The following is a 141,070-nucleotide window of genomic DNA, read 5'->3' on the forward strand; positions in this document are numbered from 1 at the left end:
CCCCCTTTTGTTGATCTGCTTATCATTCTACTCATGTTAGATTCTTTCCTCCTAATTCTCTTCCCCAGCTTGGCCCTTTATTTCCAAAAAGAAAGGGAGATCAGGATTTAATATTGATGTAATAACACATGTGGGCTGCAGGGCGGGAAGGGGTGAAAAGTGTCTAGGCAAAAAAAAAAAAAAAAAAAAAGAAGAGAAATATATATTTTTGTACTCTTCCCCTTTTTTTTTATAAAGTTTGAGTTTCTTTTCTGGTTTTGATCCGAATTCCTATCTATTTGTGGTCCTGATCGAATTTTCAGATCGATTTTCAGAAATTTTATTTTCCTCCTCTATTTTACCTTCCTCTTCTCCCCAATAATTTTCCTCTCCTTTTCAGGTGTTTTGACCGTGATTTTAAGATAACACCCAATATACTTCAAAAAGTATATTTATCTAGGTCTACCAGGAGCATAGTCTTTGAGACCTGGGAGTAGAGATGAGGCTTTTAAGGGGGTGGGTGGGGGGTCCAGACTGTGGGACTCCCAAGGACACTCCCCAGTAAGAGAAGGGAGGAGGTACGGATAGGAAAACGGAGGGGTGAACCCTGCTGAAAACCGGTTATTAAGATCGTGTATTTGTATAAAATTATATTCTACCCCTCCGATCGAGGTCACTCTTGACTTGCAGCTGTTTGTCCTTAGGTTCCCACTCCCCCAATAATTGGGTCCTCCTGATTAGGTATTGTAGGGAGTCCTATGTACCGTCAGATCTTACAGGGCTTTTTTCTCAGAGCAACCAATGACCAAATTTCACTCTCATAAAGGACGTGACCTATCCAACTGAAAGAGGACAAGCAAGATGTAAGATACCAAACAGAAGTAAGGGACGCTCTACCGAGCTTTACTAATCAGCCAAGTGTATCTCTCTTTAGCACTACGCCTTATGTCCATCGAGGTTGCTGCTTACCAAAAATCTTCTGTTACATAGTTTTTTAAACATTTTTTCTCCTCGCTTTTTAAAGAAAAAAAAGGAAAGTACCTTGCGTCTGTATCCACTGGGGGAGGGTGCAGGCTCTTCCTCCGGAGCTCAGCGTGCTGCCGGCTCCATATACTTACATGTGTGGGTGTGCATTTGAGCAGAAATGTTGTGGGCAGTAGGCGCTATCCTCCCGATGCATAACCTGCTCCGCTTACGGTGTCTCCTGACTTACCGCCCGAGATCCGACTGCACGCCGCGGTACTACAGGGCATATGATACAGCGCTGACAGCCCGCTCAGAGCGGCACGGCGGGGGGGGAATCCCGGCGGCTCCGTGGGATGTCGATGGCGAGCAATGTGCGGCGAGTGCATGGAGAGCGTCACTCCCTCACATGCTGCGATCCGTCCTGTCTCCTGCTTCCTCCATGCTCCTTCCTCCTCACCCAAGAGCGCGACTCACGTCCTCACGTGCGTGCGTACGGCATCACCCAAGCTCTTGTCGCTGGGTTTTGAGTTGGAAAAAAGGACACCTCATTTTTGCTTTTCCTTCACAACTCCCCACCGTCTGTTGTTAGGAGTTTTTTTCTCCAAAGGACGGTCTTTACCTCCAAATCCACCCTGGGGGCCTTGAAAAACTCTTTTCCTGTTCTGTCTAGGCTTAGTAGGAAAACGCATCCCCTTCTCCGAGGACCTAGTCAGGGCCTGATCCAGGCCTGCACCGAAAAGAAGGGAGCCCTTGCAGGGAAGACCACAAAGGCGTTTTTTAGACGCAAGGTTCCCATTCCACATCTTGACCCACACCGCTCTCCTAGCAGAGTTGATGAGGGCTCCCGTCTTTGCGGTAGAACGCATGGTCTCTACTGCGGCGTCAGCCAAATAAGCCACTGCGCTCCCTATGAGCTGTAGGGAATCTAGAATCTCCTTAGATTCTGAAATCTGGGACATAAGCTCCATCAACTTGGAAATCCAAGAATTTGCGTTCCTAGAAATACAGGCCGAAGCTAAAGCGGGGCTCAAGGCAGCCGCATTAGCTTCCCAAGCCCTACGCAAGGAGGTCTCTGCCCGCCGATCCATATAATCTTTCAAGTTGCCTGCATCCTCAAAGGAGAGGTCAGACTGCTTGGAGACCTGCGTGAGGGGGGCGTCCAACCTAGGTATCTTAAAGAACCTAGATTCCTCTTATACGTTAAAAGGGACAACCACGTTTCCAAGTTTTGTATCTCAAAAGCTTCTTCTCTGGTTCGGCCCATTCCCTAAGGATGATATCCTTGAGGGCTTGGTGTACCGGAATAGCTTTAGACTGAGACTTAACTAGGCCTTGGTACAACCTATCCTGTGTGGAAATCTGTTCCGCAGGCTGTGGAATCTCCTCGAAAAGGAAAAAAACTGCCTCAAGGAGGCTTCCCATCTCGTCGGCAGAAAAGATATATCTGCCAGTTCTAGCATCCTCATTCTCTTCCTCTGCCTGATCTGCCAAACCCTTCCCCTGAGGAGGGATTTCTGAGTCCTCAGAGTCAGATACCAAAGACCCAAGAGACTCCTGGCGGACCCTAAAATGGTAAGAAGTGGAACTTTCCTGAGAAGAGGGCCCTGCGATGGGGGGCTCAGGCTCTTTGCCCTTAAGAGACACATGAAACTCTTTGAGCGTAGAGAGCATCTCAGACTGGACCTCAAGGAACCCCTTCAAAATCGCAGAGGTCTCCTTCCCCGCTAGCTTTACAATGCATTTGGTACAAAAAGGTTTGGGATAATCAGAGGGTAGCTTGCTATTACAATAGCCACATTTTTTGGAGCGGCTAGAGTCCTTGGAGGAACGACTAGCACCCCCCTGGGCAACGACATCCTCCACTAGGAAGGAAAGGATACACAGGCATGTATGTAAAAAAACGGGGAACAAACACTGGGTCCCAGCCCACCATACCTGTATACAGGAAGACTCACCCCCCGTGGCCTCCTCCGCAGCCAGGGCCGTGGACGACCGGGCCTCTCGCTCCATAACAGCGGGAGGATCAGGGGGCTTCTCTCTCTCGGCTGCAGCTCGTGTTTCCCCGGTGAAGTGAGAACCCAGACTGGCGTGCTGGAGCTGATGCGAGCCATCGTTAGCCGAGTCGACCCGGAAGTGACACGCACGCGTGACGTCATCGACCTGCGCTGGTCAGCACCACTGTAGAGACGCCGGAATTTGGCGCCAAATTCGAAATGGCAATGGATCCACTTCCAAAGTCGACCTGGCCGCAGCTCCAGACCGCACAGAGGACCCCAACCACCGGAGAGAGCCTGACCCACAGACCTCCAAGGTAGGGGGAAGGCTAGGAGAGAGAGGGGATCAGCCCCTGGAGCTCCAGGATAGCCACCTATCCCCAGGAGACTCCAGCACTCAGGGGGGTTCTTCCAGCTCACTCAGTGAGGCCCCCCTGAGTAAGAAGGGACCCCCTAGGAAGGGATAAATCCGACCAAACCCAAAGGCTACCCAGTGCCTGCGGTTCAGCTCCCAGGGGGGACCACCAGCCCCAGGCCTTCGGTCAGAAAAATAAAAAATGTTTCGCTGTGGGGAAACACAATCAAGAACTGAGGAGCACGGGAAGGGCGGGGCTTTTAATCTCTTTTTCGATTGTGTTTCCTGTCAGGTGGAGCCAGTCGTCTCTCAAGGTGCCGTCCTGGAAGACGACTTGAGAAATATGGATGATATGTTGTATTTGCCTAGGTTTACTTCTCCAACATGAAAGTCGCACGACTTCTGATCCGACTTTGCCCTGCAACTTCAGTCCAACTTTGATCCTACTTAAAGCGGTTGTATACCCCACTTTGTGATTTTTACCTAAAGGTAAAATGAATATCTCCTAAACGTACACAGTTTAGGAGATATTTACCCTGCATGCAGCCGCTGACAGTCAGCGGCACATGCGCTCTGAAGGTCTGGCATATCGTGCCAGAGCTTCAGAGCTTCTGGCAGGGACATCATTGCGGCTCCGGCCTCTCAAAGCGCCAGAGCACGCGAACCCGGAAGAAACACTGGGGGAACGTGTCAGCCCCCTCAGCAGTAAACGGGGACCACTGCTATGCATACTAGCACATTATGCCATTGTCTTGCAGGGTTTTTCATTTTTCTTTCCATCAGTTTACTACCGCTTTAATGTGACTTTTTACACTCCATGACCAGAGGCGGCTGGTGCTCCAAATTTTTGGGGGGCGCAAACAAACGAAAAAAACAAAAAAACAATTGCAGCCTCACTGTGCCCATCAAACGCAGCTACTGTGTCATCAATTGCCGCCACTGTGTCCATCAATTGCAGCCACTGTGCCCATCAATTGCAGCCACTGTGCCCATCAAACGCAGCCACTGTGCCCATGAAACGCAGCCACTGTGCCCATCAATTGTCACCACTGTGCCATCAAATTCAGCCACTGTGCCCATCAATTGGCGCCACTGTGCCATGCCATCAATTGTCGCCACTGTGCCATCAATTGTCGCCACTGTACCATGCCATCAAATGCAGCCACTGTGCCATTAATTGTCACCACTGTGCCATGCCATCAAACGTAGCCACTGTGCCCATCAATTGTCGCAACTGTGCCTATCAATTGCCACCAGTTTGCCTCCTCAAAATCCATCAGTTTGCCCTGTAAAATGCTGCCAGATTGTCCCCCCTCCCGCCCGGCACTTACCTTTCTCGGGTCAGATATCCTCCCTCCACTGTCCCTCGATGTCTTCTCCCGCCCTCGATGACGCTTCAGCCAATCAGGTTACCAGACCCGGTGAACCTGATTGGCTGAGACGCGTGTCAGTGTTAACCAGGTAAGGCACACCCCGTGCGTCCCCTGGTTAACTATTTGGAAGCCGATTACAGACCTCAGGCTGTAATCGGGAAGCAGTCATTAAAACATGTAGCCAAGTATGATACTGGTATAAAATGTGTACAGCGATACCACTGCTGAATCCAGATGAGGAGGGGGTTAACATCAGTCCGTCGGCATGTAGATGTCCCGTGAAGGGAACTATCACAACTCCCAGTGGATGGCTGTAGAATCCCAGGTTGATAGAGGGAAGTGATAGAGGGAAGTGTAACAGCCCTTGCTTGTGGCAGATAGTAAGGTACCGCCGGCATGCACTGCACAGCACTGAGGCGATGCGCTGGCAGGACAGAAAAAAATCTCCTGCAAGCAGCATCTTAGGAGCGGTGAGAGGAGCAGTGTGTATACCGCTCCAGATGGACACAGCAAGCCCCGCCGGTGTCAGTGACAACACCGGATCTCCGACGGAACTCCCTGAAGACCCAGAGGCCGGCAGAGAGGCGAGTACCAATCAAAATAATTTTCATGGATCAAAAGAATTTTGATCGATCCAAAAAATTTACGATTAATCAAGGAATTAATAGTTCATTTCCACAGCCCTAGGCAAAATACTATTCAATGGGGGAAAACGTCAACCTATGACGAAACGCGTTTGGGACGGCGTACAGTGACGTCACCACGTTTGATGTGAAGGAGGAAGGGCTCCTCTAGTGCCGGACGGCATTTTTTACATGCTTTTACGAATTACTTGTTTGTAAGTACAATCTTGTATACTAAATAAAACCTCTTAAAACGGTATTATGCTATGGTCCGTTCTTTCATCTATGATCCACGGACCATCCTGGTGAAGGGGGTAGCGGTCTCTCGGAAGATTCGATCTGGTGGCTCCCGGTCCCTCTGTTTAACCCACTGATGGATACTATATCTACTTGAGGCTGGTTTTACTTATCAATTTGGTAAGAGGCTTTCCATGTGGTGGCGGTTCTCACGGATGGTTTAAACGCTCACTGCGGGTGCTGTTCGTCTCAGATGTTAACACCCACAAGTCAATTTACCTTTGGGAAATTTTTCACATGATTGATTTATATGTTTAATTTATGTCATGTACATCTGGCATGAGTGCTAGGTGATTTATGCTGGCGCAGTTTTTTTTTCTTCTTTCTTCTTTTTTTCATTTATATATATATATATATATATATATATATATATATATATATATATATATATACACACACACACACACACACACAGTATCTCACAAAAGTGAGTACACCCCTCACATTTTTGTGAATATTTTATTCTACCTTTTCATGTGACAACACGGAAGAAATGACACTTTGCTACAATGTTGTGTAGTGAGTGTACAGCTTGTATAACAGTGTAAATTTGCCGTCCCCTTAAAATAACTCAACACACAGTCATTAATGTCTAAACCACTGGCAACAAAAGTGAGTACACCCCTAAGTGAAAATGTCAAAATTTTGCCCAAAGTGTCAATATTTTGAGTGGCCACCATTATTTTCCAGCACTGCCTTAACCCTCTTGGGCATGGAGGTCACCAGAGCTTCACAGGTTGCCACTGGAGTCCTCTTCCCCTCCTCCATGATGACATCACAGAGCTGGTGGATGTTGGAGACCTTGCGCTCCTCCACCTTCCATTTGAGGATGTCCCACAGATGCTCAATAGGGTTTAGGTCTGGAGACATGCTTGGCCAGTCCATCACCTTCACCCTCAGCTGATTTAGCAAGGCAGTGGTCATCTTGGAGGTGTGTTTGGGGTCGTTATGTTGGAAAACTGCCCTGCGGCCCAGTCTCTGAAGGGAGGGGATCATGCTCTGCTTCAGTATGTCACAGTACATGTTGGCATTCATGGTTCCCTCAATGATCTGTAGCTCCCCAGTGCTGGCAGCACTCATGCAGCCCCAGACCATGACACTCCCACCACCATGCTTGACTGTAGGCAAGACACACTTGTCTTTGTTCTCCTCACTTGGTTGTCGCCACACACGCTTCACACCATCTGACACCAAATAAGTTTATCTTGGTCTCATCAGACCACAGGACATGGTTCCCGTAATCAATGTCCTTAGTCTGCTCGTCTTCAGCAAACTGCTTGTGGTCTTTCTTGTGCATCATCTTTAGAAGAGGCTTCCTTCTGGGATGACAGCCATGCAGACTAATTTGATGCAGTGTGCGGCGTATGGTCTGAGCACTGACAAGGCTGACCCCCCACTCCTTCAACCTCTGCAGCAATGCTGGCAGCACTCATACGTCTATTTCCCAAAGACAACCTCTGGATATGAAGCTGAGCACGTGCACTCAACTTCTTTGGCAGACCATGGAGTGGCCTGTTCTGAGTAGAACCTTGTCTTGTTAAACTGCTGTATGGTCTTGGCCACCGTGCTACACCTCAGTTTCTTGGTCTTGGCAATCGTCTTATAGCCTAGTGATGGCAAACCTTGGCACCCCAGATGTTTAGGAACTACATTTTCCATGATGCTCATGCACTCTGCAGTTAAGTTGAGCATCATGGGAAATGTAGTTCCAAAACATCTTTGTTTTTTTCCCCACACAGCTACTTTTTAGTTAGATTTTTATGGCTAGTTTTTTTTTTTTAAAGTGATTTTTTTTATTATTACTTTTGTACTTCTTGCTTTCTGTTTGACAAACATGGCAGAGTTAATATTTTTTACATACAGCAAATATGTAATGGTTGATTTAAACGTTAACAAACACAAACTGTGATGCAATACTTCTATATGACTTTTCTTGAAAAAAGTTATTCCTGCTAGTTAATGTAACGTGGAATAAACACAATTCTCAGTTTAATTAAACGATCTTGTGTTTGTATCTGTATTGTCCCATGAGAGGCGGTCTCTGCAGACAGTCTCATGTTTGTCACACATTTTGTACTAATGATCCAACCAATTCTCTACAGATATATGAATATTAATGTCTCTTTATTTATTTTTTGTAGTAGCCAATTATTTTAATGAGAGTATCGGATTTAACTAAAAGCAAGTAACGAACTGAGAGCAATCATCTACGCCAACAATAATTATACTGCTACGCAATTACTTTAATGAGCGGTAAACAAAATTCATACACAATGTTTGCTGAGAAAACTTTTTACAGCTGTATGTGAAAGTGAAAATAATAATAACATTGTACTGGATAAATATATGTGGCACATTTGTTACACCGATTGAAAAGCTTGTAGTCTCTATAGAGATAAGCTAGATAAAGACTAGGGGGCAGATCCACAAAGATCTGCCCCGGCACATCGTATCCGAGATACGCTACGCCGCCGTACCTTACCTGGCTTTGGTTCGAATCCATAAAGATTTTGCGCCGTAAGTTACGGCGGCGTAGTGTATCTCAAGCGGCGTAACGGCGTGGAATTCAAGTTGGGCGGGTAGGTGGCGTGTTTCATTTAAATGAAGCGCGTCCCCGTGCCGAACGAACTGCGCATGCGTCGTCCCTAAATTTCCCGCCGTGCATTGCGCGAAATGACATCGCAAGGACGTCATTGTTTTGACTTGGACGTAAATTATGTCCATCCTGCGATTCACGGACGACTTATGCAAACAGAAAAAAAAATTTGAATTAAACGCTGGGAAACGATGGCCATACTTAACATAGCAAGTCTAACTATACGCCACGAAAAAGCAGATTTAACTATACGCCGGAAAAAGCCGACTAGAGACGACGTAAAAGAATGCGACAGCCGCTCGTACGTTCGTGGATCGTCGGAAATATCTAATTTGCATACTCGACGCGAAAAACGACAGGAACGCCACCCAGCGGACGCCGAAGAATTGCATCTTATATCCGAAGGCGTACGCCTGTCGGATCTAACCCAGATGCCGTCGTATCTTGTTTTGAGGATTCAAAACAAAGATACGACGCGGGAAATTTGAAAGTACGCCGGCGTATCAGTAGATACTCCGGCGTACTCGCTTTGTGGATCTGCCCCTAGATATGGTGTGCCATCATCAAATTAGAGACAAAAACAAGGAAACTGGGAGACCGGTTCCCATATACAGTATTAATTAGGCAGCCTTATGCTCAACGCGTTTCTCTGAAATCCAAATTCTGCTTCATCAGGAGTATGTAGGTTCGAGACAGGAGTTTTTAGTTACAACTTTCTATCTCTCCAGCCCTCACAGGGGGGTATCCAGAAGCAGATAGACCACAGGGCCCAGCAAGAGCAGGGTAAAGACTGTTTAATTAACCACTTAAGGACCGCCTAATGCCGATATACGTCGGCAGAATGGCACGGCTGGGCACAGGTACGTACCTGTACATTATAGGTCGCTCCTGACATAGCAGCCAGCCTTTCACTTATATCACTATAGATCACCCACTTGCATACGTTTGTGTCTGGCAAGAAGGGTGGTTGAGGTAGCGCGATTTATATTTTTCTTATGTTTATGTCTTGTAGTTATTGTTTACACGGTAATCGCAGAACCTGGAGGGATTAGACTGTGACCACGTTGCAGGTCTCTTTTCCCTCTTTTTTTTGGTATTTTTTTAATTTTTGGTATTTTTTAGCACAGTTTCTTTGCATTTTTTCCACTTACGTACATGTACGCCACCTTTAAGACCCCAAGCCTTAAATCGCACGTGCTTGCCGCCGGCGCGAACACGCGACCCGGGCCGAAGCTCCGTGGCCGCGGGACCCGATCGCCGCTGGTGTCCCACAATCGGTGACAGGAGCAGAAGAACGGGGAGAGGTGAGTGTAAACACACCTTCCCTGTTCTTCACAGTGGCAGTGTCACTGATCGTCTGTTCCCTGATATAGGGAAAGACGATCAATGATGTCACATGTCCAGCCTCGCCCCCCTACAGTTGGAAACACATATGAGGTCACACTTCATGCTCTGCTGGGGTTTTTTGCCTTCCTCTGGATCAACTGTGGGTATGGAGTTGGGTGTATAGGATTGTACTGTGTTTTTTATTTTATTTTTTGTGGTTGAACTGGATGGACTTGTGTCTTTTTTCAACCTGACTAACTATGTGACTTAACCCCTACAGCGCCCCCTAGTGGTTAACTCCTAAACGGCAATTGTCATTTTCACAGTAATCAATGCATTTTTATAGCACTTTTTGCTGTGAAAATGACAATGGTCCCAAAAATGTGTCAAAAGTGTCGGCCATAATGTCGCAGTCACGAAAAAAAAAAATCGCTGATCGCCGCCATTAGTAGTAAAACAAAAAAATCATTAATAAAAATGCCATAAAACTATCCCCTATTTTGTAAACGCTATAAATATTGCGCAAAGCAATCGTTAAACACTTATTGCGATTTTTTTTTTTACCAAAAATAGGTAGAAGAATACGTATCTGCCTAAACTGAGGAAAAAAAGTATTTTTATATCTTTTTTTGGGAAATTTATTATAGCAAAAAGTAAAAAATATTGCATTTTTTAAAAAATTGTCGCTCTATTTTTGTTTATAGCGCAAAAAATAAAAACCGCAGTGATCAAATACCACCAAAAGAAAGCTCTATTTGTGGGAAAAAAAGGACGCCAATTTTGTTTGGGAGCCACGTCGCATGACCGTGCAATTGTCAGTTAAAGCGACGCAGTGCCGGATCGCAAAAAGGGGCAAGGTCCTTTACCTGTATATTGGTCCGGGTCTTAAGTGGTTAAGATGATCAGTGAGAAATTGTTTTTTTTTTTACTTAAAAGATGGTAGCTAATTTGGGGGAATTGAGGTCATCAAATTAGGCTACCGGAGAGTCTTGGAATAGCTGGTATTAATATGTCTACCATGCAGGTTTCTGCAAACTAAGTCGTCCAAGTCTCCTGGCTGCCCAGCTCTGTCAACCAGGACATTTAATCCACCCCTGGTGGGCCTTGTAGTCTATTCATCGCCGAATGTCTGCTCTTTTATCCCGCCTGTGTGGGCTGGAGAGATGGGATTTTTAATTACAACATCCTGTCTTGACCCCACATACCCCTGATGAATAGGAAATTGGATTTCCGAGAAACACATTGAGTCGAAGTCTACCCAATTAATACTGTACGAGACAATTGTGCCCTTTTGCTTCATTTGTAAAATTATTGATTATGCATGACTTACATTTTACACAGATTTTTTTTTTATATTTTTATATATACTGTATGTACAAATAAAGAACGAGAACGTTTCAATAAAGTTTTTGTTGTAAATGCGGTGCCTAAAAAGTCTCACCAGTTCCTCTTCTATCTCTATTAATCATACAATATAAAGGGATGCAGTGCATAGGATTGAGCCATTTAGTTTAAATGTTGAGAGCAACAGATAGCAATAAAACCCCGTACTAATCTTCACAACTATTACATTTTTTATAAAAAAATTCGGCTGCAGTTACAATTTAAAAGTGATTGTGATTTATTTTATAAAAGAGACTTTACAAACATGTTATATACTTACGTGCACTGTGCAGTGGATTTGCAGAGGGCAGCATGGATCCTCCTCTTCTTGGGTCCCTCTTCACTACTCCTGGCCCCTCCCTCCTGTCGAATGCCCCCACAGCAAGCAGCTTGCTATGGGGGCACCCGAGCCTAATCACAGCTCTGTGTCCATTCAGGCATGGAGCTGCCGTTTACCCCCACCTCCTCTCTTTCCTGATTGGCTAACTGACTTTGATTGACAGCAGCGGGAGCCAATGACGCTGCAGCTGTGTCTCTGCTTATCAGGAAGGCGAGTCCCAGGCAGCCAAAGGACTCGTGGACATCGCAGGACAGAGATGGGGCTCAAGTAAGTATTAGGGGGTGCTGAGGCGGTTGCTACACACAGGTTTTTCATCTTAATGCATAGAATGCATTAAGATAAAAAACCTTCTGCCTTTACAACTCCTTTAATGTACCGTATTTGCCGGCGTATAAGACGACTGGGCGTATAAGACGACCCCCAAATTTTCCAGCTAAAATTCTGGTTTTGGGATATACTCACTGTATAAGACGACTCCTCACTGTGCCATTATACATGCCTCACTGTGCCAGTATGCCTGCCTCACTGTGCCAGTATGCCTGCCTCACTGTGTCAGTATGCCTGCCTCACTGTGCCAGTATGGTTGCCTCGACAATCTTCCTACCTTCTCCTGTTTGCAGTGTTTCTCAGGCTGCGGGCGTCCATTATTCAAAAGCCGCGCCTCCTCCTCAGGCTGTTCCGTGATAGGCGGGACACTAATTTTCCCAGCAGAGCCTCTGTTCAGTGTTCCGCCTATCACAGATGTCCTCTCGTCCGAGGATGAGAAGGCATCCGTGATAGGCGGAACACTGAACAGAGGGTCTGCTGGGAAAATTAGTGTTCTGCCTATCACGTAACAGCCTGAGGAGGAGGCGCGGCTTTTGAATAATGGATGGCCACCGTCTGACAGACAGGTACCCGGCGTATAAGACGACCCCCGACTTTTGGGGCATGATTTTAGATGCAAAAAGTCATCTTATACGCCGGAAAATACGGTAAATAATAGTGATGAGAACTATAATCCCTCAATCAGCCACTGGCTGGGGCCATTGATGAAGTAAAACAAAACACCTTCTAGGAAAAAAGAAAACAGGAAACATTAAATGCATTTTTTTTAATTAGAAATCTTTTTAATTAAATATTTTACATAGATTTACAGAAGAGGTTTTACAGTAGTAAAAAGGTTGAGTTCAAAAAAATATTAAAAATAGATCTGAATTGCATATGAACATTCTGAAATCTCACAGCTTAAGTGCTAGTTCACACCAGATGCAGTTCCATGCGCTTTTTTTTTCTGCACTAAAAATGCATGCACATTGTTTCCCATGTATTCCAATGGCTCTGGTTTACACCAGTGCAGTCAGTTTCCGGTGCTGCATTTTTTCTGCACAAAACTGTACCGGAACCTAGCAAATTGTATCAAAAACACACTGGATCTGCGTGTGGTGTGAACTGGAAGCAAAAACTGATTCGGGACGTATGAGTGCATTTTTGGGGTGTGATCTGGCCCTAAAAATGCATGCACAGTGTTTTCCATGTATTCCAATGGCTCTAGTTCACACTAGTGCAGTCAGTTCCAGTCAGTTTCCGGTGCAGAAACTGACCGGAAATTACTGCACTGGTGTGAACTAGAGCCATTGGAATACATGGAAAACACTGTGCATGCATTTTTAGTGCAAAAAAAATAAAAAGCGCACAGAATTGTAGGGAGTTTAGGGCCAGTTCCCACCAGATGGCCTTTTAGGGCCAGTCCCCACCAGATGCAGTTTTCTGCGCTTTTTTTTTCTGCACTAAAAATGCATGCCCAGTGTTTTTCATGTATTCCAATGGCTAGCTGGAATTTGGAATGGGATGTCCAAGAAGCCCAGAGAGGTGTGATGGTCAGATGCCCACATACTTTTGGCCATACAGTGTACTTACCCTGCCTACACGTAATATGAAAAGCATCTTTGGAGGCTGTGGCTAGTTTGAGTGAGATTAGAAGGAATTTTCAAGTTAAAATGTAGGAGGGGTTGCGCCTGGGGAATTTTTTTTAGGCATTCCCCCATTAACACTGACTGTGTTGATTAGGGAGTTGAGCGAAAGAAAATTGCTCCATCTATAGCTGGCTTAAGATAGTGATCACTGGGAGGGAAGAGACTGAGGAGATCTCTTGGCTGGAGGTATACACTGTATCAGGTTAGGAATTCACCCAGGCTTGTTAAGTTACTTACATGTCCACATTAAGGACATACAGTGGAACCTCGGATTGAGAGAAACGCGTTTAATGAGCGTTTCACAATACGAGCACTGTATTTAAAAGAAAACCTTGTTTTGCGAGTGTCGTCTCGCAAAACGAGCAGGATTCAGGCCAAAGCGGTATGCAGTACCATGTTTGGCCTGAGGTGCGGGGCGACGTAGCTGTTCAGCGCCATTCGGAAATGTTCCATTCCTGAGGTTTGTCAAGGTCAGCCGTGCTGTCCTCTGGCCTTTCCGGCCGTTTCCTTGGCTCTCCGGTGCCCCCCCACCTCTGGCCGCATGCGGTATTGCATGCCATTGAAGTCAAATTATTTTCGTTTCCATTGACTTCAATGGGGAAACTTGCTTTGATAGGCGAGTACTTTGGATTATGAGCATTCTCCTGGAACGGATTATTCTCATAATCCGAGGTTCCACTGTATCTGTGCAAAAGAGATTTTAGAAACTATGAACTTTCCCTGTACAATCCCAACCACTCAGCTCCAAGCCTCCCACCTCCAGTCCACCAGCTGAAGGGGTTGGCTCCAAACGGTCCGTGACCCACTCACAATTATGGCGCTAAAAGAGCGAGTGAAGCTACCCTCCTCCTAAAGTTCAAAGTAAGTTTACTGATGTTATCTGGCACAGGGGTAGTCCACCTCATCCTCTTACTTTTAGAATCTGACTAAGCTCCCAACGATGTGAAATGTGTACCAGATAACCTCAATGAAAGTGAACACTTTAGAAAGTGTGGTTTCGATCTTGCTTTTAGCGCTATAATCACAAACTTTCCCTTCTGGACATTGAATGGCTACCCTAATTCCCTGTACACACGATCGGAATTTTCGGTGGGATAAAATCCGATGTAATTTTCCGTCAGAATTCCGTTCAAGCCGTCTTGCATACACACAGTCAGACCAAATTCCAACCGTCCAAAATGCAGTGACGTAAAACACTACGACAAGCCAAGAAAAATTAAGTTCAATGCTTCCGAGCATGCGTCGACTTGATTCTGAGCATGCGTGTTTTTTTCTCTGTCGGAGTTCCACACAGACGATCGGAATTTCCATCGGAAAAAAAGATTCTATTGTTCTATTTCTGAACTCCGACGTAAAAAAGTCAGATGGGGCCCACACACGGTCGGAATATTCGATGAAAAAATTCCGTCTGACTTTTTTCATCGGACATTCCGATCATGTGTTCAAGGCATTTTGGTAATGCAGATCCAATTTGCTTAAATCTATGTTAGTCATCATATAGTTACAAATACAAATTCAGTCCATTTTAGGCTTCTTCTATAAAACTTAAATAATATTAAATTATACTTTTCGTTAATAGGAATAATTATATATATATTCTTAATTATAATAATTCAGAACAGTTAAGAGAATTCACTTAATATAAATTAAAAAATATTATATCAATGACATTCAAAAACATTTGGTATTTCACTTGTAAGTCACGTTTCCCTGAGAAAGGAATCTCTCACTACCTAGATTTGTTTGCTCTTTAATTCTTTTACACTAAACATGAATGAAAAAAACGGAAAGGAGAAAAGCAATTAACTGTCGACGGAATCTTTTTTTTTTACAAGGTTCATTCCGAATGCATTCTGCAATCAATGAGGTTTTAATCCTGTATTTCTAGATAGAGTGCAGATCAAAAAGCACAATATAAAAAAAATATTAAAACTAGAATGAAAAAAATATTGGCCCAGATTCACATACCTTGGCGCATCTTTATGCGGGTGTAGCGTATCGAATATACGCTACGCCGACGCTGCACAGAGTGGCGAGCACAGTATTCACAAAGGAAATGCTCCCAACGTTGCGCCGGCGTAACGTAAATTCCTAGGCGTAAGCCGGCCTAATTTAAAGTAGGTGGAAGTGGGCGTGATCCATTTAAATGAACCGTGACCCCATGCAAATGATGGGCCGAACGAACGGCGCATGCGCCGTCCCGTGGACGCTTCCCAATGCGCATGCTCAGAATCACGTCGGAACGAACGCCTAAGATACGTCGAATCACTGCCTACGACGTGAACATAACCTACGCCCAGCCCTATTCACGTACTACGTAAACTACGTAAAATACGACGGCTGTGTTCCCTGGTGCATTGATGCTGCCGAGTTACACCTGTTTTATGAGGCATAACTTTACGCCGGACGTACGACTTACGTAAACCGCGTATATTACTGCGACGGACGCAAGTACGTTCGTGAATCGGCGTATCTCAATCGTTTGCATATTCGAAGCGTAAATCAATGGGAGCGCCTCTTGCGGCCAGCGTAAATATGCGCCCACGATACGACGGCGTAGGAAACTTACGTTGGTCGGATGAAGCCTAATTTCAAGCGTATCTTGCTTTCAAAGTTAGGTGCATAGATACGATGGCGCATCTGTGCACTTACGCTGTGTATATCTCGAGATACGTCGGCGTAAGTGCTACGTGAATCCGGGCCATTGGCTTTTAGAATAAGCAATATCAAAACTGCACAGTCCTGTAGCTTTAACAGTTACCTGTCGGACTGTCACAATGGCCTGGACACTATTACCGACACTCAACATGTCTGCAGGTAAGACATTTGGACATCACTCTTTTATGATCTTGGTACTTGTTCAATGTCAGTGATTTAGGAAGTACTTAAAGTGGAGTTCCACCCAAAAATGGAACTCCTGCTTTTTGGAATCCCCCCCTCCGGTGTCACATTTGGCACCTTTCAGGGGGGAGGAGGGAGCAGATACCTGTTTAATCCAGGTATTTGCTCCCACTTCCGGTCATAGATCACCACGGTGACCTACACCACGTGCGGCGCCTACTCTGTCATCCCCTCCTGCTGTCTTCTGGGAGACACACCGGTCCCAGAAGACAGCAAAGACCAGTGGGATCGCACAGCGTGACTCGCGGATGCGCAGTAGGGAACCAGGAAGTGAAGCCGCAAGGCTTCACTTCCTGATTCCCTTACCAAATATGGCGGTGCCTCCACCTGAGAGCAGAGGGACAAATTGGCTTTGGGTGCTGACATCGCGGGCGCCCAGGACAGGTAAGTGTCCATGTATTAAAAGTCAGCAGCTGCAGTATTTGTAGCTGCTGACTTTTAATATATTTTTTTTGCAGCGGAACTTTAAGCCAGAGGGTCACCATACCAGCCAGGCAACTTAAACCAAGACAAAGGAAGTGAACATCTTTGTATGATGCATGGTTCAACACTCTCCTCTGAACTCCACTGCTGGTCACATATTAGGCATTTTGAGAATTAAATTAAATTTAAATTAAAAAGGGAGTTACCAGATCAAAACTGCTGCAAATTTTTTTTTAATCAAAAATGTTGGTGGCAGGTTGCCTCCATCCACCCAAGTATTTCTTCAAGTGCTGCCAAAACTAGCGTATGGTTAGCATTAGGAACAAAAGATAAAAAAGCCCATGTGTATGTAGCTGTTGGATGCATTATGATGGGTATTGGTTACAGCTATAAGATTGCAGAATATGCAGTAGAAAGGTAAAAGGCAAAGTGTGTGCACCACGATTAGTTTTGATTTTTTTTTTTTTTAAGTCACCAGAAAAGAGCCCTCAGAGAGGCTTAAGGTGGACTTCCCCTACAAAACAGGAGGGGAGTGAAAGATGGATCTAGGCTTCTGTTTCTTTTAAGGTTCAAAATGTTTGAAGTGAACAGTTATGCAATGCTTTCAAAAAGTCACTTGGTTATTTGACTAGTTAAGTTGGGAGATGGGTGGACAAGAAGAAATGTGTCCTGACCAGTCTTTGAAGGTTCTCAGTAGTCCAGGTCATGGTGTAGCTAGTAGTAGTTAGCCACATTCAACTGGGCTTGTCCTGTAATGTTGAAGAAATTTTGCTACTTATCCATACACCTACACTATATGCAAATGTTTGTGGTCAGCCGACGATCACACCACCTATTATATTCCCTAAAAGTATGTGGACACCTCTCCAAATTGAGATTTCAGTCTACTGTTAAATTGTGGGCTTTCAACCGCGTGACAACAGTTTGGGAAAGACCCGTTTCTTTTTTAGCATGACCGTTCCCGTGTACAAAACCAGGTCCAGAAAGACATAGATTGACGAGTTTGGTGTGAAGGAACCCAAATAGGCTGCACAAAGCCCTGACCTCAACCCTACTGAATACATCTTTGGGATTAACTGGGGCGTGATTGAGAGCCAGGTCTTCTCATTCAACAGCAGTACCTAACCTCACCAATGTTTTTTAAGCTTCATGGGCACAAATTCCCACAGACACACTCAAAAATCTTGTGGAAGCCTTCCCACAAGAGTGGAAGTCACAAAGGGGAGCAAATTCCATATTTAATCGCCATGGTTTGAGAAAGGGATGTCCAGCAAACTCTTATAGGGGTTACGGCTAGGTGTCCACAAACATTTGGTCATTTAGTTTAAAGCAGAAGTAAACCCATCCATAAAAGTTTAATTTCCGGCATGTGCCGGAAATGTAATGCCCCGTACACACGGTCGGAATTTTTCCGACAGAAAAAGTCGGATGGGAGCTTTTGGTTGGAAATTCCGACCATGTGTATGCTCCATCTGACATTTTCTGTAGGGAATTCCGACAGTAATAGATTGAGAGCAGGTTCCCAATCTTTCCGTTGGAATTTCCAAAGGACGTTTTCCCGTTGGAAATTTTCCGACCCCGTGTGCGGGGCATTACACTCCTATTGGTTTTGCTTTCAACCAAACTGTCAAACCATCCAATGGCCGGTGTCATAACTGATCACATGTGCAGCATCATGGCCAGTTGTAGATTAAACAGAGGCAAAGATGGCAGCTTCCTTGGCTGAAAACGATAGGGCGGTTTACTTACATTTTAACACCTATGTTCCTGACACTCACCAGAATTGGGGAAACTACTTGGATTAGTAGTAGGGTTGTCCCGATACCACTTTTTTAGGACCGAGTACAAGTACCGATACTTTTTTTCATGTACTTGCCGATACCAAATACCGATACTTTTTTTCATGTCATGTTATAAAGTATAGTAAAATTGTACAGGATAAACCAACATTGATAAATCCACCACAATCTGCTTGCAAGTAGAGAGAAGCAGCTACTGTCAATCATTGCAGTGGTATTAAAAAAGTTCTTTCTTCTAATAGGCTGGACATGTCGGCATGCTATACTTTGGCATGTTGTGAATATCTGTAAAATGGTGCTGCTTCATACAGACCTTGAAAAAAAGGTGGTTGTTGTCACCCTATTACAGGAAGTTGTGCTGGAAGTTGTAGAGGTCACTGTAGTAGCTGTGCCCGCAGATATGGTACATACGTATTTACACTGTATTGCCTAAAACCGCCAATTGTAACACTATTACGCTCTCCGTCCCCGCCCCTCTAGGTCCGCCGCTCTCCATCCCCACCCCTCTCCGCTCACCACAGCTCTCTCAGCCCGCTCTCCATCCCTGCCCCTCTGTCCACCCGCTCTCCGTCCCCGCCCCTCTCCGCCCACCACAGCTCTCTCAGCCATCTCTCCGTCCCCGCCCGCTCTCCGTCCCTGCCCCTCTCTCCACCCACCACAGCTCTCTCAGCCGGCTCTCCGTCCCCGCCCCTCTGTCTGCCCGCTCTCCGTCCCCGACCCACTCTCCGTCCTCTCTACGCCCACCAAAGCTCTCTCAGCCCGCTCTCCGTTCCCCCCCCACTCTCCGCCCCCCTCCCCTCTTTCCGCTCGGTCACCGCCCAGCTCTCTGCCTGCTCTCCGATAAAAAGTATCGGACTGGGCATCGGGAGCATTTGTGCGAGTACAAGTACTCGCACAAATGCTAGGTATCGTTCCTAGTATCGGTATCGGGACAACCCTAATTAGTAGCCAAACATCTTCAGTGGATTACAGAATGAGTCCAGATGAGTGTTACTATAACTAGCTATGTTCTGGCATCTAATGACTTACAGATTTATGTTGCCAATTCTTTTTAGGATAAAGACTTGTCAATATTCTTGTTTCTTCCGTTTTTTCCTGTGTGGTCAGTGCCACACCTCCTGACACACGGCCAAATTGTGTTTAACAACTTCCTCAGAGCTTGAGACATAATACTGTCCAAGTTCTCTTCCATTGGTATAAAGGAATTGGTAAAATGTTTAAATGAAGATAAATTAGAGGTTGCACAAAACAGACTGATTTTTTAGCATAGGCCTAAAGTGCTTTTGGGACAGTAAAGTCTTCTTTTAAGACACAAATTACTGTTTTATCAGCAGTGGTAGTCCTTTAGATCAAGAGAGATAGGACTGCCGTACGCAGCTCGAATATGCCCATGTCGGCAAAACCGGGCTCAACAAAAGTCAACCGTTACCTTTCTTCAAAGCAGCTGCATGGAAAATTGTCTGCTGCAAACAAAAAGTTTTCACAACTGAAAACTTCAAGCATAAGGTCTATCCTTCTTTCCTCCCCTTATTTTGCAGCTTGTAGTTTAATTAAATGTTTACCATGTCACATTACAATTATACAGTACATACTAGCAGAGGCTCTCTGATTTTCCAGAACAGCAATGAGCGACATAAAAGTAACCATTAAAAGTTGAAAAATCAATTTATAAAAAATCTAGTGTCTTTCTAATCATTCCTAAGACTCTTCTAAATCTGAGACTGCCGACCTTAAAAAAAGATGAAATGAGAACACTCAGAAATTAGGGAATTTGAGCTATTAAAAATATATTTTTTCATTTCACAATCCTCAACATAAACAAAAAAAAAAAAAAAAGCCTCTACACGGAGATGGACCCATCTCGAAAATTGGTTTTGCCTATTAGTACATTGAGGAGTGTGGCTTTCCCTTTCCTAGTGGCCTCTTGTGCTTCCTTGATGATGTCCTCTATTCGGTCTTCATCTTGCCGCGTGACCAAGAAACCCTTTCCACCAAACCCTTCTGCCACCACATGGTAATCTGAAGAAAACACACACAATAATGGGCATTTTTTTTATATTGTTTTACAACAAAGAGGCAACAACGCAAACAACAGCAGTGCCAATACTATAGGGCTTGAGACGGATAACCTTGCATACAAACAATATAAAGAAGTGGAGTGGACTCCTTAATGAAAATAATTTAAATAAAACCAGCTACATGGGTGGCCATGGCTATAGTCATGTGACTAGATGTAATTCTAGCCAAGCAAAAAGGACTGAAGGTGGCTCCAAAATGCAAAACAAATATAAAAAGGTTGCCAATAAATTATAAGAAATATCATTCTAGGGTACTGATCAGGAAGTACCCAACAGCCTTTGGGGAATTGCATTTTCACATATTAGAAGGGCTGGGCTGCCATTCAGATATGCAGAAGTCATTCACAGGAGTCAAGGTGGCCCAATGGCCAACTGAAGGAAAGCACACAACAGGCTGAAGGGCAGGATTTATATATCGTCAATAGTTTACAAAATAGAAACATAATCATAAAATACAGTACAGAATTATAAATCCTTTGAAAAAACACACACACACACACACACACACACACACACACACACACACACATATATGAAAAAAATGTTTGACGTTTTATTAAATTTTTTTATTAGAAGATAAGGTTTTACAAGATGTTTTTTTTTTATCATACTTACCGTATATACTCGAGTATAAGCCGACCCAAGTATAAGCCGAGGACCTAATTTTACCACAAAAAAAAACTGGGAAAACGTATTGACACGAGTATAAGCCTAGGGTGAGAATGCAGCAGCTACTATATGCGGAAAAGAGGGTCAACAATGCCCATTTGCACGCCTCACTATGCCATACCCCACTGTGCCCATTGCAACCTCACTGTGACATACCTCACTGCGCCCATTGCAGTCTCACTGTGCCATACAGTACTCACTGTGCCCATTGCAGTCTCAGGTACTCACTGTGCCCGAGTACCTGAATTCTTGACAGGCGTCCATTTTTTAAAAATCGTGGCTTCCTCCTGGTGTTCTGTTCCGTGATAGGCATTTGTGTTCCGCCTATCACGAAGGTCCTCTCATCCTCTGACTCAGTTTCCCAGCAGACACTGTGTTCAGTGTTCCGCCAATCACGGTCAATCTTTCATCCTCGGACAAGAGGACGTCCGTGATTGGCGGAACACTGAACACAGTGTCTGCTGGGAATATGTCCGAGGATGAGAGGACCTCCGTGATAGATGGAACACAAATGCCCATCACGGAAAGGAACGCCAGGAGGAAGTCGTTACTACAGGTACTGCAGGTACACTGACTGGAGTACAAGACGAGGGGGGTATTTTCAGCCCTAAAAAAAAGGGCTGAAAAACTCGGCTTATACTCAAGTATATACGGTACCTAGGTGGGTGCAGCATCAGTCCAATGCCCCGCTGGCTCCAACACCACAGATCGCTCAGTTCTCAGCGCTCCCTGAGCAGAGAGCTGGTGACTGTCAGTCACTGGCTCTCTGCTTTGCCCCCCCTCTTCGTTCACTAGATCGCTGAGCTGTAGGGGGGGGGGGCCGAAGTGGCTCTCAGTGGCTCGGTGAGAAGCTGAGCGGGGGGGGCCGGTCCAGGCATGTGGGCAGATTCTGACCATATGGTCACGATCTGTCCTGAGCCTGGACCTGCTCTGTGACATCAGCCGACAACGGGATTCAGCTCGCTGAAAAGAGGTCACAGGAGTGCAGAACTATCTGCACTCATGTGATCCACAGTATGAGTACAACCAAACAAGCTTTGGCTGTACTTACCTTTTGAGGTGTTAAATAGTACATGTTTCACCAGTTTAAAGAACTGCATACAAAAAAATAGGGGCATCATAATTACAGTAATAAAAGGAACAGCTTTGGAATTCATCTACTTGCCATCAATTGTGTATTTTGCAGTTTGCCTGGAGATTTACTTAAAGGGTTAGTAAACTCTTATTTTAAGCTTATACCTACAGGTAATGTGTGCATATCTTTAAAACGTGCGCCATTTAGAAGATATGCACATTGGCTGTAGCTGATGACGTCACTAGCGCATGCACAGTGACTGTATTCAAGGCACACAGTGAACAAAGATTCATCCATAGCAACATACTTACAATATATCCCGGTATATATCTACAGGCGGAAAAGTTTATTACTAAAGCAGACACGGGAGAAGACTCACCATTGTACGCCAGACCGCAGGCAACGTTGCTTCCCAGTAGAGGAACTTGTTCTCTAGAAATCTGACTCCAACAAGCATCATTTCCAACAAGGGCAAGGACAGGGGTCTGAAAGAGGTCAATAAAAGATTATATATACTTTCCTCAGCTACTTTTCTCTGCTGCTCTGCCACTACTTCACGACTGAAGACAAATAGGTAGATTCAGAAAGAGTTAGGCCGGCTTATCAGTAGATAAGCCGGCCTAACTCTGAATCTACGCCGGCGTTTAAGCGTATGCTCAAAACAGAGATACGCTTAAACAAAGCTAAGATAGGACGGCTTGCGCCTTTCTATCTTAGCTTGCAATTTTTCAGCTGGCCTCTAGATGGCGCTTCCATAGCGGCCGGCGTAGATTACGTAAATGAGCGTGTACGCCGATTCCCGAACGTACGCGAGACCGCCGCAGTCGAAGTACGTCGTTTCCGTAAGGCCTTAGGCGGCCTAAAGTTATTCCACCTATGAGGTGGAATAACAATGTTAAAGTATGGCCGCCGTTCCCGCCGCGATGTTCGAATTTTTAACGTCATCGCGCAAGTCGTCCGCGAATTGGGAGTTACGTCGTTTACGTACACGTCAAAATCAATAGGCCCGTACGGCGTACTTAGCCGCAAAGCTCACTGGGAAATGTAGGCGCCCGGCGCATGCGCAGTAGGGGAAACGTCAAAAAACGTGAGGTCAAGCTTCATTTCCATACAACACGCCCCCCTCCAACCAATTTGAATTAGGCGCCCTTACGCCCGCTCATTTGAGGCTACGCCGCCGTAGATTAGCAGGTAAGTAGATTGAAAATCACTACTAGCCTAGTTAATTTACGGCGGTGTAGCCTAAACAGGCTAGCTAGGCCGCCCTAAAGTTAATCCAATGTCTTTGAATCTACCGAAAAGAATATGCAAACTCAATCACGGAAAACCTCAAATAAGCTTTAAGACGTTAAAGTCACTTTTGACCTCATGAAATCCGCTGCTATTCATTAAAAATTATGCCTGGTGACCCTGTCATGAAAGTCCTTGTTCCTGTTGTAGGGCGTCAACGCACTCCCTCTCTTCAACTTCAATCGTATGAACTTCAGAGGATAGTAGATTGAATAGCGCTGGGAATGTAGGTGTATTCTCCTGGGTACCTACAATTGGTAATGTACCAACACTCTACTACTGTTGTCCTGATGGGACATCTTAATCACTAGCCGACCAGCCGCCGGCGGCAGGTCGGCTCGGCTGCGCGAAATCACGTAGCTATACTTCACGTTGCATTGCAGCCATTAGGGGCGCGCCCCCTGCTCGCCCCTGGTGCCGACGCGCGTGCCCGGTGTGCGCAATCACCGCCGGGCACCCGCGATCGCTCATTACAGAGCGAGAACTGGGAGCTGTGTGTGAGCACCGGTCCTGTCAGGGGGAGAAATGACCGTTCGTCTGTTCATACAATGTATGAACAGCGATCTGTTATTTCCCCTAGTCAGTCCCACCCCCCCCCCCCTTCAGTTAAAACACACCTAGGGAACATAATTAACCCCTTCCTCGCCCCCCTAGTGTTAACCCCTTCCCTGCCAGTGGGATTTTTACTGTAATCAATGCATTTTTATAGCACTGATCGCTATAAAAATGCCAATGGTCCCAAGAATGTGTCAAAAGTGTCCCAAGTGTCCGCCATAAGGTCGCAGTACCGATAAAAATCGCAGATCGCCGCCATTACTAGGAAAAAAAAATATTAATAAAAATGCCATAAAACTATCCCCTATTTTGTAGACGCTATCATTTTTGCGCAAACCAATCAATAAACGCTTATTGCGTTGTTTTTTTAACGAAAAATAGGTAGAAGAATACGTATCGGCCTAAACTGAGGAAAACATTTTTTTTTTATATATATTTTTGGGGGATATTTATTACAGCAAAAGGTAAGAAATATTCATTTTTTTTTCAAAATTGTCGCTCTATTTTTGTTTATAGCGCAAAATATAAAAACCGCAGAGGTGATCAAATACCACCAAAAGAAAGCTCTAGTTGTGGGAAAAAAAGGACGCCAATTTTGTTTGGGAGCCACGTCGCACGACCGCGCAATTGTCAATTAAAGCGACGCAGTGCCGAATCGCAAAAACTGGCCCGGTCGTTGACCAGCAAAATGGTCCGGGGCTGAAGTGGTTAATGATGTGTAGGCGGTTTCCATACACCGACGGACCTCCGGCGGAAAACCTCAAGCAACCGGTATAAAGGTTGGATGAAAAATGTGGAGCTCCACACCAAAAATTTAAAATCCAAATGGAAGGTTTTATTCCCAAACATATAGTGAGCTCATGTAGCTTCTGATGGAGACTACAAGTGATGGTTTCAACACGTGTTAAAGCGGGAGTTCACCCAATTTTTTTTTTTTTTTTTAACAGTAGATTGGGCCTAATTACGGGAAGCAGAATCGGGTCTTTTGTTTAAAATCAATGGCGTACTTACCGTTTTAGAGATAGATGTTCTCCGCCGCTTCCGGGTATGGTCTTCGGGACTGGGCGTTCCTATTTGATTGACAGCCTTCCGACGGTCGTATACAGCGCGTCACGAGTTGCCGAACGTCGGTGCAGCTCTATACGGTGCCTGCGCACCAACGTTCGGCTACTTTCGGAAACTGGTGACGCGATGGATGCGACGGTCGGAAGGCTGTCAATCAAATAGGAACGCCCAGTCCCGAAGCCCATACCCAGAAGCAGCGGACAACATCTATCTCTAAAACGGTAAGTACGGCATTGATTTTAATCAAAACACCCGATTCTGCTTCACGTAATTAGGCCCAATCTAATGTTAAAAATTGTTTTTTTTTGGGTGAACCTCCACTTTAAAGCCAAACTCCAGGTGAATAAAATTTGATAAAAAAAGGACAATGGGATTTTTAAGGTGCCATAGAAAATTTACAAACAGATATATAAAAAATATATCAAATGTATTAATACAGAGATAAAATCATCAGGATATCATCATACAATAACCATATGATAGATGTAACTTCTTGCTCTACATGTCTCGCCATACAACGGCATCCTCAGGAGTCTGATGTCCTGATGATTTTATCTCTGTATTAATAAATTTGGTAAATTTGTTTATATATCAGTTTGTAATTTTTCTGTGGCACCCTAAAAATCCCATGATCCTTTCTTTACCAAATCTATCTCTACTCAGGGATCTGGTGCCTTTGATTATCCAACATTCAGAAATTAACAATATCCAGGTATTAAAAAATGATCCCTTGTAGTGGGGCTGTGTACTCACTGAAAGGTTAAGGCTGGGTTCACACCATTGCGAATTGGATGCGGCCAATTCGCAATAGCAGGAGATTGTGACCGGCTCTTTATGGAACCGATTCACACATCTCCGCAGCGGGTCCGGTGCGTTTTGCAAGAAAAAAACTGCGTCTTTTGGTCCGTTTCAGGTCTTAACTCAGCCCATAATTTAGGCTGAAATCGGACCTGAAATGGTGAACCCGCACGCAATGGACACCTGCTGCGAGCCGCATGCAGCTCATATGTGAATGGAGCGTTGCTCCAGACTCCCAAAAATGGCAGACCACATTGCATATTAATAAAGTGCATTGCTTTATAATTGTGCAAAGCATTTACTTTTTTTACATAGTAGCCATACCATTCATTTTTAAATATCCTCCTAATGTCTTACATCTATATTTAGATTGTAATCTCTAAAGCCCCATACACACTATCAGTTTTCCTTCAGGTTTTTGTCTTCAGGTTCACCAAAACCATCTAATATGAGGTCAAATCTTAAGAGTTTCGATTCGTATGCAATCAGGCAGGCCCTTGCACTACATGGTTTTGGTAAACCTGAAGACAAAAACCTGCAGGAAAACTGATAGTGTGTATGGGGCTTAAGACAGTAACTAAAGAGCAGGTATGTCCAAAGTCCGGCACGCGGGCCAGTTGCGGTTTTATACGGCCCCCACTTGCAATTTGCTATTAACGCTTTAGTGGCCCCCCGCACAGGGTAAGGATGAGCTTGGTTTAAAAAAAAAAATATATATATATATTTTCTCTAATCCCTGAGCGCTTCTCACTGATAAGCTGGGCGTGTTGCTGGGGCGTGTTCCATAGCCCGTCGGGAAGCTGACAGCATGCAGCGCCAATAACACTATGTCATTTCCCAGTCCACAGCTGCAGAGTTCTCAGTGCCTGTGAATGATGGCGGCGGCGATTGGCAGCGGTGCGCGCTGTCAGCGTCCTAGCAGGCTCATCCGAGGTCATCCTTGCAGTGAGAGGCACTCAAGGATTTCTCAGGGGATAAGATAAGTTTACTACTGTAACAGATATAAAGCGAATATATATAAATTATACACACACATTAACGTTGGGTTCTACAATAGACATGGCACTCATATAAAACGAGATGGCATTTATCTAATACAGGAGGTCTCTAAAGTTTTTTTTCAAAGGGCCAGTTTACTGTACTTTGGATTGGGGGGGGGGGGGGGGGACTGTGGCCAGTGAGAGTAGATAATTCAGTGGGGGGCATAGTGTCCCATCATTGGTGTCAGTGGGTGGCATAGAGTCCCATCATTGGTGTCAGTGGGTGGCATAGCACCCCATCATTGGTGTCAGTGGGTGGCATAGCGTCCCATCATTGGTGTCAGTGGGTGGCATAGCGTCCCATCATTGGTGTCAGTGGGTGGGCATAGCGCCCCATCATTGGTGTCAGTGGGTGGCATAGCGCCCCAAGGGCCAGATAAAAGCAAAGAAAGGGCCACAACTGACTGCCGGGCTGCAGTTTAGAGACCACTGCCCTAGACCAGTAACTTAGAAAGAATTGAAGCCAGAGACAGCCAGGTAGAGAGCATTTTCAAAAGGTGGTCAACAATGGCATGTTTATCACTCATTTATGGCAAAAAGGAAGAGCAGGGACTGGAGTATTACTGACAGCACATAGCAGGGGAACAATTTGACGCAATACAATGCTCATACATTGGCCGCCATACAGCATTTGTGTGTAAACACTAAAAGATTTTATTTGCTAAAAACAGTTGATAAATTCAAGGTTACCTTATGACGTGTGTATGTATCAAACTCTACAATACTGTAACCTAAAGAGCCATCCCCAAATATAATCCACACCTAAAATAAAACAAAGAAACATTATCCTGCATTCAATTAACCGGATTAAACACAAGCAAAAAGTCACAGGGGGCGTAAAGCCTAAATCCATCCTTCCAACAAAAAGAAAGTATTAAAATAAAAATGCAGCTCTGCCAATACTCACCATTTCTTTGGTGCTGTCCCTTCAGAAAGTCCTCTCCGAGGTCCAGTGCTGCTTGTCTACCAGGCTGAATGACACCCAGGGGTTCATTTATTTGAGAGTGAAAAATCTGGTGTAGCTGTGCACTGTAGCCAATCAGCTTCTAACTTCAGCTTGTTCAATTAGGCAAAAAAACAACAACCTGGAAGCCGATTGGATTCTTTGCAAAGCTGCACCAGATTTTGCACTCTCCAGTTTTAGTGACTCCACCCCCCCAGTGTCATTAGATCCTCTTCCTGTGAGCCCAGGCCGTCATGGACATGCCCACAGAGGTGGTATCATCAAGCTGGCCTGAGATCACTGTACTTGTGAGAAGTGCGGCGCTCAAGCCTCGTGCACGCGTACGGGTTTCCCGACCTAAGCACTCATGGCAGTTTTCCTGTCGGGAAACTCGGTCGTGTGTAGGGGGAAAAGTTACTGAACAGGTGTCTCTAAAGGCCCCTTTCACACTGAGGAGTTTTTTCAGGCGGGTTAGCACTAAAAATTGCGCCTTAATACCGCCTTAAAAAACTCCGCTCCAAAAGTCCTGTTAGCCGCATCTTTGGAGCGGTGAGAGAAGCGGTGTGTTTACCGCTCCTAATACCGCGGTAATACTGCTCTGCAAAAGTCTTGCAAGCAGCTTTTTGCAGCGGTTTAGGAGCATTGAATACATCGCTTCTAAAGCGCCCCTTCCCATTTAGGCGCTTTTTTTTTTTACGCCAAAGCGCCTGAAAAACGCCCAGTGTGAAAGGGATCTAAGTGTATTTGTTCCATCACAACTAATAAAAAAAAAGAAAAAAGGAGGACTGGAGGACCTAAATTACGAGGATCGGCTGCAAACATTACATGTATTCTTGCTGGAGATGCGACACTTGAGGGGGGGGCATGATTGCGATCTTAAAATACAGTGGAACCTCGGATTGCAAGTAACGTGGTTAACGAGCGTTTCGCAATACCAGCACTGCATTTAAAAAAATCGTGACTCGTGTGCGAGTGTTGTCTCGCAATACGAGCACAAGTCAGGCCAAATCTGTATACTGGGTCTTGTTCACTTGCTGGCCATGTCCAGAGAAATGAGAACTCTGCTGGGACTGTTACTGTTCTACGCTCGGAAGTCTATTCTCCGTACATGGAAACCCCTTCAGGCTCCTACATCTGATTTCTGGAAGTCCATAGTTAAAGGATCACTAAAGAGAAATAAAAAATAAATAACAAACATGTTATACTTACCTCTACTGTGCAGCTTGTTTTGCACAGAGTGGCCCCAAACCTGGTCTTCTAGGGTGCTTCAGCGGCTCTCTCGGCTCCAACCCCCCCCCCCGCAACTTTCCACCTTAATGCAAGCTCTCTCGCATGGTGGAAAGTTCTTGAGGACGCTCACTTTATCACTAGGCTCGGCGCGCCGCTTCATTGGATATGATTGACAGCAGCGTGAGCCAATGGCTGTGCTGCTTTCAATCAACCAAGAAAGGAGCCGAGAAGCCGACCGAGAAGCCTGGCGCTGGTAAGTAAATGGGGGTTTGTGGGGGGGCGCTAATGATGAGATGTTTTTTCACCTTAATGCATTAAAGGGGCTGTAAAGGTAAAAAAAACATTTCCTAAATAGCTTCCTTTACCTTAGTGCAGTCCTCCTTCACTTACCTCATCCTTCCATTTTGCTTTTAAATGTCCTTATTTCTTCTGAGAAATCCTCACTTCCTGTTCTTCTGTCTGTAACTCCACACAGTAATGCGAGGCTTTCTCCCTGGTGTGGAGTGTCGTGTTCGCCCCCTCCCTTGGACTACAGGAGAGTAGTCCTAACTCTCCTGTAGTCCAAGGGAGGGGATGAGCACGACACTCCACACCAGGGAGAAATAAAATAAAATGGTACCGTTGTATAAAAATATACATACAAGTCTAGAGGAGGCCCTAATAAATGTTCCAAGGTCTGGGATGTTTGGACCGAATCCAAGTTGCTTCTGTCCCCATAGACTCCTGGTATTATTTCCTTGGTAGTGGTTATGGCGAATTTCGGTAGGATCACTCAAAATGCATTAAAACCAGTAAATCAGCATAGCAGCCAGGTGAATAGAATTTTTATAACATACAATGGTAGTGGTATTCAGCCATCTCCTCTATGTAGGTGGCTCTTCTTCAAAAGATGTAAATTACAAATGCTTCTCTGCTGATAAAACACCCAATATGTTGTTTCATACCCAAGATCATGTGTTTTCAAATGTGGAGAAGTCGATCCAAAAATTTAAAATCACTGATCTGCACTTGTTCTAGCATAATCTCTAACGAAGGCCCCGACAAGTAAAAAAATTAATAAAAATTAGGTTCATAAACATTAAAGGTTTAACATGTCAATACCTCAGATTCTGGACGACAAAGTTTAGCTCCCAAAGCAAATCCTCCTCCAACACCAAGAGTACCGAAAGCACCTACAATCAACATCAACACGTTTAATGTAAATCTTATTGGTTCTTGCATGTACTGCTGATCTTGGTAAAGAAACAGACTGTTCATCTATCAATGTGAATTATAGTAAAGTTTTAATCATAATTATTTTTTTATTTATTTCAGGTACTTATACAATGCTGACAATTTACACATATATTGTACATTCATCTCATTCCATTAAAGTGGATGTAAACCACATATATCGGCAGTATTTTGATATCTCTATTCCATGATCCAAGTCCTGTAGCTCTCTCCTGAACTGTTCCTCTGTTATCGGCCTGATAACGCCTGACAAATTCTCTGAGGCCCTGTACACACGACCGAGTTTCTCGGCAGAATTCAGCCAGAAACTCGGTCGGAGCTGGATTCTGCCGAGAAACTCGGTCGTGTGTACACTTTTCAGCGAGGAAGCCGTCGAGGAACTCGTCGGGCCGAAAAGAGAACATGTTCTCTATTTCCTCGTTGTTCAATGAGGAAAGTCGGCCCGCCGAGATCTCGGCGGCTTCCACACTGAACTCGACAAGGAACTTGATGTGTTTGGCACGTCGAGTTCCTCGGACGTGTGTACGGGGCCTGACACTTTAGCAGCCTGAATCTTCTGTCAGGAAAGGTTGCTATAAATTGATTAACAGGGAGCTGGCCCTATTACAAAACACCTCTGAGAGTCTCTGCCTATGATGAGAGGGGGTGTGTGCGTTTCCTCCAATCAGCAATGTTAACCATCTCGGCTGTATGCCAAACATCACACTCTGTGTTAAAGCGAAGCTCCACCCTAAAGTGGAACTCCCGCTGATCGGAACCCCCTCCCCCCTCCGGTGTCACATTTGACACCTTTCAGGGGGGAGGGGGGTGCAGATACCTGTCTAAAGACAGGTATTTGCACCCACTTCCGGCCACACAGTTTTGGGTTTACTGCGGGCAGAACGTCACCTCCCGTCCTCCCCCCGTTGTGCTCTGGGAACACTCGGCTCCCAGAGCACAGCGGGAGCCAATCAGCGGCGCAGCGCAACTCGCGCCGTAGGGAACCGGGTAGTGAAGCCGGAGCGCTTCACTTCCTGGTTCCCTCACTGAGGATGGCGGGGGGAACAGCAGAGTGACGAGCGATCGCTCATCCTCTGCTGCGGACGGCGCTGGACTCCAGGACAGGTAAGTGTCCTAATATTAAAAGTCAGCAGCTGCAGTATTTGTAGCTGCTGGCTTTTAATATTTTTTTTTTAGTGGCACATCCGCTTTAAACAGGAAGAGAATATTTCCTAACAGGATCTCAACTTTCTAAACAGTATATAAATGTGAAGACAGCAGATATACATGTAAAACATATGTTTGGTTCATCTCTGTATCATCTGAGGCTGTTCACTTCACTGGGTGTATGGAGGGTGTACATACACTTTAAGGAGCTTACAATGTAATATCCCTAACTCGCATTCACACATACATATACTAGGGCCAATTTAGACAGGAGCCAGTTATCCTACCAGCATGTCTTTAGAGTGTGGGAGGAAACCCACCCAGGCACAGGGAAAACATGCAGACTCCAGGTAGGTAGTGCCGTGCTTGGGATTCAAACCAACGACCCTAGTGTCATAATTTAATTTAAAATTATGCATCATGAATGTACAAAGAAAAAGAGCCGCTGCTCCAGGTGTATGATGATAACCTGAGGTGGAATGTCTGGTAGAGTGGCAGCCCCGGCCCGCTTTCGTGGGAAACTTGTAAGAAAAGAAATGGCTGCACATCCAGGAATTCCCATTGCCTTTTATTATTCAAAGTGATAACACCAAAGACACCAACACGAGGTCTCGTAGATGCGTTTCACACATACATCTTGTGCTTAATCATTACCTGATGGTAATGATTAAAGCGGGGGTTTACCCCCAAAAAATGTTTTAACATTACATTCAGCCGAGTTGTCAGAATGACAATCGGCTGTTTTTTTTTTTATTTTATCCCCGTACATACCGCATTTTCACCGCCGCTTCCGGGTATGTCTTCTGCGGGACTGAGCGTTCCTAATTGATTGACAGGCTTCCGACCGTCGCATACAGCGCGTCACGAGTTGCCGAAAGAAGCAGAACGTCGGTGTGCAGGCGCCGTATAGAGCCGACTCGCAGTCCGGCTTCTTTCGGCAACTCGTGACGCGCTGTATGCGACGGTCGGAAGCCTGTCAATCAATTAGGAACTCCCAGTCTCGCAGAAGACATACCCGGAAGAGGCGGTGAAAATACGGTATGTATGGGGAAAAAAAACCAAAAAAAAAAACAGCCGATTGTCATTAGGACAACTCGGCTGAATGTAATGTTAAAAATTTATTTTTGGGTGAACCCGCGCTTTAAGCACACAACGTAAGTGTGAAATGCGTCTAGTTGAACCTTGCATTGGTGTCTTTGGTGTTATCACTTTGAACAATAAAAGGCAATCGGAATTCCTGGATGTGCAGCCATTTATTTTCTTACATGCATCAGGAATGGCTTCCAAAGGGTGTGATCCAAGTGAACCAAGATTATTAAAATATGGTGTATTAAGCAAGACAGCCATGAAACTCAAAAGCTTGTGGCCTAGTGTGTGCTCCACATCATTTGTGAGCACTTGAAGAAGTGCTGTGTTTTATGGCTGTAAGGGTCTTGGGACTTCAGTTGTGAAAAAATTCAAAAAGTCAATTAACTACAAACAAAATGAGACAAAAGTGCAGCTACACAGTAAAATGTAAACGCAGACTACAGTGTGTTGGAGAAGATGGAATCCACAACCTCCAATATGACAGTTGGATTACTGAGGTGTAATACTGAGCCAAACTAGTGATCTGCAATGCCAATTTGCACCTAAAGACAACATTGTATGTGAAGTATAAGGCTGGCCATCCGCAATTTTCATTTGATTCCCCCCATCAATCCCACCTGCTGCGCTGTTGTATTCTGAGGTTACCCCACCATCAGTTACCTGGATCCAGCCAGCACAAAGGTCCTCTTGGTCGAAGGATGTAGGCCGCGCTCCCTACAAAGTCTCCTCCATCTGCGACAATGATGCTGTCCTCCGCCATCACTTCATCCACTACATGGAGCACTTTCAAGGGATTCAGGTGTCTCTCGGTCTTCTCGTCAGATTTTCCCCTGGGGTGAAAAGGCAACTCTTTATTGTGGAAAAAAACTGTCTGGTTCACAAAGCTTACTAAAATGTAAATAGTTAAACAACTGACTTCATCTCTTGACATTTCCTATACACTGTGTGACCAAAACTTTGCACACCTATTCTGGATCCATGACTCACCCAGCCAGAGACAGCCAGGCAACTAGTACATTCATATAAGGGAAGTAGGTCCACTATATGCCCAACAGCCTGTGGCCACCTGACCATCACACCTACCTGACCATATACACCTCCTCCAAATTATTAAAGTGGTTTTAAAGCCTTAGGGCCCTTTTTCCATGGGCTGTCCAATCAGATCCACCTGTCAGTTTTTCAAGCAGACCTGATCGAATCCTCCATTCACTTCTATGGAGCGGTGGATGTCAGCGGCGACATGTCTGCTGACACCCGCTGATATCCAATCCGATCCTGTACGCAAAATCCAGACGGATGGTGCTCCTATTTTCCAACCGTCTGGCGGATCAGATGAAAACGGACAGGTGGTCCCATAGAAGAAAGCAGGACTGGGTTTGTCTCCGCTCTGTACAGTGAGAGGAGATGGACCCGTCATCCACCTGCTCAGTGGGAATCAGCGGAGCGATCCCCCCCACTGAGCAAGCGGAGTCCATTAAACAGAGGCGCCCATGTGAAAGGGGTCTTAAGTCTTTTTTTTTTTTACCTTAATGCATTCTCTGCATTAGGTCTGCATTAGGGTCTGACCCTTCTCAATGGGCAGATTAATAGCAGCGGAAACCAATGGCTCCCATAAATCTATCCCCTATTTTGTATACGCTATAACTTTTGCACAAATCAATATACGCTCATTCTCTGCATTAAAGTGATATTTAAAAAATTAAATCAAATTTGTTTACAAACAAACATGCTATACTTACCCGCTATGTGTAGTGGTTTTGCACAGAGCAGCCTCAATCCTCCTCTTATCGGGTGCCTCTTCGGTGCTCCTGACCCCCCCCCCCCTCCTGATGAGTGCCCCCACAGCAAGCAGCTTGCTATGGGGGCACCCGAGCCGAGCTGCAGCTCTGTGTGTCTATTCAGACACGAAGTTGCAGTTTGGCCCCGCCCCCTCTCTCCTGATTGACAGTAGCGGGTGCCAATGGCGCCGCTGCTGTGTCTTAGCCAATCAGGAGGGACAATCCCGGGTGGCTGAGGGACTCGTGGGCATTATTGGATAGAAATGGAGCTCAGGTAAATATTGGGGGGATGGAATTAAAAAAAAATCCTGGACTGCCGCACTCTGTTAAACGACGTCTTTATTGGATAAAATCAAATCAAAACATAATCCAAAGAAGTGCAGTCAAAAATGAAAAAGTGGACAACAGGACAAAAAGTGGCTAACATGTTTCACATCGTAAGATGCTTACTCATAAACCAAAAACACACCTTCTGTAGGGATCCCCCCTCACCTCCCTTATACTTACCCAAGTCTGATTTCGATCAATCGCTGTGCATGAGAACATCATCTCTGTTGGGTCTGACCCTTCTCAATGGGCAGATTAACAACAGTGGAAGCCAATGGCTCCCGCTGCCGACAATCAAATCCTATGATAAGCAAGGGGGGGGGGGGTGAGCCCGCTGTCTGTGTCTATAGATGCAGACAGGGCAGCTTGGAAGTGCCCCTATAGAAAGCAGCTTTCTGTGGGGACACTTGGCCGGGGGGGTTTGGAGGATTGTGTGCAAAACCACGGCACAGAGCTGGTAAGTAGGACATGTTTGTTATTTTATTTAAAAAAATTGAAACTTTATTATCACTTTAAATTCAGGCGTTTCTAGTGATGACCACTATTAATACTGCAGCATTTAAAGCCATTTTAGGCAATTGATCTCTTGCACTCTGGGATGGGATGCTCAGCAAGCTGATATGTAGGTATGACGGTCAGGTTGTCAAAAACCATTTGTAGTGTAAATTAGGAAATGTGACGGTCTGCGATATATCTGATGATAGAGGATATATAGAAAGACAGCAGAACACTAGAGTGGCTGGTCCACGGAGATATTCTGAGCACTGGAAACTGAATTGAAGGTGAAATACGGATGCATTACTGGTTGGCTTTCTCTTTGGATTCATCTCCTGACTTCAGGCTCTCTGGCCAGTCCTTGGGACACGTGTATCCTTTCAGTCCTTCAGCGAGATGGGCGATGAAAGAACCTGCGTCTCCTGGAAATAAAGAAGACCATAATGTAGTAAGTATATCGGAGGGTCAGGATCAGGACCGTCTTTAATGCTGATTGGACCCTGGGCAAAAAAATTGCCCCCCCCCCCCCTATACAATTTTGCTCTCCATCTGCTCCGAGACATACAATACATATCAGCTAGACTTATCAGTTAACTGTATCAGATCAGGCAGTGATTGCGATTGGTTGCCAGAGGTTACAGCATATCATTACTACTTACTGACTGGTTGCTAGAGGTTATAGCATACATTACGGCTCACTGATTAGTTGCTAGAGGTTACAGCACGTGATTTCTTCTTGTTGATTGGTTGCTAGAGATCACTGTACAGCAATACTGCTCACTGATTGGTTGCTAGAGGTTACAGCACACCATCTCTTCACTGCAGAGGGGCATGATATACATATGAATGACGCCTTTATTTACTTATGAATGCTGCCGGCCTCAGCTATTTACATATGAATGCTCCCGTTATTTACATATAAATGCTCCCATTATTTACATATAAATGCTCCCTTATTTACATATGCATGCTCCCGTTATTTACATATGCATGCTTCCATTATTTACATATGAATGCAGGGTCTGCAGGTGAGTCATCTGTACACAACAATAGGGCAGAGCTTGGCAGCATTAGTAGCAGCACTTCACACTGAAATATCAAGACACAGCACAGGACTAAAACTTCAAGGGACAAGGGAATTTATACTGGGATAGTTGGCAAGTATAAGGCAGCTGCTTTTTTGGCCCCACAACAATGAAAGGGCCAGGGCAGCTGCCCCTTTTGCTCTGCCTCAAAGACAGCCTTGGTCGGGATTACAACTGAGGAAAAAAAAATTAAACAGGTGACTAAAGGAAATCACAGTGGGCCATAGGAAGACTGATATACTACATCAGCGGTCTCCAAACTGCGGCCGGAGGGCCGAATGTGGCCCTTTGCTTGTCTTTATCTGGCCCTTGGGGCAATATTCCACTGACTGACACCAATGATGAGGCACCATTCCATCTACTACTACTGACACCATCAATGAAGTACTAATCTCCTCATTGATATCAAGAATGGGTCACTATTTCTCTCATTAAAACCAAATGATGGGGCACTGATGCCAGGCATTTTCTACTCACTGGGCACAGTCCAGCCCCCCTAAAGCCTGAAGGACAGTAAACTGGCCCTTTGCTTCGAAAGTTTGGAGACCCCTGTACTACATCAACGTGTGGATAAGATACTGATGTTTTCAGCAGTAGACTGCGCTCCTGTACATATATCAGAGGCTAAAGGTGAAGACCACCTTTCAGAACATGTCATACTCGTATTTAGAGTGTAAGATGTTCCAGCCCCCCCCACATCTAATGATTTGAAAGCTGCAATATAAATTTTTTGGGGTTAATACTTAACGACTCAATTGTGTACCGAAGGGTAATAACGGGCTGAAATCCATTCTGTATGTTAGGCTGGCCATACATTATACAATTTTCTTCTATAGATTTCCTTTAGGTTTACCAAAACCATATAATAATATGAGGTCAAATCTAAACACTTTCAATTTGTGTGCAAATCAGGCTGGTCCTTCTACTACACAGTTGAAGGTAAATCTAAAGGAAATTGAATAAGAATATTGTATGGTGTATGTCCAGCTTTAGTGACGTTTATCAGGATGCCGGGTTCCTCATAGCTCTGTGGCAATCAATGACAAAGAAATTACCCTGAATAGCAACAGCCGGCTTCCAAAACATATCCGAGTTCTTCAAAAGCTGAGACTTGTCCCTATTCACCGCGATAATTTTACTGCGTCTGTTCAGAACGCGGCCATAGGAAAGCCGAAAATCACACACAGTGCCTGGAAGAAGAACACAAACATGGAAAGAAAGTTATTTTGTGAAAAGAGGCTTTTGGAAGGAAATAAAGAACTTGCAAACAGCATTCTTCTCTACATAGATAATGATACGTATGACAGGTACTCTTGATGTGTGCCTATTGTTCTATGTCAGATCCTGGTCTAGGCAAGAGTCTCAAACTGGCGGCATTCTTCTATGATCAGACCAGACAGGAAGCCAGGGGGATGATTTACTAAAGGCAAATAGCCTGGGCAGTTTGCAGGTGCAGTTTCTCTCTGCAAGGGAATTTGCTCCAAGCTTGGTAAATAAGGGGGGGAGCTCTGCTGACTTCTATCATCCAATCATATTTTCCTTGCATGTGATTGGTAGACATGTGTAATTCGTTTTGCTGCAAATTAGTTTAACAAATTTGTTCATTCGGAAATATCCAAATCAATGAAAACCCCTTTAACCAGGGCTCGTCAAAATCTGGGCGCCCAGGCGCAATTGCGACAAGAAATTGTGACCTGGCGCCCGGGGAAGCTTAGGCCTGCAGAAGGCCGCAAAGCCGTGGCCTCAATTACAGGATCCGTGTGCCCCCACCTTCCCCGCTGCGGGATCGCGGCGGGCCCGTGCCGGCCAGTAATTAAGGCCGTGGCTTTTCAGCCTTCTGCAGGCCTAAGCTTCCTTCTGTGATGTGGCGCCATCTTGTGGTGGCCGTTGGCATTACTAATGTGTTTTTCACTGTTTTCACTGCCATCTCCTTCCCCCAAACATTATATATATTTTTTATTCTAACACCCTAGAGAATAAAATGGCGGTCGTTGCAATACTTTCTGTCACACCATATTTGCGCAGCGGTCTTACAAGCGCACTTTTTTTTGGGGAAAAAAATACACTTTAATTAAAAAATAAGACAACAGTAAAGTTAGCCCAATTTTTTTTTATATTGTGAAAGAGGATGTTACGCCGAGTAAATTGATACCCAACATGTCACGCTTCAAAATTGCGTCCGCTCGTGGAATGGCGACAAACATTTACCCTTTAAAATCTCCATAGGCGACGTTTAAACAAAATTCTACAGGTTGCATGTTTTGAGTTACAGAGGAGGTCTAGGGCTAGAATTAAAAAAAAATAAAAAAAAATAAAAACCGGCGGACCTCCACTTTAACTATTCCATTGTAGGTACAGTAGTACCTTGGATTATGAGCCTAATCCGTTCAAGAAGAATGCTTGTAATCCAGAGCACTCACACATCTGTGCTGGAGCATGTTGCATGTTACAGGTGCAATCACACCGCCCCTCTACGAACCTATGCATTAACCACTTAACCACCGCCGCATGTATATATACACGTCCACAGAATGGCACATACAGGTATATGGGCGTACATGTACGTCCCTGCCTTTCCGCGGGTTGGGGGTCCGATCGGGGCCCCCCCCCGGTACATGCAGCGGTCGGAAATCGTGTGGGAGCGATCCAGGATAAGGGCGCGGCTATTCGTTTCTAGAAAATGACAATGGTCCCAAAAATGTGTCAAAATTGTCCGAAGTGTCCGCCATAATGTCGCAGTCACGAAAAAAAAAAAACGCTGAACGCCGCCATTAGTAGTAAAAAAAAAAAAATAATAAAAATGCAATAAAACTATAGCCTATTTTGTAAACGCTATAAATTTTGCGCAAACCAATCGATAAACGCTTATTGCTATTTTTTTTACCAAAAATAGGTAGAAGAATATGTATCGGCCTAAACTGAGGAAAAAAAATGTTTTTATATATATTTTTGGGGGATATTTATTATAGCAAAAAGTAAAAAATATTGCATTTTTTTCAAAATTGTCGCTCTATTTTTGTTTATAGCGCAAAAACTAAAAACCGCAGAGGTGATCAAATACCACCAAAAGAAAGCTCTATTTGTGAGAAAAAAAGGACGTCAATTTTGTTTGGGAGCCACGTAGCACGACCGCGCAATTGTCTGTTAAAACGACGCAGTGCCGAATCGCAAAACCTGGCCTAGGCATTTAGCTGCCTAAAGGTCCAGGGCTTAAGTGGTTAAGATCATGAGGTCCATCAATCTTACCTGCCAGTATCACGACATCCGCTTCCTTAAGCGCTTCCCTGCGATTCTGTCGAATATGGATAGGGCTATTCCTTCCCAGCATGCCCCTGGCCATCCCTCCCAGGAAACACGGAACACCCAGGGATTCCAGAGCCTGTCTGAAAGAACAAAAAACAATGTCATGCTGGGAATCGGACTAGTTATGTTGGCTCCCCAAGACACTTCTTCCCCTGGACTCCCTGATAGGTCGGGCCAAGTACCCCTTACCTCAGCTTGTCCACAGGTGTGGGAGGAAGGGTCACCTGACTGCCCAGGATGAATACAGGCTTCTTCGCTCGACTCACCAACTCCACACATTGCTGGATCTGTACACAGAAAGAAAAAGCATAGAAATAGCTGGGTTTGCAATATTGGGTGGAGTCATCCCATACAGGGAGCCTGTGCCAGATTATAAAGGGGCTTGGACAGCAGTGGGCGGGAGGAGGGGCACAATATCTGGAGAGAAATGTCAATGATCCAAAAAATGTGTCAAAAGTGTCCGTCACAATCCCGATAAAAATTGCAGATCACCGCCATCACTAGTAAAAATAATAAATAAAAAAATGCCATAAATCTATCCCCTATTTTGTAGACACTATGGGCCAGATTCAGGTACAAATGCGGCGGCGTAACGTATCGTCTTTACGTTACACCGCCGCAAGTTTTCAGCGCAAGTGCCTGATTCACCAAGCACTTGCGTGTAAACTTTCGGCGGCGTAGCGTAAAGCCGTCCGGCGCAAGCCCGCCTAATTCAAATGGGGCGTGTACCATTTAAATTAGGCGCGTTCCTGCGCCGAACGTTCTGCGCATGCTCCGTTTGGAAATTTCCCGCCGTGCTTTGTGCGAAATTACGGCGCCCCGACGTGTTTGTGAATAGCGACGTGCGTAACGTACTTACGCCAAAAAAAAAAATATTTAAATTCGACGCGGGAACGACGGCCATACTTTAACATGGCTGATGTAAAGTTAAGCCATGAAAAAGCTGGCTTAACTTTGCGATGGGAAAAAACGACTTGCGCCGACGTAACGCACGCGAGTACCTTCGTGGATCGCCGTAAAAGCTAATTGCATACCCGACGCTGGAAAACGACGCAAACTCCACCCAGCGGCGGCCGAAGTATTGCAGCCTAAGATCCGAAGGCGTACGAAGCCGTAAGCCTGTTGGATCTTAGCCAAATGCCGTCGTATCTTTGTTTGTGAATAACAAATTAAGATACGACGCGGCAAATTTGAAAATACGCCGGAGTATCAGTAGATACTCCGGCGTATTTCTTCTGTGAATCTGGCCCTATAACTTTTGCGCAAACCAATCAATATACGCTTATTGCAATTTTTATCACCAAAAATATGTAGAATACGTATCGGCCAAAACTGATGAAGAAATTTGATTTTTAAAAACATTTATGGGGATATTTATTATAACAAAAAGTAAAAAATACTGTTTTTTTTTTGTTCTAAAATTGTCACGCAGAGGTGATCAAATACCACCAAAAGAAAGCTCTATTTGTGGGGAAAAAGGGAAGTCAATTTTGTTTGGGAACAACATCACACGTGTTCAGAAAGGGGGTAATTTCTGCCGGGGCTGAAGTGGTTAAAAAAAAGTGCCATGATATAAATTAGGGTTGTCCCGATACCGATACCAGTATCGGTATCGGGACCGATACGGAGTATTTGCGGGAGTACTTGTACTCCCGCAAATACCCCCGATACCTAAATAGAATACTTGAATCGCCCACCCCCCCCCCCGCCGCTGCAACGAAAGCCGCCGCCGACCCCGTTGCATACCGCAACGCCGCCGCATGGGTTAAACAGCGTGCGGGGAATATCACAGCTTTCATTTGAATAGCTGCAGTATTTTTCCGCCGCGTATAGACACTCCCCCTTGCTCGGGATCTGTCCAATCCCGAGCAAGGGGGAGTGTCTATACGCGGCGCAGCGGGGAATACTACAGCTATTCAAATGAAAGCTGTGATGTTCCCCGCACGCTGTTTAACCCATGCGGCGGCGGCATCTAGGTATGGGGGCACATGGCTGCATATAGGGGGCACATGGCTGCATATAGGGGGGACATGGCTGCATATAGGGGGGACATGGCTGGATATAGGGTGGACATGGCTGCATATATGGGGGACATGGCTGGATTTATGGGGGACATGGCTGCATATAGGGGGGACATGGCTGGATATAGGGTGGACATGGCTGGATATAGGGGGGACATGGCTGGATATAGGGGGGACATGGCTGCATATAGGGGGGACATGGCTGGATATAGGGGGGACATGGCTGGATATAGGGGGGACATGGCTGCATATAGGGGGGACATGGCTGCATATAGGGGGGACATGGCTGCATATGTGGGGGGACATGGCTGCATATGTGGGGGGACATGGCTGCATTTGGGGACACATTTAAAAAAAAGTATCGTTATTCGGTATCGGCGAGTACTTGAAAAAAAGTATCGGTACTTGTACTCAGTCCTAAAAAAGTGGTATCGGGACAACCCTAATATAAATAATTTATGTGAATTACGGCAAGTAAGACTTCTCGATCGCTTTAAGTCAGGACGCAAAGTACTGCAGTACGGTTTCTTTTAAACAAGCATTTTTTTCAGAAGGAAAAGATCAGCAATGGCGACTTTCATATCTTCCTGGTAAAAGGTTCACAGGATGAAAATTGTAATAGTATCAGCTGACCTGATCCGGGGTGGCGAAGGGGATGGAGACAGGAAGGGGCGAGGTGTCTCGTGGCTCCCAGGCTCCCGCAAATAAATTATTCAGGTGATTCTGTAAGTACCTAAAACAAAGGACAATAAGAGAATCCTAGTCACATCTGTGGGGTTTATAGCTGAGCAAAGTACAGCAATCCCCACCAACCAATCAGACCTACTGTTACTAAAAGATGAACTGCCATTGGCTGCCTACACTCTATGTTATAATCTGTGCCTTACTCAACACTTCATATTTCTGATATGAGCCGGCTGTACCATGTACTTGTATGAGAAAGTCTCCTGTTCTCTTTGTATTACTTCCCTTGTGTGAAATCCTTCTTTTCCTGCCAGTCCCTCTGCTTTCCTATTAAAAAACTGACCACACCAAGCATGAGAGCACAGCATGGTCAGTTATCCAGCTATGCTGGGAATTATGCCCTGCTCTCCTCCACTGATCAGACTTGTCCCGACCTGCACAGCCATTTTGCTGGGAAAACCAGTGTACTGCTCTCTTTCCCCTCCCCCAGCTCTTACGCAGCTGCGAATGGATGGAATGCAATTTTGTTTATACGGTTTTATTTATATCTATACACAAACATTTTGCCTTTCATTTCCATTTTAAACTGAATGGGTTGGATTTAAAAAAGGTGAGGGTTTACTATGGAAGACGATCCATACAATTTCAAAAGTACAGTGATACCTCGGATTGCGAGTAACATGGTTTACGAGAGTTTCGCAATACCAGCTGTTTTATTTTTAAAATCTTAAAAATCGCTTTGCTCTCTTTTAGGTAGATTTAGAAAGAGTTAGGCCGGCGTATCAGTAGATAAGCCGACCTAACTCAGAATCTACGCTGACTTATGTTTAAGCGTATTCTCAAACAGAGATACGCGGAGGAGAGAGCGGAAAATGACAGTCACTGCTCTCCACTCCAAGAAGACTGAGAACGGAGTGATCAGTGGTCTGCTCAGTTCTCAATCTTCTAGAAAAACCCATAGGATGTAGGACTTCAGTAGGCTGAAAGTGAGCAGAGGGGCCGACCACAGGAATCCAGAGATGAATCAGGCCCAGGAATTTGAGGCGGCGGATTGGAGGATTGAAGGCACAGTACACACCCTTCCCCCACTCTCTGGCACTGTCCTTTAACTGCTTGCCGACCAAACACTGCAGTCATACTGCGGCAGAACGGCTCGGCTGTGCAAATTGCCATACCAGTACGGCAGCCCCTTTCATGGCTATAGCAGGCCCGCTCGCGCTGCGTCGCCGGAGCCGATGCGCGTGACCAGCAGGCTGTGATGTCCGCCAGCTCCGCAGAGAGCCAGAACGGGCACCTGTCAATGCAAACAAACAGATCCCTGTTCCGTCAGGGGAGTGGAGCGAGATCTGCTGTTCCCACTGATCAGAAACAGCGATCTCTCTCCTCCTCCAGTCAGTCCCCTCCCCCTACAGTTAGAAAGCACCTCCCTAGTTTAACACTTAACCCCTTTCCTGCCAGTGTAATTTTTTACAGTGATAAGTGGCTATTTTTAGCTCTGAGCACTGTAATAAATGTAAAAAAAGTGTAAAAAAAAAAAGAAAGAAAGTGTCCGATCTGTTCGCCGCAATGTCCCGCTAAAAATCGCATTACTAGTAAAAAAATTTAAATAATAAAAATGCCCAAAAATATATCCTCTATTTTGTAGACGCTATAACTTTTGCGAAAAAACAATCAATATACGCTTATTGTGATTTTTTTTTATACCAAAAATATGAAGAAGAATATATATTGACCTAAACTGATGAAGACTTTTTTTTTATTATTATTATTAATAATGATATTTATTATAGCAAAAAGTAAAAAAATTGGGTTTTTTTAATTGTCAAACGTTATTTGGTAATAGCGCAAAAAATAAAAACCGCAGAGGTGATAAAATACCACCAAAAGAAAGCTCTATTTGTGGGAAAAAAAGGACGCCAATTTTGTTTGGGAGCCACGTCGCACGACCGCGCAATTGTCAGTTAAAGCGACGCAGTGTCGAATCGCAAAAACTGGCCGGGTCCTTTACCTGCATAAAGGTCTGGGTCTCAAGTGGTTAACTAATCATTTTTGAATTTTTTAAAGAATTCTCCTTTAAGAGGGCGTGGCAGGGGGTGTGTCCTATGTTTTTGTTTTGTTTGGGAACAGCGTCGCACGACCGCGCAATTGTCAGTTAAAAGCGGAGGTCTGCCTAAAAAAATAAAAATACATATTTAAAGCCAGTAGCTACAACATCTCTCGGCTGCCCCCGCCGCCATCCTCTGTGAGGGAATCAGGAAGTGAAGCGTTGCGGCTTCGCTGCCCGGTTCCCTACTGCGCATACTCGAGTCCGCTTTAAAGCGACGCAGTGCCGTATCGCAAAAAATGGCCTGGTCATTAAGGGGGAAAAATCCTTCTGGGGGCTGAAGTGGTTAAACTTAGGAAGAATACACTTACCAATTAATGATTTTCCCAACAATTCCTTTAGGGGCACCTTTGGGTGCCAATTCTTTCTGGATCAAATGGTATGGATACAAAATATCAATAGGAAATTCCACAAACACAGGGCCTGCAAAACAAGATTAGATACTGTCATCAATACAGTGACAGTGCATACTTTTAGCACCGAGTGTCAGATTGTCCGCCACAATATCGCAAAAAATAAATAAATACAAATTCCATAAATCTATCCCATAGTTTCAATATACACTTATTGGGATTTTTTTCTTAACCAAAAATATGTAGCAGAATACATATTGGCCTAAACTTATAAAGAAATGTCATTCTTAAAAAAAAAATTATTGGATATGTTTTATAATAAAAATTCCATAAAACTATCCCCTATTTTGTAGACGCTATAACTTTTGTGCAAACCAATCAAAATACGCTTATTGCGATTATTATTTTTTTACCAAAAATATGTAGCAGAATACATATTGGCCTAAATTTATAAAGAAATGTCATTCTTAACATTGGATAGGTTTTATAATAAAAATGCCATAAATATATTCCCCATTTTGTAGATGCTATAACTTTTGTGCAAACAAATCAAAATACGCTAATTGCGTATTTATTTTATTTTTTTACATAAAATATGTAGAGGGATACATATTGGCCTAAATTTATAAAGAAAATGTCATTCTTAAAAAAAAATGTATTGGATAGGTTTTTTGTAGACGCTATGGGGCAGATCCTCAAAGACATTACGCCGGCGTATCTGTTGATACGCCGCGTAATTTAAAATTTTGCGCGTCGTATCTTTTGTTTGGTATCCACCAAACAGATACGACAGCATCTGTGTTAGATCCGACAGGCGAACGCCTTAGTACGCCGTCGGGTCTAAGATGCAATTTTCCGGAGGCCGCTGGGTGGGGTTTCCGTTGTATTCCGCGTCGAGTATGCAAATTAGCTATTTCCGACGATCCACGAACGTACGAGCGGCCGTCGCATTTTGTTACGTCGTTTTTTTTCCGTCTTTTTCCGGCGTATAGTTAAAGCTGCTATTTGGTGGCGTACTCAATGTTAAGTATGGCCGTCGTTCCCGCGTATAATTTAAATATTCTACGTCGTTTGCGGGCTGGACGCCATTTACGTTCACGTCGAAAACACTGACGTCCTTGCGACGTCATTTGGAGCAATGCACCCTGGGAGTTTTGACGGACGGGGCATGCGCAGTTCGTTCGGCGTGGGGACGCGCTTCATTTAAATGAAACACGCCCCCTACTCGCCGCATTTGAATTCCGCGCCCTTACGCCGCGAGAGATAGACTACGCCGCCGTAACTTACGGCGCAAATTCTTTCTGGATTCAAACCAAACACAAATAAGTTACGGCGGCGTAGCGTATCTCACATACGCTGCGCGGGTGCAGATCTTTGTGGATCTGCCCCTATAACTTTTGCGCAAACAAATCAAAATACGCTTATTGCAGTTTTTTTTTTTACATAAAAAATGTAGAAGAATACATATTGGCCTAAACTGATGAAGAAAATTTGTTTTAAATTCATTAATGATATTTATTATAGCAATATATATATATATATATATATATATATATAATTATAAATAATATACACACACACACACTTATTTTTTTCAAAATTTACGCTCTTTTTTTGTTTACAGCGCAAAAAAAAAAAACTGCAGAGCTAATCAAATACAAAAAAAAAAAACGCCAATTGTAAAAAAAAAAACACATTCATTTTATTTGGGAACTGCGCAATTGTCCAAATCTTCCCGGAGGTCAAGTGGTTAAAAAATAAAATGGAACAGGTGCCAAAATAATATCAAGGTAACATGAAGAGCACTCCTCACCCGGTGTTCCAGACTGGGCCTCGGCCAGCGCTCTGCGCAGGATAGGCGCTATGTCTCGTATGGTGCGGATAGAAGCACAGAATTTACATATAGGTTTGAAGAGCGACATCTGATCTATATCCTGCAGAGCTCCTCTCCCCTGGTGGACAAAGAACAAAACATAATAATGAGCATGTGTACTACATGATACATACATGACATGTGTATGGAAGGTTCACTCTACACAACTGGGCAAATCTCACACTTCTCTTATATTGGCCCCAGTGATGGGACCCCCTGTTGGGGATCCTGGTATTACATCTAACAAATCCCGGGATTACTCGCCACCCCCATAAAAATTCACTTTTTTTTTTTATAGCAGCATCATGTCCAGGCCATTTTTTGCTACCATGTTTCCCCGAAAATAAGACCTAGCGTTTTTTTTCAGGAGGGCTGCAATATAAGCCCTACCCCGAAAATAAGCCCTGGTTTAAAATGCTTGTAAAATCCTATAATCCACTCAATTACAGTAGCACCGTATATACTCGAGTATAAGCCGACCCGAATATAAGCCTAATTTTAGCACAAAAAAATGGGAAAACGTATTAACTCGAGTACAAGCCTAGGATGTCCATCTGCATGCCTTACCGTGTCTCACTTTGCCTCACTGTGTCCATGTGCATGCCTCACTGTGTCTCACTTTGCCTCACTGTGTCCATGTGCATGCCTCACTGTGCCCATGCCACACTGTGCCCATGCCTAGACTGACATTTAACATGGGAGTCTATGGTAGGGGTGCACGGCTTTGAAAAATCGGTGCTCCCCGGCCGTAGGTCCTCCAGACAACAAACTTTGCACACTTGTAGAGGAGAAATTTGGCTACATGTGTGCCAAAATAGACAAGAGAAAATGTGATACTGCGCTAACTAACTAAGTGAAACAGAAAATAAATGAGCTGCAACAAAAATTGTGATATACGCACAATATACAATCAAAAACGGAAAAAATATAATGTGTGCCAAGTTTGGGATCGAGGGGACCTACGACCGGCCAGTACCGGGTCCCCAAAGTCACCAGAGAAATGACTGTTTAACATTGGAGTCTATAGAAGGGGTGCCCAGCTTTGAAAAATCGGTGCTCCCCGGCCGTAGGTCCCCCTGGACAAAAAAAACGTTGCACACTTGTAGAGAAAAATGGGGGCTACATGTGTGCCAAGTTTGGGATCTATTTCTTCAACTGACACAATGGGGTACTATTCCTCCCACTGTGATACCAATGATGGGGCACTATTCCTTCCACCGACACCAATGATGGGGCGCTATTCCATTCACCGACACCAATGATGGGGCACTATTCCCCCCACTGACACCAACGATGGCGCACTATTCCTCCCACTGACTCCAATAACGGGGCACTATTCCTTCAACTGACACCAATGGTGGGGCACTATTCCCCCCACTGACACCAACGATAGGGAACTATTCCTCCCATTGATACCAGTGATGGGGCACTATTCCATTCACCAACACCAATGATGGGGTAAAATTCCTCCGATGGTTACCAATGAAGAGGCACTATACCTCCCACTGATACCAATGATGGGGCATTATTTCTCCCATTGATACAGATGATGGGGCACTATTTCTCCCACTGACACCAACAATGAGGCATAATTCCTCCTACTATTACCAATAAGGGGACACTATTCCTCCTCCAACTGACCACAGGTGCTATGTAATTTTTACTTCCACTGACAAACCAAGTCAGAGACAGTGGGCCAGATTCAGAAAGAGATACGACGGCGTATCTCCTGATACGCTGCCGTATCTCTGAGTTCCGACGGTCGGATCTATGCGCCTGATTCAGAGAATCAGTTACGCATAGATCTCCCTACGATCCGCCAGGTGTAAGTGACTTACACCGTCGGATCTTAGGCTGCAATTCCAGGCCGGCCGCTAGGTGGCGCTTCTGTATTATTACGCGAGGAATATGCAAATGAGGAGCGACGCCGATTCAGAAACGAACGACCGCCCGGCGCTTTTTTTTTTTTACGTCGTTTGCGTTCGGCTTTTTCCGGCGTATAGTTACCCCTGCTATGTGAGGGGTATCTAATGTTAAGTATGGCCGTCGTTCCCGCGCCGAGTTTTGAATTTTTTACGTCGTTTGCGTAAGTCGTTCGCGAATACGGATGGACGTAATTTACGTTCACGTCTAAAGCAATGACGTTTTGCGGCAGATTTTCGAGCATGCGCACTGGGATGTTTTCAAGAACGGTGCATGCGCCGTTCAAGTAAAACAAAAAAAAAACGCGGGGTCAAGGGGAATTTAAATAAAACACGCCCCCTACATCCCCATTTGAATTAGGCGGCCTTACGCCGCAACACATACGCTACACCGCTCTAACTAAGGGCGCAAGTTCTTTGTGAATTAAGAACTCGCGCCCAAAGTTAGAGCGGCGTAATGTATCAGAGATACGTTACGCGGGCCAGACAGATACGCCAATGTATCTGAATCGGGCCCACGGTCTACTCCCAATGATCCCGGGGCAGTTTCTACTCACTGGCTACATTTCGGCCCCCCTAAAATTTGACAGTAAACTGCCCCTTTGTTTGGAAAGTTTGGAGACCCCGGTCTAATCAGACTAATGTTCAAATATAATGCACTACCCCAATGTCACAGAATAGAACTGTTGAATTTACTTACTTGCAATAGAGTGGCAGCTGCTCCACCAATCAGCAATAGCGGGGATTCGGCCATCTGAGCATTCTTAATGGCGGTTACAGTATTGGTTAACCCCGGACCAGCCGTCACTGCGGCCACACCCACAGTACCTGCGTCACAAAAAACAGTTATAAAAAGTATGTGGACACGCAGTTTGTCGATTTCACCTCCTCTCCAATACAGAGACTCCGAGTGACGGCACAAGAGCCCATCTGTAATCAAGATCCACGGCGGTGGTAATCACGAGCCGCACACCAGTATCAACCCCTTCATACACCTTTCTTATTCCACAAATGGAAAGTCCGGCTTAAGGACTAATTTAGCCCTTCTTAACCACTTCCCATCCGGGCCAATTCTAGTACTTCGCTCCTACATGTAAAAATCATATATTTTTTTTTTTGCAGAGACCCTAGGGAATAAAATGGCAGTTGTTGCAACTTTTTGTGTTACATGGGATAAACTGTTTCATGAATTAAAAAAAACACTAACGTTAGCCCAAATTTTTTTGTATAATGTGAAAGATGATGTTACACAGAGTAAATAGATACCTAACATTTCATGCTTAAAAATTGCGCACAGTCGTGGAGTGTCGCTCGGCTACACTCGGACACCCTCAGAAAGGCTCAGGAACTGTGTATTTCTGAGTATTTTCGAACGGCTCTGAGTATCACCGGCGCCCCCGAACCTCTAGCCAAATGCGGTACTGCAGAGGCTTGACTCCTGCTCGTGTTGCGAGACATTTGCAAACCGAGACAGTATTAAAAAATAAATAAAAAATGCTTGTATTCCAAAACCCTTGTTTACCGCGTTACTCGCAATCTGAGGTTCCACTGTACTTGTAATGCAAGGAATAGTTAGTTGTCACAAATACAGGAAGTTATGGACAGCAATAAAAGCATGATCAGAGACTTGGGGGGGGTTTACTTACTTCCTGTTTTGACAGGAAGTGAGGAGAAATCTCCCCAGTAGGAGCACAGCTGGCAATAAAAAGAGGAGGAGCCAAATCTTCCCTGCGCTGTTCTTCCCTTAATCTAAAGAAAACATTTTGGCTTTAAATAATGGAGAGTAAGTTACCTGAGAGTCTGGCCACTGCATCGGCTGCAAAGACAGCGGTGGCCTCCTGCCTCGTGTCCACCACTTTTATTCCCAGCTTTTCACAGGCCACCAGGATGGGCGAGATATGGCCGCCAACCAGCGTGAACACGTATCGCACGCCGTGGGATTGTAGGACTTTAGCGACCACCTCTCCTCCATGGCGAGGACTCTGAGTTTCCACCTGCAAAGGACAGAAGAGCAGACAAGCAATGTAACACACGGGTCAGTACCGGTCCAATCATTTCTACCGCAAGGGGGAAGAAAATATGATTTTATTCATTTCTTCAGGTATCTGAAGATCCCAAAATGATGTTGCATATTTGAAAATGACCACATTTTGAAATGCAGAACACTGAACAATTAATCTCAAGCAAAAAAAAACCTTAAACACAGAACCAGGCTACCGTATATACTCGAATATAAGCCGACCCGAATACAAGCCGAGGCACCTAATTTCACCACAAAAAACTGGGAAAACGTATTGACTCGAGTATAAGCCTAGGGTGTCCATCTGCATGCCTCACTGTGTCCATGTGCATGCCTCACTGTGCCCATGTGCATGCCTCACTGTGCCCATGACTAGACTGACATTTAACATGGGAGTCTATGGCAGTTACCAGGTCCCCAAAGTCATCGCATAAATTAACGTTTAAATCGGTTGTATACCCGTAAAAAAAATAAAAAAACCTGCAAGGCAAAGGCATAATGAGCTAGTATGACTAGCATACTAGCTCATTATCAATTACTTACTTTAGATCGAAGCCCCCCCAACGGTCCTCGAACAAGTCCTCCGTCGCTGCCATGATACCGGAATGACTTCTGGGTATCGCTGCTCCGGCGCTGTGACTGGCCGGAGTAGCGATGACGTCACTCCCGCGCATGTGCGAGGAACGGCACGATCCCTGCGCATGCGCACATTTCCGGCAGGCTCCCATTCAGGAGCCGCTGCGATCAGTGCGCCTGCGCTGTTGCATCGGTGCCTGTTTTTCTGCAAATATCTCCTTAACCATGTAGGTTAAAGGGGTTGTAAAGGTACAATTTTTTTTTCCTAAATGGCTTCCTTTCCCTTAGTGCAGCCCTCCTTCACTTACCTCATCCTTCCATTTTGCTTTTAAATGTCCTTATTTCTTCTGAGAAATCCTCACTTCCTGTTCTTCTGTCTGTAACTCCACACAGTAATGCAAGGCTTTCTCCCTGGTGTGGAGAAAGCCTCTTGAGGGGGGAGGGGGCGAGCAGGAGTGTCAGGAAGCCCACTAACACACAGCTCCTTTCTCTATCTGCAAAGTAGAGTGTCCTGACTCGCCTGCTCACCCCCTCCCCCCTCAAGAGGCTTTCTCCACACCAGGGAGAAAGCCTTGCATTACTGTGTGGAGTTACAGACAGAAGAACAGGAAGTGAGGATTTCTCAGAAGAAATAAGGACATTTAAAAGCAAAATGGAAGGATGAGGTAAGTGAAGGAGGACTGCACTAAGGGAAAGGAAGCTATTTAGGGAAAACATTTTTTACCTTTACAACCCCTTTATGGAGATATTGCAAGCACCTACAGGTTAGCCTTAATGTAGGCTTACCTGTAGGTGCAAGTCAGTGGCGGCTGGTGCTCAAAATTTTTAGGAGGGCGCAAACAAATGAAAAAAAAAAAAGACAATTGCAGCCTCACTGTGCCCATCAAAGGCAGCCACTGTGCCCATCAAATGCAGCCACTGTGCCATGCCATCAATTGTCGCCACTGTGCCCACATCAATTGTCGCCACTGTGCCCACATCAATTGTCGCCAATGTGCCCACATCAATTGTCCCCACATCAATTGTCGCCACTGTGCCCACATCAATTGTCCCCACTGTGCCCTGTAAAATGCTGCCAGTCAGATTGCCCCCCCGCCCGGCACTTACCTTTCTGGGGTTCGCCATCCTCCTTCCACGGTCCCTCGATGACGTTTCAGCCAATCAGGTTACTGATAACCAGAATCAGTGAACCTGATTGGCTGAGACGGCCGTCTGATAGGCACTTCCGCACAGCCAACCAGCTGTCCTTATTCAGATAATCGGCGCCCAATGTCCGGTTATCTGAATAGGCTGGCCACAATAACATACACTCATGCAATGCATGAGTGTATGTTATTTGCGCGGCGCTGCAAAACAAATTTTTAAAAGCCTTGAAGGGCCCGTTTTTTTTTATGACTACAGGAGGGGGGGAGGCGTCTGGGCACCCCCTATAGACGGACCGCCACTGGTGCAAGTATACCCTGAGTGTATACAACCGCTTTAACATGGGAGTATATGGAAGGGGTTCCCGGCTTTGAAAAATCGGTGCTCCCCGGCCGTAGGTCCCCGAGACAACAAACTTTGCACACTTGTAGAGGAAGAGTGGGGCTACATGTGTGCTGGGTCCCCAAAGTCCAGGAGATCAGGCGCAAAAAGGTGACGCGAGTATAAGCCGAGGGGGGCATTTAAAGCACAAAAAAAATTTGCTGAAAAACTCGGCTTATACTCGAGTATATACGCCCCTCTTCTTTGCTTAATGCACATTGTGAGAAGCTCACAGTGTGCAGCAAAAATCATAGTAAGCCATCTCTAAGACAATGCTACATTCTGAGCTTGATCTCAATTTACTGATTTCGATTGTCACCGGTCGTCCTGCCTGTCCCCTCACATGATCTCTACTCATTCTCCAAGACCTTTCACTTCCCCTTCACTTTGAACAACTGTGTGCAAGGTTCAGAAGGATTCATTGTAGTACAACTACAGGAGAGGGAGAGGGAGAGGGAGAGAGAGAGAGAGAGAGAGAACATTTGTTCCTTACAAGTAAAAATCTGTGTTTTTTGCTATGAGAGAGAGATCCCCAAAAATATATATAAAAAACCATATTTCTTTCTCAGTTTAGGTCGATATGTATTCTTCTGTTTTTTTACCAAAAATGTGTAGAAGAAATCGCAATAAGCGTATAGTGATTGGTTTGTGCAAAAGTTATAGCGTCTACAAAATAGGGGATAGTTTTATGGCATTTTTATGCATTTTTTACTAGTAATGGTGGCGATCTGCAACTTTTATTGTGACTGCGACATTAAGGCGGACACATCGAACACTTTTGATGCTATTTTGGGACTATTGTAATTTATACAGCGATTAGTGCTATAAAAATGCACTGGTTACTGTGTAAATTACACTGGCAGGGAAGGGGTTAAACACTAGGGGGGAAAGGAAGGGGTTAAGTGTGTCCTAGGGAGTGATTCTAACTGTGGGGGGGATGGGCTACCTGTGACTCGACAATGATCACTGCTCTCGATGACAGGGAGCAGTAGATCAGTGTCCTGTCACTAGGCAGAACAGGGAAATTCCTTGTTTACACAGGCATCCCCCCCCCCCCCCGTTCTGCAGCTCCGTGACACGATCGCAGGACACCGGCGGACATCGAGTCCGTGGGTCCCGCAGGCATGGTGGGATTTTCAAAGCAACGTACAGGTACATTTCTTTGCCCAGCCAAACCATTCTGCTGACGTACCGTATATACTTGAAAATAAGCCGAGGACCTAATTTTACCACAAAAAAATGGGAAAACGTATTGACTCGAGTATAAGCCTAGGGTGAGAATGCAGCAGTTACTGTAAGCGGAAAAGAGGGTCAACAATGCCCATTTGCACGCCTCACTGTGCCCATTTGCACACCTCACTGTGCCCATTTGCAACCTCACTGAGCCATACCTCACTGTGCCTATTGCAGTCTCACTGTGCCATACCTCACTGTGCCCATTTGCAACCTCACTGTGCCTATTGCAGTCTCACTGTGCCATACCTCACTGTGCCTATTGCAGTCTCACTGTGCCCGAGTACCTGAATTCTTGACAGACATCCATTTTTTAAAAGTCGCGGCTTCCTCCTGGCGTTCCGTGATAGGCATTTGACACTGTGTTCCGCCTATCACGGAGGTCCTCTCATCCCCGGACTCGGTTTCTCAGCAGACACTGTGTTCAGTGTTCCACCAATCGCGGACATTCTTTCATCCTCGACCAAGAGGACGTCCGTGATTGGCGGAACACAGTGTCAAATGCCTATCACGGAACGGAACGCCAGGAGGAAGCCGCGACTTTTAAAAAATGGACGCCTGTGAAGAATTCAGGTACACTGACTCGAGTATAAACCGAGGGGGGTATTTTCAGCCCTAAAAAAAAAAGGGCTGAAAAACTCGGCTTATACTCGAGTATATATACGGTATATGTTCGTCAGGCAGTCGGACAGCCGATCGCCGAACGTAAATAAAAATATGGGGGTCATGGAAGCAACCCCGCTATTTAACGTCAAGGTAATGATGTATATCTAGTGTTAAGCAGTCAGCAAGTGTTAATGAGCACTTTGTTTATGTGGCTGACGCTGCATGCAGGTAGCCAGTGTCTCGCTATAGCAGGGATCCTCAAACTACGGCCCTCCAGCTGTTGTAGAACTACACATCCCGTGAGGCATTGCAATACACTGACATTCACAGATATGACTAGGCATGATGGGAATTGTAGTTCCTGAACAACTGGAGGGCCGTAGTTTGAAGACCCCTGGTCTATGGGGATGCAGTAGCTGTAAGGACACGTCTGCTCTTCCTGATGTCGTGCAGACAGTGAGCTTTCAGTGTCACTTCTCCTCCCCTCCCCTCCCCTCACATTACGACAAGCGGCTGTGTCCTTACAGCTACTGCATCCCCATAGAGAGACACAGGCTCCCTGCATGCAGCTCCAGCCACATAAACAAGGTGCTGATGTATGGTCCTCCTCGCCCGCGTGAAAGAGGCCTAAAAGTCTCACCTTGTGGAAGAGCTGGTAGATGACACCCAGGCGATATCCCAACCACAGCAGTACAAAGGTCACCAGAGTCCCGAGGACAGCGCCTGCAGAATTCACACAGCAACAACCCGAGTCCATTGAAACCTCTACAGAGTGCCCTGCAATACACACACAAGAGAATATAAAATTATAGAATACAAAGAAATGTTCTAATGATTACAAGTATAGAGGAGACGCTGGGGTAGAGAAGACGGGAACAAAGGATGTTTCTGGACAGCCGCACTCTGAACAATGGTTGTTTTTATTGAATTAGGAATGGCACTACAAGTCGCAGCAAACGAAACAAAAACCTGGGCATCTGACGCGTTTCGCACTAAATCTAGTGCTTAATTATATGTTTAAGCACTAGATTTAGTGCAAAGCGCGTCAAATGCCCAGGTTTTTGTTTTTTTTGCTGTGACTTGTAGTGCCGTTCCTAATTCAAGAAAAACAACCATTGTTCAGAGTGCGGCTGTCCAGAAACATCCTTTGTTCCCGTCGTGCTGAATTCATTGCCTGCACCTGTGATATCTGCATGGAGGATCTCCATCAAGGCTCCCACCTAGAGCGGCTATTTTCTCTCTCCTGGGGCAGAGAAGGGTTAGAAGCTCTGTCAGGTGTTTATTGCCATAAGCCCAGGTTCACACTATAGTGGTCTCCGACATCGCATGTGATTCGCACCCACACCGCAGGTGCCAATCACCTGCAATGCGAGTTCAGCCATACAGTTGCATGGCTGAACTCGCATTGGATTTAAAAAAAAAAAAAAAGGGTGCACAAACCTTTTTTCCCCCCCGCACCGAAATCAGATCGCATGGCTGTTCTCACCCATGCGATCCAATTCCTGTCCGAATCCACAGTTCGCACTGCGATCTGCGAACCGATCTGGGGGATGTCATTAACCACTTGCCTACCAAGTCAATTATAACACTTCTCTCCTACATGTAAAAAAAACTTCTTTTTTTTTTTGCTAGAAAATTACATAAAAACCCCAAACATTATATATGTTTTTTTAGCAGAGACCCTAGAGAATAAAATAGTGGTCGTTGCAACGTGTTATCTCGCATGGTATTTGCGCAGCAATTTTTTAAACACTTTTTTTTTTATTGTTAATTTTACTTTTATTTTTCTAGTTTGACACTTTGGGCCAGATTCTCATACATCCGCGTATCTTTGCGCGGGCGTAACGTATCCGATTTACGTTACGCCTCCGCAACTTAGACGGGCAAGTGCTGTATTCTCAAAGCACTTGCTCCGTAAGTTGCGGCGGCGTAGCGTAAATCGGCCGGCGTAAGCCCGCCTAATTCAAATTTGGAACAGGGGGGCGTGTTTTATGTAAAATAGCCATGACCCGACGTGATTGATGTTTTTTTGCCGTCCGTGGACATATCCCAGTGTGCATTGCTCCAAATACGCCGCAAGGACATATTGGTTTTGACGTGAACGTAAATTACGTCCAGCCCCATTCACGGACGACTTACGCAAACGACGTAAAATATTCAAAATTCGACGCGGGAACGACGTCCATACTTAACGCCACCATATAGCAGGGGTAACTTTACGCCGGGAAAAGCCTAACGTAAACGGCATATCTGTACTGCGTCGGCTGGGCGTACATTCGTGAATTCGCGTATCTAGCTGATTTACATATTTCGACGCGTAAATCAGCGTACACGCCTCTAGCCGCCAGCGTAAATATGCAGTTACGATCCGACGACGTAAGAGACTTACGCCTGTCGGATCAAGGGAAATCTATGCGTAACTGATTCTAAGAATCAGGCGCATAGATACGACGGCGCAACTCAGAGATACGACGACGAATCTGGGACTTTCTTTTTACATTCTTTTTTTTTTGATCACTTTTATTCCTATTACAAGGAATGTAAACATCGCTTGTAATAGGAATAGTGCATGACAGGTCCTCTTTACAGGGGGATCTGAGGTCGATAAGACCCCACATCTCACCTCTAGGCTTGGAATTCAGTGTGATGTGAGCAGGTTCAAATCGCACCAAAAGAAATGCATGCACTGCTTTTAAAAATGCACTGTAACCAGATCACATGAACGCAACTCTGCGATCGATCTGGTGTAGGCAAACGCACTGCGTTTAGGGCGTCATTAGGAATCTATTGACACCCGCAGCAGATCGCACACGCACTGCATGTAGAACACTGTGGAGGAAATGTGCATGGATCGAAGGTTTCCAGCAGCACGTTTCTTAGAACGCAGTGTGGGAAACCCCACGACACGCGCACATTTACCGCACCACGTTCAAGTCGCACTGCCCTTGCAATCTTAAAAGCGGAGGTCCACCCAAATTTTTTTTTTTAAAAGCCAGCTACAAATACTGCAGCTGCTGACTTTTAATAAATGGACACTTAACTGTCCAGCGCCCGCGATGTCGGCAGCCGAAGCCGATCAATCGCTCGGCTGCCCCCGCCGCTATCCTTGGTGAGGGAATCAGGAAGTAAAGCGTTGCGGCTTCACTGGCCGGTTCCCTACTGCACATGCGTGAGTGGTGCGGCCCGTCCTCACCTGCTGTCTCCTGGGACCAGTGTGTTTCCGAGAAGACAGCAGGGGAGGAGGGGGGATGGGAGGGGGGCGTGACTCAGTCATGCCCAGAAGTGGGTGCAAATACCAGTATATTCCCCCCCTGAAAGGTGCCAAATGTGACACCAGGGCCGATCCTAGGGTCACAGGTGCCTGGGTGCAGAAATATTTTTGGCACCCCCCACATGGGCGTGGTCATTTTACTAACCCCTCCCCTTTACAAATGTTTCTATGGCAATGACTCAACCACAGAGATGCCCCCCCCCCCCCCCCCCCCAAGCACTGCCAGGCTGCCCTATGCGCACACACTAGTTCTGGACAGACACATACCTATGCTCAGAACACTTGTTTTGGACAGACACAAACAAGGAGAGAAGGAGCGAAAGGAGAATTCTGGCACTTTGGCACCCCCACCTCTGCAGGCGCCCGGGTGCACCCTGCCTAGGATCGGCCCTGTGTGACACGGGGGGGGGGGGGGGGTTTCAAAAAGCGGAGTTTCACTTTTTATGTGGACCTTTGCTTTAACGACATCCCAAAACGCAAGTCACGAACGCACTGCATTTGCCTGCACCGGATTGCATGGTAACCAAACGACCATGCGATCCGGTTGCCGTGCGTTTCTCAAATTGATGCACGCACTACTTCCAAGTGTGATGTGAGCCCCTTCAAAATGATGATGAAGGGGCTCAAATCGCACCGCACCGAATCGCATGTGAATTGCGCAGGTATCTGGTGTGCTTCCTGTGCGATTCATAGCGTGAACCTAGGTAAATGCAGCAGATTGCGCCCATTATCAATCAAATGGCAGCTGTAAATCCACGTGTGACGGCGCAGCGCTTACATGGTTAAAACAGAGGGGGGGGAGGCATCGTAACTCCTGCCAAACACCGCTGAAAAGCGATACAAACACAGATCACCTTTCAGCATCGCAGCAGTTTAAATGCAAGTGTATTCAGATCCAACACACGTTACCAGGATGAAAGAAAGTTTCCACCGCCGCCTCCCGACATGTGAAAGAATAGATCCCATCCCGGGGAGGACAGAGCCCGGGGAGCCCGGGGAGGACAGAGCCCAGGGGAGGACAGAGACCAGGGGAGGACAGAGACCAGGGGAGGACAGAGCCCACAGAGCCCAGGGAGGACAGAGCCCACAGAGCCCAGGGAGGACAGAGACCAGGGGAGGACAGAGCCCACAGAGCCCAGGGAGGACAGAGACCAGGGGAGGACAGAGCCCACAGAGCCCAGGGAGGACAGAGACCAGGGGAGGACAGAGCCCACAGAGCCCAGGGAGGACAGAGCCCACAGAGCCCAGGGAGGACAGAGACCAGGGGAGGACAGAGCCCACAGAGCCCAGGGAGGACAGAGACCAGGGGAGGACAGAGCCCACAGAGCCCAGGGAGGACAGAGACCAGGGGTGGACAGAGCCCACAGAGCCCAGGGAGGACAGAGACCAGGGGTGGACAGAGCCCACAGAGCCCAGGGAGGACAGAGACCAGGGGAGGACAGAGCCCACAGAGCCCAGGGAGGACAGAGACCAGGGGAGGACAGAGCCCACAGAGCCCAGGGAGGACAGAGACCAGGGGAGGACAGAGCCCACAGAGCCCAGGGAGGACAGAGACCAGGGGAGGACAGAGCCCACAGAGCCCAGGGAGGACAGAGACCAGGGGAGGACAGAGCCCACAGAGCCCAGGGAGGACAGAGACCAGGGGTGGACAGAGCCCACAGAGCCCAGGGAGGACAGAGACCAGGGGTGGACAGAGCCCACAGAGCCCAGGGAGGACAGAGACCAGGGGTGGACAGAGCCCACAGAGCCCAGGGAGGACAGAGACCAGGGGTGGACAGAGCCCACAGAGCCCAGGGAGGACAGAGACCAGGGGAGGACAGAGCCCACAGAGCCCAGGGAGGACAGAGACCAGGGGAGGACAGAGCCCACAGAGCCCAGGGAGGACAGAGACCAGGGGAGGACAGAGCCCACAGAGCCCAGGGGAGGACAGAGCTCGGGGAGGACAGAGCCCACAGAGCCCAGGGGAGGACAGAGCTCGGGGAGGACAGAGCCCACAGAGCCCAGGGAGGACAGAGACCAGGGGAGGACAGAGCCCACAGAGCCCAGGGAGGACAGAGACCAGGGGAGGACAGAGCCCACAGAGCCCAGGGAGGACAGAGACCAGGGGAGGACAGAGCCCACAGAGCCCAGGGGAGGACAGAGCTCGGGGAGGACAGAGCCCACAGAGCCCAGGGAGGACAGAGACCAGGGGAGGACAGAGCCCGGGGAGGACAGAGCCCGGGGAGGACAGAGCCCGGGGAGGACAGAGCCCACAGAGCCCAGGGAGGACAGAGCCCACAGAGCCCAGGGGAGGACAGAGCTCAGAGAGGACAGAGCCCACAGAGCTCGGCGAGGACAGAGACCAGGGGAGGACAGGGGTCCAAAGTCCCAGCAAAGCAGCTTGTGTACCGAGGATCACTGACAGAGCACACAGACATGGAATCCATCAGATCACAGCACACAGCTCTGCAATCCTATAGATTAGTATAGAAGGGATCCTATAGATCTGTATAGAAGAGATCCTATAGATCTGTATAGAAGAGATCCTATAGATCTGTATAGAAGAGATCCTATAGATCTGTATAGAAGAGATCCTATAGATCTGTATAGAAGAGATCCTATAGATTAGTATAGAAGAGATCCTATAGATTAGTATAGAAGAGATCCTATAGATTAGTATAGAAGAGATCCTATAGATTAGTATAGAAGGGATCCTATAGATCAGTATAGAAGAGATCCTATAAATCAGTAAAGAAGAGATCCTTTAGATTAGTATAGAAGAGATCCTATAGATCAGTATAGAAGAGATCAATGCATGGACACACAAGGAACTTACACTGCCTGAGCCCAGGAGTCAGATCTGTGCTTCTGCTTCCTGCATGGAGGAGTCCCAGACACCTCCTCCTCCCCCCCTCATCATTACCCAGAGATCCTCTCTGCCTGCCTTCTGGTCACATGACCCTACAGCTGTCACCCTGAGCACAGTCCCTGCCTTGTATTGTGATCACCGAGGGGGAGAAGAATGGATTGTTATTGTGTGAAATGTCACTTTACAGTCCCTGAAAACGATATACACATATATAAAGTGCAATGCTAAACAACTAAACAAATCCTAAATACACACAAATAAACACAGATCTTCCCAACATCACTGCCGTGTAAATGTCACCTAATCCACTGAGCATCACTCCCAACTGTCCCTGATTTCAAGGGACTGTCCCCGATTTGGAACAAAGTCCCTCTTTTCTCCTCATCTTTCCCTTGTTTTGGTCTGATCTACGCTATATTGTCAAAAGTATTGGGACACCTGCCTTTATTATTATTTATACAGGGTTTATAGAGCGCCAACAGTTTACACAGCGCTTTACAATATAAAAGGGAGACAATACAGTTATAATACAAGAGGACTAAAGGGGTTGTAAAGGTAAATGTTTTTTCACCTTAACCACTTAACCCCCGGACCATATTGCTGGTGAAAGACCAGAGTACTTTTTGCGATTCGGCACTGCGTCGCTTTAACTGACAATTGCGCGGTCGTGCGACGTGGCTCCCAAACAAAATTGGCGTAATTTTTTTCCCACAAATAGAGCTTTCTTTTGGTGGTATTTGATCACCTCTGCGGTTTTTAGTTTTTGCGCTATAAACAAAAATAGAGCGACAATTTTGAAAAAAAAAAATTATTTTTTACTTTTTGCTATAATAAATATCCCCAAAAATATATAAAAAACATATTTTTTCCTCAGTTTAGGCCGATACGTATTCTTCTACATATTTTTCGTTAAAAAAATCGCAATAAGCGTTTATTGATTGGTTTGCGCAAAAGTTATAGCGTTTACAAAATAGGGGGTATTTTTATGGCATTTTTTAAAAAAAAAATTTTTTTTACTAGTAATGGCGGCGATCATCGTTTTTTTTCGGTACTGCGACCTTATGGCGGACTCTTCGGACACTTTTGACACATTTTTTGGGACCATTGGCATTTTTATAGCGATCGGTGCTATAAAAATGCATTGGATTACTATAAAAATGCCACTGGCAGGGAAGGGGTTAACACTAGGGGGCGGGGAAGGGGTTAAGTATGCCTGGGTGTGTTCTAACTGTAGGGGGGGTGGCCTCACTAGGGGAAATCACTGATCTTCTGTTCATACATTGTATGAACAGAAGATCAGCATTTCCCCCGCTGACAGGAACGAGAGCTGTATGTTTACACACACAGCTCCCGGTCCCCGCTCTGTAACGAGCGATCGCGTGTGCCCGGCGGCGATCGCTCCTGCCGGGCACGCGCACGGGAGTCGGGGGCGAGCGGGGGCGCGCGTGCCCCTAGTTGCCTGAGAGAGAGCCGACGTAGAGCTACGGGCTCTCGCGCAGGAGAGCCAACCTGCCGCCGTAGAATGATGGCGGCAGGTCGGCAAGTAGTTAATGCATCAAAGCGGAGGTCCACCCGTTTTTTTTTTTTTTTTTTAAAAGCCAGCAGCTACAAATACTGCAGCTGCTGACTTTTAAAAAAATGGACACTTACCTGTCCAGCGCGCCCGCGATGTCAGCAGCCGAGGCTGAGAAATCGCTTGGTCCTCGGCTGCTTCCGCCGCCATGCGGCTTCACTGATTCCCTACTGCGCATGCGCGAGGATCGCTGCGCGCCATCACTGGTCCCCGCTCTCACTTGGGAACAGTGTTTCCCAGAAGACGGGGGGGGGGGGGGGGGGGGGGTGACGTAGGATGACCACATTTCCAAACTACCATTCAGGGACACCCTCCCTTCCCAAAAATCAGCTTGTGCTGTAACGAATCACAGCACAGTGATTGGACACAGGAGGCGGGATTTAGGATTTCTCCAATCACAAGCAGGGGGCGGGATTGTGCTCCGTCTGATTGGACAAGATATCGCCTAGGACCTGTGACGTGTCCTAGGCGATCGCCTACAGAAAGGGGCTGCTGTAGGCGATTAAGCTTAATCGCCTAACCAGCCTCTTGGAGGAAGGAGGAAGTGGGACAGGAAGTCCCACTCCTCCTGAAGCCCCCCCCCCCCCAAAAAAAAATTACATGCCAAATGTGGAATGTAAGGGGGTGAAGGAGTGGGATAAGCGGTAGTTCCAATTTTGGGTGGAACTCCGCTTTAATAGGTGTCTCTCATTCCCATCTCAAAGAGTTGGGAGGTACAGTATGTCATGGGTGGCCAAGGCTCATTGATAAACATAGGAAGCAGAGGCTGGTCCATGTAGTCCGATCCAATAGAAGAGCTTCTGTAGGTCAAATTGCTGAAAAAGTTAAAAGGTGATTCTGATAGAAAGGTGTCAGAACACACAGGCCCAGATTCTCGTAGGGGGCGCGTATTTGTGTGCGGGCGTAGCGTATCGTATTTACGCTACGCCTCCGCAACTTTGACAGGCAAGTGCAGTATTCACAAAGCACTTGCTCCGTAAGTTGCGGCGGCGGCGTAGCGTAAATTGGCCGGCGTAAGCCCGCCTAATTCAAATGTGGAAGATGTGGGCGTGTTTTATGTAAATTTATTGGGACCCCACGTAAATGACGCTTACATCGAACGGCGCATGCGCGCGCATTCTCAGTATCACGTCGAATTTTTTAATTAAATTGTGCCCGCTCAATGCCTAGTCGACGTGAACATAACTTACATCCAGCCCCATTCACGAACGACTTACGCAAACGACGTAAAACGTGAAAAATTTGACGCTGTTCCGACGTCCATACCGAACATTGGTACGCCTCATCTACGCCTCATAGAGCAGGGGTAACTATATGCCGAAAAAAGCCTTACGCAAACGATGTAAAAAAATGCGCCGGCCGCACGTACGTTTGAGAATCGGCGTATCTAGCTCATTACCATATTCAACGCTTAAATCGACGGAAGCGCCACCTATCGGCCAGCGTAAATATGCAACTTAGATACGACAGCGTAAGAGACTTACGCCGGTCGGATCTAATACAAATCTATGCGTAACTGATTCTAAGAATCAGGCGCATAGATACGACGCCTCAAACTCAGAGTTACGCCGGCGTATCTGGAGATACGCCGGCGTAACTCGTACGAGAATCTGGGCCACAGTGTATTATGTATAGGGGCTGTTAGCTGCAGATCAGTCAGGGTGTCCATGCTGTTGTTCACAGCCAAAAGTGCCTACAATGGGCACTGAGCATCAAAAACGGACTACAAAGCAATGAAAGAAGGTGACCTGGTCTGATGAATTCAAGAATGGTTTGAGGAATGTGACAAGTTCAAGGTATTGACTTGGCCTCCAAATTCTCAATACAATTGAGCATCTGTGGGATATGCTGGAAAAACAAGTCCAATCCATGGAGGCCCCACTTGCTGGACTTGAATGATCTGCTACCGATGGCTTGGTGCTAGATACCACAGCATACCTTCAGAAGTCTAATGGTGTCTATGCCTGGACAGGTCCATGGTGGGTGTTCAGAATGTTATGGCTGATCAGTGTGTGTACTCAATAATTGTTGAGGTTAAATAAAGTCCATCCAGTCCAACCTGTGTGGGTGTGTGTAAAGCCTCATACACGCGATCGGACTTCCAACTGACTTTTCCGTGGATTTTGCTCCGAAGGGCGTTGTCCGTGAACTTGGTATGCATACACACGGCAGGACTTTTTCAGCCAACAAACACGAACGTAGTGACGTAATAGATGTACTACGTGTTTTTTCTGCTCTTTACCGCCACCCATTGGGCAACTTTTGCTATTGTTGTCTGATCTTTAGCATTGGTTCTGAGCATTCTTGCATTGGGAGAAATTGTGACCATTATTTGTCTCATTGGGCAAAATTATCCCTATCATTGGTGTCATTGGGAGAAATTGTGCCCCATCATTGGTGTCATTGGGCCCCATTGTTGGCATCATTGGGAGAAATTGTGACCCATTATTGGTGTCATTGGAAGGAATTGTGCCCGTTCATTGGTGGCGGAGGGGGGATTTGTGCCCCAATATTGGTATCAGTGGATGAAATAGTGTCTTGAGGGCCAGATAAAAGCAGGCAAAGGGCCACATCTGGCCCTCGGGCCGCAGTTCGGGGACCACTGCTCTAGGAGGAACATTGGGCTACTAATCTGCTTCATCATGGCCCACCATTTTCATCACATCTTCAAAAGGAGCCAAAATGTGTAGATATCCTGGACAAGGCCGACATCAGGAATTATGGGGCCCCTTACACAGCTTTAGGCATGGGCCCCCTGGAGGAGAGAACCAGGGGGGGGGGCTGCGGCCCTGAATAATTAAGAAGCGGGGGGGGGCCTTTACAAAAAAAAGAAATAAAAAAAATATATATAATAAAAATAAAAAATAAATATATTTTTTTTTAAAAAGGGGGGTTGCCATCTGGGGCCCTGGGGACCTCTGGGCCCTTTAATTATATTTATATATATATATATACATACACACACATACAAAGAATTTTTTTAAATAAATTACAAAAAAAGGGGGGTTGCCATCCGGGGCAATTAATAAAGAAAAAAAAAGAAACCTCTGGGCCATTTAATAAAAAAAAATATATATAAAATATAAATAAAATAAACCTTTATATAAAAAAAAATTGTCCCTTTAATAAAAATTAAAATAAAAATATATACAAAAATATATATTTTTCATTAAAAAAAAAAATGAAAAGGGGGGGGGGGTTGCCATCCCGAGCCCTGGGGACCTCCGGACCTCTAAAAAAAAAAAAAGAAAAAATTGGCCCTTTAATAAAAAAATAAATAAAAAAAAGGGGGGTTGCCATCTGGGGCTCTGTGGGCCTCCGGGCCCCTGGGGACCTCCGGACCCCTAAAAAAAAAATTGGCCCTTTAATAAAAAATATAAATATATTAAAAAAAATATATATAAAAAAAAAAAAAGGGGGTTGGCATCAGGGCCCCTTACAGGTGTACTGCCTGTACCCCCCTGATGGCGGCCCTGATCCTGGATGATGAGCCACTGCCAAGGTGAGGAAAAACACAGTTCCCCGATGCTTGTCCATATGCTATTATCACATAGATAGGGGAAAAGGTGAGATGGAGGAAGGGTAGAGGAGGAAAAAGTGAAGGAAAAAGGGGAGGAGGATCAGGTAAAAATGGGAGGTGGATGCCACCAACATCAACTAGATCAAAGGACTCCAATCAATGTAGCATTTCTGCCTGATCCATTGCCTCCAGTTTATGGGTGCATCTAGCTCATATTTTGTCCTTATCTGCACTCACATTATCATATAGAGTAATATAATGGATTTATTGTCTTGCCCGGTCATTAATGCTAGAGGACTTTGAGCCATGTGATCTCTGAACAGCATGTTATATATATATATGTGAACCTTGGCTGCAGACAGAACTTGTGCAAAAGAAATTTCCTCAACTCAAGTGAAATTAATAACACAATCCCTTAGCAGGAAAACACACGGGGCTAAATTTAGGAACAAGTCACAAATCTGCGCCGTCGTATCTGTACGACGGTTCTCAAAGGCAGATGCGTAGAAAAAAAATAGGCTTCCTCCGCCGACGTAACTTGAATACGGCGGCGTATAATTGTGTGCATTCTTACGCTGGCCGCTAGGGGCGTTTCCATTGTTTTCGGCGTAGAATAAGCAAATGACCTAGATACGCCGATTCACAAACGTACGTACGCCCGGCGCAATTTTTTTACGTCGTTTACGTTAGGCTTTTTCGGCGTAAGGTTACTCCTGCTATTAGGAGGCGCAGCCAATGTTAAAGGGGAGGTTCACCCTAAAAACAACTTTTTCTTATTACACTGGCCCCCCACATTACAATACGATTATGCCTGTTACTGTAGTTTTTTTTTAAACCGCGATTCGGCGCTATACTGCGCCTGCGCATCGCCGTTCGGCTCCTTTCGGCAATCGTGGCGCGGCTTACGCGACGGGGGAGAGCTCGTTTTTTGTCAAAACGTCAATCACCAGCATGATAGGAACGCCCACTCCCGCGGGACTCGCAACCCCGAAGCCACGGGTGAATATGCTGTATCAAGGTATGTACAGCATCAAAAAAAAACTAACAGGCATAATCGTATTGTAATGTGGGGGGCCAGTGTAATAAGAAAAAGTTGTTTTTAGGGTGAACCTCCCCTTTAAGTATGGACGTCGTTCCCGCTTCGAAATTTGAATTTTTTACGTCATTTGCGTAAGTCGTTCGCGAATAGGGCTGGACGTAATTTACGTTCACGTCGAAAGCAATGACGATTTGCGGCGGAAGCATGCGCACTGGGATTCTTTCACGAACGGCGCAATATACGCGGGGTCACCATTAGTTTAAATAAAACACGCCCCCCTCATCATCATTTGAATTAGGGGCGCTTACGCCGGCCCCATTTACGCTACGCCGCCGTAAGTTAGGAGGCAAGTGCTTTGTGAATACAGCACTTGCCTCTCTAACTTACGGCGGCGCATCGTAAATACGATACGCTGCCCCGCCGTAATATTGCGCACTCACTCTTCATGGGGGTCTCTCTTCCATCTAAGGCCCCTTTCGCACAGGGCAGATCTGTTTTGAAGGACTCCACTTGCTCAGCGGGGATCGCTCCGTTGAGCAGGCAGATGACGGGTCAGTCTCCACTGCAGAGGAGGACATGTCAGAGCCCCGCTCTCCACTATGGGGAAATCAGATGAGAATGGGACACCTCATTCGATCCGATCTGCCAGATGGATGGAAAATCGGAGCAGGATCCGTCTGGATCTGGCAGACAGGATCGGACCTCAGTGAATGTCAGCGGATTCATGTGTCTGCTGACATAGGGGTGCATGGAGGGTTCGATCAGGTCCATCTGAAATACGGACAGTTGGACCTGATCGGACCACCCATGTGAAAGGGGCTTAAAGGGGTAGTAAAGGAAAACATTTTTTTTCCCCAAATAACTTCCTTTACCTTAGTGCAGTCCTCCTTCACTTACCTCATCCTTCCATTTTGCTTTTAACCCCTTCCTTACCGGCGCATTGTCAAACCCTCCCTCGATCCGGGTGGATGTCCTTTGTTCCCGGCGTTCTAGGGCGCGCGCGCACGCAGGACCGCTTGTGACCTGGCGCGCGTTTCCCCGCCGGCCGCGATTGCCGCTGATCGCGGCAGGAGTGTGGATCTGTGTGTGTAAACACACAGATCCACCTCCTGTCAGAGGTGAGGAGACCAATGCTGTGTTCCAAGTACAGAGGAACACACATCGGTCTCCTCCCCTTGTGAGTCCCCTCCCCCCTACAGTTAGAACACACTTTAGAACACGCGACCCAGGGCTGGACAACAGCACAGCACGTACAGGTACGTGTATGTGCCCAGTTGTGCCATTCTGCCGACGTATATGTGCAGGAGGCGGTCCTTAAGTGGTTAATAGGCGCACGCCCGGCCTATTTAAACCTGCTGCTGACACTGGCGCATTGCTGGTGTATCTTCAGCTTGTCCTGCATTCCCGAGTTCCATGTATCTGCTGTTCCTGATCTGTGTACCGACCCGGCTTGCCCTGACCTGATCCTTTTGACCTTCTGGCTTGATCCTGACCTGACTTCTGTCCGCCTGCTTCCTGCATCTGATCCCGGCCTGGCTACTGGACTCGTTTATCTTGTTCCCTGAACTTGACTCTGATTCTGGACTGATTTCCTGTGTTAATCCCTGGCTTGGCTCCCGACTCTGCAGTCTAGTCTGCCCTCCGGTTCCTGCTTCCTGGACCACCCAAGCACGCCTGTCTCCAGTTCCAGCTTCCCGACACCCGTGCTTCTGTGGGCACCACACCTGCTGTATTACCTTCAGTGGTGTGCTGCGCTCGGCCGCAAGGGGATCCCTCCTAGCATCTCGGCCTTCTACCAAGTTCCTGACAGGGGCAAGCTTAACAAGGAGGAACAGGAAGTGAGAAAATCAGACAAAGAAAAAAAAAACATTTAGAAGGGAAATGGAAGGAAAAGGTAAGTGAACCAACAATGCACTAGCTTAAAGGAACCTATTTAGAAAATAAAAAACGAACCTTTACAACCCCTTTAATCTTTGACAAAAAAATAAAATAAAAAAATGGAAACCGTTTGGCTTCTATGCAGAACTGCGCCAGATTTTGCACTCTCCAGTTTTAGTAAATCAAGCCCATACTATTTAAGTTCAAGGAAACAAATATCCTTTAAAAGGTCTTCTTTTACCAGACAGAAGCAAGGTATTTATTTAAGTAAAAAAAATATATACATACATACATAGAACACTTATAAAACTACCAATATATATCAAATATGATCCAAAGCCATTATGGCTGCTGGGTAATCGTATATCTTTATGTAGCCGACATTTAGCTCCTCCGGATAGGGTGGAAGTTCTTGTACAATCTTCACCACACAAGCTGGGTTAGGTTTGCAGTCGCGCTTGTCCAGGAAACCATGGGGCAGATTCACAAAAGAAGTACGCCGGCGTATCTACTGATACGCCGGTGTACTTTCAAATTACCCGCGTCGTATCTTTAGTTTGTATTCTCAAACCAAGATACGACGGCATTTGAGTAAGATCCGACAGGCGTACGTCTTTAACTGGGTAGAATTTGCGTAGTTTTCAGCGTCGGGTATGCAAATTAGCTATTTCTGTCAATCCACGAACGTACGCGCGGTCGTCGCATTCTCTTACGTCGGCTTTTTCCGGCGTAAAGTTACACCTGCTATTTAGGTGGTGTAACAATAGACATGCCATGTTAAAGCATGGGCGTCGTTCCCGCGTCGAAATTAGAATTTTTTTTTTTGCGTAAGACGTCCGTGAATAGGAACGTCGAATGTCTAAAAATGACGTCTTGCGACGTAATTTTGCGCAAAGCACGGCGAGAAATTTCCAGACGGAGCATGCGCAGTACGATCGGCGCGGGAACGTGCCTAATTTAAATGATCCACGCCCCCTACCCGGATCATTTGAATTAGGTGGGCTTGCGCCGGTGGAATTTACGGTACGCCGCCGCAACTTTACAGGCAAGTGCTTTGTGAATCAAGCACTTGCCCGTAAAACTTGCGGCGGTGTAACGTAAATGAGATACGTTACGCCGCCGTGCATCTACGTGAATCTGCCCCCATGAGCCCGCACTACAAAGGCCCTTTATGACATACGGCGTAGCTTGCTGGGAAAAAAAAGTAAAAGCATTAGATCAGTTTAAGAGTAATAAATTGTTATAACAAAAGTTACCAAAAAACACGCACAAATCTATAAATACAAGACGTATATCATTTAAACCTATACCCCACTTTTATAACGAGTACCATTTAAAGTGTACATCCACTGCTGTATAGGTTTGCTGGTCCGCCACGGACTTCCTCCTTTGCACTGAATAGCGATGACAGCATATAGTGGGCCTGGATGTCCTCAAGGTAGGCACCTAGGGCCAGATCCACGTAGCTCTGCGTAATTTTAAGAAGGCGTAGCGTATCGTAGTTACGCTACGCCGCCGCTACTTTGAGAGGCAAGTGCTGTGTTCACAAAGCACTTGCGTCTAAAGTTACGGCGGCGTAGCGTAAATGTGTCGGCGTAAGGGAGCGGAATTCAAATGACAAAGATGTAGGCGTGTTTTATGTTAATTCTACTTGACCCCACGTAAATGACATTTTTTTTTGAACGGCGCATGCGCCGTCCGTGGGGGTATCCCAGTGCGCATGCTCGAAATCGCGTCGCAAATAGTCAATGCTTTCGACCGATTGCTGGTTCGGTATAGATTTTATCAACACTGGAGACACAGGGTATACAGCGGGCCAGAATGTCCCAAAGGTAGGGACACAGCGTTCAGTTGCAAGTGCCACGTAGGTTTCCCAGGACCCCTCTAGACCCCCTTCTCATGTGTTATCTTCATTAACCTGTTTAGAGTCTTCTATGGATGGAAGTGGCATGGCTGGTAATCCCGGGATCGTGTTTTTAGGACAACGTTGTCATTTTAAACTTTTTTGCCATCTTTTGTGAATGTTTACCAATTGTTTATTTGTGTGCATTTTCAATAAAGCTTGTCTTAGGAGTACCCCACTGTGTTCCCACCTCTCTTCTTTTTTTTATTTTTATCAATAACAATTTTATTGGTCAATGTTCAAGTTTTGTGGATACAAAACAAAGATACGCCGGAGCAGCCTAGAAGTTACGCGGCGTATCAATAGATATGCCGCCGTAACTTCTTTGTGGATCTGACCCCTAGCATTCAGTTCCAAGTGCCCCGTGGGTTTCCCAGGACCCCTTCAGACCCGTTTGTTGGTGTCATCCGTTAAGTTGACGATTGCTGGTTCGGTATAGATTTTATCAACACTGGAGACACAGGGTATACAGCGGGCCAGAATGTCCCAAAGGTAGGGACACAGCGTTCAGTTGCAAGTGCCACGTAGGTTTCCCAGGACCCCTCTAGACCCCCTTCTCATGTGTTATCTTCATTAACCTGTTTAGAGTCTTCTATGGATGGAAGTGGCATGGCTGGTAATCCCGGGATCGTGTTTTTAGGACAACGTTGTCATTTTAAACTTTTTTGCCATCTTTTGTGAATGTTTACCAATTGTTTATTTGTGTGCATTTTCAATAAAGCTTGTCTTAGGAGTACCCCACTGTGTTCCCACCTCTCTTCTTTTTTTTATTTTTATCAATAACAATTTTATTGGTCAATGTTCAAGTGTACATAACATACAGCCATTCAGTGCCTAAGGCACGCAGGGGCAAAATAAAGAATAAACACATTGGGGTAGATTCAGGTACAGTAGCTGCGCTATAAGTTACGGCGGCGCAGCGTAGTGTATTTATGCTACGCCTCCACAACTTACAGGAGCAAGTGCAGTATTCACAAAGCACTTGCTCCGTAAGTCGCGGCGTAGCGTAAATGGGGCCGGCGTATGCGCGCGTAATTCAAATGGGGAAGGGGGGCGTGTTTTATGGTAATATGTGATGACCTGATGGGATTGACGTGATTTACAAACGGCGCATGCGCCGTCCGTGTACATATCCCAGTGTGCATTGCTTCCAAGTATGGTGTAACGACGTATTGGTTTTGACGTGAACGTAAATTACGTCCAGCCCTATTCGCGAACGACTTACGCAAACGACGTAAAAAATTCAAATTTCGAAGCGGGTTAGGTCTTAGGTCCAGCCAGTTAGGTCCAGTGAGAATTAGGGCTATAAAAGAGAGGGTTCCATGCAGCTGATCAGTCGCCTCAGAGAACAGGATTGTGGTGTCCTAGGAGCTATCTCCATTGGACAAACAGGGTTCTCTGAGGCCAGAAGATGAGCCTTCTAAGGCGGGCGAAGAAGGGGGAGAAGCCTGGATCCGACAATGCCTTGACCTACCTCCAGCTCCGGGTCAAGAGGCTCCGGTGGGAGTTGCATCGGTCGCGCCGGGACCCTTCGTTCCCGTGGCTGAAGACGGATCCTCGTCTGGTGGTTCCCCCGTCGGTGAGCCCATGCTGTGCCCGGAGGAGGAAGAGGCTGTCCCTGGTCCAAGCCGCAGAAGGAGCAGCAGCGTCACGTCCGTCTGAAGGAGCGGAGCCCAGAAGAGAAGACGCGCCCCTCCGAGAAGGCACTCCCCTTCGTCTCCGCGATCGTCTATGCCCAGAAGATCGGGGCCGTCCTCGAGCGTTCGTGGAGGCAGAGCAGGAGACGTGTCGGGAGGCGCGGCCAGCACGTCATATCATGACGAGGTGAGAGGAACCCCGGCCGTAAGTCCGGCGGGAGGCGTGGCCAGCAGAGGGGGAAGACCCAGAGGCGGGGCAAGGGGCGGTGCTTCAGCACGGAGCTCCTTGAATTCAATGGCGGGCCCATCGCCATGGCAACCAACGATGCCACAAGAAAGCAATAGGAGATCCGTTGCTGAATCCTCAGGCGGATCGTTTCCTGTGACTCCTGCTAGCCAGCAAGCTCCTCAGCAAAGTGGCGAGTCTGTTCCTGCACCCACATTGTCCACTATTGCTGACTTATTGTCACGAATAGCTAAAGACATCCAGCTTGTCAGCAGTGCTCAGGTTCAGGCTCAGGATTCTATTGGAATCTGGGCGCCATCTAGTGGAGGTTTAGCAAATGACGAGCAAAATTTTGTTAACGCTGATTCTCCATTATCTGTTAATTTTAATTCTGCTAGACTTCAAAATTTACCGGAAACTTGTTTAAAAGAACCGATTTCTTGTGAAATTTCTCCGTTAGGTTATCATCTTTCTTCCAAATTAAAAGAAAAAATTTGGCGTGGGGAATTTTTGGACATTTTGTCATTACTTCCCTCTGCCAAGGAGTTCATTAGCAAGGATAAAAAAGATGAAGAAGAGAGAAGAAGGCCTGTGACTAGGTTGTTTAACAACTGGTTACAGGCTTTCTGTATATTCTCTGGTGTACTTTGTGAAAAATATCCTGAAAAAAGTGTGGGTCTTTTTCAACACCTAGATATTGTTTTAGAGGCTTTTAAAAATGTTGGTGGCACGGCTTGGTATAACTACGACAAAGCTTTTAGACAGAAGTTGTCGGTACACCCTTCCTTGAAATGGGGGGTTAAGGATGTGGGCTCTGGCTCAATCTTTTTCTCCCCCAAAGAACTAGTTTTCCCAAGCCAAGCCAATCATCTCCACAAGTCTCTACTACCACTTACAGAAAAGGAATCTGTTTTAATTACAATGATGGCCAATGTAAATGGCCCAATTCCTGTAGGTACCGACATGAGTGCGCTTTCTGTTCGGGAGCACACTCAGTCGCTAAGTGTTTCAAAAAAATGTCTGCTTCCCAGCAGTCAGGACCTATTCCTAAGAGCTTACACACCAGTGAAGTGGCGAGATATGCTCCCATGGCTCAGAGTGTTCCCAGACAAGTCGAGGGCCAGGTTGCTCCTTGAAGGTTTCAGGGATGGTTTTTTATTGCCCCCTTTTTCTGGTACTGGTTGTTCTTTGGTAAAAAAAATTAAAATCTGTTTCTCAATTTTCTGACATTGTTTCTGAGAAAATTTCTAAAGAGATTCTTGAAGGAAGAGTGTCAAGTCCTTTTAATTGCCCTCCCTTTGTAAATTTCAGGGTTTCCCCGTTAGGAATTGTCCCTAAAAAAGACAAGAACTCCTTCAGGTTGATTCACCATTTATCCTTCCCCAAAGGCCAATCCCTCAATGACCAAATTGATGTCAGCCTTTCATCGGTTTGTTATGCTTCCTTTGAGGATGCATTGGCCAAACTTAGAACATTAGGTAAAGGGACCCTTATGGCAAAAGCGGACATAAAATCCGCTTTCCGCTTGCTACCTGTACATCCAGTTTGTTTTAATTCCTTGGGGTTTTTCTTTAATGACCAGTTTTATTTTGACAGGTGTCTACCCATGGGTTGTTCCTTATCTTGTTTTTATTTCGAGTCTTTTTCATCTTTTTTAGAATGGGTGGTTAGTAGGGAAGCCAATTCGGAATTTTTGTTGCACTATCTAGATGATTTCTTATTTTTAGGCCCTTCAGGTTCCCTGGGGTGCTCTTTTTTATTGGAGACTTTTTTTCAAGGTATGCAGTCATTTCGGCATTCCGCTTGCTATGGAAAAAACGGCCTGGCCCTCGACTTGTATTGAATTTCTAGGTATCACCATTGACTCTGACCTATTGGAGTTTCGTTTACCGGAAGAAAAAATACAAAAAATTAGATCTTCACTATTGTCTGTGTTGAGAATGAAGAAAGTATGTTTAAAAGACATGCAGTCGCTACTTGGGTTGTTGGCTTTTGCCTCCAGAATCATGCCGGTTGGCAAGGTTTTTTCCCGGAGACTGTACCTCGCTATCTCCGATTTAAAATCCCCCTATTCGCATGTCAGGGTTACTCAGGACATGAAGGAAGATCTGTTAGTATGGCTACAATTTCTCGAACATTTTAACGGTAGGACGGTTTGGCAGGAGGAATTTGTCTTAGACATAGACTTCCTTTTATTCACTGATGCTGCTGGGTCCTGCGGTTTTGCTGCTATTTGGCAGTCTCAATGGTGTGCAGACCATTAGAGTTCCAATTGGCGTGCAAAAGGTTTTCTGAAGAACATTGTTTTACTGGAATTATTTCCAATCATCGTAGCCTTGGAGATATGGGGCCCCTTCTTTAAGAATAAACAGATTTTGGTAAGAACTGACAATAAAGGGGTTATGTTTGCTATCAACTGTCTAACTTCAAAATCTCCGCCTGTCATTATCCTTTTGCGCCACATGATTTTTAAATGTTTGAGCCTTAATATTTGGTTAAAAGCAGTTCATGTGGTGGGTAAGGATAATGATATGGTGGATTCTCTGTCTCGCTTTCAGATGGATCGATTTTTTCACCTTTGTCCAGATGCGAATCCAGTAGGGCTACGGTGCCCTCCCGCTTTATGGGACCTAATTTGATGCCCGTTTCTGAATATATTGAACATTCCGCTGCTCCTTCAACCATGGCTGGATATCGATCGGCCTGGTTCATGTGGCTGTCATTTTTGGCCTCTACCCAGGAACCTATTGGTTCCTTTTCTGAACATTTGGTGTTGTTATTTTTACAGTCTTTGTTAATTCAACCGTATTCATGGTCTTATGTCCAGAAGACTCTGGCAGGCGTTTCATTTTTTCTAAAGTTACACAACCAACCTTCTTGTTTTCAATTCTTTTCTGTTCGGCAGGCTCTAAAAGGGTATAAGAGGGATCATTTACATAAGGATAGGCGTTCGCCCATCACCCTCCTTATTCTGGAGAAGCTTTGTTCGGTCATTTCGGTTATTTGTTTTTCTAGTTTTGAGGCTATACTTTTTCGGGCGTTTTTTTCTTTAGCGTTTTTTGCAGCTCTTCGGGTTTCAGAACTAAATGTCATTCAAGCTTCTGATATTTTTCTTTCAGCTAAAATTGTTAGAATTTTTATTCGTCGTTCTAAAACTGATCAGTGTGGTAAGGGTGCGTGGATAAAGTTATTCTCATGTTCTAATTCGGCTATTTGCCCAGTAGGTTTGCTACGTTGTTATTCTCAGGTTAGGCCTTTAGGTTATAATACTTTCTTTATCCACGAATCCGGTGCCCCACTGACAAAATATCAATTCATTTGTGTTTTTTTCAAAAATGTTTGAAAGCATTAGGTCTACAAGATTATCATCTTACGTCGCATTCTTTCCGAATCGGTGCTGCTACTGAAGCAGCTAAATTAGGATTAGACACTGATTTTATTAAAAAAGTGGGAAGATGGAAGTCGAACAGCTATCTTTTATATGTTCGCCCTAACAATTCTTTTGATTCTTTATAGGTCATGCCAGAACGATATGGATCATTGGCCATTCCTTTGTTTATTGGGCACAACAAAGAGCTGCTGTCAGGATTTATTCTTGTAATTTAGGTTTGGATCCATTGCATTTTAAAAGTTTTCTGGTTTGGTAAACGGGGTATGGTGTGGTCTAATTTGCTGCCAGAAGTTGGTAGGCTTCTTCAAAAGTTTCCCCCTCCTGATGGATTGATTATCCATCTAGAGGGTAACGATATAGGTAAATTCAAAACGTTGGACATTATCTTTACGATCCGGGATGATCTTCTTAGGCTTCAGTTATCCTTTCCTAACACGGTGATAGTCTTTTCTGAAGTGGTGCAAAGGATGTGTTGGTTTTCATTGCCTGTCACGCACCCTTTTGAGAAGATTAGACGCCGTAGAGCAGTTGCTAGGTTACTGACTCCTTTGAACATGCTGTCTTTCAGGCATTTAGAGTTGGAGGGCTTCGTGGAAGGTCTTTATAGGACTGATGGGGTTCATTTATCCGACATTGGTCTGGATATTTTCAATGCTAATTTGGGCACTTGCGTGGAAATGGCCGCGGTCTGGGGTAGTTGGTGGCAGGTGACCACTTTGTTGTCACCTGTCTTTTGGGTTATTTTGAAATCTGTGTTTATACAGCCCGAGCCGTAGTGGCTGGGTTTGTTTTAAGTGTAAATAAATGAATTTATGAAGTAATTTGTCTTTAAACCAATAATAAAGCAGCTGCGGCCTATTTATTCCATGGAAGTGTCATTTTTGTTATCCTTTAAGTTATGTATTTATTGTTAAGGGGTCCTGCCTGCTGTCCCATGATAGAAAAGGGGGAGAAGTTTCAATCCCCTCTTTTCCCATGGGAGAGCGGCAGGGCAGGTAGTTTCAAGGCTCCCCTTGAAGAGGCCTGCTATGGCTCTGCAAGGGTTGCCTGTCACGTGGCTTGGGAAAGCAGAAAACGTGACTTTCCCGGGCTTTCCTTGAACAGCTGGTGTTCACGAGGCCTGCACGTGATTTTCCCAGGCTTTTAGGGTCTGTTGGACCCAGTATCGGTTCTAGCCAGTTAGGTCCAGTGAGAATTAGGGCTATAAAAGAGAGGGTTCCGTGCAGCTGATCAGTCGCCTCAGAGAACAGGATTGTGGTGTCCCCCTCCCTTGTTTTTAATTTAAATTTTTTTGTCGCGGCTGCAATTATGTGGTAATGTCACCTTTAAAAAAAATAAAAATAAAAAAATAATAATAATAAAAACAGTATTATATGTTTAAAGGTGGACAAAATGTGTTATGACTCTATCTTGTTATGGGTTATTTTGAAATCTGTGTTTATACAGCCCGAGCCGTAGTGGCTGGGTTTGTTTTAAGTGTAAATAAATGAATTCATGAAGTCATTTGTCTTTAAACCAATAATAAAGCAGCTGCGGCCTATTTATTCCATGGAAGTGTAATTTTTGTTATCCTTTAAGTTATGTATTTATTGTTAAGGGGTCCTGCCTGCTGTCCCATGATAGAAAAGGGGGAGAAGTTTCAATCCCCCCTTTTCCCATGGGAGAGCGGCAGGGCAGGTAGTTTCAAGGCTCCCCTTGAAGAGGCCTGCTATGGCTCTGCAAGGGTTGCCTGTCACGTGGCTTGGGAAAGCAGAAAACGTGACTTTCCCGGGCTTTCCTTGAACACCCGGTGTTCACGAGGCCTGCACGTGATTTTCCCGGGCTTTTAGGGTCTGTTGGACCCAGTACCGGTTCTAGCCAGTTAGGTCCAGTGAGAATTAGGCCCCATACACACGGGAGGATTTATCCGCGGATACGGTCCAGCGGACCGTTTCCGCGGATAAATCTTCTCGAGGATTTCAGCAGATTTTAATGCGATGAAGTGTACTCACCATCGCATTGAAATCCGCGCCGAAATCCTCTGGCGATGACGTGTCGCCGCGATTATGACGCGGCGACGTGTGCGATGCTGTCATATAAGGAATTCCACGCATGCGTCGAATCATTACGACGCATGCGGGGGATCCCTTAGGACGGATGGATCCGGTGAGTCTATACAGACCAGCGGATCCATCCGTTGGGATGGATTCCAGCGGATGGATTTGTTTGGCATGTCAGCAAATATTCGATCTGCTGGAATCCATCCCAGGGGAGATATATCCGCGGAAACAGATCCGCTGGAGTGTACACACCATAGGATCTATCCGCAGAAACCCATTCGCTGGGATTTTTCAGCGGATGGATTCTATGGTGTGTACGGGGCCTTAGGGCTATAAAAGAGAGGGTTCCGTGCAGCTGATCAGTCGCCTCAGAGAACAGGATTGTGGTGTCCCCCCCCCCCTCCCTTGTTTTAAATTTAAATTTTTTTTTTTTTGTCGCGGCTGCAATTATGTAGTAATGTCACCTTTAAAAAAATAATAATAATAATAATAATAAAAACAGTATTATATGTTTAAAGGTGGACAAAATTTGTTATGACTCTATCTTGTTATGGGTTATTTTGAAATCTGTGTTTATACAGCCCGAGCCGTAGTGGCTGGGTTTGTTTTAAGTGTAAATAAATGAATTTATGAAGTAATTTGTCTTTAAACCAATAATAAAGCAGCTGCGGCCTATTTATTCCATGCAAGTGTCATTTTTGTTATCCTTTAAGTTATGTATTTATTGTTAAGGGGTCCTGTCTGCTGTCCCATGATAGAAAAGGGGGAGAAGTTTCAATCCCCCCTTTTCCCATGGGAGAGCGGCAGGGCAGGTAGTTTCAAGGCTCCCCTTAAAGAGGCCTGCTATGGCTCTGCAAGGGTTGCCTGTCACGTGGCTTGGGAAAGCAGAAAACGTGACTTTCCCGGGCTTTCCTTGAACACCTGGGCCCAGATTCAGGTAGATCGGAGCAATATTTGCGTGGGCAAAGAGCAAAGATTTTTCTCTGCGCCCACGCAAATATTTCGATTTGCCCGAGATTTACGGAGCAGTAGCCCTGTAAATTGCGCGGGCGCTATGCTAATTAGCCCTGCGTAAGGGCGCCTAATGTAAATGATCCCGCCGGGGTACGGAAACTCCGTACCTTGCGTGCGCAGGGCCCGCGCAACTTTTGTGAATCGGTGGTAGTATGCAATTTGCATACTATACGCCGATCACAATGGCCGCGCCCCCTAGCGGCCAACGCAAGAATGCAGCCTGAGATATGAAGGCATAAGGAGGCTTATGTCTGTCATATCTTAGGCTGCAGTCGGTGTAACGAGGTTCCTGAATCAGGAGCACTCGTTACACCGGAGCAAGTATCTGGGCCCTGGTGTTCACGAGGCCTGCACGTGATTTTCCCGGGCTTTTAGGGTCTGTTGGAGAATTAGGGCTATAAAAGAGAGGGTTCCGTGCAGCTGATTAGTCGCCTCAGAGAACAGGATTGTGGTGTCCCCCCCCTCCCTTGTTTTTAATTTACATTTTTTTTTTTGTCACGGCTGCAATTATGTGGTAATGTCACCTTTAAAAAAAAAATAATAATAATAATAATAATAAAAACAGTATTATATGTTTAAAGGTGGACAAAAGATGCGTCGTGCCTAAATATGCACCCGGCTTAACAAAGTTGCGTCGGTCGGAAAAAGCCTATTTTCAGGCTTATCTTGTTCTGTGGGTAAGGAGCAAAAGCACGCCGGAGCATATCTACACCTAGGCTGCCTATCTGGAGATAAGCCGGCCTAACTCTTTGTGAATCTACCTAACAGTCCGTACCGAACCCGAACTTTACAGTTCGCTCAACTCTACCCATGACCAAACCAATGTGTATTCAATGATAAAGCGGAGCTCCACCCTATAGTGCAACTTCCGCTCATCGGAACCCTCCCCCCATCCGGTGTCACATTTGACACATTTCAGGGGAGAGGGGGGGGTGCAGATACCTGTCAAAAAAAGTTATTTGCACCCACTTCCGGGAGTCGACTCTGCGGGGAGTACGTCACTTCCCGCCCCCTGTCCGCTGTGTTCTGGGAAACACTTGGCTCCCAGAACACAACGGGGACCAGTGAGGATGGCGCTGCGCGACTCGCAAATGCGCCGTAGGGAATCAGGCAGTGGAGCCGGAGCGCTTCACTTCCTGATTCCCTCACCGAGGATGGCGGTGGGGGTAGCAGAGTGACAAGTGATCGCTCGTTCTCTGCTGCTGACGTCGCTGGACTCCAGGACAGGTAAGTGCCCTAATATTAAAAGTCAGCAGCTGCAGTATTTGTAGCTGCTGGCTTTTGCATTTTGTATAATTACGTGTATCCTTGATGTAATCATTTTTATTTGTTTTCCTAATGTTTTGATGTACATATACCTCAAACTGATGTTTTTTGTATATGTTTTATTAGAATGATAGAAAAGGGGGAGAAGTTTCAATCCCCCCTTTTCCCATGGGAGAGCGGCAGGGCAGGTAGTTTCAAGGCTCCCCTTGAAGAGGCCTGCTATGGCTCTGCAAGGGTTGCCTGTCACGTGGCTTGGGAAAGCAAAAAACGTGACTTTCCCGGGCTTTCCTTGAACACCTGGTGTTCACGAGGCCTGCACGTGATTTTCCCGGGCTTTTAGGGTCTGTTGGACCCAGTACCAGTTCTAGCCAGTTAGGTCCAGTGAGAATTAGGGCTATAAAAGATAGGGTTCCGTGCAGCTGATCAGTCACCTCAGAGAACAGGATTGTGGTGTCCCCCCCCCCCCCCTTGTTTTTAATTATTATTTTTTTTTGTCGCGGCTGCAATTATGTAGTAATGTCACCTTTAAAAAAAAAAAATAATAATAATAATAAAAACAGTATTATATGTTTAAAGGTGGACACAATTTGTTATGACTCTATCTTGTTATGGGTTATTTTGAAATCTGTGTTTATACAGCCCGAGCCGTAGTGGCTGGGTTTGTTTTAAGTGTAAATAAATGAATTTATGAAGTAATTTGTCTTTAAACCAATAATAAAGCAGCTGCGGCCTATTTATTCCATGCAAGTGTCATTTTTGTTATCCTTTAAGTTATGTATTTATTGTTAAGGGGTCCTGCCTGCTGTCCCATGAGATATCTATGCTCCTGAGGAAGCGCTAATCCCAAAGCGCGCAACATGTTGAGCAAGCCCTCCTGTTCCTCTGGATAAACCACCTGGTCACTTGTGATATAACCCACTTTATGATTTTGCTTTCTATTTTGAAGCTCTTTATGTTAGAATCATACCATGAATGTGAACCTTGTGTGTGGAAACAGTTATTAATTTAATTTCATTTGTGATTTTATATCTATAACTGTTTTTATGATATTTCTATCAATAATAAAAATATTTTCTAGTTTTTCATACTACTTGTAAGCCCAACTCACTAGTTCTTAGTCCAATTCTACATTATCGGGGCGGTGGCACAGTTATTACTGGTGCATCCGTAGTATCACCCTACGATTGATGTACATTAAATTAGGCCTTTGTTCTCTCATGGAATATGAAGTAACCAAAGTGGTGGGTTTGTATTAGGGATGTCCCGATACCGATACTAGTATCAGTATCAGTACCAATACCGAGCATTTCCCCGAGTACTTGTACTCGGGGGAATGCTCCGATGCCTCGCCCGATACCTGGGCAGGCAGGGGAGTTGCAAGTCTTCTCCCCCGTGCTCCGTGCAGTCTCCCCCCCCCCGTGCCCCTGTGCCGCTCTTCTCTCCAACTGTCAGTGCCGCTAATCCCCCCTCCCCCCGTCCGTGCCGCTTTTCTCTCCCCCCGTCCGTGCCGCTTTTCTCTCCCCCCCTGTCCGTGCCGCTTTTCTCTCCCCCCGTCCGTGCCGCTTTTCTCTCCCCCCGTCCGTGCCGCTTTTCTCTCCCCCCCTGTCCGTGCCGCTTTTCTCTCCCCCCCCCCCCTGTCCGTGTCGCTCACCCCCCTCAATTTGTGAGGATGGAGAGCGGAGGTAGGAGCCGCTAAACCCGGCTCCTATCGTTTCCGAATGGAGTCAGTGATCACTGAGGAAAAGAAGAACTGCGCCAACTGTATAAGCCAGCTATGAAGCTGGAAAAAATGTTCAATATAAATTAAAACATAAATTCAGATATTGAAAAATTGAATAATAAATAAATTAATCCAAAATAAATGTCCTGATGAAAAAAGACACTGAATATGCAGCAGGAAACTGTACAGCTGGATTCTGAGAGGTATTACAAATCAGTGAAGCCACCACCACATAGATAGCCTCTTACCAGATAGCTAAGAGGGAATAGCCTTGAACAAGATACACCGCTCTATGTTGATAACCAATCCGGAGGAATCCTGAACACAGTCATCCAAGGGAAAAATCTCCAGGGGAGAAGAGCCAGCTATCCAGCGAATCCAATCCTCCACACAAAGAGAGAGTGGCAGCCCTTCCACTCAGAGATCACGTAGTTCCCCAGGATAGAAACAGACTATAGTGTGATACCGTTTGAGGGTGTTTATTAAATATAAAAAGATGTACTTACAATCATTCTAAAAACAGTAAGCATAAAAACAAATGCCGGCCGGCAGCGAGAGCCCTTCCTCGTTCGAATAGAGCGTGGTAGCGTCACTGAATGCACGTCCCAGACGCGTTTCGTCATAGGCTGACGTTATCAATGGGGATGATCACTGACTCTGTCCATTCATATAACTGAGCATTGTAACCTGTGTTTACGATGCTTCAGTTTATGAATGGAGGAGCTTCCCTCCATTCATTTCAGCTGAGGCTGCAGAGAAAGGGACTAGTCCCTTTCTCTGTCTTAAAGGGGAGATGTCAGAGGTCTGTTAAGACCCCTGATATCTCACCAAAGACCCCCAACAGGGCTGAGAAAAAAACAATTACAATAAATATTTAAAAAATAAAAAAAAATGTAAATAAAGAAAATAAAAAAACACAATGACAATTCACCCCCCCCCCAAAAAAAACAACAAAAAATCACTGTAAAAAAAAAAAAAAAAAAAATAGTAAAAAAAATACCGCCACTGTACATGACATTAAAAAAAAGTATCGGTATTCGGTATCGGCGAGTACTTGAAAGAAAGTATCGGTACTTGTACTCGGTCTCAAAAAAGTGGTATCGGGACAACCCTAGTTTGTAAAGTCCAAATTTGTTTACACAGGGTGACACAATGGTCTCTTTTTCTGCATAGCTTACCCCCCACCTTCCCAACGAAGACTAAATTAGCTTGATGAAGGTTTTTTTTTTTTATGTTGTTAGGTATACATACCAAACTTAAAAAAATAATGAAGTTTCTCCATGGGTAGTTTAAAACCTTCTTCTTCAAACGTATTTCCTGTTTAATTGGCAAAGTATGTTTCTATAAAGTTCCTGGAATGGAATCTATCCACATGGTAGAGTTTATGCTGGACTGGATCCATTTTGTAATGAAATATCACCTATAGGGGGGTCTTGTCTGTCCGCTGTCCTCTGATAAGTGTACCTGGAGCCCAAAATCTCATCATTTTTGTATCTACGTATTACTGTATGCAGATTAATATTACAGTGTGACCCACTGTAAGCATATTTCACACACTCAGCTGATAGTACTGCGATTAAACATGAGGTAGAATAAATTAGATTCAACACAAATGTGCTGTACATTACAATATTTTCAATTCAAAATAAAGCCTAGATGTACCGTATTTTGTATCTCTGCAATGCAGGCACATTTGCTCGAGATGCAAGGAGGGACTCCGCTGAGGACTCCTCAAGGTGCAAGGAGAGACTCCGCTGGGGACACCCCGAGGTGCAAGGAGGGACTCCGCTGGGGACACCCGAGTTGCAAGGAGGGACTCCGCTGGGGACACCCCAAGGTGCAAGGAGGGACTCTGCAGGGGACACCCAGAGATGCAAGGAGGGACTCCGCTGGGGACACCCCGAGATGCAAGGAGGGACTCCGCTGGGGACACACCTGATGTCGTTGACATGCTTTTATTAATGTAAAATTAGCATACCTACATAGGTCTATTGGAGTCCACGCCTCGATGGGTCAAGGCTGTTTTGGTGGCAAAAAGTGTACCTACTCAATATTAGGTGGGTGTTCATAATGTTATGGCTGATCGGTAAATAAGGCTCAACTCACAGGATTAATACAAAAAAAGCATCCTTATTTTCAAAAAAAAGTGACAGTAAGACCCCTTTCACACCCCTTTCACACTGAGGAGTTTTTCAGGCGGTTTAGCGCTAAAAATGGTGCCTAAATACCGCCTGAAAAACTCCTGCCCAGCATTCTCAATGTGAAAGCCTGAGGGCTTTCACACTGAGGCGATACACTGGCAGGAGAGAAAAAAATCTCCTGCAAGCAGCATCTTTGGAGCGGTGAGAGGAGCGGTATGTATAACGCTCCTTTACCGCTCCTTCCCGTTCAAAACAATGGGATACCGCGGTAATACCGCCCACAATGCGCCTCTGCAGAGGCGCATTACGGGCGATATTAACCCTTTATCGGCCACTAGCGGGGGTTAATACCGCACCGCTAGCGACTGAATCCCGCGGAAAATCTGACGGGCGGCGCTATACTGCCACCGCGGCTCACGCCACAGTGTGAAAGGGGCCTAACTTTTTAGATGAGTCAAATGACATTTGGAAATTACAGTTAAAACGGGACTGACAGTTGGGCTGGTGTTAAAGAGATGCTGACACCAATTAAAAAAAAAAAATTGTAGAAAAAAAAAAAGATGTTTTTAAAAAGTTACTTGCAGTATATTTCTCAATTACAAATCTTTACACACAAATAAGAATCTTTATTTTCAGGCATGTGACTGTTATTTTCAAATCTCATTGGATAGGTTCTTATTACTGCTAGTGTCCCCAATGGGGAAATTCACATTCACTTCCTGTTTAGACAATGGGTTTCAGAAAGAATAGAAAGGGGAAATGTCAACAGGGCGCATTAAGAGCCTCAGTGAGATTTTTTAATGGTCACCAGTCTACACAAACCTAAATATATAGATAGAAAGTTTTAAAAAAAAAATGTATATAATTAATTATATATATAAAATATAGCAGGTTCCTCAGACAATGAAACAATAATGACTTTTGTATTACATTTAAATTTCCATCATGTAGCCCCATCACACTGCACAGGAGCCATGACACTGAGTTTACTCCTTTGACCATATAAGGCAGGTCACATGATTAGGCTCCGCCCACTCTTCCACTCTGACATCACAGCATAGCATAGTATATGGCAGGGCTTATAAGGGAGGCGGGAGGCAGTTAGTCACTTGTTGTTGAGACAGCGAAGAGGTAGGTCATGTTTTGCATTGCTCTGTGTAGATTGTAGAATATGTGTGTGTGTTTTCCTGGAGAAGGGGCGTAGCAGGCAGTAATAGAATTTGTACTATTTTTAGAGCCTCAGTGAGATTTTTTTTAATTGTCCCTGGTTTAAAAAAAAAATAAATAAAAAATATTTAACATTATATATATATAAAAAAATTATAATATATATAATTATATATAAAATATAGCAGGTTCCTCGGACAATAATGACTTTTGTATTACATTTAAATTTCCATCACACTGCACAGGAGTCATGTCATGTCATGTTTACTCCTTTGACCATATATGGCAGTTGTGTTTCCATGGGGATGGAAGGCTAATAGAATGTCTGCCTTCTATCTCCATGGAAACACAACTGCCGTATATGTTCCAAGGAGTAAACAAGACATGACCTTTCAACTCAAATCTCCTGCAGCAGTTATATGAAAAGCAAACTCCTATAATGTGTCCTCTGTAGAATATTGTATATTTAGAATATTCTACATTAGGAAGTGAAGGGTAATTATACTATTTTTAGAGCCTCAGTGAGATTTTTTAATTGTCCCCAGTTATTATTTTTTTTTTTTACAGGAGTCCCTGTAAAAAAACATCCCTTGTAATAGAATAAAACATGACAGGTCCTCTTAAATATGAGACCTGGGGTTCAAAAGACCTCAAATCTTATATTTACACTAAAATGCAGTAAATAAAAAAGTGTAATTTGAAAAATAAAAAATAAATGTCCCTTTAAGAGCTATGGGCGAAAGTAACGTTTTGACGTCGCTTCCGCCCTGCAATGATTTGGAGACTGTCGAGCGCCATCTTCCCCTCACTTGTCTCCATGCCAGGCTAGGGACAGGTCTGGATCGCCTTCACCGTTACCGAGAGCCACGGTAAGCGGCGGAGGTCCCTGTTGCCGATAAAAGTGATCTTGCGGCAAATCTGACGCAGAGACCACTTTTATCTGAAAGCGAACCGCCGGCTCTTGAAGAGGATACAGGGGGCTAGCTGCTACCATAACAACTGTATTCCTCTTCAAAGACAGGACGTTTATAGTCATCCTGTGGAAAGCTAGCGGTTAAAAAAAAAAAAACACAATTATTGATGTACACTGGAACCTTAACCCCAAAGCCCCTCCCCCACTATTAGAAAATCTGTTCAAATCATAAGACGTTATTGCCTTGGCCTGTGAATCGGCTCCTGGTCAGTCGTTGTGTAATGATTGCCGTTAGTCGTAGTTCTGGCCAATGACTGTGTGTGATATCTTGTTATAAATAATGATCGCTAAATCTTGTCTTTTTTTGTCTTTACAGTTTGTTATTATACGTTGAGTATCAAGAGGAATTCACAGAGCAAAAGATGTGCAGCAGAGTAAGTATCTACCTTTCATTTCACTATTCTGACACAATACATATATGTAAAGGGAGGGGCACATGACATCATTGGCAGAATATGGACACATGGCCACGTTTGTTTTCATTTGCCCTTTATTCCCACCTACATATCCTGTGAAGAACATATTATCTGTCCCTGGGTGGCCATGCTCACTCCTTCACTGTATCTATAGAAGGGGTCATCACCACCACCCAGGCTGGACTACAAACCGGTTCATACTGGTTACATATAGGGGATGGGCGATTAGTAGTTTTCAGAAGAACATCAGTAATACTATCCATCCACAGAATTTTTGGCAAGATCATTGGGTATTTTCTGTACTTGCTGAAAATGGTCTTAGCCTAAAAAATGAAAACCCCAAATTCTGAGCAATTGGTGAGGGAAAAGCCTCCAATGGGGACACCCGAATGGCAGGAATTCCATTCACTTTAGAGAGTTTTACTTGAATTTCCTGTTGCGTCTCTAGGACAGGAAGTGATGGGAAATCTCCTGGACACAGAATAAAAATAACTTTATATGGGTATGAACGATCCCCTATACCATATATCAGAAGATTTTGGATCGACATAGACTGTGTGCAGGGAGGGGCGATGCCAAACATGGAGATCTAGACTATGGGTCACACTTCATGTAATGCAGATCAAACTTTACAAGTAACTTCTAAATCACATCACTAACCGTACAAAACCAAATCCAAATTCATGCCAATGAAACTCAAATTTTATATCAGAACTCCCACTGACTTTTTTCTTTTTATTTATAGGTTAATATAAACAGTCAGAGGATAGTGCTGACGACAGATGAAAGAATTAGGAAGAAAGAAGCAAAGGAAATGAAAGCAAGGCTGGAAATAATCGATAGATGCCAAACCAATAAAAAAATAGTATGGGAAAATAAAAGAAGAGCAGAGGAGAAGAGGATAGAGGAGGATAAAAAAAAACAGGAGGTTAGATTGAGAACAACAGAGAGGGACAAGAAAATAGAGAAGAAAAAGGTAAAACAGGGCCAAGAAATGATGAAAAACATTCTAACCCGCAATGCAAGATTACATCAGGAGAGAGTGGATAAGGAGAAACAGCGGGAGGAGAAAGACAAGAAGTTGGCGAAGATCGCACAGGAAAGGGACGAGAATTGGAGGAAAAGACAGAAGAAAGAGCGAGAAAAGGCAAACGAAATGAGGGAATACATTCTAACCCGCAATGCGAGATCACTGCAGGAGAGAATGGAGAAGGAGAATAAGCGGGAGGAGAGAGAAAAGAAAATAGCACAGGAAGTACAGGCAAGGGCCAAGAAGCCGAAAGAGAAGATAGAGCTAAAAGAGGAACAAAAGATGACGGAAAGCAATGCATCCCTCAATGCGAGAAGGCGCCTGAGAAGTATGGAGGACAGGGAGAAGGCGCGGCAATGGAGAGACAGGAAGAGGGCAAGGGATGAACAGAAAAAGGCAGAGGAGCTGAGGGAAGAAAAGAGGAAAGAGCAAGAAAAGGAGCGAGAAAAGGAACATTTAAGACATGAAAAAATCATCCACAAAATGAAAATGCAGTACCTGAGAACTAAAAGCGAGATACACCGGCTGGTGGAAGAAACCAAGGAAATGCGGGAAGAACGGGAGATAGTACGGAATCAGAAAGTAGAGGAGAGGATAGAGGAAGAAATACAGACTAAAAACATTCGGGCCGTCTATGCATTAGTCAGAAAAGAAGGCGAGGTGTTGGAAAAATACAACCGAGGAATTCTCCCACACTAAACAGGACAGGAGGCGGAGAGAGAGCACGTCAGATCGTAAGGTCGTCATAGGGCAGGAGGGGGGGGGGGGGTCATAGGGCAGGAGGGGGGAGGGGTCGTCATAGGGCAGGAGGGGGGGGAAGGGGTCGTCATAGGGCAGGAGGGGGGGGAAGGGGTCGTCATAGGGCAGGAGGGGGGGAAGGGGTCGTCATAGGGCAGGAGGGGGGGAAGGGGTCGTCATAGGGCAGGAGGGGGGGAGGGGTCGTCATAGGGCAGGAGGGGGGGAAGGGGTCGTCAGAGGGCAGGAGGGGGGGAAGGGGTCGTCAGAGGGCAGGAGGGGTCGTCATAGGGCAGGAGGGGGGAGGGGTCGTCATAGGGCAGGAGGGGGGAGGGGTCGTCATAGGGCAGGAGGGGGGGAGGGGTCGTCATAGAGCAGGAGGGGGGGAAGGGGTCGTCATAGGGCAGGAGGGGGAAGGGGTCGTCATAGGGCAGGAGGGGGGAAGGGGTCATCATAGGGCAGGAGGGGGGGAGGGGTCGTCATAGGGCAGGAGGGGTCGTCATAGGGCAGGAGGGGTCGTCATAGGGCAGGAGGGGTCGTCATAGGGCAGGCGGGGTCATCATAGGGCAGGAGGGGTCATCATAGGGCAGGAGGGGGGGAGGGGTCATCATAGGGCAGGAGGGGGGAGGGGTCGTCATAGGGCAGGAGGGGGGGGAGGGGTCATCATAGGGCAGGAGGGGGGGAGGGGTCGTCATAGGGCAGGAGGGGTCGTCATAGGGCAGGAGGGGTCGTCATAGGGCAGGAGGGGTCGTCAAAGGGCAGGAGGGGGGAGGGGTCGTCATAGGGCAGGAGGGGAGGAGGGGTCATCATAGGGCAGGAGGGGGGGAGGGGTCATCATAGGGCAGGAGGGGGGGGAAGGGGTCGTCATAGGGCAGGAGGGGGGAGGGGTCGTCATAGGGCAGGAGGGGTCGTCATAGGGCAGGAGGGGGGGAAGGGGTCGTCATAGGGCAGGAGGGGGGGAAGGGGTCGTCATAGGGCAGGAGGGGGGAGGGGTCGTCATAGGGCAGGAGGGGGGAGGGGTCATCATAGGGCAGGAGGGGGGGAAGGGGTCGTCATAGTGCAGGAGGGGGGAAGGGGTCGTCATAGGGCAGGAGGGGGGAGGGGTCGTCATAGGGCAGGAGGGGGGGAGGGGTCGTCATAGGGCAGGAGGGGGGGAAGGGGTCGTCATAGGGCAGGAGGGGGAAGGGGTCGTCATAGGGCAGGAGGGGGGAAGGGGTCATCATAGGGCAGGAGGGGGGGAGGGGTCATCATAGGGCAGGAGGGGGGGAGGGGTCGTCATAGGGCAGGAGGGGTCGTCATAGGGCAGGAGGGGTTGTCATAGGGCAGGAGGGGAGGAGGGGTCATCATAGGGCAGGAGGGGGGAGGGGTCATCATAGGGCAGGAGGGGGGGAGGGGTCATCATAGGGCAGGAGGGGGGAGGGGTCGTCATAGGGCAGGAGGGGTCGTCATAGGGCAGGAGGGGGGGGAGGGGTCGTCATAGGGCAGGAGGGGGGAGGGGTCGTCATAGGGCAGGAAGGGGGGAAGGGGTCGTCATAGGGCAGGAGGGGTCATCATAGGGCAGGAGGGGGGGAGGGGTCATCATAGGGCAGGAGGGGGGGAGGGGTCGTCATAGGACAGGAGGGGGGGAGGGGTCATCATAGGACAGGAGGGGGGGGAAGGGGTCGTCATAGGACAGGAGGGGGGGAAGGGGTCGTCATAGGACAGGAGGGGGGGTTGTCATAGGACAGGAGGGGGGGAGGGGTAGTCATAGGACAGGAGGGGGGGTCGTCATAGGACAGGAGGGGGGGAGGGGTCGTCATAGGACAGGAGGGGTCGTCATAGGACAGGAGGGGGGGAGGGGTCGCCATAGGACAGGAGGGGTCGTCATAGGACAGGAGGGGGGAGGGGTCGTCATAGGACAGGAGGGGTCGTCATAGGACAGGAGGGGTCATCATAGGACAGGAGGGGGGGAGAGGTCGTCATAGGACAGGAGGGGGGGGGGTCGTCATAGGACAGGAGGGGGGGGAGGGGTCATCATAGGACAGGAGGGGGGGAAGGGGTCGTCATAGGACAGGAGTGGGGGAAGGGGTCGTCATAGGACAGGAGGGGGGGAGGGGTCATCATAGGACAGGAGGGGGGGAAGGGGTCGTCATAGGACAGAAGGGGGGGAAGGGGTCGTCATAGGACAGGAGGGGGGGAAGGGGTCGTCATAGGACAGGAGGGGGGAAGGGGTCGTCATAGGGCAGGAGGGGGGGAAGGGGTCGTCATAGGGCAGGAGGGGGGAGGGGTCGTCATAGGGCAGGAGGGGGGGAAGGGGTCGTCATAGGACAGGAGGGGGGAAGGGGTCGTCATAGGGCAGGAGGGGGGGAAGGGGTCGTCATAGGGCAGGAGGGGGGAGGGGTCGTCATAGGGCAGGAGGGGGGAGGGGTCATCATAGGGCAGGAGGGGGGGAAGGGGTCGTCATAGTGCAGGAGGGGGGAAGGGGTCGTCATAGGGCAGGAGGGGGGAGGGGTCGTCATAGGGCAGGAGGGGGGGAGGGGTCGTCATAGGGCAGGAGGGGGGGAAGGGGTCGTCATAGGGCAGGAGGGGGAAGGGGTCGTCATAGGGCAGGAGGGGGGAAGGGGTCATCATAGGGCAGGAGGGGGGGGAGGGGTCATCATAGGGCAGGAGGGGGGGAGGGGTCGTCATAGGGCAGGAGGGGTCGTCATAGGGCAGGAGGGGTCGTCATAGGGCAGGAGGGGGGGAGGGGTTGTCATGGGACAGGAGGGGGGGGAAGGGGTCGTCATAGGATAGGAGAGGGGGGTAGTCATAGGACAGGAGAGGGGGGGGTAGTCATAGGATAGGAGAGGGGGGGGAAGGGTAGTCATAGGACAGGAGAGGGGGGAGGGTAGTCATAGGACAGGAGAGGGGGAGGGTAGTCATAGGACAGGAGAGGGGGGAGGGTAGTCATAGGACAGGAGAGGGGGGAGGGTAGTCATAGGACAGTAGAGGGGACAGGCTGATTAGAGAAAGGATAGAGGGGGAAGGGTAGCGAAAAAGGGGGAAGAAAAAGGAGAGAGGGGGGGAGGATAGGGATTGTTGGACCAGCTATAGGAGGGGGTTGGACGCTGGTTCCTTTTTATTATTATTATTTTGGTGTGTGTTAAACCAGCCATAGGGGGAGGCTGGTTCCTTTTTTAGGTGTGTGTTGGACCAGAAATTGGGGAAGGTTGGAGGCTGGTACTTTTCTAATAATAATAATAAATAATATTATTATTATTATTGTTATTATTATTGTTATTATTATTATTATTATTATTATTATTATTATTATTATTATTATTAAGGTGTGTGTTGGACCAGAAATAGGGGAAGGTTGGAGGCTGGTACTTTTCTAATAATAATAATAAATAATATTATTATTATTATTATTATTATTATTATTATTATTATTATTATTATTATTAAGGTGTGTGTTGGACCAGCTATATGGCTGGTTCCTTTTATTGTAGGTGAATCTGTTAGTTTTAGCAGGGCTTGGCCACTGGCAGGGTGCTATTAACTCCCCAGAAGGCTATCAAATCCGCTATCAAATCACTCTTAAAGTGGTGCCCATTCATTTCAATAGGCAGTGGTGGTGGAGGAGGAGCTCCCGCACCGTCCCAAAGATGCTGCCGGGCAGTAAAAATTTTCCTGTCTTGCAAGCGCACCGCCTGAGTGTGAAAGCTCTCAGGATGGTACTTTCTTTTATTATTATTTTTTAGGTGTGTGTTGAACAAAGCACTCTGGACAGAGCCTCGTGTGGCCACGCCGTTTTAAATTGTGAAAGTGGGTGCGGGGAGAGGATCCCCCGCCTACTGTAACAGGGGGGGGTGGAGTGGTTGCAGATGCTGGAACATGTAGCATGTTCTATAGGTGAACTTATCATTAAGGCTCCTTTCACACCTTGGCGTTCCGTTTTTCAGGCAGAATTACCCAAAATACGTTCTTATACTTTTTTGGGGCATCGGGCGTCCCGAAATACTATTTGTGCATTTTTGCCACGATTCTTCGGGCGCCAATTTGGTGCCACTGAAAATAACAGGGATCACAATTTGCAAAGTTTCCAAATCCCAAACCTCATGCACACGGGACGTTATAAAAAAAAGCCAATAACATTCGCTGTAGAAAGCTGTAGAGTGAGATTTTCTGTGTTTTTTAGCAAAACTATATTCCCATAAAAGCTTAGGGCTCAAAAACGCTGATAAACGCTGAATAGCCGTGTTTTTCGTTATTTAACCACTTACTGCCCGGCCTATAGCAGAATGATGGCCGGGCGGTGGTTGCGCTATCCTGACTGGACACAATATGACGTCCAGCAGGATAACAGCCACCGTGTGCCCCTGGGGGGGGGCGTGCATTGGCTGTTATCCTGCTGGACGTCATATTACGTCCAGTCAGGATAGCGCAACCACCGCCCGGCCGTCATTCTGCTATAGGCCGGGCAGTAAGTGGTAAACACAGGCATAGGAAGTGATGTCAAGCTCCACGACGCAGCATGAAAAGAGTCCCCACCGTCTTGCGCTACACTTTTAGCGCCAGCCTTATGAGGTAGACTGGGCCGCAAGACAAATCGGCCTGGAGCCCCCATATTGGCTTTCGGAATTTACAAATGCAGCAATTTTGAAATCAGTAAAAAGGTTTAGCGCTGGGAAACACTTTTTGATAGCTAAAATGTGCATTTTATATACAACTCTATAGATCAGACCAAAATGAGGGACAAATGAGGAGGAATGAGGGACAGAGGGACATTGCTCCAAATCAGGGACAGTCCCTCAAAATCAGGGACAGTTGGGAGCTATGCTACACGAACAGAGGACGTCCACATGTACATAAACTGACCGCTCCATGCTTTAGATAGATGTACACACACACACACAACCAAATTAGGAGAGAGTAGATCGCACACACAGATTATAGGATGAGGCCGTACTACAAACATACACCCAACATTAGAAAAAGGATGACTAGCATCCAGTAGGGTAGATTAGTGTAGTTAGTGTAGGTCCTGCCCTAGAAGAGTCTACCTTGCCGTGGTGGGCAGGCTTGGAATCTCTTGGTCAAAAGAGTGTCTTCACTTCTGGCCAATTGATTTTACCAAAGGACTCTTGGTTTAATCCGAATATATATATAATTGGAAAAGGAAAAAATATGTATACCACTTGGATGCACAGGCCACATTTGCAAGGCTGGAAGGGGCTCTTTGGCTACTTCTTCCAATTCTGGGGTGTGTAGGGATATGTAATAGGTGTTTCTCTTCCGTTCATGGACGGACACAGCAGCCTTTGACCTTAGGGTTATATCCGCTTCCTTCCAGGAGAGTTAGGCAGAAACAAAGCACTTTGAGGCCCCATACTCACGAGCAAACATGTCTGCTGAAACTGGCCCGCAGGCCAGTTTCAGCAGACATGTTTGGTCGTGTGTGGGCGCGAGCGGGCCGAATTCCAGCAAACATTTGCCCGCCGGGCCTTTTCCCAGCAGACAAATATTCCTGGACTTGTTTTAAAACAGTCCGCTGGAATTCTGCCCGCTCGGACATGTACGGTCGTCAGTACAGACCTACCGTACATGTCCAGGCGCCCGCCGTCCCTCGCATGCGTCGAATGACTTCGACGCATGCGTGGAAGCATTTTAAAGGCGGGCCGCCCACGTCGCCGCGTCATTGTCGCGGCGACACCGCGTCATCGACGCGGCGACACCGCGGACACGCCCCGCGTATTGTTTACGCGCGGACTTCTGTACGATGGTGTGTACAACCATCGTACAGAAGCCCTCTGGCAGACATGTATGGTGGAAACGGTCCGACGGACCGCTTTCACCATACATGTTTGGTCGTGAGTACCCGGCCTAAGTGTTAACAACACTTTCCTCAGTGCAGCTCCTCCCAGGGGGCGTGGTTCCCCAGGTATAACCCATACCCTGCTCTAGCAGCTCCAGTTTTTTTCTGCCTAACGACAGGAGAGGACAGGCACTCTAGAGTCCTGTACTCTGGAGATTTTTTTTCTTGCGATTTTCTTGTTTTTTATTATTTTGTTCCTGCATTTTTGAATCCTGTGATTCTTCTATCACATGCCGACTGGGTGACAGGCTGGGTCTTGACTCTTGTAGTCCCCCCATGTTCGGCCATTGAGCGTGTGCCGGCCCTCATCTCAGCTCTGGGTCGTCCACGACAGGCCCCATTGCTCCAGGGGCGGCCGGGGAACTACATGTTCCAGGACACACATATGACTGGTCTCTATGGCTTTGTCACAGTGTGTCTGGCCGACAGCCATGCCGTTAGTGGATGTTGGATCTGTCTGGGATACCTCCAGCCGGTGGTCGCAGGACAGGTAAGTAGTGGCCCCTTGCTCAGGTAAGGTGGTATGGCTGGTGTTTTCCCTGGGGAGGTCGGCTGTACTTGAGGCGTTTCTCGCCAGGTTTGAAGCAGCTGGTGCCCAGTAGGGGGGTACAAAGCGCCCCCTCCCTGAGCCTGCTTCTGGGGATGTCTCTGACAATGCAGGTTTAACCCACATGGACTGTGAGGATGACTCTGCCTCAGGGTCAGTAAATGATAGAATTTGTTGGAGCTCTTATTCTGCGTTGCGTAATACTCATAAACTTGAGGATTTGGCGGGAGCACCAGTTGTGCCGGTCCCTTTTGGGTTCCGCAAGCCACCCAGCACCGCAAAAAAGTATTTCCCTGTGTTCCTTATTTGGAGCATTTGCTATGTAAGGAATGGGACACACCACAAAAAGTTTTTGCTGTTCCTGAAAAACTTTGCGGTCCGTTATCCCTTTGAGGAGGACTTTAAAAAAAAAAAAAAAAAAAGTGGGTCTCTCCTTCGTCAGCGGACCCTCCTGTGTCCAGACTGAGTAAGGCCACCACATTACCTGTGGTGGGGGCTCCTGCTTTTACGGACCCCACTGATAGGAGAGTAGAGTCTGTGGCCCGCTCTGTGTTCACAGTTGTGGGTTCGGCTGTGAGACCGGTCGTGGCGGGGTCTCTGGTGTCGCAGACACTGACTGAACGGGCAAAGTTGTTGCTGCAGAAGCTGGAGGAGCAGGATGCTTCCGAGACCTGCAAGGACCTGGCTGAACAATTGGTTCAGGGTCTAACATTTGTCTGTGAGTCGGCCCTGGATACGCTTCCCTTGCTTTCCAGAGCCTCCGCCTATGCAGTGGTACTACCCCGCCTTGTGTGGCTGAAATGCTGGTCTACGGACCGATCCTCCAAGAAGGCCTTGGTGGATTTGCCCTTTAAGGGTGAGCGACTTTTTGGGGCATCCCTGGATGACATCATTAAGGATGCCGAATTGTAAAAACCCCTTGGGTCATGTAGCAGCATATTGGTCCGGTCCTTAAGTGGTTAAAGTTGAACTTTACGCAACATTTCTTTTTTTTATCTTTGGATAGAGTAAGGGATGGTTATAGCCCCTGCTAATTCTTTTTTGCCATCCGTTTATTTCCGTTCATTTCCTGCCCCAGAAATCTTTGCAGATTAAGGGAATCCCCCGCCCCCCCCAAGGCCCTCAGAACTAGTGTCCCCACTGGAAAATTTCAGTGCATGAAGGGGTGTGACCTTGACAGGAAGGGGTGGACCATATTTAAATGAGGGGTTGCACGAGTTTAGTTGGGCCTAGGGCAGCACAAAACCTAAATACACCACTGGATATAGGCATGACACCCATTATTATTGTCCCTCCTGTCCTGGCAATCCTGGTCTTTGCATTGGCATATGTTTTTTACGCTTCCACACACGAGTGAAGTTTTAGCGTAGGGTAAAGCATTTCACAGGCTAGGACACACTTACACAGGGTCTCTCAAGATGCCGTCGCATTTTGAGAGACCCAAACCTGGAACCGAAAAGTTGAACAGTTACAAAAAAAAGTGTAAAAAAAGAGAAAAAGTACAACACAAAAAAATATATAAAATAAAAAATAAAAATAAATTGTTATCGTTTTATTGTTCTCTCCCTCTCTATTCTCTCTCTATTGTTCTGTTCTTTTTTACTGTATTCTATTCTGCAAAGTTTTATTGTTATTATGTTTTATCATGCTTGCTTTTCAGGTATGTAATTAACTTTACTGTTTTCCGGTGCGTCATTCAGCTGTTGCGCGGATTTATCTATCTTGACAGCAACAGCGTTTGCTCCCACGACACATAAAGCCGCGACTCCAACTCTGTAGGAGGTGAATTCACCACCACAGTTAAAAAAAGAGCATATATGCCGAAGCATGGGGGTATTAGGGGCGGAGGAGCGATTTTGCTCCTTATGCCGCGTACATAAGGTCGAAATTCTGACAGAGGCTTGCCCGTGGAAAAGTCAGACCGTGTATACGCGACATAACTTTTTTGCGGGAGGATGTCCCCATGCTTTGGCATATATAAATGGTGCATGTATGCCCATCATTAGAAGTGGGTGGATGAAGGGAGGTATTCTAATGGTGGGCATACTCACCGATCAATCTCTTTCTCTTCCGTTCATGGACGGACACAGCAGTAATTGACCTTAGGGTATTATCCTTCCTTTCAGGAGATTGACTAGGCAGAAAAACAGCACTTCAAGTGTAAAAACACTTCTCTCAGTACAGTACCTCCCAGGGGGCGGGTTCCCCTGGGTACATCACTCTCTCTGCATCATGCAGCCCCAGTTTTTTTCTGCCTAGCGTAAGGAGAAGACATGGCTCCTCTGGGCCCATGTGCTTTGGAGATTTTTTGCGATTTTTTAGCTTTTATTTTATTTTTTCCTGCATTTTTGGATCCTGGGATCTACAATCAACTGTCGACTGGGTGACAGGCTGGATCCTCGATCCTTGTAGTCCTCCCATGTTCGGCCATCAAGCGTGCGCCGGCCTGTAATTTTTTATTAGCAGACAGCCTAGGGAATAAAATGGCCGTTGCAACTTTTTATGTCGCATGGCATTTGTGCAACAATTTTTCAAATGCATTTAAAAAACAAAATAGTTTCTTCATTGCTTTCAGGCTTAGGCAAATGACATCATACATCCCAGGTGTCTTTAGGAGGGGTTTTCTCAGCTAAACACACCTTCCTGCATGCATGCCTTAACTAAGGGCAGGTGGATTTTAGGAAGTAAATAAAACAAGAATCATTTGCCCTAACGCAAGATGGCCACAGCCAGAAATGCTAGGGTGTATTTTTCAAAGTGATATCTTAGCAAAATAAAGCATGGATACATGGATCAATGGATGTATGAGTTTGCTTTGAATATTAAAAATTCAGTAAAATTAAACCCACCTCGCATTTGTACTTGCTCTTTGTGTCTCTCCCCCCCCCCCCCCCCCGGACTGGCTGCGATCCAGATGGCAGGGTGACATCCCCACATTGGACGCGGACGACTGGGATGATGTCTGGGATCTCCCTTTTCGCTCACTTGTCTCTATTCGAGACAGGTTGGTGCAATATAAAATAGTTCATAGAGCATACTTCACCCCACACAGGCTTCATAAGATGAACCCAGCACATTCCCCAGAGTGTTGGAGGTGTGGCGCCTCCCATGGCGACTTCTCCCACATCTTCTGGCGGTGCCCTGAGGTGAAACAGTACTGACGGTGCTAGACATGATCAATAAGTGATCCAGCTGCCATTGGTGATGGAGGTGTGTCTCTTGGGAATAATTGAGAACATTGTCCCGACCTCCGCAAAACGCATTTTGGTCAGCCTGTTGCTTTTCTACGCACGTAAAAATATTGCTATGCACTGGAAGAAACCCACACCCCCCTTTCTGGTGCAGTGGAAGCGCCTGGTGAACACCAGCCTTCCCCTGTACAGAGACACATATGTCAATCGTGGCTGTCCGCTGAAGTACGACAAGGTTTGGCGCGCTTGGCTGGCGGAGTGACACATATGTCACGATTGACATATGTGTCTCTGTACAGGGGAAGGCTGGTGTTCACCAGGCGCTTCCACTGCACCAGAAAGGGGGGTGTGGGTTTCTTCCAGTGCATAGCAATATTTTTACGTGCGTAGAAAAGCAACAGGCTGACCAAAATGCGTTTGGTCAGCCTCTGAATTTCTCAGAGGGGGCGGTGCCACGGCGAGTGAATGTGTATCATGTAGCCGATGATACAAGCAGAGGCTGCGGGCGCTCCGCCTCCGGCCGCCTCTCGCCCCGGGGATTGGGGAGTTTCTCTGAGGGGGCGGTGCCACGGGGAGTCACAGGAACGGAGCTGCCCATGCTGTTCGCGCTATGTGAGAACAAGGTTAAAGGTAAAAAAAGAAGACAATACTTTTAAAACCGGAACAGTTATTAGTGTTGCTAGTGTGAACTCAGTGTTGCTAGTGTCAACCATAAGTGCAAAAGGTTTGGCGCGCTTGGCTGGCGGAGTCTGAGACTGCTCGCTGAAAAGTATAATTAGAGACACTGATTTGTGACTTGGTCCTTGTGAGTAAGGATGAGCTCTGGCGTGTTCGCATAGAACACGTGCAGAGCCCGCCAGGAAGTGTGCACGGCGCTGTGCTAATCACAGCCAGGGAGACATTGTCCCGATGCTCGGCTGCAGGGATCGTGAAATGTCTCCCTGGCGCAGCGCCGTGCACACTTCCTGGCGGGCTCTGCACGTGTTTTCATTGCGAACACGCCAGAGCTCATCCTTACTTGTGAGTGGTTTCGGTTGAGCCGCTTTATGGGCCCACTGGGGCTATAGCTAGAAAGAGATTTGATGCACCCTCACCCTAACCTATCTTCTGTTATTATGTACACGTTGCAGTAGTATATTGTACCTGATATTTCGGTGTATGTATTGTACGCACTTGAGCCATGTATGTATCTTGTTTTGTTTTTCTTTTGTACTATGAGAAATACCTTAATAAAAACAACTTTTGAAATTAAATTGTGTTTCTTGGTTTGTGTTGCTCAAGTGCAGTGTAGTTCCACTTTAAAGTGTTACCTCCCCTAAAAAAATTGGTTACTGTAAGCAGGTTATACAGCACAGTACACTTGTGCAATTTGACCCCCTGTATCACCTGCAAAACCTGTCTGATCCTGCCTGGCCATGCCCTCCCCCCTGTAAACTGACCACGGTTTATCGTGGCTGCTGAGCCCTTCCCCTCCTGCTGCTCTCATAATACAACATCCTCGCAACAAACCAGTCCCCAGTGCATTTTTTTTTACATGCCAGTGGGGGTGGGGGGGGGGGAGGAGAGAGAGCGCCAAGGCAGTATTTGTAGTCCTACAACAGTTGAAGAGACATCACCGGTCACCTACCTGTACCGAGTCTGAAGACCTCATCACATGCTGGATCTGGTCCAGACAGGTGTAGAGCGGTAGAATCTGCAGGGTGCCGACATCACAGATGACCCGTCTACCGCACACAGGAGATCTGCGGAGGAGAACGATGAATGGATTATTTGGAGAGCACTGGGATGGTGGCTGGAGAAGGATGGGGAGAACTGGAGAGCAGGAGGGGGGGGCAGAAAGAACAGGGGGGGGCAGAAAGAACAGGGGTGGAGAGAACTGTGGGGGGGGGGCTAGAGAGTGTGGTGGGGGAGGAGAACACTGGGGGGGGGAACTGCAAGGAGAACTGTATAGGAGGAGAAGCAGGGTGGCTGCATATAAAGGAAATGAGCTTTCTATATTCCTCCATACAGCCGCGGAATGCTGTATGGAGGAATATAGAAAGCGAATTTTCTCTATATGCAGCCCCCTGCCCCTGGCGGGCATCTCCTGCGTACCATCACTGAGCTGGCTGGCCTGGCTGGGTCTGTATTCGGTGGTGACGCTGTAACACGGTCCCGCCCCCCCTAGACCGGCTTGTGTGATAGGCTGAACACTAAGGCCCCGTACACACGAGAGGATCCATCCGCTGGAATTGATCCGCGGACCGGCTCCAGCGGATAGATCCCCTGGTGTGTACAATCCAGCGGATCTGTTTCCGCGGATTTTTATCCCCTGGGATGGATTTCAAGCGGATAAAAATTTGAAGACATGCTTTCAAATCTATCCGCTTGAATCCATCCCAACGGATTGATCCGCTGGTCTGTACAGACTCACCGGATCAATCCGTCCGAATGGATCCCCCGCATGCGTCGTAATGATTCGACGCATGCGTGGAATTCCTTATATGACAGCGTCGCGCACGTCGCCGCGTCATCATCGCGGCGACGGCGCGACACGTCATCGCGATGGGATTTCGGCGCGGATTTCGATCCGGTGGTGAGTACACTCCATCGGATCAAAATCCTCAGAAATCCTCGAGAGGATTTATCCGCGGAAATGGTCCGTTGGACCGTATATGCGGATAAATCCTCTCGTGTGTACTAGGCCTGATTCTATCTACTATCACATGAGCCGGTCTAGGGGGGTGGGACCGTGTTACAGCATCACCGCCGAACACAGACCCAGCCAGCTAGCTCAGTGATGATACGCGGGAGCAGGAGAGAGGGGACTGGGAGCACTGCAGCCCCACAACTGAAACCGGCCACAGGACAGGCAGCCTACTGGGAAATCTCCCGATAGGTCAGTCCGGCTCTGCCAACAGGACTGATAAAAATAATAATAATTGCAATCTATAATACAAAATTAATAAAAAAATAAATAAAATAAAAAACACTGACACTGTCCATACCCCTCCTTAAAAAAAAGGATTGTAAAAAAAAAAAAAATGTAAAAAATAAAAAAAAGATTGTAAAAAAATAAAATAAAAATACTGGCACATGTGCCACTGTCACTTGAGATTAAATACAAGTATTGGTATCGGCGAGCACTGAAAAAAAAAAAGTATCGGTACTTGTACTCAGTCTTAAAAAAAAAAGGGGTATCGGGACAACCCTAATTTGTGCAAACCAATAAATATACACTTATTGGCATTTTTTTTTTAACCAAAATATGTAGAAAACATATTGGCCTAAATTGATGAAGAAATTCGATTTTTTTTTATTGGATGTGTTATATAGCAGAAAAAAACAATGGGCCATATTCTCATAGAAGTTACGATGGAGTATCTCAGGATACTCCATCGTAACTCCCTTTTTTGGCCCGTGTATCTATGCGACTGATTCTTAGAATCATTTTCGCATAAATACACTTAAGATCCGCCATCTGTAAGTCACTTACACTGGCGGATCTTAAATGTAATGACGCCGGCCGCCGCTAGATGGCATTTATGTGAAGGACTCATTTGCGTATGCAAATGATCCTTCTACGCCGATTCCCGAACGAGTTCGCGTCGCGTAACCGTCGCTAACGTCGTTTGCGTAAGCAGAAATTTACTCCTGCTAAATGAGGAGTAAATTTCCGCAAGTCCCACGTAGGCCATGTTACGGATGGCGTCGGGTCCGCGTCGTGTTTTTTCGTTGGGTACGTCGTTTCCGTAAGTCGTTCTTGAATACGACTTTACGTCAATGACGCACACGTCGGCGTCATTGACGTTTTCCGCCGAGAACTGGAGCATGCGCACTGGGCTTTTTGAAGCCCGGCGCATGCGCAGTTCATTAGATTCGGGGGCGCGCTTAATTTGAATACAAGCCGCCCCCTTGGAGATCCGCCAGGCTACGCCGGGGCATTTACACTCCGCCATCCCAACTTACGGAGCAAGTGTTTGGGGAATACAACACTTGCTCCTGTAAGTTGGGACAGCGGAGTGTAAGTGCCTTAAGCGCAGCCCACGGATTTTTAGAGAGAATATGGGCCAATGGGCTAGATTCATGTAGAAGTTACAGCGGCGTATCTCCAGATACGCCACCGTAATTTCAAATCTGCGCCATCGTATCTTTACGCCGATTCTCAAAGGCAGATACGCTCAAAAAATAGGCTTCCTCCGCCGACGTAACTTGAATACGGCGGCGTATAATTGTGTGCCATTTTACGTTGGCCGCTAGGGGCGCTTGCGTTGTTTTCGGCGTAGAATATGCAAATGACCTAGATACGCCGATTCACAAACGTACGTACGCCCGGCGCAATTTATTTACATCGTTTACGTTAGGCTTTTTCAACATAAGGTTGCTCCTGCTATTAGGAGGCGCAGCCAATGTTAAGTATGGACGTCGTTCCCGCTTCGAAATTTGAATTTTTTACGTCGTTTGCGTAAGTCGTTCGCGAATAGGGCTGGACGTAATTTACGTTCACGTCGAAAGCAATTCACGTCGATTTGAGGCGGAATTTCGAGCATGCGCACTGGGATTCTTTCACGAACGGCGTATGCGCCGTTCGTAAAAAACGTAAAATACGCGGGGTCACCATTAATTTAAATAAAACACGCCCCCCTCATCATCATTTGAATTAGGCGCGCTTACGCCGGCCCCATTTACGCTACGCCGCCGTAAGTTAGGAGGCAAGTGCTTTGTGAATACAGCACTTGCCTCTCAAACTTACGGCGGCGCAGCGTAAATACGATACGCTGCGCCGCCGTAAGAATGGGCGCAGCTACATGAATCTAGCCCAATATTGTTTTGTTTTAAAAATTTACACTTTTTTTGTTTATAGCGCAAAAAAAAAAAAAAAAAGCAAAGGTGATCAAAAGAAAGCTTCATTTGTGGGCAAGGAAATACGTTTTTTTTGGGGTACATCGCACAATTGTCAGTTAATGTAACGCAGTGCCGAATCGCAAAAAAAAAAATGGCCTGGTCAGGAAGGGGGTAAATCTTTATATATATATATATATATATATATATATATATATATATATATATATAAATACACACAAGTATATATATATATATATATATATATATATATATATATATATATATATATATATAAAATATTAAATAGATAGCTAATATATATTATCCTCCTATTATTTATTATTATTTATTGTTATCCCTCCTATTATTTTTATACACTGAAAAAATTCTCCCCGCATTCCCTATTATTATTATTACTCCTACCACCTACTATATATCTATCTATTTATTTATCAGTATACACGTCATCATTATCATCTCTTCCTATTATTTTATCTCATTTTGTATTGCCCCTCCTATTTTATTTAATTTTTTTATTACACCTCCAATTATTTTATATTTATTGTTAACCCTTTATTATTTTACATTATTATTACACCTCCTATTATTTCATCTCATTTAGCCACTGTGTCCATCAATTGTCGCCACTGTGCCCATCAATTGCAAAATGAAGGAAAAAACGTTCTGGACAGCCGCACTCTAAAAATAAATTGCTTTTATTGTAAAATAAAAAAAAAAACACACAAAAAGCATGCCACAGCAGACGGGGTAAAAAGCTGACTAAAAGCTATGAATAAGCACTAAAGTTTGGTGTGAAACGCGTCAGTTTTTCCCCCGTCTGCTGTGGCATGCTTTTTGTGTGTTTTTTTGATTGTACAATAAAAGCAATTTATTTTTGGAGTGCGGCTGCCCAGAACGTTTTTCCTTCATTTTGCATCATTCCATGCATTGCCAGCACCCGTGGCTTTGGATCAGGTGAGGAGACTTTCTGATTAGTATCTTAAAGCGGTGATTCCTCTTTTTCATTTTGTGCCCATCAATTGCCGCCACTGTGCCCTTAATTGCCGCCACTGTGCCCATCAAATGCAGCCTCTGTTAACATTAAACACAGCCACTGTGCCCATAAAACCCAGCCACTGTGCCTATCAAACGCAGCCACTGTGCCCATCAAATGCAGCCACTGTGCTCATCAAACCCAGCCACTGTGCCCATCAAACGCAGCCACTGTGCTCATTAAACGCAGCCATTGTGCCCATCAATTGCCGCCACTGTGCCCATCAAACGCAGCCACTGTGCCCATCAATTGCCACCACTGTGGCCATCAAACGCAGCCCATGTGCCCATCAAACGCAGCCACTGTGTCCATCAATTGCCACCACTGTGGCCATCAAACGCAGCCACTGTGCCATCAAATGCAGTCACTGTGCCCTTAACTGCCGCCACTGTGCCCAACATTTGCCATCAAACGCTGCCACTGTGCCCATCAAACGCAGGCACTGTGCCCATCAATTGCCGCCACTGTGGCCATCAAACGCAGCCACTGTGCCCATCATTTGCCACCACTGTGCCCATCAAACGCAGCCACTGTGCCCATCAATTGCCGCCACTGTGCCCATCAAACGCAGCCACTGTGCCCATCAATTGCCACCACTGTGGCCATCAAACACAGCCACTGTGCCCATCAATTGCCGCCACTGAGGAAAAAAATAAAATAAATTGAGATCTTTATTAAATTAAAAAGTGAAGAATATTGGCCCAGATTCACAAAGGGCTTATGACGGCGCAACGCCATGTACGCCGTCGTAAGTCCTGATCTGGGCCGTCGTATCTATGCGACTGATTCTTAGAATCAGTTATGCATAGATATCCATTAGATCCGACAGGCGTAAGTCTCTTACACTGTCGGATCTTAAATGCAATTTTTTTTTCGCCGCTAGGTGTCGCCTCCGTCGAGTATGCAAATTAGCTAGATACGCGAATTTCTGAACGTACGCGCGGTCGACGCAGTGAAGTTACAACGTTTCGGTAAGGTTTGCGCGGCGTAAGGTTGCCCCTGCTATATGAGGGGCAACCAATGTTAAGTATGGCCGTCGTTCCCGCGTCGAAATTAAAAAAATTACGTCGTTTGCGTAAGTCGTCCATGAATGGGGCTGGACGCCATTTACGTTCACGTCGAAACCAATGACGTCCTTGCGACGTCATTTGGAGCAATGCACCCTGGGATATTTTCCGAACGGCGCATGCGCAGTACGTTCGGCGCGGGAACGCGCTTAATTTAAATGCTCCACGCCCCCTACACGGCTAATTTAAATTGGGCGGGCTTGCGCCGGGTGATTTACGCTACGCCGCCGCAACTTTACAGGTAAGTTCTTTGTGAATCAAGCACTTGCCTGTAAAACTTGCGGCGGCGTAACGTAAATGAGATACGTTACGCCCGCGGAGTTTTACGCCCATGTACGAGAATCTGGGCCATTGTGTTTTTTTCAAAATTGCTCTTTAAAAAAATGCACTAGGGGCAAGGAAAGGGTTAAAAATGTTCCCTAGTGAGTGATTCTAACTGTAGATGGAGGGAACTCCACAAGGTGAAGGGACCTCTGTGTTCCTTGCTGTAGTCACCTTCACCTCGGACAGCACTTGGATCTGTGACCTCACTGGGGACAATTTAGACACAGGATGGAATTCACCTAGCGGCATGTCTTTGGATGTGTGGGAGGAAACCGGAGTAACCCGGTGGAAACCCACGCAGGCACAGGGAGAACATGCAAACTCCAGGCAGTTAGGCTGGGATTCAAACCAGCGACCTTCTAACTGCTAGGCGGTAGCGCTAACCGCTACACCACTGTGCCGCCCTATACATGCTTAAAGTGGAGTTCCACCCATAAATACAACATTACATCAGTAGTTTTAAAAAAATGTCATTAGTCCTTTAAGAATTTTTTTTTTGTTCTTAGATGCCTTTAAAGTGTTGTTGCTAGGCAGAATAGTTAATCTTCCCACTTCCTGCACCTAGGTGCTTAATGCTTCCTAACCTACACTGCACAGACTCCTGGGAATGTAGTGGGTGTAACTTTCCAGGAGTCTGTGCACTCCCCAGTCTCAAAGAATCATGTGACTTGGACAGCACAGGTGCTGAAACCTGATCTGACACTGTTTGTGCAGCACTGAGAATGTGCGAGATCTGCAAGGCTGAAATCCAGGAAGTCATACAGTCTGGCTTCATGATGCCCACACTTAAGATGGCCCCAGTCAATTTCTATTTTATAAAGTGTCTAAATGCTGTAACAACCTAACAAAACGGACCTTAGTTTACAGACTAACTTTACTAGAATACATTAAGCTTGTGTATTACAGGGGTATTTATATTTAAAAAGTGAAATTGTGGCCGGAACTCCGCTTTAAAAAATAAAAACATTAGTTCCGTCAAAATCTGTATTTTTTCCCCCCTAGCAAATTACTTAAAAACCCCAACAGGCAGCTTCCCTCCCCCTTACCGGAAACCCCGGGGGAGGGGGGGGGGACTAATCCCCCCCAAAAAATACACCCAAAGATCACCGGTGTCGGCATTGCGGAAACCTGGCCTTGAGGCGGCAGGGAGAGCAAATCCGGCCCTGGCTGTGACTGGGAATGGAATAGGACGATGTAGGCCTGCTGTGTGTTTTTCTCTCTATGGCCGTGGCGGCCTGTCGGAGGCTTCTCACCTGAGGTAATGTTAGACAGCTGGGCCTCTGCACGTTGTGCCATGTATAGGGGTGAGCCTTGTGTCATGGTAGCGGCTAGTTCCCATCCTCACCTAGTGATGATGTCACAGGAAACATGTGACCAGGAAGCAGGAAATAGAGGGCGGGAACATGAAGTGAATAGGAGGCTGCATGCAGAGCATACGATTTCACCTCACGATTTCCCTCCCTGTCTGTTCATCTTCTTTTATATTATATCCATAGGTGTGCGCAGCCTATTGCATTAGGGTGTGCACACCAAACAGAAGCTCAAACACATGTAAATGAATATATATATATTTTTTTTTTCCACACAAACCAAACATACAGAACTCTGTGAACATAGAAATAGTGATCTGGTCCTTTCTTGTCCCTGAAAAGCAGGGAGAAAAAACAGCCAGATTAGTAAGTAAAAGCAGCACACTTTTTCACATTGTTAGACTCACAGTTAACCCCTTGATGTTAACCCTTTCCCAGCCAATGTCATTAGTACAATGTACAGTATCATCACTGTATTACTGGATTATCACTGTACTATAAGGTGACCAGATTTTTAAAATGAAATCCGGGGACATATTTTTTCTTTACTAGTAATGGCAACAATCAGCGACTCTCTGCCCGTCGCCGCCCGCCTCACAGCCTCTCAAGTCTTACTCTTCGGGCCCCGGCTACTATTGGATGGGGAGCGGAGGAAGATCACTCCGCCAGGGAAAGCAAGGAGATAGGCAGGTGGCTGGCCAGAATTTTCCCTCCACTCTGACCAGCACATGATAATCAGAAAGGGGCACAGATAATGGGAAAAATACAACCCCCCTATGCTAGTAGGCACAGCGGAGCGGGTGTGTGTAATTCTAATTTTTTTATTTTAATTCTGCGCTGATTGTCTTTGAAATTGCCCCTGCCCCCTATTAAATCTAATCTGGGGACAAAACCAGGGACAGACTTAGTCCAGGGACAGTGTCCTCAATCAGGGGACTGTCCCCTGAAACTGGGGATGTCTGGTTACCCTACTGTACTAGTGACATCAGTGTCAGATCGTGACCCTGCCAGCCAGTGTCAGTTAGTACCAGATTGCCCTCAGAGGGGCACAGTGCTCCTGACATCAGAGCATGGCACAGTGCCCCTTACATCAGAGCATGATACAGTCTTTCCTTACATCAGAGAATGGCACAGTGCTCATTACATCAGAGCATTGCACAGTGCCCCCTGACATCAGAACATAGCACAGTACTGTAGTGCCCCCTTAAATCAGAGCATGGCACAGTGTCCCCGACATCAGAGCATGGCACAGTGCCCCCTGACATCAGAGCATGGCACAGTGCCCCTTACATCACACCGGAGCATGGCACAGTGCCCCCTGCCATCAGAGCATGGCACAGTGCCCCCCGACATCAGAGCATTGCACAGTGCCCCCTGACATCAGAGCACTGCACAGTGCCCCTTACATCACACCGTAGCATGGCACAGTGCCCCCCGACATCAGAGCATTGCACAGTGCCCCCTGACATCAGAGCATTGCACAGTGCCCCCTGACATCACATCAGAGCATTGCACAGTGCCCCTTACATCACATCAGAGCATGGCACAGTGCTTCCTGACATCAGAGCATTGCACAGTGCCCCCTGACATCACATCAGAGCATGGCACAGTGCCCCTTAATCACATCAGAGCATGGCACAGTGCCCCCTGACATAAGAGCATGGCACAGTGCCCCTTACATCACATCAGAGCATGGCACGGTTCCCCCTGACATAAGAGCATTGCACAGTGCCCCCTGACATCACATCAGAGCATGGCACAGTGCCCCCTGACATAAGAGCATGGCACAGTGCCCCTTACATCACATCAGGGCATGGCACAGTGCCCCTTACATCACATAAGAGCATGGCACGGTTCCCCCTGATATAGGAGCATTGCACAGTGCCCCTACATCACATCAGAGAATGGCACAGTGCCCCCCCCGACATCAGAGCATTGCACAGTGCCACCTGACATAAGAGAATTGCACAGTGCACGTGAAACATCACATCAGAGCATGGCACAGTGTCCCCTGACATAAGAGCATGGAACAGTGCCCCTTACATCCCATAAGAGCATGGCACAGTGCCCCCTGACATCAGAGCATTGCACAGTGCCCCCTGACATCAGAGCATTGCACAGTGCCCCCTGACATCACATCAGAGCATGGCACAGTGCCCCCTGACATAAGAGCATGGCACAGTGCCCCTTACATCACATCAGAGCATGGCACGGTTCCCCCTGACATAAGAGCATTGCACAATGCCCCTTACATCACATCAGAGCATGGCACAGTGCTCCCCCGACATCAGAGCATTGCACAGTGCCACCTGACATAAGAGAATTGCACAGTGCACGTAAAAAACATCACATCAGAGCATGGCACAGTGTCCCCTGACATAAGAGCATGGCACAGTGCCCCTTACATTACATCAGAGCATGGCACGGTTCCCCCTGACATAAGAGCATTGCACAGTGCCCCTTACATCACATCAGAGCATGGCACAGTGCTCCCCCGACATCAGAGCATTGCACAGTGCCCCCTGACATAAGAGAATTGCACAGTGCACGTGAAACATCACATCAGAGCATGGTACAGTGTCCCCTGACATAAGAGCATGGCACAGTGCCCTTATATCCCATAAGAGCATGGCACAGTGCCCCCTGACATCAGAGCATTGCACAGTGCCCCCTGACATCACAGTTAAGTCATTCCCTAAGTGCTAGCTGGACAAGAAATTAACTTGGCAGCTCCTGGAGGGGGGAGGGGAGGCAGATGGGGAGAGAGGGGAGGGAGATGAGGGACTGCTCACTCACCTGGCTGGAATTTGCAGGATCACACGGTGGAATTAGTGTAGCAGCCCCCACGGAACTGCCAGCAGCTGTACCAAAACTCTCTCAATTTTTCAGACACGGGCTGCACACAAGGGCCCAGATTCAGGGCCCTTGTGTGGTAATTTGCTCCTGTGTAAGGCAAAATTGAGGGCGCAAGCCAGCGCAAGTGAAAGTGGGTGTGCCCCTATGCAAATGATGGTCTGTCCGCCGAGCAGTGGCTTGCGCCCGGCGCACGCATGCGCAGTTCGACCGCTCCCGTGTGCGCATGCGTGCAACTGCGCCTGTCCTACTTTCTGGGCAAATCCTGCCCACCTGCTTGCACTGAGCAAATAAATAGGGGCAGACCTGCGCAGGTCCTGTGCAAAATTACATCCTGCTTTTTCCACCCCCCCTGAGCAAGGTAATTTTGTCCTTTATTGGAGATGGCACCTCCTCAGAGGGAAAAAAAGAGGAAAGCGAACTTTAACTCCGCTGAGATGGAGGTAATGCTGGCGGCACTCACTCGCCATACTACTGTGCTCTATGGTGCCCAGCGGAAGCACACCACCGTAGCCCAAAGGAGGGCTATCTATGATGCCATTACTTTGGACATAAATGCCCTGGGAAATGAGGAGAGGACCTGGGAGGATATTCAAAAAAAGATGAATGATATGCGGCGTAGGGTCCGGGATAAGCTGGTGATTATCCGGAAACATACCAGGGGCACGGGAGGAGGACCAGCCTGCCAAATACGTTTAAATCCTGAGGAGGAGATCATATCTCAAAGTTTTGCCCTGGAGCAGGTGGAGGGAGTTCCAGGCTATGACTCCACTGTTGGGGACTTGTAAGTGTGTTTTTTCTCATATTTGCTGTGTATCATGGGAGGGGGTATAAGTGAACATATGAGGGGGTAGAAGGGAACATGTAACAAGTGTGTTTTTTCTCAGATTTGCTGTGTATCATGAGAGGGGGTAGAAGGGTAAATGTAACAAGTGTGTGGCTCCAGCAACATGTGTTTTTTTGTGTCATCCACAGATGTTGAGGATGAAGCTGGGCCGTCGTCGGCTGCAGGGCGACCCACGCCATCCCCACATCGCCAGGTGGTACAGTCAACCCCCATGGAGATACTGGCCATGTTGGTGGAGGACGAGAGTGAACATAGGCCAACTATGGAGGAGGAAGTGGAGGAGGAGTCCATTATCCTCCACCTGGAGAACTCTGTCTTCCTCCAGGAGGATCCCACCATCTCTGACCTCCCCACCACCCCCCCGACCATCACGTCATCCCCCTCCAGGGCAAGCCCCTCCAGTGTCCCTCCCTCCAGTGTCCCTCCCTCCAGTGTGACCCCCTCCCCTTCTTCTCCCTCAGTACAGGCCCCAGCCTCTCCTCCCAGGAAGGCTCTTTGCAAAACAAGGGGTGTACCCTCCGTCCTCCGCGAAGGTCTGCAGGAGGAACAGGGCCGGCAGACCCGCCATCTAGGGGACATGGTGGGTGATTTTAGGCGGGTGGCAGACAGCCTGGCATCCTCCTCCTCCTCTGTGCAGCAGGCCCTCACCCTGCATGCTGACCGGGGGAAAAGAGACACAGAGAGCCTGGAGGAAGTCAGTGCGAACTGTGGAGCCATGGTCACCTGCATGGTAGAACAGCAGGACGCCACCGCTTTGCTCACAGCGGAGGTGAGCAGGTTGGCAGGTGCGGTGGAGGCCAACACTGCCACTGTGCGGGAGGAGGGGAGACTAACCCGGCGGCACCAGAGGAGCACTACCACCCGGCAGCTGCGGATGTTGGCACAAACCAACAGCGTGCTCACCCGCCTGGCCAACGCCATGGAGGGCAGGCAGGCACCACCTGCCAGGAGTGAGGAAGTAGGGGATGCTGCTCCTCCCCCCCTCCACCCCCACCCCATGCTCCATCCCCACCCCATGCTCCATCCCCACCCCAGGCTCAACCACGCCGACTGAGGAGCCAGAGCCGGGGCACCCTTGGCACGAGGATGTCTAAAAAAAAAAAAAAAATTATTCTCCTGTCCTTTTTTTTTTTTTTATATATCCCTTGGTGCTCAGATAAGGAGATTTTTCTATTTACTTTGATTATGCTCATAATTTTTGGATTTTTGGATAATTTTTTTTTGCTCAGGTTATGAGCTTTTAGATTTTTCTTTAATGCTCAGATTATGAGCTTTTATATTTTTGGTTTATGCTCAAAGTTTGAGGTTTTTTGTTTTTTTGTAGTCCCTACACACGGTGAGGAGTGTATACTACAGTGTGACTGGTGTGTGAATGGGGGGGTGTCACTCCTGCTGGAAAAGGGGTGTCACCCTCTGCCATGTGAAAGGTGTATGAATGGACAGCAACATAATTGGAGCCTTGACGCGGCGTTGCTGCTCCCTAATACCATGGGGTATCCTTGAGTCTAATCCAATTTTGGGTGCATGTGGGGTGTGTGTGCTAGGGACCACAGTGGTGTGCACGCGTGCATTCTACTTGTGACATGATTAATTTGTGTGTTTAACGTGAAAAGAGACGTTCCACGAGACCACTCCTGATTGCTCTTCCCTCAGTAGACTGGGTAGAGTTTCTTGGGGGGGGGATTGTGTGGTTGGGGGGTCAGGTCATCACATATGTCAATCTGCAGGCCCCTTCTCTCGGCAAAGTTGTGCAGAATACAACATGCCCCGATGATCTTGCATACAAAGTTTGGGGAATACAACAGGGTCCCCCCGGATTTATCCAGGCATCTGAAACGGGACTTAAGGATGCCAAATGTGCGCTCCACCACTGCACGGGTAAGTGCGTGAGCTTCATTATATCTTTCCTCTCCTGGGGTTTGTGGGTTCCGGAATGGGGTCATCATATGGGGTCCCAGTGCATATGCCGCGTCACCTGGAAGGGAAAAGACAGGAGGATGTTAGTCATGCATGTGCCCCTTGTGATGTCTGCATTATGGGGGGGGACAGTCATACCTGACACCCATGTCACTCACCAATCAGCCAGCTGTCCCCATACATGTTCTGTTCAAATTGGGTGGGGATGGGGCTCTGACGGTAGATGAAGCTGTCATGACAGGACCCGGGGTGTTTGGCACGGACATGCCATATGAGGCCATGTGCATCCACTATGACCTGGACATTAATGGAATGCCAGTGCTTCCTATTACAGTATATATGCTCTAGGTCACGGGGGGGCCGTAGTGCCACATGGGTACAATCAATGGCCCCCACGGTGCGTGGGAATCTGGCAATTTGATAGAAATCTGTGATTGCCTTCTGCCGCTGGACCTCCTGGGTGGGTTTGATGAACTGGTGGGACATGCGTCTGAGGATTGCAGGGATAACCTGGTGCACACACCTGCTCATGGAGGATTGGGACATCCCAGCCACCATTCCACCTGTGCGCTGAAAAGATCCACTTGCCAGGAAATGCAGGTTGCCACTACCTTGACCAGTGGCTCCACTGCATGTCCACGATGTGTCTGGCTGGTGATGTCATCATGCAGGGTTGTGGCTAATTCCAGGATGACTTCAGGGCTGAATCTAAACATGCGATACACCTCCAAATCACTCATGTCAAAGATGTTCCTGCGCACTCGGTATATCCTCTCCCGTGCCCTCCTACGAGTCGGTTCACTCTGTAGTATTGCTAGGACCATGGCTGCCCCTGGCATGTTGGCACACAGATGTGAGGTCCAGAAAGTGTGGGTGCTCTGCTTGTTCAGCTCGTCCGTATTGGTGCTGCTGTAGTGGCTCTCCAGCTGACCTGTGGCCATCTGTTGCTAACTTGCCCCTGCTTTTATAATGTGCAAGTTTGCCCGGGCCGAACAGCTTGCGCGCTTGTTGTGCAAACTGAGCCTCACACACGCAGATTTTTGAATCAGCGTTAGTTCCTCATTTGCATATTTGCTGAGGGAAAACAATGAGAGCGCAAGTTGCACCCTGCGCAAAAATGCCCATTAATTGCGCCGGGGCAGATAAACTGCATCCTTTGAAAAATGCCTAAGTTTAGGCCTAGCTTGTTTTCTGGGTCATCCGCAAATTTGCATGGGCGCAAATCCGTACTTGCGCGGCGCATATCGCGATTGCGCCCGCGCAAGTCGTACCTGAATCCGGGCCAGTAATGTTATTTTGCAATAATCTGTGCTAAATTGTGTTATCAAATATCACTTTCTTAATAAAGATCATTCAGAATATAAATGTGTGTTGACTTGTCTTGGAACAATATTGTAAACCTTTTATGTATACAATATATCTTTTTATCTAATTATTGATAACCAATGCATTTCAGGACAGGTAGGCCGCGTACACACGGTCGGACAAAACCGATGAGAATGGACCGAGGTTCAGTTTCATCGGTCCAAACCGACCGTGTGTATAGCCCATCGCCCTGTTGTCCTTCGGTCCAAAATTTTAAAAAATGCTTCAAAATCGAACCGATGGCCTGCTGCCCGATCAGTCCAAACCCATGGTTAGTACAGAAAAGCATCGGTTCAAAACCCGCGCATGCTCAGAATCAAGTCGACGCATGCTTGGAAGCATTGAACTTTGTTTTATTCAGCACGTCGTGTGTTTGACGTCACCGCGTTCTGACCCGGTCGGTTTTTGGAACGATGGTGTATACGCACTTCAGACCATCAGGCCACTTCAGCGGTGAACCGATGGAAATGGCCCGTCGGACCATTCTCATCGGTTTGGAACGACCGTGTGTACGCGGCTTTACTGTGTCCCTTTCATCAGAATATGGATAAAGATGATATAAAAATACAATATCAGATACAGTGTATGGATAACAAAAAATTACATTATCAGATTCAATACCTAAAACATTATTAAAAGTTTGTGAGGAGAAAAAATATAGAAGGGAAGGGATGGGTCCCGGATGGCAGCTATATTCCCCCACTATTTGGGTTGTGGTCCCTTTACCACTTGCTTACTGGGCACTTTTACCCCCTTCCTACCCAGGCCAATTTTCAGCTTTCAGCGCTGTCACGCTTTAAATGACAATCGTGCCGTCATGCAACGCTGTACCCATATGAATTTTTTTTTTTTTTTCTCAAATAACTTTTTATTGAAAACAATTGCTTACAACATACAAAAGCATGGGATATAGCATAAGGGGAGATGTACAAAATAGGACACAAATCTGCATACGTTACAGACCTTCTAGCAATAAGAAGTATGGTGCGTCAGTACACTGTTAAAGCGGGAGTTCACCCGAAATTATTTTTTTAACATTAGATTAATGCTCATTTTGTCAAGGGGTATCGGGTAGTTTTTTTTAAAATCGAAGCAGTACTTACCGTTTTAGAGAGCGATCTTCTCTGCCGCTTCCGGGTATGGTCTTCGGGACTGGGCGTTCCTATTTGATTGACAGGCTTCCGACAGGCTTCCGACGGTCGCATCTATCGCGTCACGAGTAGCCGAAGGAAGCCGAACGTCGGTGCAGCTCTATACGGCGCCTGCGCACCGACGTTCAGCTACTTTCGGAAAATCGTGACGCGATGTATGCGACCGTCGGAAGCCTGTTGGAAGACTGTCAATCAAGTAGGAACGCTCAGTCCCGCAGCCCATACCCGGAAGCGGCGGAGAAGATGCATCTCTAAAACGGTAAGTACTGCTTCGATTGTAAAAAAAAACACCCGATTCCCCTTGACAAAACAAGCCTCAATCTAATGTTAAAAAAAAAAGGGTTTGGGGTGAACCTCCACTTTAAGCAGTTGTAGCACATATCCGAAGTCAAATTTGCTAAATCATTGAAGCATATATTTGGACTTTGCGAAACATTAACCATATGAAATTTTTATAATTTTTTTCACACAAATAGAGTCTTTTGGTGGTATTTAATCACCACTGGGTTTTTATTTTTTTCTAAACAAAACGAAAAAAGACAGGACATTTAAAAAATATATATATTTTTTTTCCATAGTTTGTTATAGAATTTGGCAAACAAGTAATCGTTCTCCATCACTGATGGGCATTGTTAGGCTGTACTAATGGGCACTAATAAGTGGCACTGGTGGGCACTAATGAGGCTGCCCTGATAGGTGGCACTGATGGGTACTGATAGGTGGCACTGATGGGAACTGATAGGTGGCACTGAAGGGCACTGATAGGTGGCACTGAAAGGCAGCATTGATAGGCGGTGTAGTGTCACATTCCGCTCCCTATCACAGAATGCTCTGGAAGTGACGTTTTGTCGCCGCCATCTTGCTACACCCCATACTCATGCACAGTAATGATAGAGTAAGAAAGGGGCAAGCGGACATCTTGTTACACCCACCGGAGTTTTAGATTTAACAGTTATTTTCAACACAAATCTGAGTTTATATGCTTAAATACAGGATTTGGAAATCTGACAGACTGTTTAAATGTTCAATTTTAAAAGCAGCAGCAAACCTTACATGCTTGCTAATGTGACAGAATATCTCTGATTTTCACATTTAACATGTAAACAGTCCGTCAGATTTAAAAACACTGGCCCGGATTCAGGTAGATTTGCCCCTTATTTACGGAGGCGCAGGGCAGCGTTTTTGCCCTGCGCCCCCGCAAATTTACTGCGCTACCCGCGATTCACGGAGCAGTAGCTCCGTAAATTGCGTGTGCGCTGTGTAAACTTGACTTGCGTAAGGGCGCCTAATGTAAATGATCCGTAGGGGGCGGGAATCATTTAAATTAGGCGCGCTCCCGCGCCGAGCGTAGAGCGCATGCTCCGTCGGGAAACTTTCCCGACGTGCATTGCGGCAAATAACATCGCAAGGACATCATTTGCTTCAAAGTGAACGTGAATGGCGTCCAGCGCCATTCACGAATTACTTACGCAAATTACGTAAAATTCGAACGTCGCGACGCGGGAACGACGGGTATACTTTAGCATTGGCTGCCCCTGCTATTAGAAGGGGCAGCCTTACGCTAAACACGCCGTATGGAAACGACGTAAATTGCGTACGCAGGGCTCGCGCAACATTGTGAATCGGTGTTAGTATGCAATTTGCATACTATACACTGAGCACAATGGGAGCGCCCCCTATCGGTCATCGCAAGAATGCAGCCTAGATATGCGTGGCATAAGAGCCTTATGCCACGCAGATTTTAGGCTGCAGTCGGCGTTACGATGTTCCTGAATCAGGAGCATTCGTAACGCCGGGGCAAGTAAGCAATTGCGCTGTGTAACCTATTGTTACACAGGCGCAATTGCTACTTGAATCTGGGCCAGTGTATTTAAGCATATAAGCTCAGTTTTGTGTTGAAAATAACTGTGAAATCTAAAACTCTGGTGGGTGTAACAAGATGTCCGCTTGCCCCCTTCTCACTCTATCATTACTGTGCAGGAGTGTGGGGTGTAGCAAGATGGCGGCAATGGAACGTCACTTCCTGAACATTCTGTGATGGGGAGCAGAATGTGACAACACACCGGCACTGATGAGTACTGATAGGTGGCACTGATGTGGAGGCACTGATGGTCACTGATTGGCAGCATTGGTGGGCACTGTTGGGACTGAATTGATAATCAGTACACTGATAATCAGTGCCCTTATTATCATTGTTGATGTCCCTTTAACACAAGCCGGTTATCGGCTTCCTTCTTCTCTCTTAGCGCTGTCAGTGTGAGGAAAGAAACACAAATAACCGGCTTGTATTTACATCTGTGATCAGCTGTCATTGGACACAGCTGATCACGTGGTAAAGGACCACTGTGATTGGCACTTTACCACAAACTGTGATCAGTGAGTCTGAACCCGAGGGAGAGAAGAGGACTGACTTATGATCCCCTGTGGATTGATAAGTCCTCATTTGGGACCCGAAATTTGGACGTTCAGAGAGATATTTGGGTGAGAAAGAACCTCCATCCCTCATTACAGGGACTTTTGCCCTGAAAAGGTTCATCCGTTTGCATCAGAGTCCAGAAAAGGAGGAGGAAACACTCAGTGCCAGTCTGTGAGGTGGAGTAGAGAAGAACACAACAAAATGACTGAGCAATGTGGTCTAGCGTGTGGCTACGACAAGGTTGCTGAACTCTGATGACCTTCTCTTTGGGACCCCTTAGACATCCAGGAGATTTCAAACACCCTGTTAAAGGAGAAGTGTGACTGGCAGTGAGACGAGCTTTTTGTACCAACAATTGATCAACTATTTTTGCTCCTGGAGGGCACTCAGTTTTTTCTGTTGGCCTGTTTTTGACCGTAAAAGGGACTGTTTGCTTTATTTATTAAGGTGATTGGCTGATGATCACCGGCTCCAATATCACAGTGTATATATAATAGATCAACTACTTTTTGTAAATAGCATGATAAATAAACTACTTTAAATATTAATTAGATATATACATTATAGAAACTAAAAAGACATAGATATCAACTTTTAAAATCAAAACCATGGATGCGGTAGGATTTTTGTCACAGAATCCATCTTCTTTTGTTTCAAAATTACAAAGTACATAACATTCAGTAAATATATATCCATGATCAGCTAAGTAAATTCATTAAATCCTCAGGCTGGTCACATAGAATTCAGCTGATAGAGCTGTGATTGCTATGTTATTTTTTTTAATATAAAATAAACCTTTGTAATTCAATTTACTATTCATTATTATATATTCTATTCTTGTCAACATGAAGGTGACTTGTAATATTATGTAACCTATTTTCATTTTTTTTGATGTTTAACATTTCAGAACAAAAATACAGTACCTCAGTAAATCTATGCAAAACCTACTGGAGACATGTGTCCTTCTATATCATCATGCTACAGTAATAATGAACTAATATTATATTAACCACTTGCTGACTGTGCTATTGCCAAATGATGGCTACAGTGCGGCTGGCTAGTTTGTCCTCCCATGATCACGTATGTAGTGCGCTCACTGCAGTGCGTGGGCGGCGCGCTCTATGATCACTGTGTCACACAAATTGAGCTAAAGGGCCAATCACAGCGGTCTTTTACCATGTGATCAGCTGTGTTCAATCACAGCTGATCACAATGTAAACACAAGCCAGTTATTGGCATTGTGAAAAAAAGGGGGAAAAATTGCGCTAATGTGCCAAAAACAACCCGTGGTTACAAAGATGCTAGTGAAGCAAAAATAAAGCTGCGACTTGCTGTGTAACATCAAACAGTGATCAAGAATAAAATAAATAAAGTTGCGCTAAAAACTTATGAAAATAAAAAAAAGAACAAATATGTACATATACTAAAGTATAATTCAAAAAATATTAATCCTTATATGCTGATTGTGAATGGATTATTGTGATGAAAACATTAATTTCATTCAGAAAAAGTCCATAAATTAAATGAGTAAGTGAATATATACAGTGCCTTGCGAAAGTATTCGGCCTCCTTGAACTTTGCGACCTTTTGCCACATTTCAGGCTTCAAACATAAAGATATAAAACTGCAATTTTTTTTGAAGAATCAACAACAAGTGGGACACAACCATGAAGTGGAACGAAATTTATTGGATATTTCAAACTTTTTAAAAAAATAAAAAACGGAAAAATTGGGCGTGCAAAATTATTCAGCCCCTTTACTTTCAGTGCAGCAAACTGTCTCCAGAAGTTCAGTGAGGATCTCTGAATGATCCAATGTTGACCTAAATGACTAATGATGATAAATAGAATCCACCTGTGTGCAATCAAATCTCCGTATAAATGCACCTGCACTGTGATAGTCTCAGAGGTCCGTTTAAAGCGCAGAGAGCATCATGAAGAACAAAGAACACACCGGGCAGGTCCGAGATACTGTTGTGGAGAAGTTTAAAGCCGGATTTGGATACAAAAAGATTTCCCAAGCTTTAAACATCCCAAGGAGAACTGTGCAAGCGATAATATTGAAATGGAAGGAGTATCAGACCACTGCAAATCTACGAAGACCTGGCTGTCCCTCTAAACTTTCAGCTCATACAAGGAGAAGACTGATCAGAGATGCAGCCAAGAGCCCCATGATCACTCTGGATGAACTGCAGAGATCTACAGCTGAGGTGGGAGACTCTGTCCATAGGACAACAATCAGTCGTATACTGCACAAATCTGTCCTTTATGGAAGAGTGGCAAGAAGAAAGCCATTTCTTAAAGATATCCATAAAAAGTGTTGTTTAATGTTTGCCACAAGCCACCTGGGAGACACACCAAACATGTGGAAGAAGGTGCTCTGGTCAGATGAAACCAAAATCAAACTTTTTGGCAACAATGCAAAACGTTATGTTTGGCGTAAAAGCAACACAGCTCATCACCCTGAACACACCATCCCCACTGTCAAACATGGTGGTGGCAGCATCATGGTTTGGGCCTGCTTTTCTTCTGCAGGGACAGGGAAGATGGTTAAAATTGATGGGAAGATGGATGGAGCCAAATACAGGACCATTCTGGAAGAAAAACTGATGGAGTTTGCAAAAGACCTGAGACTGGGATGGAGATTTGTCTTCCAACAAGACAATGATCCAAAACATAAAGCAAAATCTACAATGGAATGGTTCACAAAAAACATATCCAGGTGTTAGAATGGCCAAGTCAAAGTCCAGACCTGAATCCAATCGAGAATCTGCGGAAAGAACTGAAAACTGCTGTTCACAAACGCTCTCCATCCAACCTCACTGAGCTCGAGCGGTTTTGCAAGGAGGAATGGGCAAAAATTTCAGTCTCTCGATGTGCAAAACTGATAGAGACATACCCCAAGCGACTTACAGCTGTAATGATGATGAAATCAAAAATGTATGCCCTTAGAAATCTTGAAGGCGGTGCTCGTATTTTGGGGCCCCGTACGTGGCTAGGCTCCCAAAAAGTCCCACACATGTGGTATCCCTGTACTCAGGAGAAGCAGCAGAATGTATTTTGGGGTGTAATTCCACATATGCCCATGGCGTGTTTGAGCAATTTATCATTTAGTGACAACGTTTTGTACATTTTTTTTTTTTGGTCATTATTCAATCACTTGGGGCAAAAAAATGTAATATTCCATGGACTCAACATGCCTCTCATCAAATAGCTTGGGGTGTCTTCTTTCCAAAATGGGGTCATTTGGGGGGGTTGTGTGCCATCTTGGCATTTTATGGCCTTCAAAACAGTAATAGGTAGTGATAGGTAGTGAGGAGGGAAATCAAAATTGTATGCCGTTAGAAATCTTGAAGGCGGTGCTTGGTTTTCGGGGCCCCGTACGCGGCTAGACTCACAAAAAGTCCCACACATGTGGTATCCCCGTACTCAGGAGAAGCAGCAGAATGTATTTTGGGGTGTAATTCCACATATGCCCATGGCGTGTTTGAGCAATTTATCATTTAGTGACAACGTTTTGTACATTTTTTTTTTTTGGTCATTATTCAATCACTTGGGGCAAAAAAATTTAATATTCCATGGACTCAACATGCCTCTCATCAAATAGCTTGGGGTGTCTTCTTTCCAAAATGGGGTCATTTGGGGGGGTTGTGTGCCATCTTGGCATTTTATGGCCTTCAAAACAGTAATAGGTAGTGATAGGTAGTGAGGAGGGAAATCAAAATTGTATGCCGTTAGAAATCTTGAAGGCGGTGCTTGGTTTTCGGGGCCCCGTACGCGGCTAGACTCACAAAAAGTCCCACACATGTGGTATCCCCGTACTCAGGAGAAGCAGCAGAATGTATTTTGGGGTGCAATTCCACATATAACCATGGCATGTGTGAGCAATATAACATTTAGTGACGTTTTGTAAATTTTTTATTTTTTTTTTGCTCATTATTCAATCACTTGGGACAAAAAAAAAAATTCAATGGACTCAACATGCCTCTCAGCAGTTTCCTTGGGGTGTCTACTTTCCAAAATGGGGTCATTTGGGGGGGTTTTGTACTGCCCTGCCATTTTAGCACCTCAAGAAATTAGATAGGCAGTCATAAAATAAAAGCTGTGTAAATTCCAGAAAATGTACCCTAGTTTGTAGACGCTATAACTTTTGCAAAAATCAATAAATATACGCTTAATGCGATTTTTTTTACTAAAGACATGTGGCTGAATACATTTTGGCCTAAATGTTTGACTAAAATTTAGTTTATTTGATATTTTTTACTTTTTGTTTTAAGAAAAATCATTTTTTTTCAAAATTTACGGTCTTTTTCCGTTTATATCCCAGACCGTCTCTAAGGTTATAACTCAAAAATTTTGAACACTTAGTAAGATAAAGGGGGTTGGTACAGACTTCCACAGACTGTGTATAGATAAAGGAGATATGAGCTCATAGTATTGTCTTTGTATAACGAAACCAAAGGGCTTATTCACAATTACTATGGTATTGTATATCTTAAATAATATTTTATTCTTTCATAATATGTATCTGTGTAGTTAACATATATAAACCCGTTTGATACATTTATATTATTATGGTAAAAGGGTCACAAGTATAAGATCCTATAATAGTTTAAAAGCATTAGAAACTGCTTAACTTACATTCCAATGAATTCAGTTTCAAGGAATTCAACAAACCCTTAGTTAATTATGTGGGGTTTATTTTTCCCAATACATAAATTTAAGCCAGCCGCCAGGATGGCTGAGCAAGTTGACAGTTTTTGACAATTAATTGTGTTTTGCGAAGCCTAAATCACAAGGTATCTTAATTATCTTGGACTTTATGAAAATAATATTAGAAGTCATTCCTTATACAAGACTGCCCTTTGGTGGTGAAAATAGTTAATTACTCAAGATGGCCACATACTTGGTTGTCAAGGTAACCTACCAAAACACATTGTCATTTGACGTAATCAATTACATAGTAATGAGACACACACACTTTTGGGGGGGTTAAAAGTAAGAAGGCATCAGGGAGAAGGGATCTCTGGCTACACCTCGCTATATCTTGGGCAGGAAGGAGCTATGAGGAATCTCGGAAGGTAGAGTTATCTCTCTCGCTGGCTCTACATCTGAATCTGATGGGGATCTCTCTGGAGACTGAAGCTGGAAGGAGGAGATCTTGAAACGCAAACATGTAGGGGGTTGGAAGGAGTCTTATGGGATTCATCATTACCTCATGTTATCTCATTAGCTCATGTTAAGCTTCTCAGACAGACATAACTGGTGAAGTAAATCTTTTAGTTTTACCTTTTTGGTAATTGAATTGTTTTTGCATACACAACTAAAACCATTTAAATATATATGGCAGAGCAAATGTTGAAGTTGTATTATTTTTAACTGCAGTATGAAATAATTATATTCCAAATATTAAGAGACATACACCGATTTGGTTGTCTATAAAAAGCTTAAGCTAAAGCCTGTACAATGGTTTTAATGTGAAGTATGTGTAAAATTAAACAAAAGCTTTGATCAAAGTATCTAGCTGTGTACAATATAACAGTTTTTGTTTGTCCATTTAAGAGTGTAAGGAGAAGATCTGTTTGTTTTGATAAGAGATTACATAGTGTTAAGGTATGTGAAATAAAGGAATATATTTTGTACATAAAGTACCAATATAAAACCACAGCGCTGTGAGAATAAATCAATATTCAAATCTAAATATATATACACAGGTGTACAATGTGATATCACAATTATAAGTGAATAAACTTATAAACTTGTAAACATGCAAAATAAGTGAAAAAAAGTTTGTGATGCTACAGAAAACGTGACGTATTCAAAAAGGAAAGTTCATGTGACTTCAAAAATAGTTGATCCACTTTTCCAGGACTTCCACCACACCTCAGTGTTCAGTGCTCCAATCCCCCCTCACAGTGGACACTCACCACAATCATATGCCTCCCACTCTCGTGTTTGGCTAACGAGCTTGTAATAAGAGTATCTCCAGGGTGTCACCAATATAAATCCAAGTGTTAATTCCGAGAAGTTTCCAAAATGATAATGCAAAACAAGAGAAAAATGCACAATAGTGTAAAAACGTAAGACCAGTTTATTAAAACACTCAAATGAACCTTCAAAAGTTGCACTCACAAATCAAAATCACAAAAACAGCTTTGTGTGATAGCAGATCACTGCACACTTCAAACTCCTTAACTGTAGATAATAGTGGTCACGGCGGACCCTCGATTAACCGGATGATCTCACCGCAATCCTTGGCACAGCACACCACCTCAAATGATAACTCCTTCACTCGATAGTACAAAACAGCTGAAAGATGGCTGCAAACACTCCTAGATGTAACTTGGAACTTTTTTTCAAACATGGATTAGGCCACGCCCCGACATGTTTCGACTTCCTGTCTTATTCATGGGTATGGCCGAGTCCCCCACTTCCCTCTTTTTTATCTGCTCAGGGTTATTTAGCAGCGAATCAGAGCAGAGAGTGACGATTAACACGCCACCGTCTGCATGTGTATATCGCTCTGTCTGACATCGAGAACGTCACCTGGTCACGTGTAATGCCGCGTCCAATGAGGTGAAAGCATCGCCGTATCTATGGGCGGGAGCTGTGTGTAGCGTCTCACTCGTCAGTCCAGCAGCAATGAGCGCAGCCAATCATGCTGCGTTTCTCTTGTATCCAATTATCCTGCCGGAAAATGACGAGTGAGTATTAGCTATCGTCAAGGTGCCGCGTTGTCCTAGCAACGGGGGACGCGACCAACTGGTCACATGTACCCCGCAGCCAATAGACATTCTTCGCAGCAATAGCCCAGACGGAGATGCAGTGCACATATGGTACATTGACATATCACACAGCGGTTTACTGATTGTTAAAAAGAGAACCAAAATAGCAAATTAGTATTAAAATTATTAAATTGTGTGAGTATAACAGTATTTACTCAAATACTGGGGGAAAATTAATCTTAAATCAGGGGACGGTCTCTCGAGAGTCCCCATGACCACCAATCCCCAGTTATTACACACTAAATAAATAAAATACATTCATTATTTAAATTTAAATATAAAATTAGCACTATAACTTTGATCTGATATACAAATACTATTAATAACATTATCTTCAGTAAATTATATATAACTCGATTCACCAAATATAATGTATACATATGCACATTACCATAAGAATATCAAAACTCTAAATAAGTGTCGTGCATGTGAGTAGGTACACAAATTAAATACATTTAAATTAAAAATACTACTTGATTTAATCATGGAATGAATGGTTGATGGTCACTATTGATTACGAATGACCCAATATTTCATGGGTGCCAGACATCATAGTGGTAAGACCAATTAAATTAATACTTAAAATAAAAATAAAAACTAGGTATCTGACCATAAACTGACAATTGCAGAGACAAGGGTTTACACTGGTATCACCCATGCTAATTAGCTTATTGACCTGCATTCCAGTAATTTAGTACAGTCCAGAAACGAACCACAAGAAAAATTATTAAGACAAGTATTCACCTATAACATGTATAAATGACATAGATAAACAATGAAAATAATGAAAATAATATTGGAGAAATTGTGTATGTCAAGAGTTATTAATAAAACAGTTGAGGTCAACTTCTATGTTTAAACCCCGAGGCTGAAGACATCTAAGCAAGTATATCCACTGGGTTTCGCGTTGTGAGAGGTCCCTAATCCTATTTGAGCCCCTCCACCCGAAATATACCACGTCAATACCACAGAATTGAATCAAAGATGGATCCTGCTTGTGTCTTTTTTTAAAATGCATCGAGACGCTATGATATTCGAAGCCCTTTTTAATGTTCGCTAAATGTTCAGCGATTCGCACCCTAAGCAATCTCTTTGTCCTCCCCACATAGAGTAGACCACATGGACACCACAGTAGATAGACCACGTAGGAGGAGTTACACGTGCTAAATTCTTTAATCTCAAAAGGACTACCATCACTTCCTACTACTTGACATATCCCCCTGTTGTGTATTTTGACTGTTCGACAACATATACACCTTCCACAGGGAAAAAAACCTTTTAAGTCAATTTTAATGGAAGGATTCGGGGGGTCCAGAATTTTCCGGACAACTTTATCTCCGAAATTTGGTGCCTTTCGGTAGATAAACCGAGGATGATCCGGTATTACAGTGCCCAAATGTGTGTCTCTGGCCAGGATGTGCCAATGTTTACGAAAAATCATTTCAACATCCTTATATTGAGAATGAAAACCTGTTAAAACACCCCATTGATGCTGGCTGTTAGGCTCAACAGATACCCTCTTCCTTAAACAATGTTCCCTCTGTACTTCTGCTACATCTCTTATGATGTTATTCAATTTCGCTTCATTGTACCCCTTCTGTACAAATCTCTGTTTTAACATAGTTGCTTGTTCTACATAGTCTGATTCCTCAGTACAATTTCTCCTCACTCTTAGGAACTGTCCTTTCGGGATATTGCTTATCCACGCCGGATGATGTCCACTCCGGATCGACAAGTAACTGTTCCGATCGGTTGTTTTGAAATGTACTTTCGTCTTCAATTTCCCATTTAGATGTTCGATGTTGACATCAAGAAAATCTACTGAATTCATACTAATATTGTATTCAAGCTTGATGTTATTTCTATTGTTGTTGAGATCTGTCAGGAACAATCTAAGATCCACCTCCGATCCCTCCCAAATAAGTAAGAGATCGTCGATGAATCTGCGATAGAAAATGAGCTGTTGTTTCTGATTGCAGAAGATATATCTATCTTCCCATTCCGCCATGAACAGGTTGGCGAGGCTGGGAGCAAACTTTGCCCCCATAGCCACGCCAACCTGTTGCGAGAAGAAAAAGCCATTGAACCAAAAATAGTTATGCGCCATGCAGAACTCCAGAGCTTGGCCCAAAAATTTATTTTGGACATGGGGAATGTCATCCCTCCTACTCAGTGCCCAGTTTAATGCCAGCGTCCTCATGCTGGATTATAGTATAAAGGGACGCTACGTCCGCTGTTACCAATATGATGTTGGACTCAGGATTGATATTTAATAGCTCCAAAGATGTCAATAAATCCGTTGTGTCTTTCAGGAACGCCCTGGTGTTACGGACACTCGGCTGAAGAAACTTGTCTAAGTATTCTCCCAACCTAGCAGTCACAGAACCAATCCCATTTACAATGGGTCGGGCTGGTGGGACTGTTGGGTGTTTGTGAATCTTAGGTAGCGTGTATATCACAGGAGTCCTACACACAGAGGGGGCTAGATAAGCTTTTTCTTTGGCATTGAGGGCCTGGGTCCGGTATCCCCAACAGACTAGAGCATCCAGTTGAGATTTGTAGTCCTCAGTAGGGTCTGAACCCAATCTCCTGTAGGTGGCAGGGTCGCTTAACAATGTGGTCAATTGGTTCAGATAAAACTCCTTATCCATAACGACCACTCCGCCCCCCTTATCCGCAGGACGGATGATAATCTCCTTATTGTTTTCAAGGCTTTTTATTCCTTCTTTTATAAATTCTGGGTTCACCTTCTTCTTTTGAGGTAGTTCATCAATATCCTTCAACACTAACTGCTTGAAGACCTCGATGTAGTGATTATTTGGGTTTTGGGGATTAAATAGGGATCTATTTTTTAGGCCACTGCCAAAGTTTGCTCCCAGCCTCGCCAACCTGTTCATGGCGGAATGGGAAGATAGATATATCTTCTGCAATCAGAAACAACAGCTCATTTTCTATCGCAGATTCATCGACGATCTCTTACTTATTTGGGAGGGATCGGAGGTGGATCTTAGATTGTTCCTGACAGATCTCAACAACAATAGAAATAACATCAAGCTTGAATACAATATTAGTATGAATTCAGTAGATTTTCTTGATGTCAACATCGAACATCTAAATGGGAAATTGAAGACGAAAGTACATTTCAAAACAACCGATCGGAACAGTTACTTGTCGATCCGGAGTGGACATCATCCGGCGTGGATAAGCAATATCCCGAAAGGACAGTTCCTAAGAGTGAGGAGAAATTGTACTGAGGAATCAGACTAAGTAGAACAAGCAACTATGTTAAAACAGAGATTTGTACAGAAGGGGTACAATGAAGCGAAATTGAATAACATCATAAGAGATGTAGCAGAAGTACCGAGGGAACATTGTTTAAGGAAGAGGGTATCTGTTGAGCCTAACAGCCAGCATCAATGGGGTGTTTTAACAGGTTTTCATTCTCAATATAAGGATGTTGAAATGATTTTTCGTAAACATTGGCACATCCTGGCCAGAGACACACATTTGGGCACTGTAATACCGGATCATCCTCGGTTTATCTACCGAAAGGCACCAAATTTCGGAGATAAAGTTGTCCGGAAAATTCTGGACCCCCCGAATCCTTCCATTAAAATTGACTTAAAAGGTTTTTTTTCCCTGTGGAAGGTGTATATGTTGTATAACAGTCAAAATACACAACAGGGGGATATGTCAAGTAGTAGGAAGTGATGGTAGTCCTTTTGAGATTAAAGAATTTAGCACGTGTAACTCCTCCTACGTGGTCTATCTACTGTGGTGTCCATGTGGTCTACTCTATGTGGGGAGGACAAAGAGATTGCTTAGGGTGCGAATCGCTGAACATTTAGCGAACATTAAAAAGGGCTTCGAATATCATAGCGTCTCGATGCATTTTAAAAAAAGACACAAGCAGGATCCATCTTTGATTCAATTCTGTGGTATTGACGTGGTATATTTCGGGTGGAGGGGCTCAAATAGGATTAGGGACCTCTCACAACGCGAAACCCAGTGGATATACTTGCTTAGATGTCTTCAGCCTCGGGGTTTAAACATAGAAGTTGACCTCAACTGTTTTATTAATAACTCTTGACATACACAATTTCTCCAATATTATTTTCATTATTTTCATTGTTTATCTATGTCATTTATACATGTTATAGGTGAATACTTGTCTTAATAATTTTTCTTGTGGTTCGTTTCTGGACTGTACTAAATTACTGGAATGCAGGTCAATAAGCTAATTAGCATGGGTGATACCAGTGTAAACCCTTGTCTCTGCAATTGTCAGTTTATGGTCAGATACCTAGTTTTTATTTTTATTTTAAGTATTAATTTAATTGGTCTTACCACTATGATGTCTGGCACCCATGAAATATTGGGTCATTCGTAATCAATAGTGACCATCAACCATTCATTCCATGATTAAATCAAGTAGTATTTTTAATTTAAATGTATTTAATTTGTGTACCTACTCACATGCACGACACTTATTTAGAGTTTTGATATTCTTATGGTAATGTGCATATGTATACATTATATTTGGTGAATCGAGTTATATATAATTTACTGAAGATAATGTTATTAATAGTATTTGTATATCAGATCAAAGTTATAGTGCTAATTTTATATTTAAATTTAAATAATGAATGTATTTTATTTATTTAGTGTGTAATAACTGGGGATTGGTGGTCATGGGGACTCTCGAGAGACCGTCCCCTGATTTAAGATTAATTTTCCCCCAGTATTTGAGTAAATACTGTTATACTCACACAATTTAATAATTTTAATACTAATTTGCTATTTTGGTTCTCTTTTTAACAATCAGTAAACCGCTGTGTGATATGTCAATGTACCATATGTGCACTGCATCTCCGTCTGGGCTATTGCTGCGAAGAATGTCTATTGGCTGCGGGGTACATGTGACCAGTTGGTCGCGTCCCCCGTTGCTAGGACAACGCGGCACCTTGACGATAGCTAATACTCACTCGTCATTTTCCGGCAGGATAATTGGATACAAGAGAAACGCAGCATGATTGGCTGCGCTCATTGCTGCTGGACTGACGAGTGAGACGCTACACACAGCTCCCGCCCATAGATACGGCGATGCTTTCACCTCATTGGACGCGGCATTACACGTGACCAGGTGACGTTCTCGCTGTCAGACAGAGCGATATACACATGCAGACGGTGGCGTGTTAATCGTCACTCTCTGCTCTGATTCGCTGCTAAATAACCCTGAGCAGATAAAAAAGAGGGAAGTGGGGGACTCGGCCATACCCATGAATAAGACAGGAAGTCGAAACATGTCGGGGCGTGGCCTAATCCATGTTTGAAAAAAAGTTCCAAGTTACATCTAGGAGTGTTTGCAGCCATCTTTCAGCTGTTTTGTACTATCGAGTGAAGGAGTTATCATTTGAGGTGGTGTGCTGTGCTAAGGATTGCGGTGAGATCATCCGGTTAATCGAGGGTCCGCCGTGACCACTATTATCTACAGTTAAGGAGTTTGAAGTGTGCAGTGATCTGCTATCACACAAAGCTGTTTTTGTGATTTTGATTTGTGAGTGCAACTTTTGAAGGTTCATTTGAGTGTTTTAATAAACTGGTCTTACGTTTTTACACTATTGTGCATTTTTCTCTTGTTTTGCATTATCATTTTGGAAACTTCTCGGAATTAACACTTGGATTTATATTGGTGACACCCTGGAGATACTCTTATTACAAGCTCGTTAGCCAAACACGAGAGTGGGAGGCATATGATTGTGGTGAGTGTCCACTGTGAGGGGGGATTGGAGCACTGAACACTGAGGTGTGGTGGAAGTCCTGGAAAAGTGGATCAACTATTTTTGAAGTCACATGAACTTTCCTTTTTGAATACGTCACGTTTTCTGTAGCATCACAAACTTTTTTTCACTTATTTTGCATGTTTACAAGTTTATAAGTTTATTCACTTATAATTGTGATATCACATTGTACACCTGTGTATATATATTTAGATTTGAATATTGATTTATTCTCACAGCGCTGTGGTTTTATATTGGTACTTTATGTACAAAATATATTCCTTTATTTCACATACTATTTAATTTAAGCAGCAGCTAGGCGCTTTAACTTCTTTCCATTTGGCGCAGTAGTGGGTTATCAGTCGGGCGCAGTTTTTGATACCCTAATCATCACATAGTGTTAAGGTAAACAAGATTGTTGACATAAGTCAACCCAAGTCTTAGGGTCCTTTCACACGAGCGGACCGTTCGTCCGTTCATTACAAGTCCGTTAACGGACTTGTAATGAATCCCTATGGGAACGCGTCCGTTAGCGGATGGAGCATCCGCTAGCGTGTGCGTCAGTCGGGATCCGGTTTTCCGAACGGAAGAAACCCTATTTTTCTTCCGTTCGGCGGAACGGACCGGATGCAGACAGACAGACGGTCCGTCTGCATCCGCGGAGCAGAGACAGGCTGGTCCCTGCACTGTGTGCGGGGACCGCCCTATCCGCCGACAGCTCAGCGGGGATCCCCGCTGAGCTTTGGCGGACACACGGAGCGGACCCAGAAACGGTCCGCTCCATGTGAAAGAGCCCTTAAAGGGGTTGTAAAGGTAAAAAATGTTTTCCCTAAATAGCTTCCTTTACCTTAGTGTAGTCCTCCTTCACTTACCTCATCCTTCCATTTTGCTTTAAAATGTCCTTATTTCTTCTGAGAAATCCTCACTTCCTGTTCTTCTGTCTGTAACTCCACAGGCCCCATACACACGAGAGGATTTATCCGCAGATACGGTCCAGCGGACCGTATCCGCAGATAAATCCTCTCAAAGATTTCAGAGGATTTCTATGCGATGGCGTGTACACACCATCGCATTGAAATCCGCGCTGAAATCCTCTGCCGATGACGTGTCGCGCCGTCGCCGCTATTATGACGCGGCGACGGGCGCGACGCTGTCATATAAGGAATTCCACGCATGCGTCAAGTCATTACGACGCGTGCGGGGAATCCCTTTAGACGGATGGATCCGGTAAGTCTGTACAGACGAGCGGATCCATCCGTTGGAATGGATTCCAGCAGATGGATTTGTTGAGCATGTCAGCAAATATCCATCTGCTGGAAATCCATCCCAGGGGAGATTTATCTGCGGATAAATATCCCACGGAGTGTACACACCATAGAATCTATCCGCTGAAACCCGTTTGCACGGATTTATCTGCGGATAGATTCTATGGTGTGTATGGGGCCTCACAGTAATGCAAGGCTTTCTCCCTGGTGTGGAGTATCGTGCTCACCCCTCCCTTGAGGGGGAAGGGGGCGACACACAGCTCTTTTCAATATCTGCAACGTAAAGAGTGTCCTGACTCTCCTGCTCGCCTCCTCCCCCTCAAGCAAGCACGACACTCCACACCAGGGAGAAATCCTCGCATTACGGTGTGTAGTTACAGGCAGAAGAACAGGAAGTGAGGATTTCTCAAGAAATAAGGACATTTTAATTTGCACTGTATTTTAGTTAATAAATATATATGTTTTAAATATCATTTGTGTCACTTGTTTTCAAAATAGCACGGATAAACAAACTTACATTTCTTGTTTGTATTGTAGGAAAATTGTAAATCTCCCAAAAACAAGATTTGCATATTTCCATAAATACAATACTATTTTATTATTTCAGTATAAACATTCTGACAAGGGCATGCGGCCTGGTACGGTTTAGGAGGGGGCACTCTCTCATCCCTCCCATTTTTCTACAGCCTGCCCGGTGCATGCTCTGATAAGGAGCCTGGTATGGATTTGGGGGGACCCCCACACCATGTTTTTAAAAATGTGGGCGTGGGGTTCCCCTTAAAACCCATATAGGACCCGAAGGGCCTGGTATGGATTGGGGGGACCCCCCACAATTGAAAAAAAAATGATGTATGTTGCTGGGATCCGACAATACATTACAGCTGCGAGCAGCTTTACATTTATTTTCTTTCCTTTAGAAATGTGATTTTGCTGCTCTCCTTTATTATATTATGAACGGCCTTACATAGTGTGGGGCGAAGACTAAGCCATGATTGGCCAAAGGCCCTTGGCTCTCACAGCAGGGCGCGCTGTGATTGTCTAAAGCATGCAGGTCAGGTGAATGCTTTGGCCAATCAGCAGACGTCAATGCACTGTGATTTTCCCATAATGTTTTAACGGGCTCATCCCTAATTACAAATAACCCAGAGTTGATAGCAGATGTGGAAGCAAGGGATAACTTGGGAAACAAGGCAATTATGGTACGTTGACTGTAAATCATAGGAAAATTAGACACGAGGGTAGGATATGTACAGTACATAAAAATTCAGGAGAGTAAATTTTACCAAACTGTGCTCCACACTCCATGACGTTAAATGTGAGGATATCCTAGAAACAAAAAACATGGAGGAAAAGTGGGAATGCTTTAAGGACATTTAATTAATGGCGTTAGCCAGTGTATTCCATTGTGTAACAAATTGTGTTGGGCGAACGGTTCGGCTCTGAGCATTGGCTGTTCGCCTGTTCAGTGAACATCCTAATTGCTGGAGCGTTTGACCGTTTGTTCTGCCTGCCAAATAACCACAATGCACTGCGCCACCGCAGAGTGCATTGGAAGCCATGATTGGCTGAAGCAATGAAAGCTTTACCCAATCACGCAATTGAGCTGTGGCCTGCCCTGCATCCAGTATGCTTTCCAAACAGGCATTCAGTGCTGCCGGAGGTCTTGTGACAGATAAGAGACTGCGTCTGTCCACAGACTCCGTGGACTGGCTGACATTTATCAAAATGAATCAGGCCTGAATTAGCAGCAGCTATCAGGCCCCTAATGCCGATGTCACTGATTAAGTGCTTTCTGGACCTGGACTCTGAAAGATTGTCTAGGCTGCCTAGCTTTGTGGGTGTTGATTTCATCTGGCAGAAGTTTTTTGGTGTAGGTTTCATGAGCACAATTAACACCCAAGGACCAATTTTCCCCCATCTGTTTGACAGGTGCATATCATTTACATTTTTGACAGCAAGGCCAATAATTGCCTGTAATTGTTCTGAAAAATATTGTCTTTTTATAGATAAATAAGACACACAGTGGTGTTTATTAGATACAGGTATAACAATATTATTTCAATATTGATCTGCATTAATATTAATGCAAACTTATGTCACGTACACATGACCAGTTTTTCTGTCGGAATTCCGCTTAAACTGTCTTGCATACACACGGACACACCAAATTCCGACTGTCAAAAACGCGGTGACTTAAAAGACTATGACGAGGCTAGAAAAATTAAGTTCAATGCTTCCGAGCATGCGTAAAATTGTTTCCGAGCATGCATGTCTTTTTCTCTGTCGGAATTCCATACAGACAAACGGAACATGTTCTCTTTCTAAGTCCGTCGGAATTTCCAACGGAAAAAGTCCGATGGGGCATACCCACGGTCGGAATATCCAATGAAAAAAATCGGAAATTCCGACTGTGTGTATGCGGCATAACATTTCTGACTTCACAGATGCAGTGCTGTCTGACTGCCACTTGTTGTCTGTAGATGCTTTGTAACTTTTACACACAGAGATGAATGCTGTTGGTTCCAATCATCTACAAACTGCGATGAACATAATGGCGATATAATCGGTGAGATCGCTAACATTGAGTCTAATTTGTACTGCAAAGTAATCAATGGCTAACACCAGTTTAATAGGAGCATTTTTTTTACAAAGTCCTGATTGGATCTGTTCCTCTCCAACAACCATGTAAGATCTGTCTAATAACCCAAAAAGAAAGAAAGCAGCTTTAAAGCCTCATACACACGATCAGCCCATCCGATGAGAACGAACCGATGGACCGTTTTCATAGGTTAACCGATGAAGCTGGCTGATGGTCCGTCACGCCTACACACCATCAGTTAAAAAAACAATCGTGTCAGAACGCGGTGACGTAAAACATAACAACGTGCTAAAAAGAAGGAAGTTCAATGCTTCCAAGCATGCGTCGACTTGATTCTGAGCATGCATGGATTTTTAACCGATGGTTGTGCCTACTAACGATCGTTTTTTTTTTCCATCGGTTAGGAATCCATCGGTTAAATTTAAAACAAGATTGCTTTTTTTTAACCTATGTATAAATAACCGATTCTGAGCATGCATGGATTTGTAACCGATGGTTGTGCCCACACACGATCGGTTTTGATTTTCCATCAGACCATTCTCATCGGTTTAACCGATTGTGTGTACGAGGCCTAAGATCTTCCCTGGATTCTTAATGTATTCATTTTCATTTTTCCTGATCAAATTAATTTAAGGTGCATCCCTTTCTACTAAATTTCATCTCTGAATAAAATAGTAAATGGGCATTGCAGGGAAAGTTTTTAATATTCTGCAAATGAAGAACGTAAATTTTGGTTCCGCACTGAATTTATCAGCAACATCTACAAGTTATATTCAGAAATAAAGTGATTGTAAAGTCTCGTTTTTTTCTGTAAGAATAACAAACATGTCATACTTACCTCCTCTGTGTAGTGGCTTTGCACAAAGCAGCCCAGATCCTCCTCTTCTGAGGTCCCTCTTTGGCTCTCATGGCCCCTCACTCCTGTTGAGTGCCTTCACAGCAAGCAGCTTGCTATGGGGGCACCTGAGCCAAGTCACAGCTACCTGTGTCCATTCAGACACGGAACATGTGGCCTGGTCCCACCCCCTTTCTCTCCTGATTGGCTAACTGATTTTGATTGACAGCAGCGGGAGCAAATGCTGTATCTCAGCCAGTCAGGAGGGAGAGTTTCAGATGGCTGAGACTCTCGTGGACATCGCTGAACAGAGATGGAGCTCAGGTAAGTATCAGGGGTTCTGGGGCAGCTGTTGCATACAGAAGGCTTTTTATCTTCATATATATGCATTAAGATAAAAAACCTTCTGACTTTACAGCTCCTTTAAAAGCCACGCACACGGGCCGCATGTCAGGTGGCAAAGAATGATTCAATACAAATTGGCTGATATTCAGCCCTTCTGTTTAAGGTCTGCTGATCACCACTCCATCAGTGTTCCCAGCCGATGGCTGACCAGTGTGTTCTGGCAGAACACAATAGCTCAGCGGGGGAGATCGCTAACATCGGATAGTTAGGAAAGTGGTTCCTCCCATGCCCTTTTTTTTTTTTTTTTCAGCCTGCAAAAAAAAAAAAAACTGTTAGCGTGTACCAGGCTTTATAGACAGAAAAATTAGAAACTTGGAAATGCTTGTCTCCTGACTCATTCAGTTCTGTTGTAAATTTTTGCTTGAGCTACTGAGCTGTATAAAAGTGCTAAGAGCTTTATATGTGGCTAGAAATATTACTAAATATTAACCACTTTCCCATATTCAAATGGCGTCCACAGATGGGATCTCCCATCCTGGGTGGACGTCATATGACGTCCTGGGCTTCCGCGGCATCGCTCGGGACCCGTTGCGCGTGCCCGGCGGCCATGATGTCCGCCGGGCACCCGCGATTGCCGTGATTACAGCAGGACCATGGATCTGTGTCCTGTCAGAGGTGAGGAGACCGATGTGTGTTCCCAGTACAGAGGAACACAGATTGGTCTCCTCCACTTGTGAGTACCCTTCCCCTACAGTTAGAATCACTACCTGGGTAACACAATTAACCCCTTCAGCGCCCCCTAGTGTTAACCCCTTCCCTGCCAGTCACATTTACACAGTAAGCAGTGCCGTTTTATAGCACTAATCGCTGTATAAATGTGAATGGTCCCATAAAGGTTTCAAAAGTGTCCGATATGTCTGTCGCAATGTCACAGTCACAATAAAAAACGCAGATCGCTGCCATTACTAGTAAAAAAATAAACAAATAAAAATGCAATTATCACCTATTTGGTAGACGCTATAACTTTTGCGCAAACCAATCAATATACGCTTATTGCAATTTTTTTTACAATTTTTTTTTTTAAATTGTCGACTTACCAGAACCGTCGGTAAGTGGAAGTGTGAGTTTGTTAATAACGTTGGCAGATCCTCCACCCAGGGCAGGGTCTCTGTGAACAGTGGGGTCTCCCTTACTCAGAAATTAAACAGAAATCTAAACAAAGTAATTGGGAACAGAGGAACTACTGGAACCAGCATACACCATTATCTATCCACAGGGCTGTCCTTCTCATGCTAATATTATCACAGCAATAGTACCATACATGTTCTCATCATATACTGTATGCATTTCTGCATTAAATACAAAAATGAAATTGATATAACAAGAAATAAGAAATTATTATACCAATTTCATAAATGTTTTATTTAATGCACAAATGCATATATGATGAGATCGTGTATGGTAATATTGGTGTGATAATATTAGCATGAGAAGGACAGCGCTGTGGATAGAGATTAATAGTACAAACAACTGCCTAATATTCTGGTACTTGATGGACAGCAAGCAGTCCAAGGCAAATATTCATGCTTTTAAAGTGACAGCGCTGTGGTAAATATATCAGGATATACCATAAACCATAAGTATAAAGATAAAACCACAAAACACAATACACTACAGCGCTATATCTCTGTGCCAATCCTGTGGTCATAGGATATAATTAAAGTGATACTATGGGTTAGTTTAAAAAAAAAAAAAAGGCCTGCATGCATCGTGATGGATGCCTGAGCTAACAGCTCTGACTGGCATCTGGGGATTTCTCGGCCAATCCATCAAAATATCGCTCTGTGAATCGCCCGAGACTGATATTCTGTGAGGGGAGACCACACTCGATGCAGTCACGCAAGCGGATTAAAGAAACTCGCTTTAGAAAGCTGACTGACGACTAGAGAGAGGAACAAGAAGCTACCTTCGAGACGCCATTTTGTGGCCTTTAAGACACCACTGTCTATATTGTGACACAGCACCTATAGGAGGCTCTGAGTTGGATGCCAGGCCCTATATTATTTATGTTCCCTGGTTTTGAATGCTTAAAGACAGACCCAATATCCGCCAGAGGAGTATTGTGTGAAGAAAATGCTATATGTACAAGAGGTAAGAGTCAGCATCTGCAATGTTCCTTAGGCCCTCTGGCTGTGATGATTATTCACCTCACAGCTGATTATTTTACCTCACAATTCGTGCTGCTGGGATGAAGGCTTGTTAAAAGGGGACTTGCCTTACCACTGACCTCTGTCATGGGATGAAATCATACTGACTTTTTATAATACAAAGATACTAGAGTAATATACATAAGAATTGAACATTACCATATTACCATTCTGTGGTAGATATATCCAGAGACTGGTACATGCCTGTTAAATCATATAGGAATAAGAAAAAGGGCAAAGTAAACAATAAGCAAGCTGCTGTTGCAAGGGATCCTTCTAAGATGTCAACAGTACCTCTAACGTATGCTCAATGCACAGCAAATGTGAATTCATCACATATGGATCCTATTCCCTCTATAATACACCACACTTTACCTCAGGAACCGATCCCTGGGAAATCTAATCAACTGTCGTCTATGTTGATTCCCTCATGTGAAACAGTAAATGCTACAACAAATAGTAAACAGGCTCTTGATGTTACCTTTAATGTGTCTGAACTGTATGCTAGAATATCTGAAATGCTGGAAAGAGGATTGGCACAAACTGCTGAAAGGATAACTGGAGAAATTAGAGCTGATTTTCAAAATCTAGGTTCAAGAATTGAAACTATTGAACATAATTTGGATGTTAATGTTGCTAGGACAACTCAAAATGCCGATCACCTACAATACATGCAGGATCAGCTGGAATTAGCACAAGCCAGGATCGATGAACTTGAAAATAGATCTCGGAGAGGGAATTTTAGGATCAGAGGCCTTCCTGAATCTGTTCTTGATATTGACTCTGCAGTACAGGATATTATCAAAATGTTGTTGCCGCACATTCCAGCCCACAAGTTGGACTTAGACCGCGCTCATAGGTCACTGGGACCTATACGGAAAGATGGCTTGCCAAGAGATATAGTGATTAAACCTCATTATTTTTCTACTAAGGAGGAGATAATGAAATGTTCGCGTCAAAGGGAACAACTAACCTATCAAGGAGCCAATATTCAAATCTTTTCCGATATCTCTCCTTATACGATACAGAAGAGAAGATCGATGAAACCTCTGTTATCAGCCCTTCTACGGAAAGAGATAAGATATAAATGGGCTTTTCCTTTTGCTCTGAAATTTTCTTATAAAGGCAACCACTATGCAGTCCACAACTTTCAAGAAGGTGAACGTCTACTGATGAGTCTCAATATAATATCTACTGTTCCTGATATGGACACTTCTCCGATCCAGCAGGGCTCGACTAAAAGACAGACCCCTATAAGTCCGACATCATCTACATGGACAAAAGTCAAGTACAGGAAGGTTAAAGATGACTCTGTTACCTGAATGAGGATGGAAGGGGAATTTTTTCATTTTCCTTCTTTCCTTTGTTTATTTATTTATTTTATCTATTTACCTATTTATTTTTTTTGGGTCATTTGCTGGTAACTATGTCTCTACTCTAGAGTATGAGTATATATAAGTATTTTGGATGTGTTAGTCTATGGGGAGTGGGAGAGAGGGAGAGAGAAGATAATTTTCATTTGTTTTCTTTCTCTTCCTCTCCACTCATATACGGAGAACATGCATTTAATGCCATCCCCGATTGATGTGTGAATTATATAGAAGTTGTATTTTTCATTTTTTTCTTCCCCTTTTTTTAAAGGGATTACAATGTTTTATATATCATTAGTCAATAATAGCAGGTCAGTGGTGAGTCGCTAGGCCTCAACTCACTCCTTAGATTAACGTTTGGTCGTCCTGGGGTGTGAGTTTGTAGCCCTCTTTATGGGCTATTCTAAATTTCTGTTTTTGAGTGAAGGGAGGGGGACATTGCCTTCCCTTTACTCAGGGCCATCGTTAGGCCCTATAATGTTCTGGTTAATCCTGATAAATTTATTTTTATATTCTTTTCCTTTGACCTTTTCTGTTTTCCTTGATCTTTCTTCCTCTATAGCCTACCTGCCAATTTATGCTCATATTGGGATGAGGTTAATGATGCGGTTTTATGGCTCATCAAATACTTATTTCTCTTACGGTCTTGATTATGAAACCATCACACCCCTGTTAGACTCAATGCTTGGGATCCATACTATTTTAATACATGGCTGGTTCAGTTAGTTCTCCATCTTCCCTTAGTGTTATTTCTCATAACACACAGGGGTTGAACTCTCCAATCAAAAGGAGAAAAGCATTGCAATACTATAAGACCATTCATGTTGATGTAGTACTTCTTCAAGAAACTCACTTTCCAAGGCGGTACACCCCCTCGTTCTTACATGAAAACTTCCCTACATTTTATTTATCCAAAGCTGAAAATAAAACCAAAGGTGTAGCTGTATTGTTCTCCAAACACTGCAATTTTACCTTGTCTAAAGAGTATGTTGATCCGGAAGGCAGGTTTGTCCTGGTTAAGGGCACGATTGATGGAAACTTATACACTTTCATTTCCTACTATGCCCCAAACAAGGGACAAAAATCTTTTTTTGACAATTTGTTTGGGACACTTCAGTCTTTAATGGAGGGAATCATAATTATGGGTGGTGATTCCAATTTGGCCTTTGATACAGGGCTAGATAAATCTGGTCCATCAAAGACTAAATTGATCAGACCAACCAAGGCCAGCACACAAATAGCTCGCTTAATTCACCAATCCGGATTGTCGGATATATGGAGGGAACTAAATCCGTCAGCGAAAGATTATACGCACTACTCTAATCCCCACCGGTCGTTTTCGCGGATAGATCATATCTTTTTATCTACTCATTATATCCCTAGCGCTATACGTTCATCTATAATAGATGTCCCATGGTCTGATCATTCCATGGTCGTATTGACATTGAAAAGGGTACACGCTAAGCAGAAGGTTTCTCATTGGACCCTTAATCAATCACTTTTGAAAAACCCCAATATAGCTAATGAAATTGAACAGGCCATAAAAGATTACTTTGAGGTTAATGATACTAACGAGATCTCCCCAGAAATATTGTGGGCAGCTCACAAGGTAACGATCAGGGGCAAACTAATACAGATAGCGGCCAGACAAAAAAGGATGAAAAAAATGGAAATAGAGAAGCTAGAACGTGAATTTAATACTTTAATCTCGCAACATAAAAGGGACCCTATCGGTTTTCCTACTTCTGCTTTAGACGCAGCCAGAACTGCTCTTAATCTTGCACTTACGGTTAGAGCGGATGAAGCCATTAAGTGGTCCGGGACTAAATTCTATCAATTGAGAGATAGAATTGGCCCGATGTTGGCCAATAAACTTTCTCCCAGGTTTAGATCTAGGATCATTCCTAAGATTAAACATACAGATGGCTCCCTTACTCTAAACCCTCAAAAGGTGATGGAGTCCTTTCAAAATTTTTACTCGAGGCTTTATCATTCCGATGGTGGTTGTGACTCTAGCAGAATTGCAGAATTCCTTGACGGCCTAGATCTCCCAAAATTATCGGATTTACATAATAGCGAAATGGAAGCTCCTATAACGGTTGAGGAAATTATAGGGGTTATTAAAGGGTTGAAGACTAACAAAGCACCAGGCCCTGATGGATTTTCGTCTCCTTATTACAAGAAGTTTTCGATCCTCTTAGCACCCTATCTTGCACGGTTTTTCAATGGTTTGTCCGAAGGTAATCCAATAGGCAGTGAACTTAATATGGCATACATTTCTGTAATCCCTAAACCTGACAAAGATCCCAGCTTAGTTGAGAATTATAGACCAATATCTTTGATTAACAATGACCTAAAAATAATGACTAAAATAATGGCTAATAGACTCTCGAACTTCATAGGTCTATATATACATAAAGATCAGGTAGGTTTTATTCCTAATAGACAAGCCCCGGATCAGATCAGGAGGGCGGTGGACTTAATTTCAATATTGCAAACTGGCTGGATTAGGAAAGACAAACAGGAAGGTATGCTTTTGTCAATAGATTTACAGAAAGCTTTTGATTCGGTTTCCTGGTCGTATATGTTCTTGATTTTGCAAAGGTGGGGTTTTGGTCCCAGGACTTTGGGTTTTCTAGCTGCTCTATATTCTTCGCCTGAGGCCAAGATCCGACTGCTGGGATTATTTTCGGAGACTATCAAAATTAAAAGGGGTACTCGCCAGGGCTGTCCCCTATCCCCTCTGTTGTTCGCTGTTGTAATAGAGTCCCTAGCTATAGCACTCAGGAATGACCCGAATATCAAGGGGATTAACTGTAACCGGAAGGAACATAAATGCGCTTTATTCGCAGATGATCTTCTGTTGTTTGTCACCTCCCCAGGCTCTTCTTTACCTGCTATATATAAACTATTAGATGACTTCTCTGAAGTTTCAGGTCTTGCAGTCAACATTGCTAAATCCAGGGCCCTT

General features: G+C 45.4%; 2 protein-coding genes across 3 annotated transcripts; one reads left to right on the forward strand and one right to left on the reverse strand.

The window, feature by feature from the left end:
• Positions 1-19,837: 19,837 nt before the first annotated feature.
• ILVBL (ilvB acetolactate synthase like) lies at positions 19,838-99,537 on the reverse strand. 2 transcript variants are annotated; one of them, XM_040326293.1, is made up of 16 exons: positions 99,414-99,537; positions 55,066-55,202; positions 50,259-50,460; positions 49,167-49,294; positions 46,485-46,623; positions 44,630-44,741; positions 42,164-42,263; positions 39,699-39,796; positions 39,453-39,589; positions 37,262-37,396; positions 35,429-35,543; positions 33,182-33,351; positions 30,155-30,225; positions 27,571-27,642; positions 22,512-22,617; positions 19,838-20,329 (listed from the first exon to the last, which is right to left on the reverse strand). In XM_040326293.1, exons 2-16 carry the CDS (start codon positions 55,180-55,182, stop codon positions 20,151-20,153), a joined length of 1,881 nt encoding a protein of 626 aa, XP_040182227.1. In that variant the 5' UTR covers positions 55,183-55,202; positions 99,414-99,537; the 3' UTR covers positions 19,838-20,150. The 2 variants fall into 2 exon arrangements, with proteins under 2 accessions (XP_040182227.1, XP_040182226.1); XM_040326292.1 differs by lacking the exon at positions 99,414-99,537 and adding an exon at positions 60,512-60,620.
• On the forward strand, positions 86,177-88,225 carry LOC120915626 (trichohyalin-like). Its single transcript, XM_040326294.1, has 2 exons — positions 86,177-86,405; positions 87,193-88,225. The coding sequence occupies exons 1-2, from the start codon at positions 86,394-86,396 to the stop codon at positions 88,174-88,176; spliced, it is 996 nt and encodes a 331-aa protein (XP_040182228.1). The 5' UTR covers positions 86,177-86,393; the 3' UTR covers positions 88,177-88,225.
• Positions 99,538-141,070: the final 41,533 nt, after the last annotated feature.

Source organism: Rana temporaria, chromosome 10 (genome assembly GCF_905171775.1).
Source record: "Rana temporaria chromosome 10, aRanTem1.1, whole genome shotgun sequence".
Classification (NCBI taxonomy): Eukaryota; Metazoa; Chordata; class Amphibia; order Anura; family Ranidae; genus Rana; species Rana temporaria.

Excerpts from the sequence above, each read along its gene's own strand:
- ILVBL (XM_040326293.1), bottom strand. The coding sequence starts at position 55,182 with ATGGACTCGGGTTGTTGCTGTGTGAATTCTGCAGGCGCTGTCCTCGGG. Across the intron at positions 39,590-39,698 it reads ACACCTGTGGACAAGCTGAG|ACAGGCTCTGGAATCCCTGG; the intron begins GTAAGGGGTACT and ends TTGTTCTTTCAG. Across the intron at positions 27,643-30,154 it reads TTTGTCGTCCAGAATCTGAG|GTGTGGATTATATTTGGGGA; the intron begins GTATTGACATGT and ends GTTTTATTTTAG.